This window comes from Magnolia sinica, chromosome 18 (genome assembly GCF_029962835.1).
Source record: "Magnolia sinica isolate HGM2019 chromosome 18, MsV1, whole genome shotgun sequence".
Classification (NCBI taxonomy): Eukaryota; Viridiplantae; Streptophyta; class Magnoliopsida; order Magnoliales; family Magnoliaceae; genus Magnolia; species Magnolia sinica.
In genome coordinates, this window is record NC_080590.1 from 20,186,465 (window position 1) to 20,312,589 (window position 126,125).

General features: G+C 39.9%; 4 protein-coding genes across 5 annotated transcripts in view; 3 read left to right on the forward strand and 1 right to left on the reverse strand.

Annotated features, from left to right (window-relative positions):
• The first annotated feature begins 32,663 nt into the window (after positions 1 to 32,663).
• Positions 32,664 to 35,782, forward strand: LOC131232963 (aluminum-activated malate transporter 10-like). The gene is made up of 6 exons (XM_058229505.1): positions 32,664 to 33,018; positions 33,572 to 33,712; positions 33,796 to 34,068; positions 34,243 to 34,358; positions 34,580 to 34,723; positions 35,135 to 35,782. Exons 1-6 carry the CDS (start codon positions 32,679 to 32,681, stop codon positions 35,546 to 35,548), a joined length of 1,428 nt encoding a protein of 475 aa, XP_058085488.1. The 5' UTR covers positions 32,664 to 32,678; the 3' UTR covers positions 35,549 to 35,782.
• A 20,195-nt stretch (positions 35,783 to 55,977) lies between these two features.
• Positions 55,978 to 89,981, forward strand: LOC131232941 (uncharacterized). The gene is made up of 6 exons (XM_058229484.1): positions 55,978 to 56,132; positions 76,651 to 76,742; positions 81,754 to 81,826; positions 82,461 to 82,614; positions 88,141 to 88,182; positions 88,837 to 89,981. Exons 2-6 carry the CDS (start codon positions 76,669 to 76,671, stop codon positions 89,697 to 89,699), a joined length of 1,206 nt encoding a protein of 401 aa, XP_058085467.1. The 5' UTR covers positions 55,978 to 56,132; positions 76,651 to 76,668; the 3' UTR covers positions 89,700 to 89,981.
• A 10,247-nt stretch (positions 89,982 to 100,228) lies between these two features.
• LOC131233936 (plant UBX domain-containing protein 10) lies at positions 100,229 to 121,266 on the forward strand. The gene is made up of 4 exons (XM_058230811.1): positions 100,229 to 101,202; positions 107,402 to 107,572; positions 107,949 to 108,152; positions 120,716 to 121,266. Exons 1-4 carry the CDS (start codon positions 100,399 to 100,401, stop codon positions 120,944 to 120,946), a joined length of 1,410 nt encoding a protein of 469 aa, XP_058086794.1. The 5' UTR covers positions 100,229 to 100,398; the 3' UTR covers positions 120,947 to 121,266.
• A 1,703-nt stretch (positions 121,267 to 122,969) lies between these two features.
• The window catches only part of LOC131233129 (protein LEAD-SENSITIVE 1), a 9,496-nt gene continuing 6,340 nt past the window's right edge, over positions 122,970 to 126,125 (reverse strand). Inside the window, exon 2 of one of the 2 annotated variants that reach the window (XM_058229734.1) lies at positions 122,970 to 123,980. In XM_058229734.1, the coding sequence (XP_058085717.1) occupies positions 123,227 to 123,980 (754 nt within the window). In that variant the 3' untranslated portion in view covers positions 122,970 to 123,226. The remainder of the gene's footprint in view (positions 123,981 to 126,125) is intronic. The other variant, XM_058229733.1, reaches the window with a different exon arrangement.

The window sequence follows — 126,125 nt, forward strand, 5'->3', positions numbered from 1 at the left end:
CACCACTTCGGAGTCTATAAAAAGACATCCGATTCCAGTTTCAAAGATACGAAAAATCATTCTCTTATAAAACACTCTCTGATATTCTGTTTTAAGCATTTTCTACTGAGTTCATCGCTGAGTCAACTCAGCACTTTCGGATTAAACTGCAAGTGGTTCGAGCCCGTGTACAGTGAGTGCACCGCTGGGACCGGGTCATAGTCGTTGTATCCTGGAGGTCGATTGCTCTGGAAACCTGTTGCACTTGGGACGCTGTCCAAGGGGAGCAAATTCGATTTCAAGCCGAGTGACTCAGTCACGCCTCGACTCAATTCAATAAGTTCTTCTTTCTCAAATTTTTTTGGTTCTCGATTTTTTAATAGTCTATTTAATTCAACCAAATATTCCAACAATCTTGAAATCGAAATTGTTGAATTACATAGACTATGGCTACAGTAACAGTAAATGCTTCTACTGAGTTAGCCAAAATCGAACCGTTCGCTGGACAATCATTTAAACGGTGGAAACAGAAACTGATGTTCGCTCTGACCACCCTGAAAGTTTCATACATATTATCTGAATCATTTACTATAGATCCAGCAAATCAAACTGAAGTAACAGATGAAAATAATTGTAAAAATTATATTCTAAATTCTTTATCCAACGAACTATATGACGTGTATGCTTCTTACGTGTCTGCTAAAGACATATGGAGTGCTTTGGAAAAGAAATACATATTAGAAGATGCAGGCGCTAAGAAACATGCAATTGCTAATTTCCTTCATTATGAAATGACAGACGATATACCTGTCACAAATCAGATTCATGATTTTCAAAGTCTAGTTCATGAACTATCGACAGAAGGAATTAAGTTGGATGAAGTATTTCTGTCAGGAGCACTAATAGAAAAGTTACCGCCCTCCTGGAAAGAATATAAGAATAGAATGAAACTTTTAAAGAACGGTGTTTCTTTGGAAACCACTATCGTACACATACGAATAGAGGAGGCCAATAGAATCAGGGACCAAAAAGAAAATAAAAATGAGATAGATTCAAAGGCGAATCTTGTGGAATCAAGTCGGGCAAATAATAAGAAAAAGGGCAACTGTCATAAGTGTGTCATACCTGGACATTATTCAAATGACTGCAGGCTCATAAAGAAGAAAGCAAACACTCAATTCAAGAAAAAGGAAAGAAAGAACTGTGGAAAGCCTGGGCATCATGTCAAAACCTGCAGGCTTAAGAAAAACAAAGATAAGCCGCAGGCTAATCTTACAGAAACAGGCAATGAGTCTGACATGATAGTAGCTATGGTGTCAGAAGTCTTCCTTGTAAACAACTTGGAGTGGGTGCTAGACACTGGTGCAACTAGGCACTTGTGCAAGGATCGTAGCATGTTTACCTCCTACCAAGTATCAGGAGATGATGAACAGGTGTTCATGGGTAATGCTAGAATGTCTCCAGTTATAGGGAAAGGAAAAGTACTTCTGAAACTCACTTCTGGAAAGACTCCGATGTTGAATGATGTCCTACATGTGCCCGACATTAGAAGAAACTTGGTCTCTGGTCCACTCCTCAATAAAGCTGGTGTTAAGTTAGTATTTGATTCAGATAAGCTTATAATGACTAAGAATGAAACTTTTATTGGTAAGGGGTATTGTAGCGATGGTTTATTCATTATAAATATATCCAATGATAATAATAAGAAGACATTCAGTTCAGTTTATATCGTTGAATCTTTTTATCCATGGCATAGTAGATTAGGTCATGTGAATATAGCATCTTTGAAGAAAATGAAAAGATTAGGTTTATTACCTAATATATCTAATGAAGAATTTGACAAATGTGAAACATGTGTCGAATCAAAATTCATTAGAAAACCCTTTAAACAAATAGAAAGATCATCTGTTCTATTAGAGTTAATACACAGTGACTTAGGTGATTTTAGAAATCACATGTCTAGAGGTGAAAAAAGATATTACATAACTTTTGTAGATGATTACTCTAGGTTCACTAGAGTCTATCTATTAAGAAACAAAGACGAAGCTTTAGATGCTTTTTCTAAATACAAAATTGAAGTTGAAAATCAGTTAAATATAAAAATTAAAAGACTTAGAACAGATAGAGGAGGTGAATATGAATCTTCTCAATTTAGAGAATTATGTGAAAAGAATGGAATAGTTCACGAAACTACAGCTCCTTATACACCAGAACAGAATGGAATAGCAGAACGTAAGAATAGAACTCTAAAAGAAATGATGAATGCTATGTTAAATAGTTCAGGCTTACCCTCAAATATGTGGGGAGAAGCAATTCTATCTGCTTGTTATATTCTAAATAGGATTCCTTCTAAATCTTTTGAACAAACACCATATGAACTTTGGAAGAATCATGTTCCTAGTTACAAATATATTAAAGTGTGGGGGTGTCTTGCTAAAGTAGGATTACCTAAAACTAAGAAAAGAAAGTTAGGTCCTAAAACGACCGACTGTGTATTTATAGGTTACGCACAAAACAGTACGGCCTACAAGTTTCTAGTTTTAAAAACTAAGGATAATATTCTAGATCCTAATACAATTATAGAAGCTAGGGATGCAGAGTTCTTTGAGAACGTATTCCCTATGAAATCTAAATCTATAGGAATAGAGGAAGTCAAAGAATCAGATATTGCATCTACTAGTAAAAATGCATATGAGAAAGTAGTAGAAGAGATACAACCAAGAAAAAGTACTAGGGTTAGAAGAGAAACTAACCTAGGAGATGGTTTTTTCACTTTCTTAGTAGAAGATGATCCTACAACCTATATAAAAGCAATTAACTCTCCAGATGCAACCTTTTGGAAGGAAGCAATAAATGATGAGTTAGAATGTATTATATCTAATAACACTTGGGAAATTGTAAACCTACCACCTGGAAATAAACCAATAGGTTGTAAATGGGTGTTTAGAAAGAAACTAAAACCAGATGGGACTATTGATAAGTTTAAGGCTAGGTTGGTAGCGAAAGGCTTTAAACAAATAGAAGGAATAGATTACTTTGATACATACTCTCCTGTAACTAGAATTACAACAATCAGGGTCTTAATAGCAATAGCTTCCATATATAAACTGGTGGTACACCAAATGGATGTTAAGACAGCTTTCCTAAATGGAGACTTAGAAGAAGAAATATATATGGAACAACCTGAGAGTTATAAGATATTAGGAAAAGAAAATAAAGTATGTAAACTAATTAAATCATTATATGGTTTAAAACAGGCTCCTAAACAATGGCATGAAAAATTTGATGGTGTTTTAAAATCAAATGGTTATCATATAAATGATGTAGATAGATGTGTATATAGTAAAATTTCTGGAAATGATTATGTTATTATATGCCTTTATGTTGATGACATGCTTATTTTTGAAACTAATATTAAATTAATTAATACAACTAAGAAATTCTTGTCATCTAAGTTTGACATGAAAGACTTAGGAGAGGCTAGTGTAATCTTGGGTATTGAAGTAACCAGAAAAAATGGTGTTATTATATTATCTCAATCTCATTACATTGAGAAGATATTGAGAAAGTTTAACCATTTTGACTGTTTACCTGTCAGTACTCCTTATGATTATAGTGTGACTCTCATAAAGGATACAGAAAATAGTGTGTCTCAATTAGAGTATTGCTGAATAATTGGTAGCCTCATGTATTTAACAAATTGTAATAGACTAGACATAACTTTTGTAGTAGGAAGGTTAAGTAGATATACACATAACCCTAGAAAAGAGCATTAGAATGTTTTGTCTAGAATTTTGAGATACCTAAAAGGCAGTATGGTGTATGGTTTACATTATAATGGTTTTCCTGCTGTATTAGAAGGATACAGTGATGCTAACTGGATTAGTGATTCAGATGAGACAAAATCCACGAGTGGATATGTCTTCACTTTAGGTGGAGGAGCAGTCTCTTGGAAGTCTACCAAGCAGACATGTATCACTCGGTCTACTATGGAATCCGAGTTTATTGCCTTAGTAAAGGCTGGATCAGAAGCCGAGTGGCCTAGAAATCTCTTAACTGATATACCATTGTGGCCAAAGCCTGTATCGGCCGTATCTATTCATTGTGACTGTCAAACAGCTATAGCGAAAGCAAAGAGTAAAATATATAATGGAAAGAGCAGGCATATTAGACTCAGAAACAACATAGTGAAACATATGTTGCGTGATGGAGTCATATCTATTGACTTTGTGAGGTCAGAAAAGAATCTAGCAGATCCTCTGACTAAAGGACTATCTAAAAGGTTAGTTAATGATACATCGAAGGGAATGGGGCTGAGCCTAATATATGAGCTGCCAGTGTCGGCAACCCAACCTATACAAGTGGAGATCCCATGAGATAGGTTCAATGGGTAAACAACAAGACACGAGGTAGACGATTGCACTGAGTTATATGAGCCCCTTCTATGGTGTACAGTGCGAGCAGCAACGCAGAAGGATGAGTTGTTAGAACTCTTAATGAATTCATAGCCATATATTTGGTGGTGTATACAGTTGCTACATACACTTGATGAAATTCACCTATATGGGTGTGGAGGTGGAGGCCGCTTCCTATGAGAATCTAGGCGAATTCTCTAGAGCACTCATGAAATCCAGGTAATGGTGTATGGCCGAAACGCACCGAACCGCAGAATCACTTGCAGAGGAAGAGTTGTGTGAGTGGCATGTACTTGCGATCTACATTAAAAGGATTCAGGTTCAAGACTATGGTGTCACCTGATTCCTGTAGACCTGTCTTGCTTACTCTAATGTCGGTTCAAGTCTATGGTGACACCGGCACCATTACACAACTATTACGCTTTAATCCGAAAGGGTTTTATTTTAAAACATGTGGGGGATTGTTGTATTTTGTTTTAAAATAGCATTAAAATTTGAATTTTCAAATTTTCGGTAATTTCCCTCCAATTTTGAAAAGTTGAAGTACTTTTGTGTTGTGGGTTTTGTCCCACATCGGATTTGAAAAGGTAAACTATCTTATTTATAAGATAGTCTTTTTGCCTAGGGCTTGAGCCCCTTTCAGGGGGCATGTGAATTTGGTCCTGTGGGGGGGCTATGCCAATAGCTCTAATCTATGCCATTAACCACACACGCGCGCGCGCGCCGAGCCGAGCCGTGCCGTGCCGTGCCGAGCCGAGCCGAGCCGAGTCCGAGTCCGTGTCCGTGTCCGTGTGCGCGTGCGCGACGCGACGCGACGGGACGGGCTGGGCTGGGCTGGGCGTGGGCGTGGGCGCGGGTGCAGGTGCGGGTGCGGGTGCGGTGTGTGTGTATTCGTGTGGGTGTGTGTATGGGTACTCGCAGGACTATATGTGCGGGAGTGTACTCGCACTTGCGCCTTTTCATTTTAAACCAGAGAGATGCGTCCCTTCCGGTTGGTCGCCTCTGTTGGGTTTAAACCCAACGGACCTAACCTTTTGAAAAGGGTGCTTATGCACCACTTCGGAGTCTATAAAAAGACATCTGATTCCAGTTTCAAAGATACGAAAGCATTTTCTACTGAGTTCATCGCTGAGTCAACTCAGCACTTTCGGATTAAACTGCAAGTGGTTCGAGCCCGTGTACAGTGAGTGCACCGCTGGGACCGGGTCATAGTCGTTGTATCCTGGAGGTCGATTGCTCTGGAAACCTGTTGCACTTGGGATGCTGTCCAAGGGGAGCAAATTCGATTTCAAGCCGAGTGACTCAGTCACGCCTCGACTCAATTCAATAAGTTCTTCTTTCTCAAATTTTTTTGGTTCTCGATTTTTTAATAGTCTATTTAATTCAACCAAATATTCCAACACATATATCATGGTGGATCTCACTGTGAGCCCCACAGTCGGGGATCCACCCCACATCGGTGGATCGACGTAGCCATGAAGCCGCGACCATAGCTTAGTGGGTGAGGCCCTGACCGTGGGTCCCACCTTGATGTATTTGTTGTATATCCACTCCATCCATCTGTTTTTCCAGATCATTTAAGTGCATGGTCCGAAAAATGACGTAGATCCAAGTCTTAGGTGGACCACACCACAGGGAAACAGTGGTGATCTAATGGTCACCATTAAAAACTTCCAAAGGCCTGTTGTAATGTTTATTTTCCATCCAACCTATTCATAACGTCACACAGACATTAACGAAGCTCGAAAACTTTTGTATCCTTTAAGAAGTTTTTAATAATAGGCATTCAATCCCCACCGTGTGGTCTACTTGAGATTTAGATCCAGGTGATTTTTTGAGATCATGCCCTAAATTGAACAGGCAAAACGGATGGATAGCATTGATATACAACACATACATCAAGGTAGGACCCACAGTCAGGGCCTCGGTCACTAAGCTATTACCCTGCGTCACCTAATCCACGCTCATTACGCACGAGATGAACGATTCTGCCCACTTTTTGGTAGTGCGTCCGTACTTTCACCGTGTGGCCGCCACTTCTTCATGGGCATAGATTACGTGGTGTGGAGGTGGTCCTACGTTGATTTGGCAAAGCACCGCGGCTCATACCATGATGTGTCTCTTATATCCACGTTGCCAATCCATTTTGCCCTATCATTTTAGGGTGTGAGTCTAAAAATGAGATAGATTTAAAGTTCAAGTGGACCATAGTCACTCTAGATCCATACATGTTGGAGATAGTTGTTATAAAATCGATAGAACCTACAATGAATGAAACACCTTGTAGATGAAGACTAAAAATTGCTGAATCAACTGCTCCTCAGAAAGGTTGATAATATCACTCAATGGCTGATAGACTTCCCACTGTGCCATTGTCCACTTTTATTGAGGTCAGGCTTAATAAGAGTAAGAGACTTGATAGCAACGACAAAAATGATATATTATTTGATTGTGAAAACGCCATGTCAAGTGCACCTATTACTCAGAAAAGCTAATTATCAAATCCGCTTGATTGAACATGTATCATTGGAAACTTCTTGGGGACCATGAAAGTTTTGGATCGAACTGATATTTGTGTTTTTCTTTTATTTAGGGATGTGTGATCTTATAAGCAGGTTAGATGGCAAATAAATATCATAGTTGGCCCTAGGAAGGCTTCAACAATGGGCATTATTGTCCCCAATGCTCTTTGTGGTGTGGTTCGCTTGAGCTTTGGATTTGCCTCATTTTTTTATCATGCCCTGATATAGGTCGTGGATCAGGCACATTCCTAACAATGGACTAGAAAAGGCTGAAAGAGAAATTGACAAATTTCAGCATAATTTGACTGATCGACAAATCTGGTTGACAGATCGAAATTCCGCCTGAAATTTTATCACGCCCCAAACTCGGTAACTGGACTCACAAGGAACCCGATGGTCGGTTCTGGCCGCAACAACCTTCGTAGTACCTCATTCTCAGCTCCTAAAGCAGGTTTCAATCCTTGGATCCTACGAGGACGATTTTCATAACAGTGTAATCATTTCCAACACGAGCATACCCAAGATCACAGCAAGTATATCTGATAATAACAAGGTACACATCACAAAATCTACTGTAAATTTGAACTTTTACAAGCTTACATCAGGTCCAAAAGGACATACATAAGATAATGGGAAAAGAGAGAAAAGTCTGCAGTACTAGAGTCCTCAAGCTCAACTCTACTCCACGATCTGCTGCTACGACGCCTACCTAGGATCTCCTGCACACATCAATCGTGCATAAACTTATAGAAGCTTAGAGGGTGATGTAAATGTGTGATAATGGTGCATAAAAGAATAGTAGGAGGTACAGAAAAGGAAACATGCTTAATGAGAATATCACTAGCTTTACCAAGGCTTATGAATACAATGCAATGAATACTGGACGTCATACCAATGCAATGCATGAAGGGGCTTATACTGCCAATGCTAATACGATGCAAATAATGTCAGTGCTCATATCCAATCCACATGTCAAGTGCGTTTCTCATCATAAGGAAATCACCGGGGTCCATTACACTGTCGGATGACTGCCGCTCTACAAACCCCGCACAGTCAAACAAGTGTAAGAGACCTCACTACCTGCCTGTGGACAGTCAATCACCAACAAGACCTGACGGTAACGGACTGTTCACTCCCCAAGTGCAGGGTTGTGATGTAGTAATAAACTCGGTAAGACCGAGGTCGAATCCACAGGGACTGAAACCTGTACGTAATCTGAAACTAAATAGAACTAGAATTAGACTAAGATGTAATCTAAATTGAATGACAATTGAGGAATAATTATGGAATAATTGATCTAAAACTTGTGAAAATTCAAAGAAAAGGAACTAGGGATTCAGAGGATCCACTTGTAGAGATCAGGGAATCTTATGCCAGTATCACAAATTATGGAAATTTACTGAACTGCCATTGATATAGGTTTTAAGAGATGAAAGGTGTATGAATTAGAATGGATTCCATCACCAAACCATGCCCAGGAGACAAAGCAAACAAAAGAATTAATCTAATTACCAATCAATCAACATGCCATGAAAGTCAGGAAGGGTTACCGTCATCCAACCATGCCCGGGGAGCAATGATGAACAACAGGGTTTCCTGACTTCATAAACATAAAAAGGAAAAAGAAATACTTAAAGCCATTGCAGACCTATTGTAATTTCAGTCACAACAGACCATTAAAGACTAAAAACATTCCCTTAATTAAACCCAAATCAACATCAGTTCAGTCTAAACAAAGGCACAAGCAAAGAGGCATCCCATCACGCTACAAGCTTCACCTCTTATCCCTAGCTAAGAGGTTTAGCCACGCATGGATGGGCTAGATCTCATCAGAAATTTGAGAAGAAAAGCATAACAAAAAGAAAAATAAACAAAAAACCTTCTTTCTTCTCTCCCTGTCTTTCTCTCTCCTGTCAGATCTCCAGCCGTCTGCCCAAGCCCAAGCTCCCTCAATCCCCGATGCCCCCTAGCCGTCAGTTCTCTCTCTTTTTATAGCTTCAAAGGAGACGGTGGCTGGAAGTGCGTAAGAAGCTCTTACGCACTCCCTGTTGCAGCAGGAGATAGTTGCTTATGATGAAATTCTCCAGGGCCCATTCTAGAGCTCAGACAGGAGATCCACTCCATTCATCAACTTCTCCTTGGAATTTTCGGGTAGACAACCGGTTTTGGCTGTCTGTCGATGCAGCTCAGGGAAGAATTCATTCCGTCGTCCATCCTTCTGTTGATCACGATTAACGCATACTCGCACGCATGGAGAGAAAAGGACACCTAGGCTTGAACTATAGGGCCCTTAGGCTCCTAATGGACGGCCCTGATTAAGCCAATGGGCCCTGATGGTGGCCCACAAGAGAGGACCGCAACCTCTGTTGCGAAACAGAGATCGCGTACCCGTGCGCTGTGATGGTCGGTGGTGTCCGCAGTGATGTTTTCAATGAAATCCACTCCGTCTACTGAAATGCTGGCGAAAATCAAGTAAGAATTGACTGGTTTCATATTGAATTCCGTGTGGCCCACTGATTCTTTCGTTCCACCGTTAATCATCCGTTTTAACAGCTGAAATCCACTCTCCATTATCTTCCGAGATTACGTCACCTAGGCGATGTTCACGCCCACCCTCTTGATACAATGGACGGTTCAGATCATCACTCCAGGTGTCGAGTGGGCCCCACTGAGAAGGACCGGCGGACGACAGCGAAAACGCTGTTGCGTTTTTGGATTTGGAGAAGAAGCAGTCGGTCAGCTCGCTGACCGACTTTGGCTGTAAGGGTGCACGGCTGGTGCACGTGCACCTTATGTACACTCAGTATACATGTGGGTCCCACTTGATGTATGTAAGAAATCCGCTCCATCCATTCATATTGTCAGCTCATTTAACCCGTTGAGACCAATTTTTAAGAATATCCAAATAGCAGGTGGGCCCAAAAGTAATGGTTTATGGGCTGATCTGTCCGTTGGGTCACTTCCACAGGGATCGAACGGATGATATTCGAATTGTACGGTTAATTTATAGCCCTCAGGGCATGTATGAAGTTTCGACCTGAACGGATAGTGGGAACCCTGTGATCTTTCATTATGAACCAATTTTAGGCCACTTGAACTTCAGTTTCTCGATTTTCGCGGATCTCCGGTGTGTAAATTCGATGATCTTGGTCCCCTGGGGTCCGTCCCTTGCCTTGGTGTCATCAGAGCGTTAAATCCCAGCTTTAAACACCCTTTCTTAGTCTCAGTTCGTAATTACACCTTGCATCACATACACAGTTAAACCAAGCCGTTAAACAGAGTCATGCTCATAAATCCAGGTAATAAATGGGGTCTGATATGCAATATCGTGGGAGGGAGATTGCTTGTATAACCCCATGATAAATATCCAATTTAAGTTGAAAAAGACCAAGCATATCCAACCAACTACACGACAGAGGGAGTCGCAGCCCAACGGTATAAGGACCTCGTGTGCTCATAATTTCCACTCGGTCACGGCGTTGGAACAGATCCTTCGTACCATTGAAGTTTTAAAAATTTCACTTATGGGCATCATATGCACCCAGTATGCTCAAGTAATATTTCCAGTGTCCACACATACGGTCATCCACGAATGTCCCTTTGGAGGTAAGGCCTTAATGAAGCAAGGGCGGTATCATCATGAAATGTGATGCCAATGCATGAGTCGCACATACAGATCGTGCACAAGCTTCAGGCACTCAATGTGCACAAGGGGAGAAACTCCATCCCTCAATGACTACCATACAATGCAATCAATTTATACAGATGATGCATATGGGTCACAATGATGTAAGTGTGCTACCTGTAGAATGTATTCCTCCTTCCCAAGAAGAGACAAGGACAAGATTTATGGACAAGTACTCTAAGGAGAAATGAAGTTCTCTTAATGGGGGCCCAACAATTTGGGATGACCCACAAGCTAGGGGGTCCTACAACCTCAGGGAAGAAACGGGCCTAACAAGGTCCAAGGTGGGCCTTCAACCACTTATAAGGGCCTTAGGGGCCTACCTTACGGCCACCAAGGAGAACATCTAACCTCAATTGGGTCCCAAAAAGGTAGCCTGTTACGTATGTAAAGGAAAGTCCAAGGCCCAATCAATTCATAGCCTAGTGGACCATACACTAAGCCTAATACATAGGCATCCTGCTGGGCCTTTAAACAAGGTTAGGGCCCCAACCATAAGGGTCATGGGTTCACTCATTGTGGTGGGCCTAATGGGCAGCCCATTATCCCAACATATGGAAAATTCTTATATTTAACGCAAGTAAGTTGGGCCTCACATCTTGGCCCAAGTATGAATTTATTATAGTGGGCAAGCAAGGGCCCAACTATTGAGTATTTGGCCCATAAGACCCATCACAATGGCATGGTAAATATAGAACCCAAGGGTCCAACGGGCCTATCGAAAATTTCAACCCAACCAAGGCTATAAGGCCCATAATTAACTAGAAGACTAGCCCAAGGAGAATCCAATTGAAATGGGCCTTTAATCATGCACTAATTAAGCCCAAAAAAATAAAATTAAGATGTTAAGATAACTGACTTAAATCCTCCTCAAATATAGTGGGTCATACTGCTCCAAAAGAACATTTATAGACAACAATTATTGGGCTCAATGCCAAATTTCAGCCCACCCAAATTTCTAAGTTGGTTGGAGTCCAACAATAGAAGTATTTCTTAGTATATTTAATCCCTGATGGCCCACACACATCACTGTGGGCGCCACCAAATGAGAGAGGATATGCAACACATATATCAAGTGGGTCAGGCCGTTGGAATGCAGGCCCAGCAGTAGCCTAAGGCAAGGATATCCCATGTGTAGGCAGCTCTATGGGCCCGGGGTATCTGGCCCAAAAATCCACCCAATGGGCCCCAATTGAATACCAAAAAAAAAGGAGAGGATGATCAATCCCCTAAGTACCCCACATGGATGGATGGTGGGATATACAACACATCAAGGTAGGCCCACGAAGCAGGCTAAACGGCCAGCCTAGGCTGGATGCCCCAGCCTAGGCGTCCCTGCCTGGTGGGCCACTCCTGATCATACCACGGTCAGCTTAAATATCCGTTGGGTCTGAAATTTTGCAGGGTGATACTTCCATGGGTGGGCCACACCTTCAAAAAATTTCAAGATTTTTGAACACTTATAAATATTTTAATTAATTTAAATAACACAGTCTGTCTAGAAAATCGGACTGACCTATACGTCCCAACATGGTGGGCCAGTCCGGCCCTTGCCACGGTGTGCACAGGGGTCCATTGGTCCCAAATATTTGTAGGTGAGTCCCAATATGGGTGGGTCACCTCCCTATAAATTTTCATAATTTTTGGATACTCAAAAATATTTTAATTAAATTTAGAATTACAATCTGTCCAGGAAGAAATGTTGCTATCCATGCATTATTTACCCAATAAGGTGGGCCCAAACTTCATCTAAGAGGGGGGAAATGGAGGTTTAGTATTTTTTTCATAAAATAAAGTAAGGTGGGGTCCACAAAAGTGGCCCACCCCTTAGAGAAACCAAGCTGAAGTGTGTTTTTTCCCTCCATACATGTGGGCTGGACAGCCCAACAAGGTGAACCGCCCACCCCTATGGGCCTTCCTTTTTGGGTACCATTTCATAGGCCATCTGAGGTGTGACCCACCACACCTCAAGGTGGGATCCACACCTTCTCATTACACCTTATAATTATAAAGAAAATAATGGAAATCATGATTCAAAAATCCATGTCAAACATTGAACATGACAGTTCATGCAACAGTCCAGATTTTTGGACAGTAATACATGGTTGGACACATCAGCCTATATCTCAATAATCTCAGCCATAAAAAGGGTGTATGGTCTTCCTTAGTGGGCCTCACATATGTCCAGATAACAGACTAAGACTAGGACACTTGCGTGCATTGATTAAGGTGTCCAAGGATCATGGAGTTGGGTGGTAAGGGCGTCCCACCTTGCTAGATTTTTTTGGGACATCCTAGGCCCACCAAGTGGGCCATACACACATCATCATCCACACATCAAAGAAAAGAGAAGAAAAAAAAAAAAAAAAAAAAGCAATCCAGCCATAGGGGTAGGGCCCCGCTACTAATGGGCTCTCCAAAGAGTCAATCTCAACCATACAACAATGTTACTTGAACATGCAAAATTAAACTAATGCATGCATGATCTATGACTAGAATGGATGGTTGGGATGCCATCCCAACATGACTTCTAGGGTCTAGATGCTCTTGAAATAAAGTGGATGAGACAATACTCTTTTTTTTTTTTTCAGAAAGTGGACTCCTGCCACCAATTCCATTAAACAGAAAAATAGTTACAGACCTTTCGGGAGGGTCACAACAAAAAGACATGGATGATACAATACATCATGATGGGGTCCATGGAGAATGACCCCATCATGTTTCATGATATGCATGAAAAATGGGCCAAAAGGCCACATCCATGGGGTCAAATGGGGTCTCCACCATGAATTGATGGGTCCCATATGATCCAACTAGGAAGAAAAAGAAGATCAAATGGTAGAAAAATAAATCAGAAATTATAGTCACTCACTTGCAAATCAAGCCTCCAAACTCTTACACCATGAAGGTCCTGAGCCTAGGAAAAAGTTTTAATGGTGGAGATGTACTTTTAATGGAAGGATTGGGAGTACTTTAAGGATTAGGGGGCTGGAAAAGAGAGGGAGAAGGAGACGTTGGAGTGGGGTGTTGCTAGCAATGAAGGGAAATGATAGAGAAAAATGAAGGAGACGTTGGAGTGGGGTGTTGCTAGAATAAAGAGAGAGAAAAATGTCATCATTATTTTGCAAGAGAAGTCATCATAACATAGGGAGGAGATTACAATGCTTAGGCTTTTAAGCTAGGCTTGGGTAGTGTTTGTTAAGATGGGTGGTGTTTTCATAGAATTTGTGTGGTGTGTGTGTAGTGTATATGGGGACTTGTGCCATGAAGGTGGTCCATATGCATTTGCACAAAAGTGAGCCACATGATCAAAGGTCATACTATGTAATGCTCATAACTTTTGATCCATAAGTCGGATGGACGCACAAGACACGTCGTTGAAACCGCAACGATGATGCGAATAAGGTGGCATAGGTCTCGGGTCGATCCGGGTCGGGTCTACGTAACCGGACCCAAGGATCACTGCAAACACAATCTGAGGATCGCAGGTCGTCGAAATTCGACCGGTAGGACCGCGGGACTACAAGAAATGAAATGCATACTCACACACATACATGCATATGCAGGAACTCAGGTCAGGTCTTACAAATTCTAAATTGGCTGCTGGACAAATTCTGGTAGTTTAGATAGGTCAATAGATCTTGTTGACAGGTTGAAGCCTTGTTCAATATGAGTTAACAAATCGTGTCGACAGGTCAAAATTCATAAAATTTTAATTTTAAGTCTCTTAACATTTTTAGTATATTCGACTAGTCGATGACAGATCAACAAACAGCGAAAATCTACACATTTCTCGAAATTTATCTCCTTATTTGATTAGGACTCCTTTAATTACAGTTTAGAATTTTTTTGTGATTATTTAAACATGTTAAACTCATTTTGTTCATCAACAATTATTCAATCATTAAAAAAATTTAGAAATTTTTATTTCTCATATGATTTCAAAAATTCTTCTTGTGAGTTCAAGAGTACCTTGTGAATTTAATGTGTTCATCAATTGAGAAAGACGATGATCAACCTCATCACGTCTTTCCCTGCATCATGCCCTAAATTAATATAGAAAAATAAATGCATGACATGGGTATAACATACATCATGGTGGAGCCTATCAAATTTTTCCACGTCAACACAGTATAGCACAACCTCATTCTTTAACTTGTTAAACGCTACCCGCCAATCCCAGTCCTTCTCTGGTAGCATTATCATTTAGATAATGGTGTCCAGTCTTATCAAGGGTTAAAAATCAGTTTGGTCACCTCTGAAGCTGGCTGGCATAGGCTGTCATGAGCCGACATCTGTGATGGGATTTCAATTCTGTCAAAGTGGGGCCTATGGTAGGTGGACCATCAGATGTGTTCCAACTATTCCCAAAAAGTTATCCCTATCACGTTTCTTTGTTACGAGTCTTCTCTTACGGTACGATAAAGAAAGGGCCCATCATCATGTTCGTAGCATTTAACCCATGCATCAACTATGCGTTAATGCGTCCAAAAGAATCAGGGCCACACCATAGATGACAACGTAGAAATTAGAATCTTATGTAAAATCATGAAATTAGAGTAATCCACCTGTGTGTTAGAGGTCGTTTGGCACCATGGAAATGGCAGTAAAGGTTGGTGATTAGATCAACCTCATTAGGCATCCGTTCGCATCGTCTTGATGGGGTGCACCTAATCACTTGGTTGGATGACATACACACGCTACAGTACAGCTCAAATATGATTTATATGAGCCTTCTACCTCATTGTTTTCTTTGTTGTGGTTTACTTGAGTTACAGTTTGGCTTGACTTTTGTACTCATGGTTAACATTTGAGTGCACACTATTGGTTTTAGGCACATCAAGGTAGCCTTACACATCTATCGTCCAATCATCCCTTTTCTTTAAATCAATCAAGTCACATTCCGTGTATCATTTTAAATTTCGTGGTTCATGCTCAGTTCCAAAAATTATATTAAATCATCAAAAATAGAAAATAGGACCTAATCATTCAGGGAATGACGTGATGAGGTCAATTACCATCTTTCTCGATTAATAAATGCCTTGAATTTATAAGGCTCTCTTGAATACATAAGAGAGAATTCTCGAATCCACGGGAGAAATAATATAATTTCTGATAATTTTATTGATTAAATTATAATTAATTCTATAAAAAATCAATTTTAGCATAAATAATTTTAAAATGTAATTAAAAAAAAGTTATAATCAAATAACAAAATAAATTTTGAAAAAGTATAAATTTTTACCATCTGTCGACCTGTCATCAACTAGTCGAATTGATCGGTCGAACGAGCTCAAAAACATTCAAAGATAAACAAAATATTATGTGAATTTCGACATGCCGACCTAATTGGTCGACCTGTCAACAAGATCTATCGGCTTGTTGAAATTAACAAATTTTGTCCAGCAGTCAATCTAACATTTCTAGAATTTCCAACTGTCGGCTAGATCCATCGATCGGTCGAATTATGCTAAATTTTGTCAATTTCTCTTTGAGCTTCTTCTATTTCATGTGTTAAGAATGTGTTTGATCCTCGTCCTACATCAGTCCATGTCCGGAGCTGAAGTGCTAAGCAATCGGATTTGAGTCCAGCTCAAGCTTGGCCCACCATCCTAATAATCAGCGCCCCATTGTTGAATCAGTTGATCCCCGGTTCTGACGGGCTTTCCAGGCCTGTAGGCAAATGCCCAAGTCCAGTCTAGTTAGTCATTGGGCCTAAAAGTCGGATTCATATAAAAGATTGATCTTCCAACAATCTCCCATATGAGACATCAAACTCTTAACTTTAGGTGTTAAAAAATTAAAATAAAATAAACATAGACTATAATATAAAATGATTTAATAGTTTATGGGCCCCACATAGATGGTGGTGATCCGAAAATTAAATTAACTGAGGATCCCAACCATCGAGTGACTACCTTTGTTTGAGTAATTTGAAACTTTAAAAAGAAAAAGAAAAAATTAGTGTTCCATTGGATGACCACCAATCGAATGATTTCAACCATCCATTTAATATGAATTTGGGTTAGATGTTGTAAACCACATATGGTGGACCCATGGAATGAGTGGTTATGATCAGGTCATCATGCAACGCAGATAGTAGATATGTGCATGCATGTTTACAGTCGTGCTTTGCAAGAGCATCAACAATTTTCACACTTGAGGCTGTATGGTAATTGCCTGATCAGGCCCAGAGACTAGCCAAAACAGCCCCAACCCGACCCTGGCTAGGGCTATCAACAGGCTGGGCTGGGCTGGCATTGGATTCCGCCTCGAATTTAAACTATTCGGTCCGGGCCTATTTAAAATTTTGATTTTGCTTAACCGTTGCCCAGACCCATCCCTTTAACAGTCCTAACCTCAGGCCCACCTCAAGACCCGCATAAAATGGATCAGGCTTGAAACCAGTAGACTAGCCAAGCGTATAAGTTGGCCCGGACGAAAGCCTAATGGACCAGCCAGTGATGAGCCTACAAATTAGAGCTGGGCATGGAGTCAGAGTAGGACCGAGTTAGGGCTGACCGGACTCGATCCGGTTTTAAAATAGACCTGACCCAAACTCAACCCGACTCGGAACCGAGTCTAGCATGCTTGACCCAATCCGAGTCCGGGTTTGACCTCGACTAATCCGGACCGAGTCTGACCCCATCACAAGTATCAAGTCGGGTCGAGTCAGCACTGAGTCAGGTTAGGTGCAATGGGTATCCACAAGCTGAAACTACAACTCAAAACCTAGGTACACTTTCCAGAATTGCAGCCTCTCCATGAAATGTTAAATCTAAGTTTTATATATATATATATATATATATATTTGTGTGTGTGTGAACGAGTCAGGTTTCAGATTGAGTTGAGTCAGTACAGAGTTGGATTTCAGGTCGGCCTGAGTCGAGATACCATGGGTAACCCGAACTCGACTCGGTTTAAGTTTGGATTGGATGAAGTCTACTCGGTTCGGATCGAGTCGGGTCTGAACGAGTTGGATGAGTTGAGTTTGCCCAGTCCGGTTGTCCCGTGCCCGGCTTTACTACAAATTGACATTGACAATGTCATGAATGCATGCCGCTTTTAAAGTGGGAGATGTTATCTTAAAATACAGTGGTTTACGCAACTCCCAGTTGTATTAAGAGGATCTTGAACCATCCGATCAGCTGGACTAAAAAACCAACCGGGGCCGTATTTTGAACAGTTTGGATTAGCGGGCATGTTCTCTAGGGGTGGTAATGGGTAGGGTTGGCAACTGGCCTGACCCACTTCTGAGAGAGTTTGGGCCCAGCTAAATGGGAAGTGGGTTGGGCGCAGGTCAGAGATTTGGCCTGTTTAACTCAATGGGTCGAGCTTTGGTTTTACCCTACCCAAACCAACCTGCCCATATAATTTACCAATGGGTTGGGCCAGATAACCCAACCGAACCCACCTCAAAACCTGAAACAAATTAAAAGATGATAAGTATAAGAGTGCGGATCCTCTGCCTCCCGGAGGCAGGAACTCCCTGATTCCAGCGTTTTCATTGGTCAACGTCACTATAAGTGCCACGTCATCAGATTTTTTGAATATATTAAAAAAAGTAGATTTAATAAGAAGTATTACGGAGACGTTAAACGGAAGCGGTTCGCGTGCTGCGGTTTGCGTGCTGAGTAAATCAGTATGGCAAGCGTACTGTGTAAAGTCTGTAGAGCCCACCGTCAGTCATTCGTGCATTGTATCAACTCCATCCATCTCTTTTATCATCTAATTTTAGGGTTTTAAAACGAAAATTAATCATATCCAAAGATCAAGTGGACCACACCACCTGAAACAGTGGGAATTGAATTCTACCGTTGAAAAGTTGTTGGGGGTCCACAGAAGTTTTATATCAAGAAGATATTTGTTTTTTCCATTCATCCATGTATTTGTGATCTTATGAACAGTTTGTATGAAAAATAAACATCATTGGGGGCTTAGAAACATTTCAACAGTGAAAATCAATACTTCCACTGTTTCCTTTGGTATGGTCTACTTGGGCTTTTGATATACTTCAGTTTTGGGCTCAACCCCTAAAATGATCTGAAAAAACGGATGGACGGCGTGGATAAACCACATGAATTCATAGTGGGCCCAACAGAGTTTACTCAGTACGATAAGACTCGTACGCAATCCGATTTCATTAGACAGATTTCCTGCCAAAGCCTTTTGCAGTAAGATCATAGGCCCACTGCAACGTTTGTTATAAATCCAACCCGTTCATCCATTTTTAGATATCATTTTAGTACATAATACCAAAACTAAGGTGTATACAAAACTCAAATGGGCCACACGAGAGGAAACTGTGGGGATTTAGTGTCCACCATTGAAATATTTATATGGCCACAAAAGTTTTGCATCGATCTAATATTTTGGTGTTTTCACTTCATCCTAGTAAAACTGACCTTATAAAAAGTTTGGATGGCATAAAAACATCAAGACGCCTAGGAAGGTTTCAACGGTAGCAATTTCTTTCTCCACTGTTTCATCTTGTATGGCCCAGTTGAGTTTTTGATCATCCTAATTTTTGGTTACATGTCTTAAAATGAACTCTAAAAATGGATGAATGGATTGGAATTCTTATAAACATCATGGTGGACCCCGCCATACATCCCGGTGCTGGAACTTCATGCAAAAGGCTTTCCCCGGTGAATCGCGTCAGACCGGCTACTCCCCTGCCACTCAGTGCTATGTGGGCCCACCATGATGTATGTGTTTCATCCATGCCGTCTATTTATTTTTCTAGATCATTTTATGGTCTGAGACAAAAAATGAGGTATAACCCAATCTCAAGTGGACCACATTACATGAAATAGTGTTGAATGAATGTTGACCATTAAAAACTTTTTGGGTGCCATAAAAGTTTTGGATCAAGCTAGTCTTTGTTTTTTCCCTTCATCTGGGTCTTTATGACCAAACCAACAGATTGGATGTCAAATAAACAGTACGATGGGCCTTAGGAGGACTTTAATGATGGATATCCAATCACCATTGTTTTCCTATGGTGTGGTCCATATGAGATTTATATACCTCTAATTTTTTGGATAAAGTGTTAAAATTATATGTAAAAATGGATAACCACCAGCCACCGGGGCGGTGGCAGGGGGAGTAGCCAATCCGTTCCCACAATCAGTTACCTTCTATTTGAGGATTCAGCGCACATATTAAGTAGCGAGATTGCTACTAAAGTGATGTCACCTAGTTATGTGGGACCCACCATGATGTATGTTTTGTATCCACACCGTCCATCCATTTGGAGAGATCATTTTAGGGCATGATCCATAAAATGAATCGGATGCAAAACTGGAGTGGACCCGAACACAGAAACAGTGGAAAGAGCCATGCCCGCCATTAAAAACTTTAAAGGGTCACAAAAGTTTTCCATCAAGCTGATATTTGTGTTTTCCCTTCTTTAATGTCTATGTTAACTTAAGGTCCACTATGATTTTTATTTAAGTTTTCATTTAGGGATTCAGTGCACAGGTTGAGTAGCGAGACTCACTACTAAAGTGACGTCACGTAATTATGTCAGTCCCACCATGATGTACATTTTGTATCCACACTGTGCATTCATTTGGAGAGATCATTTTAACGCATGAGCCAAAGAATGAATCAGATCCACAACTCAAGTGGAACCCACCACATAAAACAGTGAAGAGAGTACGCTCACCATTTAAAACTTCTAAGGGCCACAAAAGTTTAAGATCAAGCTGATATTTGTGTTTCCGCTTCTTTAATATTTGTGTTAACTTATGAACAAGTTATATCTCAAATAAAAATCACGATGGACGTCACTCTCCTCAATATTTTCTATGGTGGAGTTCACTCCAGCTTTGGATCTACCTCATTCTTTTGATCATGCCTTAAAATGATCTCTCCAAACAATTTTGATGGCATATAAACATCAAGACGCATAGGAAGGTTTCAACGATAGGAATTTCTTTCTCCACTATTTCATCTTGTATGGCCCAGTTGAGTTTTTGATCATCCTAATTTTTGGTTACATGTCTTAAAATGAGCTCTAAAAATGGATGAATGGATTGGAATTCTTATAAACATCACGGTGGACCCCACCATACATCCCAGCGCTGGAACTTCATGCAAAAGGCTTTCCCCGGTGAATCCGCGTCACGGTTTCCATTGGAAACAGACTGGCTACTCCCCTGCCACTCGGTGCTATGTAGGCCCACCATGATGTATGTGTTTCATCCATGCCGTCCATTTATTTTTCTAGATCATTTTATGGTCTGAGAACAAACATGAGGTATAACCCAATCTCAAGTGGACCACATTACATGAAACAGTGTTGAATGAACATTGACCATTAAAAACTTTTTGGGGGCCATAAAAGTTTTGGATCAAGCTGATCTTTGTTTTTTTCCCTTCATCTGGGTCTTTATGACCAAACCAACAGATTGGATGTCAAATAAACAGTACGGTGGGCCTTAGGAGGATTTTAATGATGAATATCCAATCACCATTGTTTTCCTCTGGTGTGGTCCATATGAGATTTATATCCATCTCCTTTTTGGGATCAACTCCTAAAATTATTTGTAAAAATAGATTAATGGAATGGATGAAACACATACATCATGGTGGGGCCCACAGAGTACCAACCACCACCACCACCAGGCTGGTGGTAGGGGGAGTAGCCAATCCGCTTTCATTTTCATTTGGGATTCAGTGCCACATTGAGTAGTGAGACTTGCTACTGAAGTGATGTCACCTATTTATATAGGTTCCACTATGATGTATGTTTTGTATCCACACCGTTCATCCATTTGGAGAGATCATTTTAGGGCATGAGCCAAAGAATGAATCAAATCCAAAACTCGAGTGGACCCCACCACAAAAAATAGTGGAGAGAGTCACGCCCATCATTTATTACGACTGAATCCAATCCAAACCTTGTCACTTTGTCTACTGAACCTCATCACTTTGTACTGCAATCTCGTCACTTTATCTACTGAACCCTGTCACTTTATACTTCAACATCGTCACTTTGTCTAGTGAACCCCGTCACTTTGTACTACAACTCCGTCACTTTGTTTACTGAACCCCGTCACTTTGTACTGCAACCATGTTACTTTGTCTACTGAACTCCGTCACTTTGTACTGCAACATCATTACTTTGTCTACTATACCCCGTTACTTTGTGCTACAGCCTCGTCACTTTGTCTACTGAACCCCGTCACTTTGTACTACAACCTCGATACTTTGTCTATTATACCCCGTCACTTTGTGCTACAACTCCGTCACTTTATCTACTGAACTCCGTCACTTTATACTGCAACCTCGTTATTTTGTACTGCAACCCCGTCACTTTGTGCTGCAAGCCGATCACTTTGTCTACTGAACCCTGTCACTTTGTACTGCAACCTCGTCACTTTATCTATTGAACCCTGTCACTTTGTACTGCAACCTCGTCACTTTGTTTATTAAAACCCCGTCATTTTATTTGACAAGTCGCTACTTTATCTAGTGAAATCCTCTCACTTTGCATAGTAGCATCGTCACTTTGTCTAGTGGAACCAAGTCACTATATTCGAAAACTCGTCATTTTATCAAGCAAAACCCTATTTTCCGAGAATCTGTAACTTTATCTAATAGAACCCTATTTTCTTTGTCTCGTTTAACCTTATTACTTTATTTAGTAGAATCATGTTGCTTTGTCGGGCAACCTCGTCACTTTATTTAATATAACTCTGTCACTTCGTCTAATAACCTCGTCACTTTGTCCAATGAATCCCGTCATTTTATCGGTGGCCCCACATGATTTAAGGCCCACGTTAAATTGTGCCCTATATAATGTAGGTTAGAGGTGGGCATCGAGTCGATTCAAACTGAGTTAGGGCCGATCCAACTCGATTCAGTTTTGAAATAGGCCTAAACCAAACTCGACCTGACTTGGTATAGAGTCCAACATGCCTAACCCAATCCAAGTCCGGGTCTATCCTAGACTAATTCGGACTGAATCTGATCCGATCACAAGTACCGATTCAGGTCAAGTCTTAAAATAATATGAGAAAACGGATGAATGGAGTAAATATACAATGCATAGATCAAGGTGGGCCCACGGTGAGGATCCTACGGACATCACTCATCCTGGGCCGCAGCTAATATTCCTTGCTAATCAAGGAGATTTTGTAAATATATTTTTTTATCTTATAAAATTGTCGTGAGATGACATGGCCTAATTAAATTTTAGAAGAAAGAAATTAGAGGTGGATTAGCTACCGACACATTGAGTAGCTAAACTCGCTACTAAAGTGACACCACCAAGTTCTGTGGGGCCCACCATGATGTGCGTGTTGTATCCACATTGTACATCCATTTGGAGAGATCATTTTAGGGCATGATCAAAAGAATGAGGTAGATCTAAAGCTGGAGTGAACTCCATAGAAAATATTGAGGAGAGTGACGTCCATCGTGATTTTTATTTGAGATATAACATGTTCATAAGTGAACACAAATATTAAAGAAGCAGAAACACAAATATCAGCTTGAACTTAAACTTTTGTGGCCCTTAGAAGTTTTTAATGGTGAGCGTACTCTCTTCACTCTTTTTTGTGGTGGGTTTCACTCGAGTTTTGGATCTGATTCATTCTTTGGCTCATGCCTTAAAATGATCTCTTCAAATGAATGGACAGTGTGGATACAAAATGTACATCATGGTGGGACCGACATAATGACGTGACGTCACTTTAGTAGTGAGTCTCGCTACTCAACCTGTGCACTGAATCCCTAAATGAAAACTTAAATAAAAATCACAGTGGACCTTAAGTTAACATAGACATTAAAGAAGGGAAAACACAAATATCAGCTTGATGGAAAACTTTTGTGACCCTTTAAAGTTTTTAATGGCGAGCATGACTCTCTCCACTGTTTCTGTGTTCGGGTCCACTCGAGTTTTGCATCCGATTCATTTTATGGATCATGCCCTAAAATGATCTCTCCAAATGGATGGACGGTGTGGATACAAAACATACATCATAGTGGGTCCACATAACTAGGTGACATCACTTTAGTAGCAGTCTCGCTACTTAATCTGTGCGCTAAATCCTCAAATAGAAGGTAGCTGATTGTGGGAACGGATTGGCTACTCCCCCTGCCACCGGTCCGGTGGCTGGTGGTTATCCATTTTTACATATAATTTTAACACTTTATCCAAAAAATTAGAGGTATATAAATCTCATATGGACCACACCATAGGAAAACAATGGTGATTGGATATTCATCATTAAAGTCCTCCTAAGGCCCACCATACTGTTTATTTGACATCCAATCTATTGGTTTGGTCATAAAAACCCAGATGAAGGGAAAAACAAAGACTAGCTTGATCCAAAACTTTTATGGCACCCAAAAAGTTTTTAATGGTCAACATTCGTTCAACACTATTTCATGTAATGTGGTCCACTTGAGATTGGGTTATACCTCATTTTTTGTCTCAGACCATAAAATGATCTAGAAAAATAAATAGACGGCATGGATGAAACCCATACATCATGGTGGGCCCACATAGCACCAAGTGGCAGGGGAATAGCCTGTCCGTTTCCAATGGAAACCGTGGACGCGATTCACCGGGAAAAGCCTTTTGCATGAAGTTTCAGCACTGGGATGTATGGTGGGGTCTACCGTGATGTTTATAAGAATTTCAATCCATTCATCCATTTTTAGAGCTCATTTTAAGACATGTAACCAAAAATTAGGATGATCAAAAACTCAACTGGGCCATACAAGATGAAACAGTGGAGAAAGAAATTGCTACCGTTGAAACCTTCCTAGGCGTCTTGATGTTTATATAGGTCATTTTTACTAGGATGAAGTGAAAACACCAAAATATTAGATCGATGCAAAACTTTTGTGGCCATATAAATATTTCAATGGTGGACACTAAATCCCCACCGTTTCCTCTTGTGTGGCCCATTTGAGTTTTGTATACACCTTAGTTTTGGTATTATGTACTAAAATGATATCTAAAAGTGGATGAACGGGTTAGATTTATAACAAACATTGCAGTGGACCCATCCGGAATACTTGTGCAGGATCTTACTGCAAAAGGCTTTGGCGGGAAATCCGCGTCCCCATTAGACACAAGTCTTATCGTATTGAGTAAACTCTGTTGGGCCCACTGTGAATTCATGTGGTTATCCACGCTGTCCATCCATTTTTTCAGATCATTTTAGGGGTCGAGCCCAAAACTGAAGTATACTAAAAGCTCAAGTAGACCATACCAAAGGAAGCAGTGGAAGTATTGATTTTCACCATTGAAATGTTTCTAAGCCCCCAATGATGTTTATTTTTCATCCAAACTGTTCATAAGATCACAAAGACATGGATAAATGGAAAAAACAAATATCATCTTGATATAAAACTTCTGTGGGCCGGCCCCCAATAACTTTTCAATGGTAGAATTCAATTCACACTGTTTCAGGTGGTGTGGTCCACTTGATCTTTTGATATGATTAATTTTTGTTTTAAAGCCCTAAAATTAGATGATAAAAGAGATGGATGGAGATGATACAATGCACGAATGAGGGTGGGCTCCACAGACTTTACTCAGTACGCTTACCATACTGATTTACTCAGCACGCAGACCGCTTCCGTTTAACGTCACCGTTATACTTCCTATTAAATATACTTTTTTTAATATATTTAAAAAATCTGATGATGTATAATGACGTTGACCAATGAAAACGCTGGAGGCAGGGAGTTCCTGCCTACGGGAGGCAGAGGATCCGCACTCTTAAGTATAAATGCACCCACATGATGTATGTATTTACTAATTGGGTTGAGGTGGGCATACGTTTAGCCCCATATTTCAGTCTTAAACCCAGGTGTGATTGTGCAGGGTTGGTTCGACTCAACCTGATTAAAATTAAATGGGTCCAGCTGGGTTGGTCCACAGTGTAATGGGTCATGGGTCAGATTCGAGCCAGATTTCTTAGCCCGTTTAGTTAATGGATCTGCTCCAGCAACCCTACGGTACCAAAGTCGGAATGTTTCCAAACTTGTGTGTAAGTCAGCCCATCTACAGACCCTCAAAGGTGCTAACGTGGCATACCAGTGCCACTCCGGAGCCATCCAACAGATGCATCGTATAGATGCCACTGAAAAATTGGGTCCGTCCACTAATCACGAGGGCCACACTTTAAACAAAAGGGCGTCCAAGTTAACTATCTACGTTGTTTCTAACATTTCGGCTCACGTAGACCAGACCATTTTCACTAACTCCATCTATATGGTAGGGCCCACGTGATGGATCTCTCATCCAAATGCCAATTGCCACATGTCCACATGGCTGCCTATTTCTTTCTTGCCAACCTGCTTCTTCTTATTCTTCTTCCACACGCACACGTATACTCCGCCACATCATGTTCCAATGAAGGTCAAGGACCTGACCGTTAGCTGAAGTGAGGTCAAGCTTTGTGGGGCCAACCATGATGTGTATCGGCTCCACCTAGTCGATAAGATGGGCCCCTACCTCTTAGGACTAGAGCCAAAAATCAGTTTGAATTAGTTAAGAGTGGACGCCCACCCATTTGACAATATGAAATCGTATCAAATAATATTTGATGGATAAATTGACTAAAGCTACCGATGGGATTGACTATTAATCCTGATTTTTGAAACATGAGCTGTCATTGCTACGCCCAATGGATGGATCCACTAGCTTGATGATTCAACCAGCTATATGTTTATGTTAGGGAATCACTGAAAAACACACACACACACACACACACACACAGGAATCAAGTAAAGTACACGTAATCGCACAACCAAGTCCAAAAAAAAACTATCTGAATTTTACGTGGAAAAATCCTTGTGAGAAAAAATCACGGCACAAAGTAACAAGTAATGCACTATGAAAGTAGAAATCACAAGAGATTGAGTCTTATCGATTCAAACAAACCTCAAATCTACTTCACAAGTCCTAGCTATGCTCTTAAACCCTTAGTAACGATTTAAAAAGCCATAATACACCTCTGCTCCATCCTAAATCTCAATTGCAATCAATATATAAACTATCATAATCGAAATAGGAAACAAATCTCGCACTTACACAAATCTGCGAGCGCGCTTGATGGGACCTTCGATGGTATCAACAACCCATCGAGGATCTGTCGATGGCATCGAACTTCTTCGATATCATTAAGTAGCAACACTAAAAACGTTCCAACAACCAACAGAGATTTTCTGAATTTTTTCGATGGGATCAAGCATCAGTCGATGGCATCGACATCTGCTCAATGGTATCGAGTGGTATATCAATGGCATCGATAAACCCTGTTATTGACAGATTTAAGACATCAACAACAATTTCCACCATGTCTTCATGCTTCATAGCTTCTTATCAATCATCATCTCTAATTCCGCCTTCCATCATGATTCATAACCCCACCATCGCTTCTCATGCACACTCCGTCTTCCATTTACTATTTCACCAGGCTCAGAGAACTTGATCATAACTTCAACTTCTCTGTGGGAACCACCTTCATAGGCATGTCAAACAAATTCACACTTGTGTAGATTTTCTCTAGAGTCATGCCTCTTTTCTCAAGCACATACCAGATAAAATAATGACACACATCAATATGTTTAGTACGTAAGTGATAAATAAAATTCTTAGCTAAATTGATCGTACTTTCATTGTCACAATTGATTGGCACAGAAGCCCCAACTGATTTATCATTCTTCTCAACCAAACACATTCCTTGAATGCTTCTGTTATTGTCATATACTCAGCTTCAATTGTAGAAAGAATCACCACATACTGAAGCTTCGACATTCAATTAATCGCTCCACCTACAAGCACAAACGACTAATCGAAAGTCAACCTTCTATTATCCACACTGCCCTCTTAATTTGAATCTGCATAACCAATTAACTTGTCCCCTGATTTTTCAAATAATAAGACATACTCCTGCGTACCTCAAATATATCAAAATAGTCATTTTAAAGCCTCTCAGTATTATTTGTCGGGGTTAAATATGTATCTGCTAACAACACCCACTGCATGTGAAATATTTGATCTTGTATAAATCATAGCATACATCAAGCTGCCAACTGCACTCAAATAAGGCACAAGAAACATAGCATATTTTTCTTCATTTGATGTATGATACTTTTTAGAAGATATCTTAAAATGAGTCGTATGAGGAATACTGACCAGCTTTGCCTTGTACATCTCATATTTCATCAATACCTTCTCAAGGTATTTTTCTTAAGATAATCATAGCATGCTTCTCTTCTTATCTTTGTGTATGTCAATGTCGAGAACTCTCTTTGTAACTAGTAGATCTTTCATCTCAAATATCCTTAATAACTGAGTCTTCAGTATGTCGATCTCAGACATACTATGACTAGCGATAAGCATGTTATCAACATAAAATACCAAGATAATGAAATTCTCATCACTTAGTGTCTAATAATAGACACAATGATTATACTCACTTCTGGTAAACTTCTGACTTACCATGAAATAATCAAATTTCTTATATCCCTACCTAAGCGACTGTTTCAAGTTGTACAATGACATTTTCAACCTGCAAACATTATTCTTTGTCCCTTGTATTTCGAAACATTTTGGTTGCTTTATGTAAATATATTTTTCAAATTTCTCATACAGAAAAGCAGTATTTACATCCATTTATTTCAGTTCGAGATTGTATTAAGTAGCACCAATACGATCTGATCGATACTTGTTTTATTACAGGCACAAATACCTCGATGTAGTCCACACCTTCTCTCTGAGTATATCCCTTAGCTACCAACCTTACATTGTATTTATTATGTTACTTCCTAAAGATCCACTTACATTTGATTGCTTTACAACCGATAGGAAGGTTCACTAGTTCTTACGTCTCATTTTTATATAAGAAGTTTATCTCATCATTCATCGTTGTTTTTCACTTTTCGGCATCTGACTCATCAAGAGCATCCTAAAAGTAGATGAATTTCCCTCATACGTAATAAAGGCAAATGCATCATTTGAGTCATCCCTATATCTCGCTAGTAACCTATAATCATGTAGTGGATTCCTTCTCACAGGTGGTTGCTCCACCTACTCATGTAAATGTGTCTACATCTCAGTATCAGCATGTGTCTCATCTTTTTCTAACTGAACATCCACAACCAACTTTTCTATTTTCTTATGTTTATCCTTACAGAATAATAATCCCTCATCGAATTTAACATCACATTTAAGGATAATTTTCCATGTAACCTAATCAAATAACATGTACCCTTCGCACTATTACCGTAGCCGACAAAGATGTACTTTTTAGCCATTTGGTCCAGCTTATATCTCTCAACTAACAGTACATGAGAGTAACCATTACAACCAAATACATGCAGTCCTAAGTAGTCTACTTATTGACCACGCCACACTTCCTCTGAAATTCTACATTCAATGGCCATAGAAGGATATTGATTCATCAATTAATAAGTCGTGTTACAACCCTAATCCACAATTCATTGCCCAACCCAGCATTATTGATAATGCATCAGGCCCTCTCCAAGAGAGCCTGATTCATCCGCCCAGCTACATTATTTTGCTCTAGTGTGTAGCGCATCGTATTGTGTCTCACGATCCCTTCATCATTACAATACCAATTGAATTCCGTAGAAGTGAATTCCTCACCATTATTTGTACTCAATATTTTCACCTTTAGCCCTAACTATTTTTCCACCATCACCTTCCACTGTTTGAAGTTGGTAAAAACATCAGATTTATCTGTCATAAAATACACTCATACTTTTCTGTAATAGTCATCACTGAATGTGACAAACAATAAAAACCCTCCACCAGAAATCACGGCCACTGGCCTCTATACATCAAAATACATATAATTTAAAACTTCTTTATAAACATATTTCTCATACTTAAAAGACAACATTGACTGTTTACCATATATATATATATAATACTTGCATATATTAAAATCAACATTTTTTTAAACTGAAATTAAACAACGGTCAGAAAATACATTCATGCCTCACTCACTCGCATGGTTTAATAACTTCGACATTTAGCTGGCTGGTGTTGGGATCACTAAACTACATCCCTTTTTGGGCACATTGTGGGTGGAACATTAGCTTAAAGATCGCACTAGTGGATGGAACATTACGTTGGGCCCAACGTGGATTGACCGTGCCTCAAAAATCTCTTCAATTCTACCTTCCGAAAAATAAATAAATTCCTCAATTGCAACTATCAACTCATGGCCATATTCAACGGTAAAGGAGGCCTAGGTCAGCTGGCTAGTCCCTTCAAATTCTCCCAACAGACCAACGACGTCAGTTGTTGAACTCTGCACCAAGCTTGTAAGAATTGAAAATGCAACCTCACGACGGGCCCATGTTTCGTTGATTTTCAGATTGTACAAGCTGAGCTCATGAGTCGGTGATTCAAACGAATGGTTGAAGATTCTGGCCGAACGTGAGAACATTTCAGTAGATGAGAGTACGGACATCTTCTAGAAGGAAACGCGAATCGCCTCCCACTGGTAGTTCCCACGTGAGACCCACGTGGATGCCCGTGAGAATTCCACTCTGTCTATTAGTTTATCAAGCTCAAAATATTAGCTGAGCCCAAAAACTCGAGCAGATCAAAAACTCAGTTGATCCATGCAACAGGAAACAATGGGAATGAAAACTTCATCAATTAAAATTTTTCTAGAGATGACCATGATGTTTAAATGCCATCTAAACCGTTCACAGGGTTATTAGCACTGGGATAAATTGTAGACGCAAATATCATACTCACCCAAAACTTCTGTGGCCCCCACAAAGTTTCCAAGGGTAGGTGTTCAACCCCTACTATGTCATGTGATGTAGTTTACTTGAGTTTTGGATTCACCTGATTTTTGGCCTCCCGAACTATTTCAAGCTTGAGAAACTGATGGATGGAGTGGATTTCTAGCATACATCTCTGCAGGCCCACGTATATAGCTTCCACCCAAAGGAACTTCCTACCCGCATGTGGCATAGGCAATTCACGTCCTTTAAAAAGGTTAGGAATATGATCAAGAAGATGTTTTGGGCATGGTCCTTCCATGGTTGGCCCATGATGGTGGTGAGGTCCATCACCCCCTTCCTAAGGAAATAACTACTTTGAATCCACAATGCTCTCTAGACTCTTTGCAGATATTCCTCGAATACATGAATGACAAATAATAATAATAATAATAATTTTTAATAAATTTAAAATAAATTAATTGGTGATTTTTAAAAAAATGAAATTACATTTCTTTAAATAGTGAACTCAATCTTAGGATGGAATTTTAGACTCAAACTCTCTAGAAAAGTGACTTACTATAAATAGACAATCATTACTCCTACTAGACTTCATGGTTTTATGGTTTTTGGCCAAAAATAACAAGTGTCCAATTTATCATAATCTCCTAACTTTTCTAAGTCCTTTATCATGGTGATCATGACTCCTACGACTCAAAATTAAATGTTATATGCCAACTAAGACTTACTATTTATAGTAAAATAAAAATAAAATAGACTTTAGACCATCGACGCGATGGAATCTCAGAAATCTAGCGTGGGCAACTCGTCGTAGTGGGTTAGTTGGCTAAAGTAGTGGGTTAGTTAGCTAAAGTAGCTACTTGTACCCCAAAATTATATATGGTCATATGTTGAAAAACTTATTCTGGTTCGTGAGATATAACAATTGTAAGGTTCCAATGGTCCTGATCATTTCCACTTCCAATCAGGCCTTATCTGGTCCATCTTTGTCATGAAAGTGCCTGTAACCTGCTCTACATCACCCACCTGGCCAGGCGCCGATTAGCTACCGACAGGTTGAGTAGCGAGACTAACTACTGAAGTGATGTCAGCAAATTTCGTGGGCCCCACCATTCCACCAAGAGATCATTTTAGGGCAATATCCAAAGAACGAATTAAATCCAAAGCTCCAGTGGACCCTAGCACAGAAAACAATGGGATAGTGACGCCCACCATTAAAAACTTCTAAAGGCCACAAAAGTTTTAGATCAAGCTAATATTTGTGTTTCCCCTTATTTCATGTATTTTTTAACTTTTAAACAGGTTGGATTTCAAATAAACATTATGATGGGCCTTAGGATAGTTTCAACGGTGGGAATCACTCTCCCCACTGTTTTCTTTGGTAGGGTTCACTACATATTTATTTTTGCCTCATTCTTTGCTTCATACCCTAAAATGATATCTAAAAATGGATGGACGGTGTGGATATAACACATACATCATAGTGGGGCCACGGAACTTGGTGATGTAACTTCAGTAGCCGACTCGCTACTCAACCTGTCAGTATCTAATCCGCGTCCCACCTGGCCGGTCCAGGAAACGTGAATGGCATTAAAAAAAAATAATACAACGCTTTTTGATGCTTGTGGAGACAGGTGAGAAAACAAGCACCGTCCAGTGAAAATATAATAATAATAATAATAATGGTAAGACTCGAAACGGATCCACTATCTACAAATAACGGACCCTCTCAAATCAAATAACAGACACCCATTTGGCCATCTTAGAAATTGAGGCAGTACAAACTTGTAATATCTCAAATTCCTAAAATGTGAAACGAGTGTATGTAAATCCATTAGGTTGGGTGTAAATGTTAATCCCTATGAAAAACCCATGTCGAATGTACACGTATTCCCAAGCCTTGCATGAGCGTTTTAAAAAATCCAAGCGTGAAATTAGCACTTATATAAGGCTTATATGTGAGGCACCCACAGAACAAGCTCCCTCTCTACGACATATCGCTTCGAGCTTTCTAAGAGCAATTTGCTTTCTTTCTAAGTACTTGCTTGCGTACAATCATCCTTTCTTGGCATTTCTTTATCCTTTCTACTATCGATAATATCTCTTTAAAGTATTTCATATTTATCCACTACTTCCACCTAGCTCTCAGTATCAACCTTTAGTCATTTTTTATCTAAAACAAGCTCCTCGATCTTATTTTCATCAGCTCAGTAGAGCACTGATTGTAATTCTTCCGAGTATTAATTCTCTATTTACCAACTACTTCCATTGAGCATATCCTCAATTACCACCAGTTACGAAATCTTTTTGTTAATTATAATGGCAAACACAAATGGAACCTCAAATGGATTAGAATGGACGGTGACCATATCTGATGGGACGCCGGACGAACAGGTGGTGGAATCTTCATGGATATGTAGTGCATGGATAGGGCTGTTGGGGCTGATTTTAGCATTGAAATTGAAAGTGTGGAGGTTTTGGGAGAAGATAAGGAAGTTAGCTGTTGATGATCCTAGAAGGATTTTCCATTGCTTCAAAGTGGGGTTGGCACTTACATTGGTGTCCCTGTGTTACTACATGAGGCCATTGTACGATGGTGTTGGAGGAACGGCCATGTGGGCCATCTTCACCGTCATAGTAGTCTTCGAATACACAGTTGGTATGTACATGTTTTGATAATGGAGCTGATATATACATCCTATATGTTATGTATAAAAACTAGCCTTTTGTATTCTTGATATATTAGAATATTAATACAACTTCTAATATCAAAATATAGAGAAGGGTTGTGTAAAGAAAAAACATGCAACTAGTGTATGCATCTGTCATGTGTGTGTGTGTGTGTGTGTGTGTGTGTAAAGAATTATTTTGCTTAACCATACACCTGATCTATAATCACGCAGGTGGGTTTGGATGGTTAATCAGCCATCTTCTGCATGGGCAATGGGCCTTTATGTGGACAATTTCCCACAACATTTTCTCACCATCTATCCCTATACAAGAGGTGTGGTCATCCATCGGATGGTGCAGATCATTCCAAGGACGATTGGACTGCTGAAATTTTCCATGTTGAGTTTTGATGCATAACTGCATGTTGCTGGGTTTCTTCGGCAAAATGCAGATAGAAAACCATACTTGTGACACTGTTTTGTGAAGTGCAAACTTCAAATCTTCAAATAAATTGATGAAAATATCCTTACGTGCTGTTGTAGGTGCAACGATCTCCAAAGGCTTAAACAGAGGAATGGCGACGCTAGTTGCCGGAGCCCTCGGCTTCATTGTTCATTGGCTTGCAAGCCAATCCGGCGAGAAGGCCAAGCCTGTGGTTCTTGGTGTCTTTGTTTTCCTTATAGGTATACAACATTGCCTGTGGATTGTTTTTTCCTTTTAAATACAAATACTAATCCTTACTCGTTTCCCATCTGCTTCATTCTAGTTTCCACAGCAACCTTTTTAAGATTCATTCCTACAGTGAAAGCCCGATTCGATTATGGTGTTTTGATCTTTATCCTCACATTTAGCCTGGTTTCCATCTCGGGCCATCGCGAGGACGAATTGTTTGAGTTGGCCCACCAGCGTCTATCCACGATTGCCATAGGAGGGTTCATGTGCATATTCATCAGCATTTTAATCTGTCCAGTCTGGGCTGGTGAAGAACTCCACCGACTGATCACTTGTAACATTGAAAAGCTTGCCGATTCTTTAGATGGTATGGGCTTTTGCATATTCATACATATATACATACATACGTACATCTATGAACACTTCATGATATCTTCTCTCTAGCTTGCAGTTTCAACATATATACATATATACACATGCTCACTTGCAAGCCATACCATCATTTGTTTCAGAGTTTTTTTTTTTTTTTTTTGGATATTAGGATGTGTGGCCGAATATTTTCATGAAAGTGGGAATATAGCAGACAACAAAGAGCCTGGTCAAAAATCACAAGGCTACAAAAGCGTGCTCAATTCAAAGGCCACCGAAGAATCGCTGGTGAGGCGTAGAATCATTTGAATTTGATTATAGCGTATTGGGCTTTACCAAATATCATGAAATTTTATGATATTTCGTGATTAATCAGCCTTATTTGGTGCAAAATTTCATGACATTGGGTGCAACCAAACACACCCTTCAATCAACCAAGAAATTTACTTTTGGGTTTTTCTTTTTACTCAATTTTCTTCGATTTGATCTGGATCCGGCTATCTATACAGGCCAATTTCGCACGATGGGAGCCCCCACATGGCCGTTTCTGGTTTCGGCATCCATGGAAGCAGTATCTCAAGATCGCAGCGGCAACGCGCTGCTGCACTTATCGATTAGAAGCACTTAACAGTTCCATCAATTCAGAGATTAAGGTACATTAAATCATCCAAAGATTTACTATTGATGTTCTGAAGTTCAAAATCTAGTTTCATCAGTCCAAATATTGTTCAAAACCTCAGCTGTGTACCCTGAGAACTCACTGAGTCAACTCGGTTATGAGTCTCATCCTTTTCAAAGGATAACTCGGATGTGTTAAACCCATATAAACTCAATTGAGTCATGTATAAAGTATAAACCTATTCTAAACTCTAATAATAATAATAATATGGAGGAAAAAAAAATCAAGTACTTTCTGGCTGTAGGTGCTCTCCTCGCCGATCAATCGAGGTTGTGGGTGAATTGACTCGGACGAGTTTCAAGCCGAGTCAATGAATTTTTGAACTATGGACTTGACCCTTTCAACACACGCATTACCTAAAATCGGAATTGCCACTATGGTGCAGGCACCCGAGTTCATGAAGAAACATCTCAGCGACGCATGCATTAAACTAAGCTCCCAATCTTCCACAGTCTTGAAAGAGCTGGCGACCACAACCAAAAGAATGAGAAGATCTTCCAACATAGAGTTTTTAGTTGGAGAGATGAATGGCGCCGTAGAAGATCTCCGAAATGCATTGGAATCTCTTCCTTACCAGCTTCAACTGCTGCTGCCGCCTCCATCAATAGAAACAATGGAGGAAGAGGAAAACCCATGCATCTCGACCATCAACTTTCCACTTACGGAGGTCATGCCTCTTGTCGTGATTACTTCGCTACTGATCGAAATCGCAGGGAGGATCCAAGGAGTCGTCGATGCCGTTAATGAGTTGGCGGGCCTTTCGAGCTTCAAACCCGCAGTTGATGCTGAGCTCAGGTAGACCTAAGCTGCGGGACAATAAGCCTAAAGCGTGTCGGGACAATGGAGATATCCTATCTGCTCGGCACTACCATGAATTAGCTGTGATCTTATAAAATAAAGCTGAACCGATGATCTTGACCATCTATTCCGTTGAATAGGATCTTTGGCTTTTGGTTTTGAACCGTCTGTCTGAATGCCACTAATCAATGGTCATGGCCATTTGTCTGTTAGTACGTAGTGGGCCAGCTTTACATAATTGTAGAGTAGATTGACACGAGTTTCATACGCATATCTAGAGTTCCATGTATTTTCGTATTGATAATTATGAAGACATACAATTTTCCCGTAATCTCCGTTAACAGATCCATTCGGGGACCATAAAGTGAACGGTTCCAATAAATCTATAATTTCAATTACTTGGATGCCATTTTTATTTTTTTTTTGGATGAGTCGCAACTCAGAGTCGGGGCGAAGGAGTTAGGCCCAATCAAAAATCCATGTTTATGTCATTAATTGTTCTAAAACTAGCTGAGTCGAATTTGAGTCCGCGGGATTTCATGCCGTGTCTTTTGGAAAACTTTTTTTTTTTAAAAGGAAGAATATATATAATATATATATATATATATATATATATATATATATATATATATATATATATATATGAAATGGAGATACAGTCATTTGGCCAGGTCCCAACAAAAAGGTAGCGGGTAGCGAACCACGCCTATCGTGTACAAGAGATCAATAAAGCCTAAACAATGTGAAGATTGCCCAGGCCTGTTCTGTCAAGAAAGATCCGGCCACGAATGTTGGTGGGGAGGTCTTCCACGCCTTGGAAGAGGATATCCCCATGTCTCGAGCTCCCTACTCTAGCAAGTTCATCAGCTGGGCAGTTGGTCTCCCTGGGTTTCGCGTTTTCTGCTGCGTACGGAGTGGGGACAAACAATAGGGCGGAGGTAAGAGCTATTCATGATGGTCTTATCTTATGCTTGGAGCGTCGCATGGAGAAGATCTCGATAGAGTCGGACTCCAAAGTGGCGGTGAGCCTATCCATGTCCTCCTCATCGGTCCCCTGGCAATGGTGCCCCTGGGTCAGCAGAATTAAGAGGCTCGGGCAGAGAGTGTCAATCCAGTATTCAGTAATCCCAAGAGGAGGGAACGGCCCGGAGGATGGTATGGCTAGGGAGGGTAGTCAGGCTCAGGTCTCAGCAGTCTACGAGAATGTTAGGAAGCTTCCCCCTCAGGTTCGTGGGCTTTTGTTTCTGGACAGAGTTGGGCTAGGAGCTGTTAGATCCAATCTTTCCAGCGTCTGACATGTTCTCTCTTCTCCCATGCAATTGGGTAGGGTGAGGCAGGTGGGAATCTTGCCCGGTGGTTTTTTTTCCCGAGGGTTTCGCGGGGCTAAGGTCTTGGTCTTTTAGTGTGCAGTTAGTGTGTTTTCTTCTTCGCTTACATGATAGGTGTGGCCCGCCCTTTTGATGGGCTTCACCCGAAAGGTTGTAAATTGTTTTCAGCTTAATGGATCAGTGGCAAGAGCCCACTTTTGATTTAAAATAAAAGTTGGTCTCCCTGGGGCAATGAGAAAAACGAATATCAACAAAAAGGGTGAGAGCCCGGATCTTGGAGAGCCAATACCACATGGTGCACGAGAGCTACGCATCGGAGAGAGGAGAAATCACCGAGAGGGAGTCACTGATGACTTTCACTTGGTTGAGACCACGGCTTGCGCACAAGATGAGGCCATCAAGGATGGCACGAATTTGCGCCTGAGTATTGGTCCCTAAGCCATAATGATGTGAGAAAGCAAAAAAGAGTGTGCCCTGTGGCATCCCTAGCCAGTCCACCCCCGCCTGAAGAGCCCGGATAGCCAAGAGCCGATCCGTCAACATTCAGTTTGGTCCACCCTAGCTGTGGCGATGACCATCTAACCACCCTAACAACGGGATGCACATGAGGGGGGCAGAAATGCGTAAGGCCCTTAGGGCCGCTGTAACGCGAGGATATGTGGGGTTTGGAAGGGGGAGGAGCGGGCCCAGCTGGAAAATCCATCGTTGAATGTTGGTTATAATATCGGCTGCCGTAGTCTCGATACCGTCAAATCTAGCCGTATTTCTGGCCCTCCAGATTTCTCAGAATATGAAGGAGGGAATGAGGCCAATGAAGTGTCATTTCTTTGGGGAAGCGGAGACGGCGGCCCATCAGGATATGGTCGTGCTAACTGCGGAGGAAAGGTAGCCCAGGCCAAAGATCCTGCCAAAGTGGGCCCAAACCACCGAGGCCTTTGAACCGACAAGAAAGAGATGGTCAATTGTTTCTATAAGGGGCGAGGTTGGCGAGGAGTAGCAGTTGCACCTGGAAGCGAGAGGGATCCCTTTGTTTTTAATGCGATCATCCATCAGGATGGCCCTTTGGAAAACTTGGAACTCTTCCTGACTCAATGTCAACTCGAACAGACTCATTGGTTCAACTTGGATTGACACAAATTTTTATGGCTCAAGTCAGTGAGTTAGTTATGGTGTAGAGATATATTTTTATTTTTTTTTAAAGGCGAAAGAATAGTTCGCTCTGTGCTTGCCACGCGGCTGCGTATGTAGTGATGTATTTAACTAGTGCATTCAAAAGTCCAAGTCACTTGATTAAAAAACAAAAGTTGAGTCAGTTACTATGTATTTGGTAGATGAGTTAAATTTATATAAGCTACTTATACCTTAAAAAGCTAATCTTGGTTTCAACAAGTGAAAGTCATCAGCGACTTGTGGTAAAGAGGATTAGAAACCCAACTCACTCGGGCGAGTCGGGAGTCGCTGATGACTTTCAACAAGAAACCTAACTTTTGTTTTTTATATATATATAAAAGATAAGGGCATGCAGCAAGTGTGGTAAAGAGGATTAGAAATTAAGGTTTTATATATATATATATATATATATATATAGACCATACTCAACAACCCGACTCGCCCGAGTCGAGTTGGGTTTCGGATCGGGTTGAGTCTAACGGATCAAGTTTTGGGTCGAGTCAGGTCAAGTTACTGGGTAACTCGAACTCAACCCAATTTGAGTTCAGATTGGGCGAAGCCTACTCGGTTCAGACTGACTCACCCATTCGGTTCAAGTCAAGTCGGGTCGTATCCATCTCTACTTATTAGTCAAAAAGTAAAAAAGTATGTTTGATTTACAATATCACATAAGTACTACTTAATTTTGTTTGGTCCACTCTTAATATTTGTCCATCATGTGAACCATCCATCATCTGAGGCGAGCATTCAATATGAACCATCCCCTTTGCAAGGCCTACCTTCAATGTGGGCTATCCACCATGCGGGGTTACCTTGGATGTGGGCCACCCATCATGTCATACAATGGATGTGGATTGTCCATCATGCAAGGCCCACCCACCATGCGGGACCACCTTGGATGTGGTTCACCCATCATGTGGGACATTGGATGTGGGCTGTCCATCTTGTGGGGCCCACCTTTAATGTGGAATATTGTCCATCATGTAAGGCCCACCTTTAATGGTGATCATCCATCATGCAAGGCCCAACTTCGAAGTGAGCCGTCCATTATGCGTGGCCTGCCTTCAATGTGGGTCATTCATCATTAGGTGCCAACCTTGATGCAAGAACAATTAAAGAGAAAAGCCTAGCCCATAAATCTTGCCCAAGCGAATAAATCTAGTCCATAATTTTCAACTCAATTACATTCATGATGCATGGCTTTAGAACATGTTGCATGCATAGAAAAGGGAAGAATTTGAAATTTAAGAAAGTGTTGCAAATAATTTTTTTTGTATGATTTTAAAACTTATTTTATTGTCTTAAAAAGATATTGGGAGTCTATAATTGTTAATAGTGTATTTATAGGATGTGGTTGTAATTGGTCTCTATAATGACCCATTTAGAATGAGAAGAAAATTCATTTTTAGTTCTAAAAGAAAATATATTATTTTCCTGCAAAGCTCTGGAAGAAGAGAGAGTTGAGTATTGATTCCTTTTTATTTGTGAGTGCTGATTAACTGGTTTTCAGTTCATCGGCATCCTATGGTTGCATAAATTTCCATTTTTGATAGGTTTGTTATTTATGACATTTTTGACATTTTTAGTTAATGAATTATTTTTATAAATTTTTTTGGCAATTCAGCATAAGTTTACTTTCATCCCACATAATTTCATTTCATTCCGAGTTCTAAAAATTTTATTAAAATTTAAGTGTCAGTTGCCTAAAACCAATGATTTTTTAGACAGCGTTAAAATATCCTAAAGTCAATCCTAATTTAGTGCGGTTTTATTTTCTCTTTATTTTTACTAAAAATTGGACTAATTAAGGTTCATTTTAACTTTTGAATCACATCAATAAGAATTGTAGTGAAGAAAATAGACTATTTTGAAGCCAGCATATTTAAATTGTCCATTGCAAACACATTGAGCTGCATTAAACTTTAGATGTGAACTGTCCTCGTGTTGGGCCCACCTTAATATGGATCACCCATCATGTGGGGCTCACCATCAATGTTAATGTTCATCATGTGAAGCCCATCTTCAATATCCACCACCCATCACATGAAGCCCACATTTGATGTGGATTGTCCATTATGTGGGCCTCACCCTCAATGTGGGTTTATCATTGAGGGCCAATTTTTTATGTGGATGCCCATTATATGGGGGCCCACCTTCAATATCCATCACTCATCACATGGAGCCCACCTTTGATTTGGATTGTCCATCATGTGGGCCCCACCTTCAATGTGTGTCATCCATCATACAGGGCCCACCTTGGATGTGGAGCATTCATCAACAGGGGCCAACATTTGATGTGGATTGTCCATTATATGGAGCCCAACTTGATGTGTGTCATCCATCACGTAGGGCTCACCTTCAATGTCCACCGCCCATCACATGGAGCTCACCTTTGATGTGAACCGTCCATCATGTGGGCCCCACCTTCAATGTGGATTGTCCATCATGCAGGGCTCATCTTGGATGTAGGCCATTCATCATGAAGGACCCACCTTTGATGTGGATAGTCTATTATATGGCCCCACGTTAATACAAGTCATCCATCATGTGGGGCCCACATCAAATGTGGACCATTCATCGTGTAGGCCCTACCTTCGATGTGGACCATCTATCAAGTGAGACCTCCTTTGGCATGGACCATCCATCACATAGAAAGATGAGACTTTGAGAGAGAAGTAGGAAAATTAAAAAGCAAAAACATAAAACATAAAACTTTAACTTTAATAAATAACTTTCATCACATAAGTTACTTTTACATGCGACTTGCCAACCTCAATTTTTCTATAAAACAAAAATTAACTTTTTAACTTACATCAGTTAAAAAAGTTATTTATCGGATAGTATCCCCTTTTAATGATAGTCTTGTTATTTTGTATTACTTATAATTCCATCTCTATTTAATATATATTAATGTTGATAATATTTTTATATTACATTATTATTTATTAGAGTCAGGTTGAATCAAGTCTTCAAGTAAGCTGCCTCTGCCAACATGAGTCAAGTTTTGGAGTTTTTTAAACCATGGCTTGTATATGATGTGGTGGATTAAATATTATGATATTTCGTCACCATTTGCCTTCACCGCACGGCATAGTTGGTCACAATCAGATTGCCCAAATGGTTGGAAAAACTTACAGTGGGAAGGTGAGAGGGACCATCTGATTTTGCACTTGCAATTTGGATCATACACTATTTTACTAATTTGAATCAGAGATTTGATAAACATCAATTGTACGGTCAGAATTTCTTGATCAATGTAAGTTAGATCAGATATACTCAATCCACAGTACGCCCCACAATTTGGATGGCCTGGTTAGCCATACACGTGCGCCACTTTTAGGGTGGACAACTTGGACGAGGGAACTGACAAATACCCGTGGCAGGTCATCTTCAAGGTAGACCCCACCTTATGAACGGGTCAGATGTCCTACAAGCGTGCAAGTAATCGTTCCATGCTTAGGCTATTGCTGATTGCATGATGCCATGTAATGCAGCCTGCATGGTATATTGCATTACACCATTCAGTACTTACACTACACGTACGCTGTGATGCGCAAGGCTTTATTGCATTGCACCACACCGAAAGCATGGTGTAGATTGTTCATAAATTTATAAATCGTTTGGCACCCATGTTTTGGATGTATTTGAAGGTAAATAAATACCTCATAGTTACATTTTTGCATTTGGCACCATATTTTTAAAGTAAATTGATTTGAAGGTATTTAAAATACACTGTTTAGGTGGGTTTCAAAATCTTATCTTTTTTATGTAATTCAGGTGTAATTAAAGTTAAATGTAATTTTTTACTCTATTTTTAAAGGCAGGTAGTCGCATGTTTGAAGGTGTTGCTAAGCTAATATGTCATACATATGGCACACTAATAATAACCCTAGAACAATTCAATTATTGATTGTAATACTAAAATCACATTAGTATCATAATTCAAATTATCCAATTGTTGGTCATTTAAATGAACAGTTAAAATATGTCAGTAAGTAGCGAGCTCATTTGTAATCCTTACTTTGTGGCCCACCCGAGGTTCGGAAATTCATCATTTTGACCAAAGTATATATTTCAATGGCTTATATTACAATCATTTTATCAAATATTACATATGTGCATTAATTTGAAATATTAAAACTGCTATGTTAATCAAATTTAAGTTTATATGAACATACTAAAAAATTCCAATACAATCGAATTACAAGCATTCAAATATAATTTTTAAATTCGGTCCATTGCAATTGCCAGCTGCTAAACACAAATCAGAATTTGTAATCACATTGATGCTAGTGTCATCATAATTTGCGTTCCAATACACTCCAAATACAAGCTTTCTAACCAGCCCTTATGGTTACTCTGACAAGTTCTTTCACCTTCTTTTTTAACACAGACATGCCACATATGGGCATTTGAATCCATGACCTTAATGTTAAAACACACTCAGTCTACTATTTAGTATCCTAGTCCGTACTGTTCCATCAAGTCCCGCGATCCTTCATGTCGAATTTCAGCAACCTGTGACGTATAATCGACGTTGCGATCGACCCTAAGTCGTATGTTGTAGATTTGAGTCGGCTTAATTCAAGACTTGTACCTTTGCGACCGCACCGTCGCCGCGGTTCCAACGCCGCGACTCGTGCACCGATCCGATACCCTGGCAGGAAGATGTGAGCCGGCGTTTATTTCGAAGAAAACGCCGCGCGTTTGTAATCCCAAGAGAATCTCTACAATATGTCAAATCAATCCCATCCATCACCTCATGTCAAGTACAAGCAACCCATGCTTTCTCTCTCCAAAGTCAACCCTTTCTCACCCTCTCCCTTACACACCCATGCTAGTCAAGTACACATCACCTCACATCCATCACTCTCTCTCTCTTTACATCCCATCTCTCTCTCTCTCTCTCTCATTTCTCAAATCAATTCCAAGCAACCAAGGAGAGAGCTCACGTCCAAGCTTCTCCATGTGAGAGAGTGCATGTGTGTGGCCCACTTTCCCATCCCAAACCCTCCATCCTAGCCTTTCATTTTCTATCTTCCACCGTTGAAGTGAAGCACAAGGAGGTCGGCTTTCCAACGGACCAAGAAGATCGGACGGTGGGTGCCTTATAGGATAGGTTTTTCATGTTTTGATGATGGACCAAGTGAGGCCTACCGATCAATGGTATGGATCTCACTTGGGACCTTAAGATGTGGTCGATGGCCCACCTTGATCTTCATGATCATTCCGTGATGGGGCCATTCTCTATGAACCCCATCATGATGTTTATTTTCTAGCTTGTAAAGGGTCATCTAGACCTTTCATTTTGGTGGAGAAGGGATCTCCACCGTTGATCCTTGATTTGGTGGGCCCACATGCAATGGGACCCACTCGATGTATGATTGCTTGTAAGGGAGGGCTCATAGTGGCGGAGCCCTCCATCATGCGTGTCCCATTTCTCTCTCTATCTCTCTCTCTCCCTCTCTTTTATTTATTTATTTATTTATCTTTGTGTGTGATGGGGTGGCCATGTGACCCACTTGGATGGGCCCCACCTTAATGTATGTTTTATCCTTACCATTCATCCATTTGGTGGCCCACAGGAGCAAGGCCCACCTTGTGCATGCACTATGCATAGCCCGTCCCTGTCCAGGGACGTCCCTGGACTGAAATGAAAACACAAATATTAGCTTGGTTCTCAAGCCATGGAGAGGGTGGTGCATGTAGGCCCCACCTTGATGTATGGGACTAATCCACACCGTCCATTCCATTTTTCAAATCACTTTAGGCATTGAGCCAAAAGATGAAGCCGATCCAAGCATCTGGTGGGCCATACCTTTCAAAACAGTGGTTTTCACCGTTTAAATTCACTTGAATCTTTTTTCATGCCAAAAAATATCCAATATTGGACTCTACGGATTTGTTATGGTCCGTAGAGACCAATGGCTGGGGTAGATCTACCTGATGCGGGCCCCACGTATGAAAAACCCTTGAAAAATGGGTTTTCAAAAAAAAAAAAATTATAAGAGAGAGAGGCAGCGCCTGCTGCGTCAGAAGCAGCAGACCGCTGCTGCGTGTAGCGTGGGTCCCCAAACCTAAGCCCCACGGTGATGTATATTTTCCATCCAATCCGTCCATTAGGTGGGACCTTGCTCGAAGTGGGCCCCCTCCAAATTTCAGCCCCTTCCAAGACTCAGTTGGCCCACATCAAAGGAAACAGTGGGATTGAACTCTCTACCATTGAAACCATTTTTGGGCCCACAGAAGTTTAGGATCAATATGAAATTTGTTTTTCCACTTCAATCCAGTTCTCCTGCCCTTTCAACAGTTGGATGGAAAGTAACGTTATGGTGGGCCCCACGTGGGCCCCACGGTGATGTATATATTTATTCACACCGTCCCGGCACGGGACGGTGGAACCCACCGTGTATGTGTTCTCTCCAGGCCGTCCACTGCCGTGGACGGTGAGCTCCACCATGATTTATGTGGTTATCCACACTGTCCACTCTCTGGACAGTGGACCCCACCATGATCTATATGTGTTTTTCCACACCGTCCACACCTGGACGGTGGGACCCACCATGATGCATATGTTGCATCCAAACCGTCAATCCATTTTGCAAGCTCATTTTTGAGCATGAGCTAAAGAATGAATCGGATCCATGGTCCATGATGCATGTGTTGCATCCAAGTCATCCGATCACTTGGAAGCTCATTTTAAAGCCTGAGAGAAAAATAAAATAAAAAATGAGACAGATCTAGGAATAGGTGGACCATATTATAGAAAGTAATGGGTTTGAAGGCCCACCATTAAGACCCTTGTCTACTAAGTTTGGGACCATATATGATATTGATTTTTCCTTTTAATTCAGGTATGTGAGGCCTTATAATTAGATTGGATGATGAATAAATATTAGGGTGGGCCTTAGAAATTTAGTGGTGGAAATCATTACCACCACTTGTATTTGGGTGTGGCCCATTGGATATGCATATGGCCCATACGATGTGGTCCACCTGTCATATTTATAAGGCCCATTTGAGGAGGCCCACCTTGATGTATTTGGGGCCTGTTGTTGAGGCCCATCCTGATATATGCAAGGCCCATTGTGATGTTCTCAAAGGCCCATGGGATATGGCCCATTGTAATGTACATAAGGCTCGTTGGTGGGGGCCCATTAATGTGGCCCATTTGATGAATGTAAGGCCCATGTGATATGGCCCATTTGATGTATCTAAGGCCCATGGGTCGAGGCCCAACGGGATGTCCTTAGGGTCCATTGCAATGTGTGATTCCCTATGGTTTGTGTAAATATTTTATGGTGGGCCATGCCTTGGGAACAATGTTGGTTTGATGTCCACATTATAAGTACAATGTTGGTTAAATGTCCGCATTGTAACTCTCCTTAAGGCCCATTGATAGGCCCATACTTGTTGATAGTTCATAACATGCTTAGTGCACTTTCATGATTCATGCCCATATGCATCATATGTATGCTTGAGATGAGGAATGTTTGATCATAGCATAAGCCGTTGGGCTGAGACATTTACGGGACTCCTTATGAGACGGAGTGCCCCACATGATCGCGTGGTACGCGCAGGATTGCTGCATGATTGTACGGTGTGACTCATGCATCTCGCATATGTGTGACTTGATCACTGCACGCCCTAGCGACGTCAGGGCCGTGGCTCCACGGACACATCGTGGATGGCCGTATCGGATACCGGAAATGCTTGGTTCTAGCACTGTGGGCACTTAGGATGTCCTTGGGTGAAAGTCCCAGAACCTTTTTGGTACCAGGAGATGCTCCAACGTCTAGACCGAGTGGATACACGAGCGCCCGAGTGCCGAATACCAGTAGGCCGCGTCTCCCACTGTTTCGTGGTCGGTTGGAAGGGGGTGTAGCCTTATCCGCCCGAGTGAGGGGGCTATAAGCTAGGCTGAGTTTGACCAGCTCGTAAATAAGTCCGCTATCGACGCGCCGGGTAGTAGTAGACTACTGGTCAGGCGGATAGTGTGGTCTCTTCCACTTGCTTGACTGTGCAGCTAGGGAGGAGGCAGTCAGTGTGAGGTGTATTAGACCCCGGTGATATCCAGAGAGAAACTATATTGATATGATGAGTACTGGCACGCTTGCTTTGCATCTCGCATATGACATTTGGCTACATAGGCCTCGCATCGCATAGCCTTGGTATGGCTGATAGCATTCATGCCTCGCATCGCATAGCTTTGATATAGCTGATAGCATTCATGGACTTACCGCATATTTTCGCATTACTCTGATATTATACACTTGGCACTCGCCTTACACACACTTTCACCACCCTCTAAGCTTTCTATAAGCTTATGCACGATAGATGCATGCAGGTGGCGTTAGGTTGCAGTAGCGTTGAGCTTGGAGCGTGCAGCCAAGCTTCTGGAGTTTCTTTTACTTTCATTATATTGTATTTTCCTTTCATACGCATTGTACTTAAAGTTTTTGATATAGTGGATATGTGGTGTTGTTGTTTTGTGACTTGGTTATGCTTGTGGTTATGCTCCATTACAAAAAAAAAAAAAAAAATCATACTGAAAATCCTCCTTGTAGGATCCCAGGATCGGAATCTGGTCTGAGAATGCCGGAATCCGAGAATGAGGCACTACGGAGGCTGTCGGCACCGGATTCGGCGATCGGGAATTTTGTGAGCCCGTTTTCCGAGTTTGGGGCATGACACTCAGTCTACTATTTAGCCATGGCTTCTCGCCTAGAGTTTTTTTGCCTCTACCGTCACTTAAGATCGTAATTGTGTTGCCTTCCATTGGGGCCCACATGCTAAGTGGGGATGGTACCGATGATCCAAGAAGAAAGAGATGGAGGTTGTTGAGTAGAATCTTGCGGGCAGCAATGCGTGTGGCGAGTGTGTTGATTTGCCGGAAAACATAGAAGAATGGGATGGATAGTAATTCCCCAGATGTTCTTTGTATTCTCAAATTTTATTTTGATCTATTGTTCGTCTGTAAGTTCACAGAAAAATCAAATTATGCTATCATTTTTTTCACCTTTTGTGTTTTTCAAAATTTGTCATTGAGAAAGCAGTTTGAAGTAGATGAAGTATGAAAGGGACTCTACCATTACCGTCCACCCCCAGTCCATGTACTATCAGTCATGCCCACTACTCTGTCTGTCTACAAATTTCAACCTTTGGCATTTGCATTTTGATCACCGTCTGTCATCTCGTTTGTCTTTACATATCCTCGACTCAAGTAGTAGTCCTTTTTGTGATGTCTGTTAAAGAGTTAATCAGACTTCACTTTCCATAATCAAATTAATATAATTAACTAGACGGAAAAGGTAACATTCACCAGGCAAATGGAATATTTTCAATTTTTCTAATACAATGATCAGAACCATCCATGTGGAAATAATGTATAGCCCAGCATTAGGAACTAATGTTGAACAGATGGTCGTGACCATCACTAACTGAAGTTGAGTTCACAACAACGAAAAGAAAAGTTTTCAATGACTGACATTTAATTCTAAAAATCAAATGTTAAATCATTGCTGAAGTGTGGTCACGGGATAGTGGCTTTTACACGGTGGAAACCAGAATATGGACGGTCCAAATCATCAAACAGTTGGAGCATGTGGGCCACAGTAGAGGGCCGTATTCGCTGGATCCTGAGTCGGCAAAGGCAAAACGAGTTATAAGATCAACATCAACATCAAATGGTGGGAAATGATTTGGGTTGAAAATTGAATCTGGAGGGTGTTTGGAAACTCTAAATCAGCATTCAAAAATTAATTCGGGGGGGTGGGGGTTTGTGGGGGGTGTTTGGGTGACACCTTTGAACAAATATGATTTCTTGCAATCTCATTTTCTAACCCACAGTAACACCTCATATTCTCATTTACTAATCCGTCTAAAGTCCTCCCAGAGGCCCATAGACCTACCCCTGGTGGGGCCTATATATCCATGGTTGGGCCCACCATCCAGTGATCCAGATTATTACCATGTTGGGAGCAACCATGGATGCTCCATTCCCCTGAAATGCCAGAAGGCTTTTCCTTACTTTTCAATTTGCTACGTGCAAGCATAGCAACGGTCAGCATTTCCATTGCAAAAAAGGCCCAGTTTAGCCATGGCTTAGATCTTCCCATGTAGGAGCTTCTGGGGCTTGGTTGCACGGGTTTTCTGTTCTGACATTTTGCGACCATTGTTCTATTGCGTCCCACCATGAATGGACCAGGACCAAAAAATCTGTGAGATTGGGACATCCTAGCCACAATTTGTGGGGCCCATTAAAAATGAATGGAGCGTTGCTCATTTTACATTCGCGAGCTAACCCCTCGCCCAGAGCGAAATCCTGGGGCCAAAATCACACCAACCCATTCATCAGTACACCACGCGCGCAATAACAAAGAAATGGACGGTCAGGAATAATTTAATCAATGGTCAATGCTCAATTACATTACCCACGGGTACGGATTAGGTGAGGTAGGGGTAACAGCTTACTGTGGGAGGCCCTGACCATGTGGCCCACCTCAATGTATGCTTTGTAAATCCACACCGGCCGTCCATTTTTTTCCTGATCATTTTAGCGCATGGTCTCAAAATGAGGCAGATCCAAATCTCAGGTGCGCCACACAGTAGGGATTGAATTCCCACCATTAAATATTTCTCAGGGGACACAAGAATTTTGGATCAAGATGATATTTGTGTTTTCCATTAATCAAGGTTTACCTGACCTTATCAAATGGTTGGATGGGGCATATAGAGCTGGGCATCCGGTCTAGTTAGATTGAGTTATGGCTGACCTGACTTGATCTGCTTTTGAAATATGTCTGACCCGAACTTGACCCCACTTGGTACTGAGTTCTGCAAGCTTGACCTTATCTGAGTTCGGGTCTAGCCTGGACTAATCCGGACTAAGTCCGACCAGCTCACAAGTACCGAGTTGGGTCGAGTTGGCACTGAGTTGGGTCAAGTGCAGCAGATATCCAAGGGCCGAAATTATTAGAATCACCGCCTCTCCATCAATTACATGACATCTCAGCTCTGATACATCATATCTGAGTTTCATTTAATATATATGTATTAGATTGAGTCGAGCCAGTACCGAGTTAGATTTTGGGTGGTGACTCGAACTTGATTCGATTTGAGTTCGGATTGAACAAAGTCAACTCGATTCGGATCAACTCACCCACACGGTTCGAATTGAGACGGATCTGAAGGAGAGTGGTCCTGTGCCAGCACTAATGGCAAATAAACATTACAGTGCCTTGTAGGAAGTTTTTAAAGGTGAGCGTTCAGTCACCACTGTTTTCCTATGGTGTCGTCCGCCTGAGATTTGGATCTGCGTCATTTTAGGGACCTTTCCCTAAATGATCCGGCAAAATGAATGGACGGCATGGATATACAACATGTATATTGAGGTGGGCCCATGGTCAGGGCCTCACACACTAAAGCTGTTACACTTGCATTACCAAATCCGCGTCCATTGCACACGAGACGAGCGATTCTGTTCAAATTTCGGCATCATCATGTTGCATCATTTTTTTTCGTAGCATTGTCATTGAGACATTGATGTCCAGTCGTTATCAGGGGGTTAAAATCAGTTTCGGCGGACCGTTTCCATTGCCTCAGAAGCCGGCTAGCAACGGCTGTCATGGGCCGACACGTGATGGGATTTCAATTCAGTCAAAGTGGGGCCCATGGTGGGTGGACCAGAGCATTGATCATGTGTGTTCCTGACCAAGTATTCTCCAAAAATTCATCCCTACCACACATCTTTGTTATGAGTTTGAACTTATCGTACGGTGAAGCTTTCTGCGAACCCATCATCATGTGAAAAGCAACGGCACAACTCAAGCTGATCCAAAACTTAGGTGGACAGCACCATAAATAATAATACAGAAACTAGGAACGCATGCAAAACCTTGAAATTAGAGCAGCCCACCTGCGTTTTAGATCAGCCTCATTTTCTAGGCATCCCTTCATCTTAATGTACACCTAGAGCTAGGCGGAATCTGACCCGATCTAGGGGATCCAACTCGATCCGATCCGAACCAAAGGCCGGGATTGGGTCAAATCGAGTAAGCCCACTCAGATCCGACCGTACATCAAGTCAAGTTCGGATAAGTGGCCAATCCAATCTGGGATCCGATCCGATCCGCACAATGTTCGTGCAACATTGTTTCCTGTAATGTTGTCCACTTGAGATTGGGATATACCTCATTTTTTGTTTAATACCATAAAATAATCTAGAAAAATAGATGGACGGCATGGATGAAATAAACACCTTGGTCCACAGAGCACCGATTGGCTGGTGGTAAGGAGGAGTAGTCAATCCGTCCTCTCAGCTCATAGCTCAAGGTGCATTGAGTACCGAGCTTTGACAAAGAAAAGAAAGAAGAGAAAGGAAGCGGAGGAAACGGACTGAGTAGTATACTAGCATACTGAGTAAACTCTGTGGGACCCACTGTCATTCATGCATTATATGAACTCCATCCATCTGTTTTATCATAAAATTTTAGGCCTTTAAACCAAAAATTAATCATATAAAAAGTTCAAGTTGACAACACCACTTGAAACAGCATGAATCTAGTATTGAAAAGTTCTCGAGGGCCCACAGAAGTTTTAGATCAAGATGATATTTGTGTTTTCCCTTCATCCATGTCTGTGTGATCTTATGAACAGTTTGGATAACAAATAAACATCACTAGGGGCCTTAGAAAGGTTTCAACAGTGGAAATCTATACTTCCATTGTTTCCTTTGGTATGGTCTACTTTAGATTTTGATATACTTAAATTTTAGGCTCAGCCCCTTAAATGATTTGCAAAAATGGATGGACAGTGTGGATAAACAACATAAATTCACAATGGGCCCAATAAAATATACTCAGTACGATAAGAGCGTACTAATTCAATCTGATTTTGGAAGGGGATTGACAGGTGCACTACGCACCACGCCAACTGGTGTATTGACGTCAGCAAGTTTTGTGGGTCCCATCATGAGGTATGTGGTATATCCAAACCGTCCATCCATTTGGTAGGCTCATCTTAAGACTTGAGCCAAAAAATAAGATAGATCTAAAGATCAAGTGGACCACACTACAAAAAGCAATGGGGGGTTGAACGTCTACCATTGAAACTCTTTTAGGGGTCACAGAAGTTTCGGATCAATATGAAATTTGCTTTTCCTCTTCATCCATGTAGTTGGGACCTTATTAACAGATTGGATGGAAAATAAATGTTATTGTGGGCCCTACAAATTTTTAACAGTGAAAATCATTTTTTGTTACTTTAAAAAGAAGAAGAAAAAAAAACAGAAGATTCAATCCGAATTGTACCCAATCCAATTCGACTCGGTTTCCCTGACCAAGTCGGACTCGGTTCGGGTTAGGCCAGCAATGCAACGGATCAAATCGAGTGAGAGGACCCGGACTCGGTCCTGGATCGGATTGAGTTTGGGTTAATGCATTGAAAATTTCGGACCAAGTCAAGTTGGACCCAAACTAGTCTAACTCGACTAGATGCCCACCTCTTGGTGCACCTAAGGTTGGATGACATATACAGACTACAATGTGTCCCAAACACGATTTATATAAGCCTTCTCCCTCATTATTTCTTTTGATATGGTCCACCAGAGTTTTGGTTGGCACTGGCTCATGGCCAAACATCATAGATAGGTTTGAATCTAAATCATCTGCTTGTCACAATTAGAAAAAACCTATTGTTGTAATATGATTGGGAACAGTTTGTATGTATGTGTTTTATCCACACCGTCCATCCATTTTAAAGATTATTTTATGGCTTGATCTCAAAATTGAGACATATCCAAATCTCATGTGGGCCACACCATGGGAAAACAGTAACAATTGAATGTCCACCATTTAAAACCTCTTAGGGCCGATAGTAGTGTTTATTTGACATCCAACTCGTTGATTAGGTCATACAAACCTGAATGAAGGGAAAATATATATATTAACTTGATCGAAAACTTTTGTGGCCTCTAAGAAGTTTTTAATGGTGGAGTTCAATCAACACTATATGGTCCACTTGAGATTTTGATCTACTTCATTTTCAGGTTCATACAATAAAATGATCTGGAAAATGGGTGGATGGTGTGGATGAAACACATACATCATGGTGGGGCCCACAAAGCACCTACCACTAGCCACGGGGCCACTAGCGTGTCCGTTTCCATGTGATTGGGCCACATCATCACAAACTATGTTTAATGCAGCATGCAATGTTGACAAAGTCAATAATGATGTGGACCAATCATAATACAGGAAAAAAGAAGAAAAAAAAAGAACCTGTTTGTAGAAAGCAAAGGATCAAGATTCAATGGGTTTTAAACACCTCTGAGGTGGCCCTACACATTCATATCCAATCATCCCTTTTGTGTAAATTAAACATGTTGCACGCTCTTGTCATTTTGAATGGTTAACTCCAACAATTGGGCCGAATCAAATGAGTTGGGCCGTTTGAGGGTCCATTTTGCAATAAAGGTGTAGTGTACCATATCAATGGATATTGAAACTGGTATGTATTACGTGGTACATGCATGTTTGTGAAAAAATACTTTAGACCAAGGTAGTTGCAAAAATAGAAAATTAAACACAGACATCCAATCAATCTTTTCATATAAAGGTCATCCACTTTAGCCTAAGGATCTCGTCTCCGTGCCCAGACCTGAAGTGCTAAACGATCGGATTTGGGTGCGGTCAAGCTTGGCCCACTATCCTAATAGTCAACCCCCCAATGTTGAATCAGTTGATCTGGGTCTGACAGCTTCTCTAGGCCTTTCGACCAATCCGGTCCCAAGTCAAGTCCACTTAGTCATTGGGCCTGAAAATCAAAATTTGCACGGTGCTCCAACCATATAGAAGGTTGGTCTTCCAACAATCTCCCTGATGAGACATTAAACTCTTGACTTTGGGTGTTAAAAAAGGAAAATAAAATAAATATAGACTATAATATATGATGATTTGATAGTTTGTTGGCCCCATCTTAGATGGTGGGTGATCCCAAAATCAAATTGACCCACCATCCTAAGCTTGAGTGACTACCCTTTTGACTAATTTGAAGCTTCATCTTTTAGGTCTTTTTCTCTTTTCTAACATCTTCATTTGATTACCACCGATCGAATTGCTTAGGTCATCCTTTTAGTGTGAATTTGGGTTGAGCCCAGAACCCTCCCATGCCACAAGTCAATGTCATTATTGGTATTGTCAGCATTACTGCTTTTAATGCAATGCTTGATAATATGGCTCAATTAGATGGTAAAAATTAAAAGAAATTTGTTCGTGACAAGCGGAGGATCCCAACACCTTTGGTTTATATGCACAACCTAGGCAGGTGGAACCCATGAAATGATAACCAGGTTACCTTGCCATGCATGTAATTATGCATGTGTACGACATGCTTTCCAAGAGCATAGACAGATTTTCTCATTTGAGGATGTATAGTGATTCAACCATGATAGTTTGCCATTAGGGTTGTCAACGTCAGGCTTGTGGGGCCTAGTCTGCCTAGGGCAGGCTCGGGCTCAAGTATCAGCCCATTAGCTCAGCTTGGCCCTTTAAAGTTTGCCTCTATAATACATGTAACATGTAAAAATTTGCTAGTGTCACTGCTCACAACCCACTCACGGCGCAGATAGGGTATTACCCCACCGGGATTCAGCTAGAGACAGACGATCCTCTCAGGGCACCGTTTGGCCCATCATGATATATGTGTTTTATCTAAGCTGTCCATCTATTTGATAGGTCATTTTAGGACTGCCTCCTCTCAGGGGCCACCATGATATATGTGTTTTTTATTTGACAGGTCATTTTAGGACGCCCAAAATGGAGGAAGTTTGAAGATTCAAGTGGACTACACCACAGAAAACCTGCTGAAAACCTCTCGAGGGGCACAGAAGTTTTGGATCAAGCTGAAATTTATGTTTTCCCTTTATCCAAGTGTATGTGACCTTATGAACAGGTTGGATGGTAAATAAACATCACGGTGGGTCCTAATAAGGTTTCAATAGTGGGTCATTGGCACTACTGTTTCCTGTGGTGTGGTCAGCCGTGGATCTGCCTCCATTTCTGGGCTCATATCCTAAAATGATCTGTCAAAATGAATGAATGGCATAGATAAAACATATATATCGCAATGGGTCCCCTACAGAGCTAGCCCGTGACAAAACCGTCCGTGTCTAACTGGTCATGGTGGGACACCGATTGCGTAGTGGCACTGTTAGTAGTGATCTAGTACGGGATGGTTTGTATGTGAGCCCCGCAATGATGTATATGTTTTATCCATGCATTCCAGCTATTTTGGGTCATTATTTTAAATGGTGATATATATATATATGCGCTCGAGCTGATGGGACTGTCCCATGAGGTCGAGCTGTGTGGGCCCCACCGTGATGCATTTCGAAAATCTACCCCATCAGTCAGATGCACCATTCCATCGTGGGCCTAGGTCTCAAAAATCAAGTCAATCCGTGACTTGTTTGGGCCACACCACATACAGAAGTGGGGAGGGGCCGTGCACCATTAAAAAAATCATAATCAATTTTTGGGCCCACCGAGATGTGGTTTGCAAATCCAGACCATCCATTATGTGTGTCCCACTTGGATGAGGGTTCAAACCAAGTTTCAACAGCATTCAAAACTCAGGTGGGCCCCACCAAGTGCTTTTATATGTTTTGGCATGTCTTCACATGATTTTAGATGGTATGGCCCACCTGAATTCCGTATACGGCTGATTTTTGGGATCCCATAATTTAGAGGGAACCCATCAAATGCACGGTGTTGATAGTCGACACGCATCACAGTGGGGCCCACACAGCTTGACCTCAAAGGAGCTTATTGTGAGGTCGAGCGCATAGTACCTTTTCCCATATATATATATATATATATATATATATATATATATATATATATATATATATATATATATATAAAGAGGCATATCGAGATCTCAGGTGGACCACACCACGTGAAAGAAATAATGATTGAACGCCACACTCACATTGAAAACTTCCTAGGCCCACTTTAATATTTATTTTCCATCCAACTTGTTGATTAGGTCACAAAGACCTGTCAAGTAAAAAACAAATATCAGCTTCATCCAAAAGTTTTATCACCCGAAGAAGTTTTTAAAGATGGTCGTTCAATCACCACTTTTGCTGGTAGTTTAGTCCACCTTAGATTTTGATCTACCTCATTTTTAGGTCATGCCATAAAATGATATGGCAAAATGGATTTATGGCGTGGATAAAATGTAGGGATGAAAGTCGGGCGGGTTCAACTCAACCTACTTGTGGCTGATCCAACATTGGGTTGGGCTCAAGCCATCGGGTTTGGTCTCAGACTTGGGCTATACAAACACCAACTCAATAAAACTTGGTCAAGCTCAGGTTGAGGTCTTGGGTTGCCCGACCCAATTTGAACCTAATCGGCATATAAGTTACTTATAAATTATAATCGAGCATGGATTGTTTCAAGACATGGGAAATTCCAATGCCATCGGGCCTACGTCATTTTCAATGATTTAATTTGGATTTATGTCTTCCAAGTAGATTGTGTGCTACACAACACGGCTTGTAAAGGAGTAGTTGTCTTATATTTTAGCTTGTTTGTTTAGAAAAATTAAAGTTTTTTTTATGATAAATAACTACACATGTAATTAATAAAATCATGGGTATAAAAAATAAGATATGTATTAAAAATATAATAAATTAATGTAATAATGAAAATATTAGCATGTATTTATCTGACTAACCCGGCCAACATGACCAATCCCGCTTAGGTTGGACTTGGGTTGAGAATTCGCAACCCGAGGTTAAGTTGGGTTACCAGCAACGCACGGGAACTTTATAAGCTAGGCACTGAACCGAAGCAACCCGCCCAGCTTTATGGGTACATCATGGTACGTAGCACCGTTCGCAGCGAGTCGCTATTGCCAGAGTCAATCAGCTAACTGCGTCCGTCTCTATGGGTTAGTTCCCAATCTCTCTTCAAACTGTCGTACAAAAAAAAAAAAAAAAACAACCAGAGAATAGAAGGAGAAGCGGAGTATCCAACCATAAAATCAACCCATGCGGCCGAGGCTGGTAGTATGTAACAGGTAAAGGACATTCATTCCTTCTCCACTCTGTTTTCTCTTCTTTCTGATCTCAGTCCTTGGGAAAAAAAAAAACCCCAGAGATGGAGAGAGAGTAAGGAAGAAGAAGAAGGGAAAGATGTTAATGAAGAGTATTTTGGATCTTCTTGGGCATTGACTCGCACCCAAGCCCTTCCCTTTAACAGCCCTAATCTCAGGCCCACCTCAGGACCAGCACAAGATGGATCACGCCTGAAACCAGCAACCAGCCCATCCCATAAATGGTTCGGGACCACAACCTAACGGGCCCGCCAGTGATGACCCTACAATTTTAAAGTGGGAGATGTTTTCTAAAAATACAGTGGTTTATGCAACTCCCTGTTGTATTAAGATCTTGAACCATATGATCAGTGGGCCTACAAAACCAGATTATTAGAATCAAAGTTAAGCAAGACTCCACAATATAAATTCCACATAAAAGACCCCTCTGCTCGAACGGCCAGGATTGTCCAATAGATGTCATTTCAGCCGTTCATATGACCAAACCAGGTTCCATATTTCAAACGGGCAGACACCACTTCTCAGTTACCAGGGGTTTACACAGAACTGGTAGAACTCATAAACCGGACCAAGCCACACGGTTTGGTCCAGTTTTGAAGTGCACCAGTTTCAGTTCCGGCTCCGAAAATTAAAGAGCCAGTTAATTTGGTTCCATTCTCAGTTTCGAGTTATGTATAACTGAACCGGACGGTAGAACCGAACCCTAGATCCGAATTTAGAACCAGAGCCCTTTGTTAATAAATATTTAAATTTTATTTTTTTAAAACATAAGAACTGTACTACTCATCAAATGAATCACAACATGAATAGTCATTAGCAGTAAAATCATTTTGAAAACATGAAATGGTCATAAAAACAAACCAGGACAGGACTACTCGCTGTAAAAATTTCCATTAGTTTGGGCCGGATTGTAAAAATAAAAAATAAAAAACCATGCAATTGGGCTGGATTATAAAAAGCCCAAAATCGTGATTTCGAACCGGTTTTTTATGGTCCCATTCCAATTCAGTTTTCGGTTCCGATTCTAATTTTTATTGGGAACGGTTAGATTCCAGTTTCACCCTGGAACCGGACCGAACCCAACCATGTGCACCCCTACATGATCGACGTGTACCCCAGCATAACACAAAAGTCCAGCCCCTCGTAGAAACTAGAGAAAATGACCACCGTAGACAAAACCTTTTACCTAGCGGTTTTTACGAAGGAATACAAACTTAAGTTACCAACTTAGACTAGCACGTGCGGACAGCGAATTTGAGGACGAAACTACCCCTCCTATTTACTGCCGTTGCTTTTCCTCTCCCTTTAACAGAAAACACATGCGCTTTTTTTCAGAACACATCCCTACGTTCCGTTGCAACGAAAAACCGACGCACGGACGTTTTTCTTATCATTTTCCTTACTAAAATTCAAACTTTATCATCTCCGTATTATCATTCTACATTTGGCATTTTCCATCTTGGTGAGGGTTACGTGGAATCCTCCAAAGTGGTTGCACCTCCAATCTTCGAAAAGGTTCAAATTAATCCCTCACTTGAAAGCATCCGTCCTCAACTTGCATTGAGTGAGGCTACGGTCGTTGAAGGTACAGAGATTAAAAATAAACCCTAGTGTGGTTTATAGATACTTTCCTCTGTAGTATTGAACAACGATTAACTAAATACCTATGGAAATTCGGCTTGTAATTCAGCAAAGGTGCTTGGTCAAACTTAGCCATTGCACACTTTAATTTGAAGAAAGAACTCACGAAAATTGAGACGAGCGGAAGTCAACGACAATTGATTGACTACTCGTCGAATTTTATGTGAAGTTCGAGGACTTTCATGTCAGGCTCTTTCAATTTATTTCGTTAGGCTTAGTCATTTTTATGCATTGATCGTTCAAAATCATGTGAAACTCATTTAATTCCATTTGAAGCTCACTCAATTTCATTTTAGGGCTCACTCAATTTGATGTTAGGGTCGCTCAATTTCATGTTTGCCCAGCTCAATTTAATGCTACGCTAGCTCAATTCAATGTTTACCCAGCTCAATTTCATGGTAAGCTCGCTCAATTCAATGTTTGCCCAACTCAATTTCATGCTAAGCTTGCTCAATTCAATGTTCGCCCAACTCAATTTCATGGTAGAATTGCTCAATTTAATGTTTGCCCAGCTCAATCTCATGCTAGGCTCGCTCAATTTAATGTTTGCATTGATAAATTTCATGTTTGCCTCGATAAATTTCATTCTTGTCTCACTCAATTTCATGTTTGCGTTGCTCAATTTCTAGTTTGCCACGCTCAATTTTTAGTTTGCCATGCTCAATTTCAGCTTTCCTCGCTCAAATGTCAGTTTGCCTTGCTCAATATAAACTTTACCTCGCTCAATTTTCCCTCTTCCCTCGCTGAATTTCTAGTTTGCCTCGTTCAAAATCTAGGTTGCATCGCTAAATTTCTAGGCTTCCCTTGCTCAATTATTTATTTTGCGTCGCTCAAATTCGAAATTCCCTCGATCGATTTCATTTTTCCCTCATTCAATTTCTAGTTTGCCTCGCCCAATTTTTAGCCTGTCTCGGTGAACTTTGGCTTTTCCCTCGTTGAATATCTAGTTTGTCTCGTTCAATTTATAGGTTGCATCGCTGAATTTCTAGTTTGCCTCAATCAATTTATAGGTTGCGTCGCTGAATTTTCATGTTTGCCTTAATCATTTTCATGTTTGCCGCACTTAATTTTAGTTGAGGTTTATTCCATTTTATCCGAAGCTCGCTGAAATTTATCAAGTGCTTGATATTTAGTATTAACGTATATGATGTAATGCTTAAATTACTATTACTCTAATTCTAATTAACCATGTGTAGAGAATTTAGCCTTGTATCCCCTTATGGTACATTTCTGATTGCTTAAATATAGGTATATTTCTAATAGATATGACATGAACCGTCAAATTACATTTTATTTTGTCTTATAAACCATACAATGCGGAATATTTGTTGAACGTTGAATGAACTTTTAAATATTCCAAATTGCTTAACCATACTTGAGATTGATATGACATGTTTGTGGGCCGTCATTTGAGCTTAGAGGAGTTATAAGAATCCATGTTAAATTTATGTGTTGATGTTTAATATCATGATTTGATAATATGTACAATTTAAAGAGCAATCTGGCCAAAATTTAAGGGATGTATGTGGGTACCATGATGTCATGATGCAAAACATCCACCCATGACATATGAGCTTTACTGGGTGCTCAATGTAAGCCACATGCTGCTCCAGTTACTAGAATAGCTTATTGAACCTATATAGAATTCCCTCAGAAGAAGGAAAATTGCGAACCTAGAGACGTAAAAGTTTAGGACCCTTAGGAAATTTCAGATTTAGTTGTTTAAATGTAGAAATGAAACTTAGATTCCCTTGAAATCATTAGAATTGCAATTCAAACTTGGTTGGAATCACTTTGGAATTATGACATTTGAGAAGATAGAGACTCAATATTTTAAGTTCTCTAGGAGATTGCGTGCATAACCATAAAACCTAAGAACAAAACCTATGTCCCCATTAAAAACTTTTAGAATGATCGTTTGAACTTCGAACTAAATTTAGGAATTATGGGAGAACAAACAAACTGCTATGATGTATATTAGACTAAACAAGAATGTTCTTTGAACTTGACCTCCAATGAACTTTTTAGCAACTTAGTATTCACTCCCCAAGTATAGGGTTGTGATGTAGTAATAAACTCAGTGAGACCGAGGTCGAATCCCAAGGGACTGAAACTTGTATGTAATTTGAAATTAAATAGAACTAGAACTAGACTAAGATGTAATCTAAATCAAGTGAATATGAGAGAATAATTGTGAAATAGGAAACTAAAATTTATAAAATTCAAAGGTAGGAAACTAGGGATTTAGAGGATCCACTTGTGGAGATCAGGGAGATCTACGATCGATTCATGAATTCAACTGGACTTCGAGTCCCATCTTCATCCAGTTGAAAGATATAACCTGAAAATCAATTCTGAACTTCATTTAATCTAGTTTTCAAGAGATCAGACGGGTGTAAATTAGAATGGATTCCATCACCAAACCATGCCCATGAGATAAGATAAACAATAGAATTAAACCAAGCCACAGCCAATTTGAGAGATATATGAATGGTAGGAAGGATTCCGTCATCCAACTATGCCCAGGAGACGATGGTGAACAATAGGGTTCCCAAATTCATAAACCCTATAATGCTAAGAACATGCTCAAAGCTATCGCAGATCTATTGTAATTTAAGTCACAACAAACCATTAAAAACTGAAAGCATTCCTATTAACCAAACTAAATCAACATCAATTCAGTTTAACATAAATCAAAGCCACAGAATCGTTCTCATCACCACAAGGTTCACCTCTTAGCCCTAGCTAAGAGGTTCAGCCCAACATAAATGGGCTGGATCCCTTGAACAAAACAAAATAAAATAAAATAAAATAAAAAGAAAAAGAAAGAAAATATGACAAACTCTACTCTCTCTGTCTACCTCCTCTACTCTCACGTTCTCTCTTTCTTATAGGTAATTCAGGTGGTGGAGAGGTGTTCTGGCGTGCATCAAAAGATAGCCAGCTGTACTCCTTTCGCAGCAAACAACTTGCGCCCGCCTCAATCCGCGTTTTGGCGCTGTGGAAGAACCCGAACGGCAGATCTGAGCCATTCGGTCTTCTTAAGCCTGGTCGGCCACACCTTGAGACTAGTTTGGACGGTCCAGATGGATGGACCGACTGTCTTCTCGACTGTAAAACAACCCTACAATGATCGGTTCTCGCAGTGCGCAACAGAGCCTGTGCAACCGTCCACTGTGACGCTGGTGGGGCCCTTTTCGATGTCGTGTTGATAAATCCACACAGTCCACTGAATTCTAATCGAAATTTCAATTGGGAAAGGGTATTTTTGGCCATCCTTTGATGCGGCCCACGGAATCTGTAAAGCTACCGTCCGTCTTTCGTTTGAGCGGCTGGGATCTCATCATTTTTATTTCTTCAAATTTCGTCACCTAGAACTTAGTAATATGGGTCGTGGGAATCTACTGGACGGTCCAGATTCATCATCTGGACCACAATGGTAGCCCACGATGATCACTCGTAAATGTCCATGCGAACGCTGGAAAAGGAAACTGATGTTCCCCTTTTTGTGAAGAAGACTCGGTCAAACCGAGTTTGACCGGCTTGAGCGATCTGGTGCACATCTGGTATACATGTGCTCGTATACACACTACCCGAGGTGGGGTCCACAGTGATGTAGTGTGAGATATCTGCACCATCCATCTCCTTACTCATCTGATTTAAGGGGTTGAGACCAAAATTGAAGTATATCCAAATATCAAGTGGGCCCCAGATCAGATATGTATAGGCTGATTTATCCATTGGGCCACTTTTACAAGGATCCAATGGCTAAAATTCGATGTGTACGGTTAATTTAGGGTCCTCAGGCCATATATAAAGTTTTGAGCCAAACAGATGGTGGAAACCTTGTGATCTTGAATTCTGGACGATTTTTAGGCCTGTTTAACGTGAGTGGCGTGATTTTCTCGGATCTCTGCCATGTAAATTCTTCGATCTTGGTCCCCTGGGGTCCGTCCCTTGCCTTGGTGATTTTGGAGCATTAAATCCATGCTTTTAGTATCATTTTTCAGTCCACGCCTGTAAATTCACCTTGCAGCACAAACACGATTAAAATAGGTCGTTAAACAGTATCATGTTCGTAAATTCAGGTAATAAATGGGGTCTAAAATGCAATATTTGACCCTCAACACAACCCCCAACCAGCATTTTGCTAGTCCCGAACAAAGTGTGTGAAAAATAATTTCAGAAATACGAGACAATTCTTATAAACCTTAGTACTCGTGAAAAAATAATCGAGATGCGAGAATTCTAAGATTCATAAATGTTGGGCAGTACTTTCTCCTGGAATCAAGCATACGGTAAACTTCACAATCCAGTTTGGCCCGCTCAATTTCCAGTTTATCCCGCTCAATTTCCAGTTTGGCCCGCTCAATTTCCAATTTGTCTCGCTCAATTTTCAGTTTGGCCCGCTCAATTTCTAGTTTGTCCCGCTCAATTTCCAGTTTGGCCCGCTCAATTTCCAATTTGTCCCGCTCAATTTTCAATTTGGCCCCCTGAAATTCTAGTTTGTCCCGCTCATTTCCATGTTTGCCCGCTCATTTTTCAGTTTCGCCCGCTCAATTTCCAGTTTGTCCCGCTCAATTTTCAGTTTGGCCTGCTCAATTTCCAGTTTATCCCGCTCAATTTCCAGTTTGGCCTGCTCAATTTTCAGTTTGGCCCGCTCAATTTCCAATTTATCCCGCTCAATTTCAGTTTGGCCCGCTCAATTTCCAGTTTATCCCACTCAATTTCCAGTTTGTCCCACTCAATTTTCAATTTGGTCCGCTAAAATTCTAGTTTATCCCACTCATTTTCATGTTTGCCTGCTCAATTTCTAGTTTCGCCCGCTCAATTTCCAGTTTCGCCTGCCCAATTTCCAGTTTGTCCCGCTCAATTTTCAGTTTGGCCAGCTCAATTTCCAGTTTGTCCCACTTAATTTCTAGTTTGGCCCACTCAATTTCCAGTTTGTCCTGCTCAATTTTCAGTTTAGCCAGCTCAATTTCCAATTTGTCCCGCTCATTTCCATGTTTGCCCGGTCAATTTCCAGTTTGACCATTTCATTATGAGCTTAGCACAATAACCCATAATGATGTGTTCTTGTCGTGGGTCCCATCATGTTCTGATTTTTTGTTTCTTATCCAAAATTTCAAGATTTTCAAGGTCCCATCATGTTTGGATTTTTAAAATAACCCCCAGTTCAAAGATTTTCAAGGTCATTTCTATGCATTTCATGATCAATCCCGGCGATTCCGTTTCTCATTTCACTTTGGAATGAGAAGTCAATGTATATATTGTCCCCAAATGTGATATTGACATGTAGGAGTGTACATGTGAGATGACTCATCGAAAATGATGTGGACCATTAAAAGCAGTCGACATTGAAATTTCCTTTGCCTTCAACACAAATGATCTGCACTCAATTATAAATTACTTTATAAGGAACTTATATATTAGTCGGGTTCGTGTTGGGTCAGGCAACCCGAGACCTCAACCCGAGCCCAACTCAAGTTTTATCGGGTTGGTGTTTGTATGACCCAACCACAAGAGCAACTCCCATAACATCCTATCCAAGCCCAACCTAATATCGGGTCGATCACATGTTGGTCGGGTTGAACCTGCCCAACTTTCAGCCATAAAATCATATATGATACGTCAAGTAACTAATTTTGGTTTAGAAGATATTCTTGTTATATGATTAAAGAAAGAAATGAAGAAAAAAGAGATAAATTTTTTATGTATATGCTTATATATACATATTTATATAAATACGTGTAGGTGGAATAAATTTCTCCATGTAAAAAAAATGGATACGGCTATCGCTACGGTTTTAATCTGTCGCCATATATAATCCGCAGCTCGGCGATTAATCGCGAATACTGCGATTCCACCGCAAGTCACTGTCCTGATCGGTGATCAATCGCGGATTCCGCGATTCTACCCCAACTCGTTGTCAGGTTCGCCGATCTATGGCTACGGATTATAACCGTAGTTATAACCGTATTCCTAAATATTTTTTTTTCCTTTTACATGGAGAATTTTATTCTACTTACATTTTTCTCTAACACATATATATAAAAAGTAAATCCTATCGGCCCTCAAACTAATCCATCCATCATGAAGGAAAGCAAATTTAATAAGAGAAACCAACTTCCTGACTCCAAAAACCCACTCAGCTACTTCCTTTATCTACGACCACATGGGCTTGGATATGTGTACGGCTGTATGAAAACCTCTCATACTATGGTTGTTTGCATAAACCCAGCAATAAGGCTGTCAATTGGATATGTGGGACCAAGTCCAATCAATGGAATTTGATTGGATACGTGAGCCTCAAATTGGACCTTAAATCATGTCCTGATCTTTCACTAGCCAGCCATGGGACCAAGTCCTTCATTAGATAGACAACATTCCAATGGCTTAACTAGCATTTTTTTTCTTTCCCTAAAGGTAGCGCAACACAATGACTTTGATTTGATGTTGTTGTTTTTACCTTCAAGGTGAAACTCATTCAGATACAACGTTCTATGTGAAATTTTACAGACGACACTTTCTTTTCTGTCAACATGTCACTTGTGAAGAACATCCGAGGTGTGTGAATGGTGGGCCACACCAAAGATCACCCAAGTTGAAAATTGGACCAATGCACTCATCAGGATATGGTATTTTCCGTAGACTATCATAATAAGCTTCGCCTTGTTATTCCTTGGGGATTGTTCTTTTGATATATACTTCCATTTCCATGGATTTTGATGTGATGAACAATTTGTTTTGATTTCTTTAGTTTTTGGCATCATGCAACAACAAACTATATGCAATTTGAATGCAACTACAGGAATTGGGTTTTGAACTCATCTTGCTTTTATTAATATTATTTTCTCTGTAAATGCAAGTAAAACCTAACAGTTGAAGAGACGGAGTGAAGTAAATGGTAAAGGGAGTTTGGGTAAGCCTAAACAATGGCATTGCAATCAAATCCTTGTACCCCGGCCATAGAAACAACAATATGGACAGACAGAAATCATACTGGCTTAGATTCGAAGACATTACAGGATTTCACTAATCTGATGCACACAGTTTCAATAAAATTGGTCAAATTCTATGCAAGAACTGTTGTAAAAAAAATAAAATCCCATGGACCACAACCTTTAGCATTATGAACCCCAGAGACCTACCCCTTCTAAAACACCCAACACAGTGGCATCAAGGTTTTGAAGGGCCATATGCAATCATCACTTTAGTGTTCTGAAGTAGTTATCTATTACGGTTATTTCAATTGTTTAATGAGAAGGACCTTGCCACCAGTTCATATGGCCTATGAAAAAAGCAATGAAAAAGATCTTTTCTCTTTCAGCCCATCATCATGATCTAAGCCTTCTCTCAGCTAATTGGGCTCAGCTACATGAATCCTTTTCTCTTCAGGTCAGGAAGTTACTAAATTTTCCCCAATTCATATACAAGAATCTAGAAAGGAAAGAATCATAATAATGAGCTGACTAGAAATCAAAGTCAAGAAAGGAATTAAATTTATCACAAATAAAAACAATATTCCTGAGATTTTTATAAAAAAAAAAAAAAAAAAGCAGAAAATAAACCTTTCCACCCAGAACATCTCTTGCCTCCAACAATATGGGCTGATGTCCTGCATCCGCGAGATATTTTGCCGTTGACAGTCCAACTAAACCTACCATTATGTGAGAAAATCATATAATTAATACAAGAGGTTAAAAAAATGGCACCATGAGAGGCACAAAAAAATGGTGTAACAAACTCAACCACATTATTAAAAGAAAATTCATAAGGTACTAAGTTGATCATACATTTAGTTGCATTCCCCAGTGATGGTTATGCATATGAGAAGCATAGACATGGAAGATCCTCTGATGGGTTTCTTTGCGTTGCCAACTCCGAAAACACTTAATTCAAATATTGTACTCCCCCACATTCAACTTCAAACTACTCAAATTAAGTTCACATTCGAAAGTAGAGATTCGGAAGGAAAGGGAAAAAAAAAAACTGTCCACCAGCAACTAGTTTACTGCAGAAAATTGACTAAAAACAGTATCTGTGCTGAATTCTCAACAAACATTTTGATTGAAAACCCACACTACTATATAAATAAAATAAAACAAAATTAAAATAAATTAAAATAATAACTAAAAAAAAGAAGAAGAAGAAGAAGAAGAAACACACATCTCCAAAAACCAAAATTAAGCGGGCCAAATTGAAAATTGAGCGGGACAAACTGGAAATTGAGCTTTGCAAACTAGAAATTGAGCGGGCCAAATTGGAAATTGAGCGGGCCAAAGTATAAAGTTCATTTCATCATTCACAAAAATTACATAGTATGCTAGATATCCACCCATGTACTTCTGGCAAATATGCAGAAAATAAGTCTTGCTGGCTAGCATAATGATTTCAGAACCAACAAATATAGTTTTAATTGACCCTTTTGCAGTCAACCCATCCCTCGGATCAACTCTCCCAAGGCCATCGTGATTAGAGAATGAACTCGGACTGAAATGCACAAACATGAAAATTTTCTGCACTCCAAGATTATTCTAAATCTCATACAATGAATATTCAACGATGTATATAATACAATATATATAACATGAAATGGTACATGAGCGGGACAACAATGTACAAAATATATTCAACAATGAAATTAATACTCCGTATAATACAAATCTTTCCAAAATTCCTCCCATGCCCTGGACAAATATCATCTACGGACTAGAGAGAAGCAATCATATGCTATTGACTTTCTCCAATCGGTGGTAAATTTTTGCATATCTGTTCCCGCCAAGGTGAGACCGCAACACAAAATGTCGATGAATTTCATTACGAATATGCCGCAGTCATAACCATTGTGCTGCTTCGACGCAGATTCATCCACTCTGACGAACCAATTCTTCCCTTCAAGTGCAGTGCTGTCTCCAGTGGCATGGAAGAGAATGAGGAGTGCATCAGTAATGTAGAACCTGTCACAGACACGTTCCTAGCATGGTTGAGCCAAAAGAAGATGGACCGTGAATTGACTATAACTTTTGATCCGGGTATCGTTACGGGGCGCACAACCTATCAATCTTTACTGAAATGGGCCATCCGAGGTGAACCGACCCACAAAGTGGGTCGCATCTGTCCGTTTCGTCAGAAAAGGCACGCTTTCAGCTCAAAAATGAATTTTTAGGAAAATTTTACTATTTTTAGTAATTCTGATTTTTTAAATATTTTTAGAGTTTTAGATTTTCTTTCCTTTTAGAAATAACTTTTAGTTATACTAGGACTCTTCTAGAGAAAGTTTATTTGCAATTTTTATTTTTAGGACTCTTCTAGGAACTTCGAAGTAGCAAAATTCTAAAAATTCTAACTTCAATAAAAATCCTAACTCTAATAAAAATTCTAACTCGAATAAAAATTCTAACTCTAAAAATTCTAATAAAAATTCTAACTCTAATAAAAATTCTAATAAAAATTCGAACTCTAATAAAATTCTAATAAAAATTCTAACTCTAATAAAAATTCTAATAAAATTCTAACTCTAATAAAATTCTAACTCTAGGAACTTAGAAGTAGCAAAATTCTAATAAAAATTCTAACTCTAATAAAAATCCTAACTCTAATAAAAATCCTAACTCTAATAAAAAAATAAAATAAAATTCGTAATTACCAAAAATAGCAAAATTCTAACTTTAATGAAAATCCTAATTCTAATAAAACTCTTCTAAGGCCTAATTTCTAAAAATAAAAATTGTAAATAAACTTTCTCTAGAAGAGTCCTAATATAACTAAAAGTTATTTCTAAAAGGAAAGAAAATCTAAAGCTCTAAAAATATTTAAAAAATCGGAATTACTAAAAATAGTAAAATTTTCTTAAAAATTCGTTTTTGAACTGAAAGCGCGCCTTTTTTGACGAAACGGATAGATGCGACCCACTTTGTGGGTCGGTTCACCTCGGATGGCCCATTTCAGTAAAGATTGATAGGTTGTGCGCCCCATAACGATACCCGGATCAAAAGTTATAGTCAATTCACGGTTCATCTTCTTTTGGCTCAACCATGCTAGGAACGTGTCTGTGACAGGTTCTACATCAGACCCCTCCACTTGAAAAAAACTCGTCCTCGAGTTACGCAAGAGACTTGGCACATGAGTCTGAGATAACTTCTGACGCCGATGTTCATTAGACTTTTTTTTGTACTTGGCATTAAGCTTTTGAGCCGATACGATACATATACTTATGCTTTCCTTGACTTGACTAATATCGATTAATTCCTTCACATCTGTCTTCAAGATTTCATATTTTTTCTGATAATGTGGGCAATTAGGCGGACTTACCCCTGCAATGGGATCAATGTAATTTTGCATATCTCGTATGGGAGGTAATTTATTAGGGAGTTCATCGAGCACAACCCCCTTGAACTCCTGCGATACTGGTTCCAAATCCTTTAGGATATTCACAGGCTCCACATATTTTTTCTCTTCAACTACTGCATATATGTCTCCCGTTTCCTCAGATTGTTTAACAAAGGCCTGGTCAGTCATGAGAGATTGTACCTCCACTTTAGAAGTCTTGAGTTGGCTCACCGTTCCCATAGGGGTCACATGTTTTCCACTGATGAATCTTGTGGTTTGTTGCAACTCCGTTTTGACTTGGTCACCTCTCGCCGATAAATAATAGGATTTCTCTACATAACCCTTTAATGATTGGTTATCTTGTTAATAATTTTAATTTTGTTGGAATAATACCTGATCGTAATTGGTAGGGAAGAATCGCATGCACAATAACTTCTTCATCCGCGACCACATGCGGATTGGCGCCTTCATCCGTCTTATTCGCTCGAGTTGAAGTTGCTCCCACCAATCTAAAGCTCTGCCCGTCAACTTGTAGGCCACGAGTTTAACTTTCTTTTCTTCTATTATGTTTATGTAGTCGAAGAAACGTTTGACTTTAAGCAACCAATCGAGGAAGTCCTTGAAGTAGAGTTGACCATTAAAACTAGGAAGATCGACTTTCATCTTGAATTCTTGGTCCATCCGATCCATCTGATCAATGGCTCGTCTAGGATGCTGTAAAATCATGTCGCTAGATCCCACTTTATCAGGAGTGATCCTGTGATTCACTGATAGCGTCGCCTTACGATCAATATGATTACGAAATCTAGTAATTGTTGATGGTGGATCACCACCATGAACACGGAGTTGCCCTAGGGCCTCCGCCAAACGATCCGCCATGCGATCGATGGAAGCCTGCAACCCTTGCATGGCTTGCTGATTCTCTCGTTGCGCTACTTCGAAAGTTGCCGCCGTTAAAGGTAAATTCCCTGAAGCACTGCCCATGGGATTGTTGCCCGACCCGTCGTTAGAAGCCATCAATCCGAGGAGAAACCTCGCTTTGATACCAAACTGACGCAGAGGAGGACGTGAGGTCGAGCACCGTCTTCCTCAAGAGGATAACTATTCCGAATCCACGGAACTTCTCTGGACTCCTCACAGAGACTTCTCGAATCCATGAGGAAAGAAAGCAGAAAATAGAAATAAATTCTAATAAATTCGAAATTGATTGATGAATAATTGATAATTCCCTAATGTGTCTCCTTACACCATTAATATAGGAAAAAAATAAACTAAAATTCGTAATTACCAAAAATAGCAAAATTCTAACTCTAATAAAAATCCTAATTCTAATAAAACTCTTCTAAGGCCTAATTTCTAAAAATAAAAATTGCAAATAAACTTTCTCTAGAAGAGTCCTAGTATAACTAAAAGTTATTTCTAAAAGGAAAGAAAATCTAAAACTCTAAAAATATTTAAAAAATCGGAATTACTAAAAATAGTAAAATTTTCCTAAAAATTCATTTTTGAGCTGAAAGCGCGCCTTTTCTGACGAAACGGACAGATGTGACCCACTTTGTGGGTCGATTCACCTCGGATGGCCCATTTCAGTAAAGATTGATAGGTTGTGCGCCCCGTAACGATACCCGGATCAAAAGTTATAGTCAATTCACGGTCCAGCTTCTTTTGGCTCAACCATGCTAGGAACATGTCTGTGACAGGTTCTACATTAGACCCCTCCACTTGAAAAAAACTCGTCCTCGAGTTACGCAAGAGACTTGGCACATGAGTCCGAGATAACTTCTGACGCCGATGTTCATTAGACTTTTTTTTGCACTTGGCATTAAGCTTTTGAGCCGACATGATACATATACTCATGCTTTCCTTGACTTGACTAATATTGATTAATTCCTTCATATCTGTCTTCAAGATTTCATATTTTTTTTGATAATGTGGGCAATTAAGCGGACTTGTCCCTGCGACGAGATCAACGTGATTTTGCATATCTCGTATGGGAGGTAATTTATTAGGGAGTTCATCGAGCACAACCCCCTTGAACTCTTGCGATACTGGTTCCAAATCCTCTAGGATATTCACAGGCTTTACATATTTTTTCTCTTCCACTATTGCATATATATCTCCCGTTTCCTCAGATTGTTTAACAAAGGCCTGCTCAGTCATGAGAGATTGTCCCTCCACTTTAGAAGTCTTGAGTTGGTTCACCGTTTCCATAGGGGTCACATGTTAGCCACTGATGAATCCTGTGGTCTGTCGCAACTCCGTTTTGACCCGGTCACCTCTCGCCGACAAATAATAGGATTTCTCTGCATAACCCTTTAATGATTGGTTATCTTGCCAATAATTTTGATTTTGTTGGAATAATACCTGATCGTAATTGGTAAGGAAGAATCGCATGCACAACAACTTCTTCATCCGCGACCACATGCGAATTGGCGCCTTCATCCGTCTCGTTCGCTCGAGTTGAAGTTGTTCCCACCAATCTGAAGCTCTGCCCGTCAACTTGTAGGCTACGAGTTTAACTTTCTTTTCTTCCATTATGTTCATGTAGTCGAAAAAACATTCGATTTTACGCAACCAATCAAGGAAGTCCTTAAAGTAGAGTTGACCATTAAAACTAGGAAGATCGAGTTTCATCTCGAATTCTTGATCCATCCGATCCATCTGATCAATGCCTCGTCTAAGATGCTGTAAAATCATGTCGCTAGATTCCACTTTATCAGGAGCGATCCTGTGGTTCACTGATAGTGTCGCCCTACGATCAGTATGATTACGAATTCTAGCAATTGTTGATGGTGGATCACCACCATGAACACGGAGCTGCCCTAGGGCCTCCGCCAAATGATCCGTCATGCGATCGATGGAAGCTTGCAGCCCTTGCATGGCTTGCTGATTCTCTCGCCGTACTGTTTTGAAAGCTGCCGCCGTTAAAGGTAAATTCCCTGGAACACCGCCCATGGGATTGTTGCCCGACCCGTCGTTAGAAGCCATCAATCCGAGGAGAAACCTCGCTTTGATACCAAACTGACGCAGGGGAGGACGTGAGGTCGAGCACCGTCTTCCTCAAGAGGATAACTATTCCGAATCCACGGAATTTCTCTGGACTCTTCACAGAGACTTCTCGAATCCATGAGGAAAGAAAGCAGAAAATAGAAATAAATTCTAATAAATTCGAAATTGATTGATGAATAATTGATAATTCCCTAATGTGTCTCCTTACACCATTAATATAGGAAAAAATTAAACTAAAATTCGTAATTACCAAAAATAGCAAAATTCTAACTCTAATAAAAATCCTAATTCTAATAAAACTCTTCTAAGGCCTAATTTCTAAAAATAAAAATTGCAAATAAACTTTCTCTAGAAGAGTCCTAGTATAACTAAAAGTTATTTCTAAAAGGAAAGAAAATCTAAAACTCTAAAAATATTTAAAAAATCGAAATTACTAAAAATAGTAAAATTTTCCTAAAAATTCATTTTTGAGCTGAAAGCGCGCCTTTTCTGACGAAACGGACAGATGCGACCCACTTTGTGGGTCAGTTCACCTCGGATGGCCCATTTCAGTAAAGATTGATAGGTTGTGCGCCCCGTAACGATACCCGGATCAAAAGTTATAGTCAATTCACGGTCCATCTTCTTTTGGCTCAACCATGCTAGGAACGTGTCTGTGACAGGTTCTACATTAATCAGTCATGTTCTTCATCCGCTGCTTGTACTTCGGCATTACATTTGTGCATAAGTTATCCACAACAAAAATTTCTCTTACTCTAGGATAGATGACCAGCAAAAACCAATGTGAGTTTTCATGATTTATGGGCGCATAGACCTGTCCATGATTCACAAAATAATATATTAATCAAAATATGATAGAACACATGACAGTAAGAGATGATGTTATGTGACGAGTGCATTACCTGTTCATAACGCCAAATCGCTTTGGCGTATGGTTTATCTCGCTGCTTGGCAATTGTGTAGGCCATGGTCAACTGACCTATTAGCGAGGCCCGTTCTGATGTCGATTTGGAGGCTCGGTATGCGATCAAAACTGGCAAACACCCCTCAAGGCTTTGTTGTTACAAATATGATCAAAGTTCAATACATGTAAGAAAATAAAATCTTCAAACAGATTAAGGATTGACGAAATAAACAGTTACCGTAAAATATGTAGGACAGAACTTACAATCTTGATGATATGCTATTAAAAGGTCGTTATGCCTTTTCTCAAGGAACTCGATGTATGTGTCGATAGCCTAATCAATAGGATAGTGCGATTTAGTCATAAATTAATATAACAATTAATTATATGTCAATCAATGCATATAGAGAATAAATTAGTAATGCTTACCTCACTATCAACCCACGCATCCTTCATCCATATCGTACTGAACCATTTCCATGCTAGCATGTCCTTGTTTCCTTCATACTAGTCCTCTGCCTCTTTCACCTCCTGCGCGGATAATACTCTGAAAGGATTCATATGTAGAGGAAATGGTATCGGAGAAGTAGCAAAAGCGGCTACTTGGTTGGGTTCGGGAACCGCCCCATGGGTTGTATCGAATGCAGACAGGGACAAATACGAAGACATCTTGTAATATGACGACTTCGGTATCCTTTTGGTTCTTCTTTCATAAACGGGATGAGAAGTGGATGCATTCAATACATTACCTTTGGCATTACTATACGATTGCACATCCAGATCCCCATATCCAAGTTCTTTATCGTCAATATCATTTACTTCCCCTCTCTTCCTCAACTCCTCACCCTCCTCCTCCATCACAAAACGTCCCTTTTGTATACGACTACCTTCCTTCTACTTATTAAACTCCTCCCTCTCATTCGCTAACTTTTCCTTCTCCTCAAAAAATAAATCCTTCTCCCTCTTCAATTGTTCTTTCTCTTTCAGTAAGGTCTCCCTCTCATCAAACATTGCTTCTTTCCTCCTTATCTCTTCCCTCTCTTTTCTCAATTCGTCCCTCTCCTTCTTCAATTCCTCTCTCCTTCTTTAACTCTTCCCTCTCAATACGAAATTCCTCCATAAAAATAACATTCTTCATAATACCCACCCTCGGTCCCTCTCCCTCCACGCCTTTTTTATCATATCATTTGACTCGTCATCCTCCTTATGATCAATCTCATTACCCTTCTCATTCTCCTCATCATCTTCCTGGGTCTTAGTGAGTTGCAAAATGTATAGATGGATATGTCAGAGTAAGGATAACTTAACAATGACAAATAAAATATAGTTCATTTTTCATAACATCTCACTTGGAAACTGTCACGCACCGAGCGAACGACATTCATTTCCTATTCTCGTAGCGTTGGTTCTAATTTCATTACTACTGATGTCTGCAAAAGAACAAAGAGTAATGTTAAATATAAAAGCGTATAATTAAGTTAAGGAAAGTAAATGGAAGAGATATATATATAAACTTATAGCTCTACTCTCGAAAATAACATGTATTCTCTTATACCTCTAACCCTTCTAGCCTCAATATTGAATGAAGCGTGGAATTTGATGGGGAACATATGAAACAACATACTCTTGTAGGGGCGGTAATATCTCTACTGCCCATATCTGTTGGAATGAAATTGCACTAGATTAAAAATTCAAAATTGACTATAGAGGGAAAACATATAGAAAATAAAAGGTGTTCTTACTTGTAGAGGAAGGACACAACCATACACAGTATACCGAGGGGAACTTGATGCGGTAATGACAGATTTAATTCCTTGTGACATTGTATTGTATCCTAAACTACCCCAGGGATACATATAGAATCATCTAGCGAGTCTACTAGGTGAATATAATTCATGTTGCACCTGGTTTTCGGTTCAGTTCTCCTAAGAAAGTACTCTACAACTAGAAGTAGGGCAACCTTCACGACATCCTCATGCTTATTGGTATCAACTAATCTTCAAACACATCCATTAGGTGCTTCTTTAATACTGGATATTCTTCGAAATATTTGTCTCTTAATGTACTCATAGTGCAAGAAATCTTTAGTACAGTAAGATCTCCAATCTTAAGACTGGTAATGAGGTATATCCTGATCTCAATTGGACCACATTACAAGAAACAGTGTTTAATGAACATCGACCATTAAAAACTTTTTGGTGGCCATAAAAGTATTAGATCAAGATGATCTTTGTTTTTACCCTTCATCTGGGTCTTTATGACGTAATAAACAGATTGGATTTCAGATAAACAGTATAGTGGGCCTCAAGAGGATTTAAATGATGAATATCCAATCACTATTGTTTTCCTATATTGTGGTACATCTAAGATTTATATCCCTCTTATTTTTAGGATAAAGCCTTGGAATAAACTTTAAAAATGGATGAACGGAATGGATGAAATGCATACATCACGGTGGGGACCATAGAGCACCGACCACCAGCCACGTACATCATGGTGGGACCCACAGAGCACCGACCACTAGCCACGTATATCATGGTGGGGCCCACAGAGCACCGACCACCAGCCACGTACATCATGGTGGGGCCCACAGAGCACCGACCACCAACCACAGGGCTAGTGTCAGGGGGAGTAGCCAATCCGTTTCCTATACTACATACATTCAATGCGGGCCCAACTGAGTTTAAAATATACCTGTGGTGCATGCTTTCTTCACTGGACCGACCATTTTCAAAAGAAGACGAAATGTTGATAAGGGGGGCCCACAAAAAGAGTTTTTTTTTTTTTTAAAATCTTTCTAATGGGTGAGGAAATGGGGTGAAAGCAATGGCAATGAAGCAACAGTAGAAAGGGAGAGGAAAAGCAAACAGTTGAAACGGAGAGGAAAAGCAGCAGTGAAAAGGAGGGGTATTTTCGTCCTGGAATTCGGTCTCCACACGTGAAGGTCTAGTTTGCAAAGTAAAGTTTGCATTGTTTCATAAAAACAGCTAGATAAAAGGTGGGGTCCACAGTCCTAAATTTCTCTAGTGAATTTGACCGAGCAGTTAATGAAATTGACCGAGATTTACATGAAATTCTCTTCGGTGAATTTGACCGCGCAATTAATGAAATTGACCGAGCAATTCATAAAATTTTCTGTTACATTATATGAATCCATGGAAGTTCCCCATCATATTTTTATGATATCTCCGTCAAATTTAAGAATTGCTTGGGAAATTTTATCAATCGTGAACCCAGAAGTAGGTCAAATGGACCAAAACCTCTCACAATTTGGATTTATAGTTTGCTCAGTACGCACTTATAGTGCAGTGTTAACTGAGTTGGGCACACCCAGATCCATAACTCAATTGGCAGACTGAGTGGAGATACCTCGTGTCAACACTCGAGGTCTTGGTATCGATCCCTAGCGGGGGTGGCTAACATAGAGTGTGTGTACTGCCATGGGTATGTACTAACGAGCTAACCCAATAAAAAGGAAAAAAATAATAATAATAATAAAATTTCTAAAAATTAGAAAAACTGAGTTGGGCCCGCCTTGAATGTATGTGGACTATCCACGACGTTCGTCCGTTTTTCCATCTAAAGTAAGGGTTTCAGCCCAAAATGGTGGCATATCGAAATATCAAGTAGATCACACCACAGGAAACAGTGGTTCCACCGTAGAAACTTTGTTATGCCCCCACAAAGATGTTTTACTTGTAATCCATCATGTTCATAGGATGATTCTTGCATGAATGAACCGAAAACCAAGATTCGAGCTTCATCTAGCAGTTCAATGGCCCACAAAAAATTTACACCGTTTAGGTAAATGTACTGCATTATACCTGTAGTGCGTACTTTCGTGCGTGGAGGGGTCATTTTCAGAAAAACGAGCAAGCAGGGTAGTTTCGTCCAAGCTAGAGCGCGGGATCCAGCTAGAGCGTGGTGCGATGCAAGCAGCAGATGTAGTGCAGGAGTTTTCGTCCTTTTTTCAAAAATGGAACGAGGGAAGGGAGGGAGAGGAAAAGACGCAGCAGCGAAAAGGAGGGGTAGTTTCGTCCTCAAATTCACTGTCCGCACGTGCTAGTCTAAGTTGGTAACTTAAGTTTGTATCCCTTCATAAAAACCGCTGGGTAAAAGGTTTTGTCTACAGTGGTTATTTTCTCTGGAACCTACGAAGCGTTAAAATGTCAGAAGGTATTTGATACGCTATTCGATCTACCAATCCGTACACATTCACATTGCAACCTCCTATGTGGTACATAATTCCACAATCCAAGCCGTCCATATCGTGAGAAACACTATTTTTGAGGTCTTTATCACGAAAACTTAGCCTTTGATTGATGAATTTTGATTGATAAATGTGGACTGCTGCTGTTTTCACACTTACCGTCCAATTGATGACCACGCAAACAGAAGCTTAGATTTTTTCCTTAGAGTTCCATCTTTTAACTACCACCCAACTACAGTAAATCCTAAAACTTGAATGCTTAGGTTTTGATTCTTGCATCCCGTGTACATTGGCCACATGCATGTATATGGATGACCATGTACTGCCAGAGTATCATTACTTCTCTCTTTCTAGGTGAAGATTTAAAAGGTTCTCCTTCTTTGCAGAAATCAGTGCCGACGACAATGGTGGAGAGAGTGAAGACGTCAGAAAACCCTTCGTTCGCCGCGACGAACGAAAACCGTATAATCTGTCGCGTGTAAGTGCTCCATCGAATCTTGCAAATCATAGCCGTATGCTTTCGCACTTTGTTTAGTTCTTTAGAACTCAAAAAGCTGATGAAAACCATTCCATGGGTGCGTTTGGATGCTCAAACCAACTGAATCGCAATTCATTCGATTCACCATTTTTATTCCTATTGATAACCAAAGGAATTATTGAGCCTTGCTCATTGGCAAAAATGTACAGCTTGATTATGTAGGATCCCGTATATATGAGGCCTTGATTCGGTGATCCAAACCGTCGATTTGACGGGTCCCATCATGGATGTAGGATGACTTAAAACTTTACTTCAAGATTTGAAGATTCCAACCCTTCAATCACCTTGGAGTTTCGGTCGGAAAGTATGTTTAAGAGAGCAATTCGGTGAAAGGCTGCATTCAACAGACAAAAGCGGGCAAAAATCTCAAAGGGTTGGGGTCTTCCAAGGTGGGAGATTTCAGGGGCCTTCCCCATCCACAGAGGGTCCCATCATAATGCCGTTTGGTGATCCAAATGCAATCCTGTTGAATCGATGGTTGGATCACCAGACCATGGTCCCACATGTATGGGATTCTGCTCATCAGAAAACTGTGCACTTGCGATTCCTCATGACACCCACACCCCTAATTACATTTCTCTGTATTTCAAGATGGACTGAAACTCCAGTGATGGTAATTTGGATTATTGTAATTCAATTCAATTGGACATCCAAATGCGCTCCAAGTTATTCGTGCTTCATCACTTGTATTCCACTTAAAATCCTGCTATTGCCATTGTCATCCTTGCTGTTCCTGGAAAATTGGGTTTCGGAGAAGGTAACTGGATTAAGAACGCGTTTGACCATCTAAGCATGCAATGAAATTGTATTACTATTCCCTGACTGAACGAATTCATTTCTAAGCATGCAATGCAATTGTATTACTTTTCCCTGACTGAACGAATTCATTAGCTTTCCCACTTGAGCACTTGAGGAATCTAAGATTGCAACAGGTCTCAATTTCTTGAACTTGCATTTGAATGCACAAATGAATTGAATTGCGAGCATTCAATTCAATTAAGCGAAACCAACTAGATTAATGGTGGAGGAGCCCTCAGACTGCAGCTATGCCTCTTTCCAGTCCAACTTGAAAGTAATGTAACTGCAATTTGGAGACCAAACCCTCATTACAACTTTTTTAGGAAGGATATCATAATTTTGTGATTTCCTCTTTGTTAGACTAACCCTTGCAATTCAATTCCATAGTGCATCAAACACACTCTTGTAGTTGCATTGTTCTGATGCCAACACTCTACAGTACAACTATGTCTGCATTTGAAGTGGGAGAATGCTTGTATATCTTCTTCTTGAGTGAAATGAGCTTCTCTTCAACTGCTTGCATAGCTGTGATTTCAAGGTCTCCTAGGTATGAAATGGAGGAAATAGAAGTTCAATGATGGTAGGTGAGGCATAGGGAACCAAGGCATTGTATGCTTCGTTTTGACCTGTGTACCCCTGATGAGTACTTATTAGATGCATGTCTAAGGGGCTGTTTTATAAAACTTAGGTGCTGTTTGATCAAACTTGTTTTCTTCACTTGTATGATTCAGATTGTTCGGAAAAGATAGATTATTAAGTGCTTAAATTAATTTTCACTGAAAATATGAGTCTTTTTTCAGCTCCCCTCCCTTCACTTAATTTTGAAAGTTGTGGTGAATTTATTAAAATTAAAAAATTAAAAAATTAAAAAAATTAAAAAAATCTGAAAGGAAAAAGTTGCAGGTGGGGGTGTGAATTAAAATTTATTTTCACTTTTGACTAAAATATCCCTAAAATTACTTCAAAATTACAATTCAGTACTTTGTTTTCAGCAGCATTTTAAGATTTCGGAGCTTATTTTTTCAATTTATCAAACGGCAGCTTATTTTCACTGAAATTTGATATTTTCAGTGACTTTCACTTATTCAGAGTGTTTGGCAAATCTAACTTATTAAGCGCTTAAATTAATTTTCACTGAAAATATGGTTCTTTTTTTTTTTTTTTCCAGCTCCCCTCTCGTCACTTAATGCTGAAGGCTGAATCCCAAAAGTGGTGGGGCATTAAAATATCTTTTCACTTTTGACTAAAATTCCCTAAATTTATTTCAAAATTATAATTCACTTATATTAATTTTCAGAGCTTATTTTTCAATTTATCAAATGGCGCCTAAGTAGAGTTTTGAATTCCTTATTAAATGTGCATTTTCTTATGCTTGTCAAATGGATACAAGTGAATGTGAGTTTGAGAAGACAACACAATCTACAGGAAGTTCCATTAGTTTTTGTTTGATAAATCAGAGAATAAGCATATAAATGGTGAGTTCAAATTCCATGATTTACAAGAAAAAAGCTTTGGCCAAAGTTTGACACTGTCTGCCAACTTGATGCAACCCTCCTCCTTTATCCAGGCTCGGGACCCACAATGGGAGCACATAACTCACAAATATGCCTTCATATACGTATTTCTAGTAGAGCATGATATAGATTGTTGGCTTTTTACCTATTTCTGACTTGTAATTGATATTTTTGTAGATGTATATTACTTTTTCATATGTGACTTTTTTTTTTTTTTTTTTTATACTCTTCATGTCACACAATGATATTTGGTCTGAGGAAAGGTCCCTTTGTAATGTAGGCATGGGTGCTTGCCATGGGCTGGTGTATTATTTGCCCCTGGAGTTCTTAATAAGAGTTTTTTCTTCATCATCTATTCCTTCTCCCAACTAATTGCGGTCGGTCTTTATCAAGTTAAGGAAAGGACATCATCTAAAATAGAAAGTCCCATCTCATCTTTCTCTACCATTTCATGTACATTGTCCAATGCCTAAGCCAACTGGGAACTTGTAGGGAATCCCGTTTCCAGTGATATGTGAATGCTAGGTCCTACAATAGTGAATGTAATGAATCTTGCATTTTGGTATGCTTGGTATGATTTCACTTTTCTCTTGTTTTTTGGGGGAACTTGAGTTCCTTTTGCTCCTATTTTTTAATTCTCCCTTAATACATTCTGATTTGCGTTTCTCAGAGGTAGAAAGACATAAATGCCCTTGAAAATAATACATTAAGGGCGTGTTTGGATTCACGGTTTCAAGTGTATAGTATCGTATTAGTGGGGTTGATGGGACATGTCCCTCGTTTGGAAACGAACGGCGGGCGACGCATTTAACGCCCACGAATACGCCCGAGAACCACTTTGCATCATCGATGGGATTGTACCATGCAACCGGCCAGACGTTCAGTCAGACATAAACAAGAAGAAAGCATTTTCTTCTTTCATTGTGTTTCTGGTAATGCCCAGTATGGCCGTCTTTTGACAAATCCATACCGTCCATCATCTTCCTCTCGAGATTTAAACCATGAATGGTAAACTTTGATCATCCGATTATGTGGCCCACTGAGACAATCAAGCTGAAACAACAGCCGAACGGTCTTCTTTTGATCATTGTAGCGATCATGAGGAAGTACATGGCCATGAAAGGTCAACATGTTTTTGATGGGTTTTTCTCCCTCTACCTGATGAATGGTTCAGATCCACCTTTCATTGCATGATGGTGGCCCACAACGAAAAGACGGAACCTCTGTTTCGCGAGTCGACTCTGTGAAGTTTGGTGGCCCACAACGAAAAGACGGAACCTCTGTTTCGCGAGTCGACTCTGTGAAGTTTGGTGGCCCACTTATTGAAGCTTCTTGGAAAATTCACTTTGTCCATTGGATTTAGGACGAAAAACCATCCGGAAGGGAGTGCTTTTGGAGTGAAATCAGCGTGGCCCATGAGGGTGTTTACTTCGCCGTCCATTTCATGTTTAACGGTTGAGATTCTACAATAGTTTGCATAAAAACAAAAGGACACCTAGGCAAGGGTAATGCCCACCCTCTGAAGTGAATGAACGGCTCAGATCATTCAATGGAACAGTGAGTGAGCCCTACTACACGCACATATATACATCGTGTGGCCCTTATCTGATCGTTTCCAAACATTGATCTGACATGAAATTGTATACATGCTAGAGTAATATGTCCTATCCAAACATTGGTTAGTGGCACGTCTCCGCTGAATGTATTCTGAATATCGCCCAATGTATACGTGAACAGTACCGGATACAATACAATACAACCAAAACGTGAATCCAAACACGCCCTAAAAGATTAGCTTCTACGTGTTGTGCTAGAACTGAGGTGTTCTTGGTAAAGTTAGTAGCATCTATGACAAGGTCTTAATGTCTAAGTATCCAATATCATAGTTGATGAACTCACTCACTGAAGATGCTAGCTTTGTTTTAAACAATATTAGAATGCATTGTTGCTCTTCACACACCACTTTTAATTAGGCTCTCTAACTGGCTCACTGAAGATGCTTGCTTTGTTTTAAACAATATTAGAAGGCATTGTTGCTCTTCATACGCACTTTTAATCAGACTCTCTATTGACTTGTTTAATTGTGTTTGTACGTGCATCTGTCTGTCTGTCTGTCTGTGTCTGTGTCTGTCTTTCTGTTTTGTTGTAATAACATTTTAAGGTTTCCTTAAAATGTCATGTGTGTGTGTGTCTTTCTGTTTTGTTGTAATAATATTTTAAGGTTTTCATTAAAAAAGAAGAAGAAGAAATGGGAGTATCAGCTTCACTGAATACTTTACATTTTTAGATCTTTTGTTAGTTACTTTTGTTTCATCAGGTATGTTCACTGTTTACCCATGACATCTCCTGCTCATTAGATGAGCTGGTAGAGACAGTATAGTGTGTGTGAGTGATCCAGGGTTCAACCCCTGGTAGTTTACCTTTCCATGATGTAATTTGGTTATTCAATTTCAGGATCCACATAATTTCAGTTGTCATGCATTTCAATAGGCAGGCACTGTCTGTGAAATAAGATATTCAGATTAGTCTTTCCTCTGTTTTTGGTCATTTGGTGCCATAAATCTATAGACTTTTTTCCCCTGTACATGTTGTCACTGGGAACATTGATCTATTTATTTGTTTTATTATATTTCTTGCAGATGCCAAAAGCAATTTTCACAGTATACTTGCCCAAGATGCAACTGTAGATATTGTTCCCTTCAATGCTACAAGGTAGGTTGGTAAATCTATTTGGAGGCATTTCAAGAGAGTTGTGAATTGCTGTTTGTTATGATTTCATGTTGCTAAATGTGATGATGTATGTTGCCGGTGACTGTTATTATGCTTGGATTATCATCAGAAACATTTTAATCAGAGACTTCTTGTTTTCTTTTTAGAATATTTTAGTTCATATTGAATATAAGTACATTTTTAACATTTTCTTTTAATACAGTCACATATGATGGTCATGATGGATAGGTTCTAAATCTTCCCCAAATTTCCCCACTTCATTTTGTTGTAGGCAGAATGTCACTTCTCTGCGGTTCCCATGCTGGATTATGTAACAAAATGATATAGGGAGACACCCAATTCTGGAGGCCTTTCGATTGGTGCTGTAGGGTGGGACCCTCAAAATCATCTCCTTATTTTGTTGCCTCCCTATATTATTATTCCATACCATCAATTTTACTCTGCATGTGGATAAAGTTTTAGTCGACTATCCACCCGTATGGCCTTCAAGGAAAAAAAAAATAAATCCACCTTTATGGGGGAGTTTTCAAATATATCTAGAAAAAAAATAAAAAAAATCTGTTGCACAGTTATGCTTGGCATGTGGTATACATACTTATTTGGTTCTTTACTACAGAGGCATAGTCTTCGCTGCACAGAATCTTTCACAAGAGAAAATGTTGTAGAAGAGCTGCGTCAGATGCAACCTGAAGATGAAACAAAACGTAAAATGCTAGACATTCTCAAACGATTCCACTCAGAAGAAGACATGGATTGCATTGATGAAGATGGTAAGTTATTGGAAGTACTTGTTTATTTTATTGTTCTTTTCTTACCTTTTATAGATAAATCTAGAAGCAAGCAGTGATAAATCCTAGAGACTTGTACTGTTTTTCCTTTCATGTGATTTATTTTTCCTGGTCCAACTTTAACATCATATTGTTAATAAAAAGCTTTTATATGTCAGCAGGCTGAAACTATAGTAAACAAAGAATGGTTTGCTGAATTAATACTTACCTGCTATATCTTATTGTTTCAGTCTCTCTCTGTACATAATCAAGCAGAAAACGCGAGGCATTGCAGAAGAGGAACGGTGACATGCACCTTCTTAACGATGCATTGCCAAACAGAATTCCAATTATTTGTCTTAAGAGAGTGGGGATGAGGTTTTTGATAGAACTCAAAATTGGGTATTTTATCGGTGTTGGCTCTAAAAGCTTTTTGTAATTATAGTGGGGCCTTTTTCGCCTTTCTGTGGGTGTCTGATTTGCCTCTTTTTGTTGGATAACCTTTCTTTATCCACTTTGCTTTTTTGGTAGAACCTTTGGCTCATCCTTTCCAATAAAAGTTTAGTTACCATTTGAAAATAAAAAGATCGAGGAAATGATCAAATCATGGTGTCTTTGCTTAGCATTCAGAGTGTGGGTATGCACTCCAAATTGCAGTCAAGGCTTGTTTGGCAGCATGGGCTAAGAGGATTTTTTGGGGATTTCATTTTTGGGTCATTTGGTAGCAAGGATTTTCGAAGATTTGGATTTTAGAGGAATCAAAATCTCCCAAAAGAGCCTTCTTTCAGTTTTTTTTTTTTGTGTTCCCACCTCAAAGCTGATTTGCAAATTCCACTCAATTCCATATGTTGCAAAATCCAGTGGATTCCACGGTATTTAAAATCCACGCTGCCAGACCAGCCCTTGTGTTATTTTTAAGTTGGATTTGCATGGTACAAAATTGCAATTTGAGGGCCGCTTCCTTGTTATGAATACAAGGAAATGTCATTATTTCCTGTCATTTCCTCTTGATTTAACTGATTGTTCACAATTCAATTTACTTGTACATCCAAACACAATTCAATTATTTGCCGGAAAACGGGTCACTAAATCAATGGTTATGATCACCATAACAAGATGAAATACTGACGCCAATCAAAATGCTTGTCTGCTCTTAAATTCTTAGGGCCTGTTTGTTTTTCAAAGAAATGGAAAATACCTGGGAAATAGTAATTATTACAATTTCACTGCGTTTGAAAATTCATGAGAATTTGTGCCTGGGAAATTGGTTTAAAAGATGTAATTTTAATTTTTGAACTGCAAGGTAATGCGAATGATATATCCATTCCGTTAGTCTGTTTTATTACAATATTTTCGAGCATGAGACAAAAAATGAAGCAGATCCAACACTCAAGTGGCCCACGCCAAAAGAAACAGTGGCCCTACAAAGTTTTTAACGATAAGTATTTGATTCCCTTTTTTGTATGACGTGATCTAATTGAGTATTGGATATGCCTCAATTTTTTACTCATACTATGAATTCAACTGGAATAATGCATGAACGGTGTAGATAAGCGAAATGCATCACAGTGGGACCCACAGATATTTTGTAATATTCTTGGTTTTTGTGTCAAAAAGTAAGTAGTCAAATCAGGTAAGTTGTAAACGTAGGGGGGAGTAATTATTACTTTTTTACGCTGCATTTACCATTTCACTCGAAAATCAAACAGGCCCTTAATGTTTTGGCTAAGGTAGAGTCAGTAGACAGCTGTTGTTTGAGCATCGTGCTGGGAACTATGATAATTTAAAATATAATTAATAATGATCAACACAAATTCTTGTGAAGAACACTTGCAGTTATAGGAGCCCATCACACACTACAGCAAAGCGAGAAGAGTACTTCGTGCTTGTGCCTAAAGCGTTGTTACAAGGAGGAAGGATGGCTTGCACAAATAGGGATGCAACCTGTCAGTGGAGCGGATCTAAGAAATACTATGCTAGTATATGAGACACAGTAGATGGTCATGCAAATCTCATCATTTCAGAAACAGAAAGAAATGAGCGTTTTACCGCATAGAGTATAAAACTATAGATCGTAGAGACATGCCCCACAAATGCCAAGATGCAGGCTGTTGGTGCGGTTTGACGTCTGAAGACCATTGATGATCAAAGGGAAGGTATTCTCTTCAAGTCTGTAAATGTTCCCCAAATTATTAGGTTTTGTAATTAAAAATAGATGTGAAGCACTACTAAGTTTTCTTACCATGGCACAGGTAAGAATGTTGATTAAGATGCAAACATGATAAGATCAGTGTTTTCAGTAGCGCTCTAGCATAGCGAAAACGCTATGTAGCATACGTAAATAGTGTAACTCCCTGGTAGCATAAGCTATAGGGTATGTAGTGTAAGCTACAATGCATGTAGTGTAGATAGCGTAAGCTACCTGAAATCTCATTTTTAAGTATTTTTTCTATATTAGTTTAACATCTATTTTAAAATGGTGGTAACTTATACCTATGACACGTGGCACTACATTAAACTAATATGGACCATCCAAATTGTGGTCCATATTGTGGATAAAGCACTTGGATCAATCCGGACCATTCAAATTGTTGTCTATATCATGAATTTGTGATGTTTCAATACATGAAAAAAAAAAAGAAAAAGATGACACACTTAGAAATGTCTAGAGAGAGAGAGAGAGAGAGAGAGATGTTGCATGGAAATAAGTGGTTGATGATCCAGATTCGTAGTTAAGAACTCATAGAAATCATCCATTTTGTAAATTTTATCATATTTTCTATTATTTTAATAAAAAAATATATTAAGGATTGTGTAGCTTACGCTACAAGCGATGTAGCTTGCGCTACACATTGTAGAGGGCCAAACATCACGCTATCCGCCACACGCTATTTAAAACTCTAGATAAGATTTAGAAAAACCTGGAATTCTGGACAAAGGTCACTTCTATTACTTTATATTACTGTATATAGGTGATATGAATCTGAAACAAGGGAGTCCAAAATGTTCATGTACAGTACACACATTATAGGGTTGTAACAGCCCGTTATGTAGTGAAGTATGTTTTTTTTTTTCAGAAAGGGAAAAAAGAAGAAGAGAGAGACAGAGAAGAAGAAGCCATAACGGCCATTTCAGCCTGGGATTTTGATTGTAAAAGGCTTTCCATTGAAGACATTATTTCATCGAGTGAGTTGGGATGAAGTTGAGTAGCGACTTCATGTGGAAAGGAGCGGATGAAAAAAAAAAAAATTCCATCTAGTGAGTTGGGATGAAGTCTATAAAATGTATGAGGAAGGGGGAGCATGTATTAAAGATTTAAAATACATGAACATAGCATTGCTCGGGAAATGGCTTTGGAGGTTTGGGGAGGAAGAGGGGGGCCTTTGGAGAAGGGTTATCAAAAGCAAATACGGCTCCTCCTCGAGAGGGAATTGGTGGACCCGAGACTCGGTTATTTATAAGGCATCAGCTTTATGGAAAGGTGTTCATTGCGTAAAATTGTCCTTCCTAGAAGGTGTGGGATTCTTAGTAGGTAACGGTGAAAAAATAATGTTTTGGGAAGACAATTGGTTAGGAGCATCCTATCTAAAAGACGATTTCCCTAGTATTTATCAATTGGCCCCCGATCCTAGCTTCTCCCATATTGGAGGGGCGGTTGTTTGGGAGCCTCCTTGTAGATGCTATCTTCGTGATGAGGAAGTGATTGATTATGCCGCCCTTCTTGAATGTGTTCATTTATATGATCCGATTTCTTCCGAGCAGAATAAGATGGTGTGGAAGATTTATTGGGATCTTTCTTTATCAAATCTTTTTATTCCCTTGTGAGGGGGGAGTTGGGCTCTAAAGGGATATGGAGAATATGAGTTTTGTTTGACACTATCATGTTCCTCCAAAAATAGCGGCTTTTGGTTGGTTGGTGGGAAGGAAGAAAGTCCCAACGAAGTAACAATAGATAATCTTTGGAAGAGATCTATGGTGCTTTCAAATGTTTGCATATTGTGTACTAGGTATTCTGTATTGGCAATGGTGGCCATAATGATCACCACCGTTACCAATACAAGTATCAGCCGTAATGGCCGATACGAGAGTGTAACGACCATTACAACTCTTATAACAGTTGAAATTTTTTTCTCCAAAAAAAATTGGAAAAATATTTAGAAAATCTGGAATAATGTAAATATTTCAAATGTGTATTCATTTTTTATTTATTTATTTTGAATATGTTTATGGTAACGTAACCGTCCACTCTTTGGTGAGAGTGTTGTATCTAGTTTTCTGGTGAATTTATGAACATGGTTATGTGTCTCTAATATTTACACATCACACAACAGAGCATTAGAACTAGAAATTTTATTTTATTATTATTTTTAAAGGTATAAATACTACTTTTTTGAATTTTTTGAAAAAAAAAGAAGCTCTCAGAGCTTGTATTCGCCCAAATCACTCTACGGTCTTAATCCCAAAAAGTATAGTAAAAGTGGTCGAAATTTGCTATAAAATAATATAGAAAAGTTTTTGGAATAGTTAAAGTGGAAAAATGAGGAGAATGGATTTAAAGAGAAAAAAATGTGGTCGCTTTTTTACCATTATGAGGGTAATGGTCATTATGCCCCATAATAGCCAATACAATCCCAAAAAACCAACTGCCCCATTTCACCCCCGTATCGTATAACGGTCATGACTATATTGTAACGGATACGAAACATGTTTATTATGTATGCATGATGAGGAGACACTGGACCACTTGTATGCTTATTGCGTTTTCTTAGGCCCGATTGGGTTTGATGTGTTGGGTCGCTTCCAATTAATGTGGGCCACACTGGATTCGGTGGGTCACCTTTTAACCTCTTGGAATGGGGTTTCTCTAAGGAAAGAAAAAACAGTCCTTTGGAGAATCGCTTTACTCACAATATGGTGAGCAGTTTGGGAAGAAAGAAATGCGAGGTCCTTTAACAATGTTAGTAAACTAGTGGGATTCATATGCCAAAGGGCCAGACTGTTGATTGTTGAATGGGCAGCCTGTGTCTCCAATCTAAAAGATTGTAATCTAAATTTTCTTGGGTAGTATTGGGTCACTTTCCCTGCTTCCCCCACTGTTGTATTTCCTTTTTTCTTTTGTTCTTAATAAAATTCGTCATCTTTCAAAAAAAAAATTCAAGACATTATTTCTTTGATGCTTGGTTGTTTTTATCATTTCCAGGGAAGTTTATTTTTGCACCTTACCCGTTCGTGTTTTTCTTCCCAGTGATCTATTCAAGAATCTGTTTATATATTTCAAAGTGTTATTCTCATGTGTCCTTTAGAAATTTATGGTGTGTGAAACTTAGATCAAGAATCCGTTTATATATTTCAAAGTGTTATTCTCCTGTGTCCATTAGAAAGTTATGATGTGTGAAACTGCGACTTTGCTAAAATGTGCATTGCTTGAAACTCTTCACTTTTTCTAAGCATGCATGCTCCCTGCATTCAGATAGAAATACTAAATCATTGTCTCTTTGTGGCCCTTGAACTAGATCGTTCTCTTTGCAGATATCATGCTGTCAGAGGAGACTATTCAAAAAGTTTTATCTGGTATGTTGCATTTCTTTACTTCTTTGTGCATAAAAACTGTATAGAATTCTTGAATGCTGCCATTCATTAATTCATCCTGAAAGGATTATGAAAGTTGACTAGATGGATTTTTTTTCTTCTAATAAACAGTTCAAATATCTCAGTGGGCAAACAGTTGAGATATGATTGAAGGAAATGTTTAGAGAGGTTTTCTATTCTACACACATGCAGATTGTGCCCCTCCACATGCCGCCATGCATGCTGACATGGCAAACTTGTGTGAGGTCCAAGTCAGTCATCAGATGGGAACACCTTGTCTGTGCCTCGCCAAAGAATCCAAACAGTCCACAACATAAGGGACAAATGGACAGCTATTTACAACTTGGCCAATTTTTTTGTAGCTGTCCGTCTGTTTCATGCAGTGTGGCCCACCTGAGGGACCTGCCTGGTTCTTTGTGCCAGGACATCTCCATGATACACAAGTGCTTCCTTGGATAGGAGTGTAGAATTAGCAAACTCCCCAAATTGAATAGGTTTACAGATTCCATGATACTTTTGAAGCCAAGAGAAGGTTGGATATCTGTTCATCTTTAGTTTCACAGTTTCGCAGTAATCATTCTTCTTCCATCAGCTGTGCCAAAATCCCATCTGACTCACTTCGTTGTTCCACCTCAGGAAATCAAGTCAATTTGGAGGACCTGTCTCCAGAGGAAATGAAGCAGTTCCAAAGAGCAGTGGCATCTGGGGAGCTAAGCAAACTGATAGAGCCATGGAATCCGTGGTGGTTGATGCCTTCTGCAAGAACAATCTCTCTCAGTCAAGAAGGAACTCAGCTCGTGCGATCAGCTGACAACGAGCAACAAATGGACATCTCACAACAAGTTAGCACAGAAGGGCATCTGAGTGAAATCCCACCTGGGCCCACAACTCCATTGTCACGTGTCAGCGAGTTGATTCGGTCAGAACCGTCACCACTTTTAACTGTCCACTTGGTTGATGTTCTATTCAGCTACTGCTTTACCCTCCGTCTCTATAATGGAGATTGGCAATCTGACCCCTTAGGTGCAGCAATGGTCGCGCTCGACATTTCATCTGTCTTGGGTCAAGATGGCAAGCCGGAAACTGTGGCGGAGGCTCTGGCCTGCTGCATGGAGCGCACATGCTCTCCGACTTACAGACATGCAGGAGGGTTGCAGTTTGGATGGGGCCTGATTGACGATGTCATAACCCTGCTTTCTCTAGGTGGAGCTGCTTTAATTTGTGCATTATGTGAATTACAGAGGCTGTTACAAGCTGGAGAGAGAGAGCTCAAGTCCGAGAGGAGGAAGGCGAAGAAGGGTGAAATGAGTAAGCTTAGGCTCGCTGATCGGAAAGTGTACTTTCTGATGTGTTGGGTTCATGAGCAACCAGCAGAAGAATGGTCATCACTGTCTGCAATTGTAGGAGCGGAAAGGGCTTCTGTTGCAGTGTTGGAGCCTGTGAAAATTGTGGGAAAGGAAGAATGTAAAGGCAAGGGTCTAATTGAGGAGATTGAGTGAGTCTTTGTAAATTATACACACGCACTTTGGCAGTGTTTCTCATTTCCGCCTGGAAGATGCTAATCATACGCACGCATGTACTCTGATCAGTTCATGTAAGCCAGGTACTTTGATCAACTGCCTATGTGATAGATCAAAGCATTTGTTGCCCCTTTTTCTCACGCCCATTAGATTAGCAGGGCTCTTGTTAGCCATAAGCAAAACCAAACTGTACAATTTATCTTTTGTGTACTGTATATTCTTATTAACGTTAGTTAGGAGAGATCCTGTATTGTTTGGCGATTTAGTTGTCTTGATATGCCTGTTTGGATGAGGAGAATGAAAAATGTGGACATGGAAATTTTTTTTGTTTGCTTTGGGGTATTGTTTGCCTTATAAATGTTAAAAGATCAATAACCAAAGGGCGGGAGCTCTCCCATGACATTGTATATTGACATTTAATATGTTCTTTTGGGAGAAATGGATATCCATGTTTCATAAAAACTTGGAAATGGAATCAGATTCTGCTATCATTTCCTTTTACACAAACAGTGACAAACTAGACTTCTATGGAAATTGAATTCATTTCTTGAATTCTGCTATCATTTCCTTCTACACAAATAGTGACAAACTCGACTTCTATTGAAATTGAATTCATTTCTAGAATATTGTCTGAATCCATACAACCTCAGCATATAAAAGAATGATGAGAAAATTTTCCTTCTTTTTCTTTTTAGTCCTGGGCATTCAATGCTAAAGGTAATATGCAAATAGTGACCAACTTCTATTGAAATTGAATTCATTTCTAGAATATTGTCTGAATCCATACAACCTCAGCATATAAAAGAATGATGAGACTTTTTCCTTTCTTTTTCTTTTTAGTCCTGGGCATTCATTGCTAAAGGCTAATATCTAAGTTGCTTATCAAGAATCCGATGTCGGGTCAGCACATTGACAACCCTGGCTATCATTGGTTGATCGTTAAAAAGTCCCACAACCCTGGCTATCTGGCTATCAGTTCTGGCCCACAAGATTGATGCTTTGGATCACCTGATCATGAGCTCTACTTTTACTAATTCAGCCAAAGGACTTTGGGATTTATGACTGGAGCAGGCAAGCATGAGACAAAAGATCTTTCGAAAGAGACTCGAATCAGAACTATTCTAGGTTCAATATTAAAGTCATTTCAGAGCTTTCCACTACTTTGTTGGTGTCAACAAACAATTCAAAATATGATCCTTCAACCTAGTATTCCAGTTTTGGCTTGTAGAGGTGTGGCCCATGGGGTAGCCATCTTGACCGTTTATCTGATGGATCTCACACTGGATGGACCAAGCCCTAGAAATCTCATTGATAAGATGTTTGGAAATACTGTCAAGAAAATACAGCAACCATCCACATGCTCTTCTAAAGGCCAAAGATTGGATCAGCTTGGATCGTCCAATCTTAGAGACTTCTGGGCATCACCAATCCATGGTGGGGCCCATCAACCGACCTTCCAGATCAGTGAACACGGACCTCAAACAAACTAAACTGTGATGATCATATGATGAGAAAAACTTAGAAATTGCAAACTAAGCATACAAGTAATTCATGATAAACTGTCCAAAATATGGGTCCGTGTTTAAATATATCACGAATCAATTGTATGCTTTTTTATCAAATTATTCTACTGTTGGATTGGTAGATGTTTATTGGACGATTAAAAGTGAAAATAAAAATAAAAATAAAAAATAAAAAATAAAAAATCCAACGGTCATAGAGTAGAATTGTTCAGCCAACTGCAGTACAATCATGAGAAGTCATGATTAGATGAAATTGGGCGAGATTTTCAAAATATTGGCAGCTTTTAAAAGGTTTTATATATATATATATATATATATAGTTTTTTAATATTATAATTTTGGTGAGATTTTTCCCATGATATCCTGAGAAAAACTTCAAAATTTGAAAATCTCCTAAGAAATTTCAATGCTAAGAAATTGCCCGGAATGAGATTTATCACTATGTTATGCATGAGGAAGAATACAAATTGAAATTAAACCATGCAAACTGAGGGTTTAGATTTAGATGAATTTTCATTAAAAATATAAATTCATTTGATTTCCTAACTACCTCATTTGTAGATATTTGATAAATGGCTAAATGAAAACAGTGAATAATCTAAATTCAACTAATAAATGCTTATTAAACCAAAATAAAAAATATAAATCAAATCCCAATTTTAAAAAATAACTTATCCATTGTAATTCCCATACCTTGAGCAGTTTGATTGAGCCATAAATACTACATGCACGTATTAAATACTACATGTACAATTTCAAAATACCTGAGTATTGACTCTCACACTTTGTTAGAGTATTAAATACTCCCTTTTACAGACTGTAGCTCTCTCTCTCATCTTGCTATTCTGTACATTGCATGTGCCATACCCACTCGTACCATCAAATTCCCCTCCTGCAAATCCTCTTCCCTAATCTAAAGTGCAGCGACCCTAAATCACTATTTAGCAAAGCAACAATTGACAAGATGCATGAAAGACAATAAATAACAAGACAGGCGCTGTATCAGTTCTGTTCCAGCCATTTTCTTTCCCACCATGATTATTCGTCTTATACGAAAATCAGGCTACATTAGATCAATGGATAACCAATGGTATGACTGATACAGGTGTGGCCCACCCAGCGAGTGGTTCGTCAATGGATAACCAATGGTATGACTGATACAGGTGTGGCCCACCCAGCGAGTGGTTCGTCAATGGATATGACTGATACAGGTGTGGCCCACCCAACGAGTGGTTCATCCGGTTTTCCCCGTGAAGAACTAACCTGTTCTAAATTTAGAAGGAAACAGACTCAGTTCTCTAAGTGTATGTTTGGATGCAATATCAAATTCAATGGCCATAATAATCTAATATATAAAATGAAAAACTTAGGTTTGAGTTCCACCTTATTAGGTCTTAATGGGCCAAAACAGGCACGGGAAAGCCTGAATCCAGCCTATTCACCCATCAGATTGCGTCCCGCCTCCAGCTGGACCATAATCTATCCAGGCAGAGACTCTCTACGGCCCACCGTAATGTATGGGTTTTATTTATGGATGCCATATGGTATAAGCCTAGAATGAAGTAGATCCAAAGCTTAAGTGGACCACACCACCGGAAGTCATTGTGATCATGACCCTCACCATTGAAACCTTCTCAGGGCCACTGTGATATTTATTTTCCATCCAACCTGTTCATAAGGTATTAGAGACCTGGACAAAGGGAAAACACAAATATCATTTTGATCCAAAATCTTTTGTGGTTCCCAATAAGTTTTAAATGGTAGGCGTTCAATCCCCACTGCGTGGTCCACTTGAACTTCGGATCTGCTTCATTTTTTGAGTTCATATTGTAAAATGATCAGGAAAAATAGATGGACAGCGTGGATAAAACCCATACATCACGATAGGCCCCATAGAACCCTACCTAGATGGATTGTTGTCCAGGCAGAGCAGGACCCAATCTGCTTCCTCATGCATATATGTGTGATATTAATATATCATGAAAATGACCTTGAAATACGTGATTCATGCTTCCTTCACATATTTTATGCTTCAAGGTCATTTACAAAACATGAGATATATCATGAAAATGACCTTGCAGACCTTAGGTTAACCGGACGGGCGGTATGCTTTTAGGGTTTGTTTGGCCGCGATAAAAAGTTTAGCTCCTAACAAGCTTTGTGCTGTTTTTGTTAATGCAATTTTCATATACTGCACTTATATGGACTTAACAGAGAAAAAAGAAAAAGACAGTTTATTATTTTATTTTTAACTTTTGAAGGGGCTTTCCCTGTTTCTAAAAATGTTTGGTTCCTTCTTATATTTGTTATCGTAGACACCTGCATACTCAATTGAGATATACACATGCTGCATGTGGAACTAATGACACATTTACACTTGCTAATGCATGTTGGATGTAGGCCAGTGGAGATCACTTGTGAGCAATCATTAGTGAGTGGGTTTCGTATGTTTAGGCTTCTTCTGGCCTTTTCCTTTCTATGGAGATTTCAAATCCATTTTTGAATTTGATTTTGGAAAGGAGATAGGGAGAAGACTGGATAATCTGGTCTCATCTCATCTCCTTCCTTTCTTATAAAAAAGGATGGGCTTTTCTCTCGTAAAGAGCATCAATCATATGAAATAACGAGAGTATACAGAGAGCTATACTGTGCGCAGTAATCTGTCCATTTTAGCTTGTCCTTGGGAATCCATAGATCATGATCCGGGGCCATCTATACCATAGGATCAGAGGTGTGAATAGATTCATCTCCAGTAGTAGATAGGTGGGTCGTTGGAGCATTAATCTTCTGCTTTGTAAGGGTTTCAAAACTCGTGTAGACCGTCAGATCTTGAGGGCTCACACTTCTGTGCTTCCCATCAATGGTATCAAAGCTGATGTGTGTCGTTACAGGCAGAATTTGGCCATACCAACTGATTTTGTCAAAATCAGACCGTGATTTTTGGCAATACCAACTGATGTGTATCCATATGACCCAATGCAACTAGAAGCATTATAATATTAAGCTTTTTAAGAGCATTGGAGTATTACTCATTGATGCAACCTCTATTGTATCTATGTTGTGGAAATTGGATGGTTATGATAGTATAATGCCAAGTTTGGATGGATTGGATCACTGGATCAGTATACTTTTTGCATAAAATTTATTGATTGTGATAATATAATGGTTTTGATATTCGATTTTCTGGGACAAGAGTTTCTTTGAGATTAAATAACCTTATTTTTGCATGAGGATATTTAATTTTAGATTTATTTATTTTGGATGTAGATACTGATGATGCACCTCTTGCTTTATTTGTTATGTCGAATGAAACTGTAGTATCTGAATATAAAAAATGGTACCAAATGGTACCCGAGGTTAGGTCACATCGGAAGGGATCGTATAATAAGACTAGTACATTCTGATCTGTTAGACTCCTTATCCAAAGTTAATTTGTCATTTTCTGAACATTGTGTATTCGGGAAGACTTCGAAGAAACAATTTCCTAAAGCAGCTAGGTCTAAGGGCACACTAGAGATAATCCATTCAGATATCTATGGACTCTTTGATGTACATGCCAGAAATGAATGTTAATACTTTGTCAATTTTATTGACGATTACTTGCGACATGGATATGTGTATCTCATCTCATACAAATCTAAGGCTTTTGATTGTTTTCTTAAATATAAAGTTGAGGTGGAAAATCAACTTGAGAAAAAGATTAAAATCTTTCGATCTGATAGAGGTGGCGAGTATACATCTGAAACGTTTAAATCATATTGTGAAAAATGTTGAAATTGTTCGGCAATACACAATGGCTTACACTCCACAACAAAATAGTATTGTAGAGAGAATGAGTATGATGCTATTGGACATGGTTAGATCAATGATGGCACAAGCCAATCTTTCTACCACATTCTGAGAAGACGCATTGTTAACAGCCGTCTATATCCTTAATAGAGTCACATCCAAATCTATTCCTAAGACCTCATATGAGATGTCGTTTAGGAGGATTTCTTCTCTAGCCAACCTACGTCATTGGGGATCTTTGGGATATGTTTCGCTACCTACTCCACATAGAGATAAACTTGATAGTAAAACCATTGGATGCATGTTCATAAGGTACCCTATGCATTCAAATGGATACGTTCTAGTTTATGAGGACCATGGACAATGGATTGAAATAGAATCCTGAGACGTGACCTTCGTTGAAGATAGATACCCCAGCCGAATGCAGTAAAAGGTTCCAATAGAACTTTTTGAAATACCCAATGTATCTCAGGAGAGTGGGAGTTCTGCTTCTCAAGATGATGATGCTCCTATAGTTTGTCAGGACAATGGGAGAATATCTCAGCAGGCCCATGAGTTACGTCGAAGCGAAAGATGATTGATTCCCCGAAGATACTTCGATATTGAGGGGCAAACATTCTCTTGCGTTGCGGTTGATGATGATGAACCTGATTCGTATTAAGATGCATTATTATCTTCTAACTCGGCCGATTGAGTGAATGTTATGGATGAAGAGATCGCTTCCATGGAAAAGAATAAAGTCTGGGAACTTGTTGATTTGCTTTCCAATCGCAAAGCGATATGAAATAAATGGGTACTAAAGATCAAAAGAAATACAAATGGTACGGTGGACAAGTATAAAGCACGATTAGTTACTAAAGGTTTTACACAAAAAGAACACATTGATTACAAGGAGACCTTTTCACCTATTGCAAAGTTTTCCTCAATCGCATGATCTTGTCTATTGTTGCAAGTTTAAATTTAGAGTTATATCAGATGGATGTAAAAACTGCATTCTTAAATGGTAATTTGGATGAAGAGATATACATGCAACAACACATGGGTTATGTGGACAAAACGTATTCAAAGAAAGTCTGCAAATTGTTGAAATCTATATATGGGCTGAAGTAATCTTCAAGACAGTGGTACATGAGGTTCCACTTAGCCATCACCACTTTTGGATTCATAATGAGTAAAGAAGATCATTGTATATACATGAAACGGTTTGAAAAATCTTTTCTGATAATATCTCGAGATGTATACGATATACTGATAGCTAGTAATGACATGCAATTGTTAATAGACTAAAAATTGGTTATTCTCAAACTTTGAGATGAAAGACCTCGGTGAAGCTAACTTTATTCTTGGGGTAAAAATCATCAGGGATCGCCTTAAGAAAATTTTGGGCTTGTCTCCAGCCACGTATATACAAAAGATCTTAGAATGGTTCAGGATGAAAAATTCAAAAGCTGTTGAAACCCCTATGGATAAGTTATCAAGCTAGACAGAAAATCGTGTCCCCAGACTAAAGTCGAGAAATTGGCTATGTCCTCAGTACCTTACGCAAGCGTAGTAGGGAGTTTAATGTATGTTATGCTTTACGTCAGACCGAATATCAGCTATGCAGTTAGCATAATCAGTCGTTATCAGAGTAATCCGGGATAGTCTCATTGGCAAGCTGTCAAACGTATATTCCGCTATCTCAGAGGAACAAAAAACTTAATGTTGTATTATGAGCCTCGAACTCAAAGGATATTCTGATGCTGCTTGGGGTAATGACACTGACGAGGAAAAATCTACTTCAGGATATGTATTCTTACTCGCATGAGGAGCTATCTCATGATCGAGTAAGAAACAGACATCCACAACTTTTTCATCTATGGAGGATGAGTACATTGCATGTTGTGCTGCAGTTTAGGAGTGTGTATGGGTTCGCAGATTTCTATTGAGTTTAGGTATTGTATCAAGTTTCGTCAGCTTATATCGCTGAAGATAGACAATACTTCTACCACTGACTTGGCAAAGGACCCTAAACACCACCAAAAGTCTAAGCACATTAAGATTAAGTATCATTATGTCCGTGATCATGTGAGAAATAAGAAGGTTGCCCTCAGCTACATTCCTACTAACAGCTACATTCCTACTACGGAGATGATGGCTGATCCCATGACGAAACCTATAACTAGAATCTATTTCAGGTTCACGTCAGGCAGATGAAATTGAGGAAAGCTTGAGTGATGTACTTGTTTTGTAGTACCTTTGATCTTTCATTAATGAATAACACATTCCATTTATTCAGTATTGAACACTAATATAAACTAGGTAAGTAGATCATCAGCATTTACCTTGAGATCATGTAGGATTTCTATTTTTGTCGGTGAGTGCACGGGTTGACCAACCTTGAATATACAAATGAAGTGCATTTGGGGCCATGTTCATACACTGAGGTATGAACTTCTCTTTATTGTGAATAATAAAAGATGAGGATATGAGTGAGTCGTATCTATTTTAAGATTGAAAATGAGATTGATAAAGTCGAATAACATAATCGCACTATTCATTTTTTCATACGATCAATATTATGGCATGAATTTATAGACAGGTTATGAGGTTATGAGATGAGTCATACCCTCATGAAGAATGACTTGCGTATTGTAGACCCGACATTCCCCTAGTATTGTTTACTTTACGATGTGGATCGTAACTACGTGCTGGGACTTTTTATCTACAGATTGCTTTGATTTAATCTAATCATTACAACGTGCGAGTAGCCAGTCCCGTAGGTGACTCTTTATGTCCTTAGCTACCCTCCTCTTGTGTATATAAGGATAAGATTGAGTGTCACTACTTTAGCATACTATGATGAAAGGTCCTTAATTGGCTAGACTCAGTTACACTAGGAAAAGCGGTTTGATTAATTCTAAATTACAGATTTGCATGGGGAAGATCCCGTGACAGCTACACCAAGTTTCTATAACTATAGATACTCACTTGAAGACTTATCCGCCAGCAGTATCGAGTTGTTTTTAACAGACTTTTACAAATAATATTTTTCTTAAATGCATATATATAAGTATTGCTTTAAATTGATTTTAGTCGAAGTTTGTGAAAAATCAAGTTTTCAGAATAACTCGATAAGTTGGATAAGTGCGTATGTTGGCAAGTACTTCAGATCGAGAGATTAAGGATTCATTTAGCATCTCCATTCTAATCTAATAAAAGCTTGTTAAATAAAAGTTATTCTAATAAGTTCATTTTGCTCTAGCTCTTGGTAATTACAAATGGAAATAATGACACATTACACTTGTTAATTATATTTTTAACTTTTAAATATCCTTCATGTATCACATGTGCTAAATTGTAATGCATGTATAACATGTGTGCCACTACACATTAATAAAATTTCCACATGCATCACTTAATCCTTGATCATCTTACATGTGCCACATCTGTTACCATACATTTTCAACCATTACTTATGTGTCGAATTAAAGTATAGACATGCCGCATTTGGTCAATGATCCATTTCCCGAGCGCTTCACAATAAGTTAAGGCAAACAATCTTGATTAATCTAATGTTGAGATACCCTTGCTACCTTCTAAACACGGCATTAGATTTCGCCGCAGAATAGGTGAGGTCGGGATAATAGCCTGCTAGACGAGGTCTTGACAGTAGGGCCTACCTTGATATATGTGTTGTATATCTGAGGTTCATTCGTTAGTCCAGTCCTTAAAATGAAGCAATCCAAATATTAAGTGGACCACACCACATAAAACAATAGTAATTAATCATTAAAAACTTTTTATGGGCCACAAAAGTTTTAAATCAAGCTGATATAAGTGCTTTCCCTTCATCTAGGTCTCTATGACCTTATCAACAAATCGGATGGCACGTAAACATTATGGTGACCTCTACGAAGTTTTTAATGGTGGGTGTTCAATCACCACCTTTTCCCATGGTGTAGTCCACCTATATTAGATCTACTTCATTTTTGGGCTCATGCCCTAAAATGAGCAGGAATAATAGATGGATGACATGGATATACAACACATGCATCAAGGTGGGTTCTACTGGCAGGAGCCTCATGTAGCAAGATGTTTTTCCGACCTCACCTCCATTAGATATATCCTAGTTAAATGGGCTTTAGTTGTAGGGGCCCATAATAGGGAATGATACTTGAGCCAAAGACTGGCATAACATAGGCTAGACCTGAAAGCCACATGGTCCAGCCGGGCCACCGACAATCCCAGCTTAAACCAGGGGAATGCCCAATCCACCCCCAAAGCAGTCCAGACATGGGTTGGGCGTGGGAAGCTCAGCCCACTTCCAGTTCCACCCTTGTAGGAGCTATTTGCTTGTCCATCTCTACCTTCTCTGCCGCACACGTGGATAAATGATCATAACCGTGATATGGGACAGACTCCAAAGTCACAAGCAGTGAATAACCTTATCCATCATATTTGGCCTATTAGACATGGACCGTTACTCATCCACCTTTCACCATTTCTCTGAAGTCCCCACATGCGTGCCATCAATGAGGGACGCGGATTGGCTGCTAGTCCTGCCACCAGCCAATGGCTGATGGTCGGTGCTCTGTGGGCCCCACTATGATTTATGTGTTTCATCCATGCCGTCCATCTATTTTTACATATCATTTTATGGTATGAGACCAAAAATGAGGTATGTCTCAATCTCAAGTGAACCACATTACAGGAAAGAGTGTTGAATGAGCGTTGACCATTAAAAACCTTTAGGGGGACATAAAAGTTTTGGATCAAGCTGATATTTGACCTAATTAACAGATTGGATTTCAAATAAACAGTACAGTGGGCCTCAGGAGGATTTTAATGGTGGATATCTAATCACTATTGTTTTACTCTGGTGTGGTCCACCTGAGATTTATATCCCTCTAAATTTTGGGATCACGCTCTAAAATTATCTTAAAAAATGGATGAATGAAATGGATGAAACACATACATCATGGTGGGACCCACAGAGCACCGACCACCAGCCACCGGGCTGGTGGCAGGGGGAGTAGCCAATCCTTTCCCATCAATGAGCGGCTGAGATATCCCAGAAAAAATGCGAAATTTGCCCCACCAGATCAATGGCTCACATTTGATGACTCGCGAGTCCCACGTCGACATGGAGTTGACAGAGGTGGGCCACCAGCGTCAATGATCTCTCCTGGGGCATATTTTCAACCCAAAAGGGGTTCCGAAATACACACTTTTAATTCTTCGTCTTCTAGATTCTGAAAAGAGAAGAAGAAACCTCGCTATACACCTCTCTTCGGTGTATATCTCCCAGGCCCGCAAAAACCATTTCGTCTACGACAATTACAAGCTAGATAGGGAGAGAGCGAGAGGGATAGAAAGATATAGATATGGTAGATTTCAGCGGCGGCTCCGACGACAAACTATCCTATTTCCAAGCGATCACAGGCTTAGAAGATCCTGTCCTCTGTCAGGAGATCCTGGCCGCTCATAATTGGGATCTCGAACTCGCCATCTCCGCTTTCACCACTTCCAATCCCTCGTCCGACCCCCCTACTGCCAGCGCCACCACAACCGTCCGATCCGATTCCTGGGAAGGCATCCAACGCCCCGATTCTCCCGCCGACGTGCCGGCCCCTCCCCCCGGTCTTGCATGGAAGCTCATTACCCTCCCCATCTCCGTAGTCTCCGGCGGCCTCGGGCTGGTCTCCGGCGCGATCGGCCTCGGCATGTGGGTCGCGGGCGGCGTCCTCTCCCACTCCCTCGGCATGATCGGGTGGGGCCCGCGCGGGGCTGACGCGGCTTCCTCCTCTTCGACTCCGTTGGTTTCTTTATCGGCAGCGGCGGCGGAGGCATTGGATTTCATATCCGCGTTCGAGAGGGACTACGGCTCGACGCGCCCAAACTTTGTTGCGGAAGGGTTCATGGACGCGCTGCAGCGGGCCCGTCGGGAGTTTCGGATGCTTTTCGTGTACCTGCATTCACCGGACCACCCTGACACGCCAGCGTTCTGCCAGGGGAGCCTGTGCTCGGAGCTGGTGTCGGCGTTCGTGAATGAGAACTTCGTGGTGTGGGGCGGGAGCATTCGGGCGAGTGAGGGGTTCAAGATGAGTAACAGCTTGAAGGCCTCCCGTTACCCTTTCTGTGCGGTTGTCATGCAGGCCACCAATCAGAGGATCGCACTGCTCCAGCAGGTATTGCTAAATTCTAGGAGAATTTCTACGCTGCTTTTATTACAATTACACTCAGTTATAAGTACATGGCGCCATTGTTTTATTACTATTACGACAAAAAAAAAAATAAGATTCTTGCGAGAGCAATGGGATTTGGTTTTGAAATAATTTGAAATTGAGAAATTATGTGGATACTGAATTATTAAATTTCAAAAAAGAAAGAAGGAAAACAAAAAAAAAAAAGAAGAGAAAAAGAAACTGAATTGCAATAATCAAACTCATTATATAAGGAATTACCTCACGGTGGCACCAATTTAATGGTGAACTCACCCTCATTTCAAGTTGGGAATGATAATGTTTTCAATTTGGGGTCGAGACCCTTTATGAATCAAGTGGGGCTAGCCCTACCTAATGCAGCACTCAATTTCTTTGTCCAGCTAGCTTCATCTTATTCACTCACCATTACAATGAAAATGATTAGCTCACTTTCTAAAGCCAATAGAACTTTGAAAGCTCACCTGCCAAAAGTGAGATTGAAATTTTAATTGGAGATTGCATCTTCTCTTACGAGCCCACATTAGAATCGACCTTGGATCTCTGGGTAGTATTCAACATGAGCATTGGGACATGAGTCTTGACTCAAAAGATCTGGATGCTGTGAGGATAGAGGGCCATCCCACCGAAGAACAATCTTCTGGCCATTGCCAATTCCAAGACTGTAGTTTTGGCATGCATAACACAACCCCCACCCCCGGACGTGGATTAGATACTGAATACTTCAGTAGCCAAAAGGCTACTAAAGTGACGTGGCGAAACCTGATTGGTTGGATACCAACAGTTTCTCCATTTACAATGAATGTTCCTTCCGTTGGAGCTCTGTTAGAAATCTTCTTCCGTTTGGCTGTGCACATACTCGATCCGGAGTGCACTTAATCCGCTCCTGCCTCGGATTCAAAGCTCCGGTGGGCCACAGGTGGGTCACACAATCAGAAACCGTAAAATCATGTAGCATGGCTCACCTGGATTATGGTGTGGTCCACTTGAACTTTGGATCTGCTTTATTTTTGGGTTCATGACCTAAAATGAGATGGAAAAACGGATAGACAGAGTGGATATAAAACACGTTCATCTTGTTGGGCCCACATCACCCAGCTCATCAAAGCACCGGCAACACCACTTAATCCGCGACCCTTGTAACGTTACACACATGATGTATGGGCCTCTCTAGGTGCTGCCACCCTACTCATACAGAAAGACTTTGATAGTCTAGTAGAGTTGGACGGTTCATACGCAGGCACCAAGGAATTGTACACCCGATATACAAGTAATTAAAATTAGACCATCAAATTATGTGGGTCCCAGTTTAGATGGTTTGTAAACTTAAAGTTGCACACTGATTTGATCTTTTAATTGGCTTGTCGGAACGCCGAAATTCAACTAACAAATGCCCATTGTTTAGAGGTAAGGATCGTGGGAGGAAAAAGTGTTATTGTATGCCACAGGAAAAAAAAAAAAAAAGTGGAGAGGAGATGCCCACCGTTGGTTTCTGTGAGGGGCTCATTATGTTGTTTAGCCATAAGCTCACCCGTTCATTGTGTGGGTCTCATGTGGATGAAGGAACAATTCGAAAATTAGGAAATTCCATAATTCAAGTGAGCCACGCTATATGATTTAGCGGATTGCATGATTTTACGGTTTCTAATGGCGTAGCCCACCTGAGCTTTGAATCCGGGGTGGGAGTGGATTAGGTGCACCTTGTGTTGAGTACGTGCACAACCAAACAAAGGAAGATTTCTAACGGAGCTCCAACGGAAAGAGCATTCATTGTAGAAGGAAAGATTGTTTGTATCCAACCAATCAGGTTACGCCACGTTACTTCAGTAGCCTTTTGGCCACTGAAGTGTTCAATATCTAATCCGTCCCCCCCCAAAGTATTTATTGTGAAGAAAATTCTGCATGGTAGTAGTTGTGCGTGCCAGTCCCCAACTTGGGTAAAAGAGGACGGTTGATGTCATATAGGCTGTGAGTTGTCAAGCTTTTGCCAAGTTAGCATGAAAATGAATCCTTTCACCAAATAGACAAGTCTATGTTGTGCATGATAATGATGATTTACAGCGTGAATTAAGACTATAGTTGAAACGTGGCATCTACTAGCTTTCATTCTCTGATGCCACTCCCCTACCTAGGTGTTTTAGAACTGCAAATCTTTCTAGATTTTACTCTCATCCTGTGGAGATCTTCCATCTTAAAGGTGCAAATGTTTCTATTGATCTGCCCTTCTCCCCAGGAAGCTCCTTTCAATTTTTATCAACTTATTAGCAAGTAGGGCTACTATTGACAGATTTCCGTTTTATAGATCTACAAGTTTGATATCATAGTGTGAACCAGTGTTTTACTTCTTAAGAAATGTTAGGTATCTTCACTTCCACACTTCCAGATAGGATGCAATATATTCACAATATCAACCCCCACTCCTATCTTATGAAAGCCTCAATCCTTGCAGAAATATGGGGCACAAAAATGACATAAGAACCCATTTTTATCCCTATGCAATTTCTTGGATGGGCTTGGTATCAACACTAATCCCATAGCCTAACCCTTGACAAAAATCTGCACGATCCTGGTTTTCCTTTGTGAAAGGTACTTTGTTATCAATGAATTGGATATGAGATATAACCGTAATGCCACTGCCACGTTCCTCGTATCTTACTGATGTACAAATATGACTAAAGTATGGCGATGATTGTCTTAGGGGAACATCGAACCTTTACATTCCTAGTATACAAGTACAACTAGGGTTGGTTACAAATCAATTTCTCCAACAATATTCCCAAGCTGCACTTGTGGCCAACCTGGTAGGATTCACTTTAAATTCTAAATGATTACGACTGGGTTTGACCTAGGTTTGTCTAATATTCAAAGGGGGGACCTTACCTTTTTAAGCAAGTATATGAGGTGTGACATTATGATTTTTTTAAGATATCCGAGTTTCACATTCCTAGATTCAAATCCTTACAATTGACCACATGCAAATCCATTGCCGCTGTCCTCAAGAGACATTGAGTTCTTATCAAAAACTCCATTTTGTGTGCGCGAGAGAGTGTTTGTGCATGTCGGGGTGGTTGTAGTGGAATGGATGATTGGCTAGAGGAACTCGGCGACAGATACGAAGTGATTAATTTAAATGTGTCCTTTCAGCACATACATTTGCAAGTCTGCAGCTGATATGTTAGCTATGGAGGATGTTAAGTGAATGGAAGTAGTTACGGAGGACTCCCTGCTATTATTGTAACATGGTCTTGCAGACTACTCTTCTGTTGAGGGTCTGTCTCTCATGGAATAGCTTTCCTGGTCATCCAGAACATGAATCCATGATGTGCCCTCATTTTATACATTTCCTTCTGTAAAACAAGGCAGCAAGCCAAGGAGTTGCTACAGGCTGATGGTTCTCAAATTCCATGGGAGGCTACAAGACGATGGAATCAGGTGATTTTGAGTGATTTCTGATTGGATTTAAATTATGCCAAATATTGTGGTCTTGTCCCTCGAGAACTTTGGATAAGGGCCTTAAAGATGGGGAATGAAGGAATTAAGCACCCCTTCGCACCTGCGGTAAACACGGTCTGTACGTAATGGGAGAATGGGATTCCTAGAATAGGAGTTTCGGATTGTAGAAGAGGAGAATGGAATGCAAGTAAATGAAATACTAAAGTAAATAGAATGTAGCAATTTGATTTTCTAGTTATCTGTTGTCTTCGATGTCTTGAACTCTATGACAGAGGGTCTTGACCTTCCTCCCTGGATTGGGCTGAGGATAGGAGCATTGGGAAGGAAAGGAAAACTATTGAACCCTCCCTTCTGTGGTTATCAGAGCCGTTGCTTGAAACCCCAAGAGGTTGAGACGCTCTCCTTATCCAAGAATGGGGAACCTTCCCTACCCACTGTAAACATGGTCTCTACTTAGCGGGAGAATGAAAATGCTGGAATAGGGAATTCAGATTGTACAAAAGGGAAATGAAAAGAAAGTAAATGAAATAAATTTATAGAATCTGGTGATTTGATTGTCTGGGAACTATATCGTCTTTTGACATCTTAAGCCATACGATAGGGGTTCTTGACATTCCTCCCTGGATTTGGTTGATGATAGGAGCCTTGGGAAGGAAGGGAGATTTGATGAACCCTCCCTTTTGCGGTTACCGGAGTCATTCCTCGAAACCTCAAGAAGTTGAGGTGATCTTCTTCGTCGAAGATGGGGAAGGTTCAAAAGGTCTCAAATCCTAGCACCATTCTCCCTTTTTTTTTTCCCCTAATATTCTCTGGATTTTAGACCTCTTGATTTTCTTTCTTATCTCCTTTGTTGAAGGGATTAGCCTTGGGTGGGAGTTGTTTTCTGGTTGGAAATGGGGCTGCTGGAGATTTTAGGTTTTTGATGGAAAGAAGGATAAAGACCCTTTGTCAAGAGAGATGAGGTGCATTTATAGACTTTTGGAATGGTTATTTGGTGATTTTGAGGAACTTTGGGGTGCATTTGAGTGGGGGAAGGTGGCACCTTCTAATAGGCTTGAAAAGGATTAGAAGACTGGATTAGTTACCTAGGAGAATGAGTAGTTAGTGCTTAAAAGGAAGCAGATTCCCAAAATAAAAAATAAGAAAAGGATGACCGCAAATGAGGAACTAATATTTTCACGGTTCAGAGAATACACTTTTCTTTATGGACATGGAAATCTTATCTGTGGTTCAGAAAATACACTTTTTTTTGGAAGGAAGCATTATTTCCGCGTCCTGATAATGACAGATTTTTTAAAGCAAACTGTTCAGGAAAGAAAGAAAGAAAGAAAAAGACATGGAAAAAAAAAAAAAGAGAAACCAAAAAAAAAAAGACAGGTTTAAGTCCGGGTCCATACTTCTAGGTTTACTTAAGGGTTCCTAGGTTCTTGGTTTAAAGTCAATAGAGTATTAGGCAGGATGGACTCAGGTGTTAGGTTAACCCCCTCAATATTGGAACTATGGGTCAGAAACACTTGTTTCTTAATTAAAGTCGATTAGATGATCCTGACAACTAGTGCTAGGTGGAATGTCTACACCTTCCAAACACACCACACCTATGTAAGAGGAGATGGACTGAGAGTGAGAGCAAGCAACTTGCACCTGACTTCCACAGCTCTGTCACTGTAGGTGTCTGTGCAAGAGTATGGCTCTTGCTGCTTCTACATCTACAATTGACCAAGGTATTCAATAATGTTAATGATGGCTGTTAGCCTGTTACCATTATGGTGCAGGCTGTGACTGCCATTATAGCTGTTACCATTATGAAGGAAAAAAATGTATCAACCTCATAACAGACCATTATGGGCTTTGTTTTTTTTCTTTTTTCCCCCCCCCCCATAACAGCTGTTATGGCCCCGTAATGCGTAATGGTTCCTACACCTACCGTTATGTAATGGCTGTGACAGCCGGTACATAGCCATTTTTAAAACCTGGCAATTAACACATTCACCATAACCTTAATAATGTTCCGCTGGACAAATACGACTTCATTTATCACAGAGGTAAGTATGGCTCTTGCTGCTTATAGGTCTACAGGTAAAACATATATCATACTTGGTGTCCTAACTGAAGAGATTTAAGGTCTTTCAAAAGCTATTGCTTCTGGAGTAGCAATTTGGTTTTCACTTTTCACACATTAGCAATAGGCCTAGCCCCTTGCCATCTGAAAGCAGTTGAAAAAGGACATGAATGGCATCTTTGGCATTGTGCTATAATATTGCTCCATTATCCAGCTAACGAGCACTCAAATGATTTCTTTCAGACATTGATCTTTGGTCTTTCGTTGTGAATCTTGTAAATTTTGTAGAACTCAACAAAAATATAGGAGATCATAATTTCCTTATATTCTTCTAATACAGGTTGGCTCCTGTCTTTCCCCTAGTTACTTACCAAAAAATTGGTTTGATGTTCTTGTTTTGCATCAATTCCAGTTGGGGTTTTCTTCCATTCTTTTAAAAGCTGAGATATCTGTTACCCTTTAAAAAAAGTTGAGATCTATATATTTGTTTGTCATTGGGGTTTTCTTCTGTTGTTTCAAAAGCTAAGATATCTGGTACCCTTTAAAAAAAGTTGAGATATCTATTTGTTTGTCGTTGTGAGTTCATCCTTGTATTTTTCTGCTGAGAATCTTTTTGTTCTACTTATTTTCTTTGTTATCATTGGTCATCTGCAGGTTGAGGGACCAAAATCTCCTGAACAAATGATTGAAATCCTTCAAAAAGTTGTTGAAGAGAGTTCTCCTTCTTTAGTTGCAGCTAGGCTTGAAGCAGAAGAAAGAAGGAGTGCTGTTCGTTTAAGGGAGGAACAAGATGCTGCATACCGAGCAGCACTTGAAGCTGATCAGGTATGCTGCTTTTCTATACTGTCTTTGTTGCTTTCAGTGGTTTCCAGTTCTGGCTCTAGACTATGAATGTTTAAATAAAGGAAAAGATCGCTTACATGCAGTGTACGCTGAGGCTTGGTGCACACATACATCTCCAACTATCCAAAGATGGTTGGTGGGAATCTGTTAATGAATTCAAAATGAAGTTCTCGAAACCCCATTTTGAAACATGTCCCACTCACCACCTTTTGGAGGGTGGGAGTTGTGTTCACTAATGCTCGATTCACCCCTTGTTAAAAAAAGTCAGTTCCTTAAATAGTAGCCGACCTGCATACACCTGCAAAAGAATAATGGACATTGAATTCAAGTCATGAATCGATGCTGTCTGCAACATCAGGCTAGGGAACGACAGAGAAAAGAAGAGCAAGAACGATTGGAAAGAGAAGCTGCAGAAGCTGAGAGGAAGCGCAAGGAGGAAGAAGAGGCTCGAGAAAGAGCAGTTCGGGAAGCTGCTGAAAGAGAAGCTGAACTAGCTAGAAGGCGGCAAGAGAAAGCTCTGTCACTGGGAGATGAACCTGAAAAAGGGCCTAATGTTACCCAAGTAACCCCTCTGAAGTCTAAACAATGTTTTTTCAAACTAGGAATTATGAATTCATCTTTTTTCTCTAGAACTGTTAATTCTATTAGGTTTTTTGACGTCTTTTTGCCTCTCAGATTTATCTGCTTTAATGCATCTACTAGTTATTGCAAAAAAAATAAATAATAAATAATAATAAATAAATAATAATAATAAAACAATAAAAAAAGAAGAAAGATGAAGGAAAAAAAAATTGAAGCTCCGGGATTGATTATTCTCTACATAAATCGTCTTGTAGATGTTTTGCATTCTTATTTTATTTTATCCATGAAAGCTTCAGATTTAGTTAAGGAAGAGATGATTAGATATTTTTTTTGAATGGGTAAGGATGATTTCTCATGAATTGGATGATAAAATGGTAATCTTGAGAACAAACAGCATGTTCAAGTTCTTATACTGGCTGAACAAATAAAAATTCAATATCTGTTATGTGGATGCCATGTCTGGAATAGTACAATTTTGTAGTAAAGAATTGTTTTCACTTAAAGCTGGAGAATAGGCAACCTGTTGAGGTCCATTGACTGAGGATGTTCTTTTTTTTTTTTTTTCCTTTGACTAAAGGGCCTTATTTTTTAAAAAATAGAAGCTTCAAATGTAGAGATGTATCGACACCTGCCAGCAGTTGTATGATAGTGATGGTTAGGGTATTTATCATCAGATGAATGATGGTCCCATATGCATGGATGGGAAAAGGTGAGCGCAATACTTGTATCCATGAGGTCTGCACCTTATATTTATCAATCAAAGGACATGTGGGTGCCGTTTTCGTACATGCCTGTGTAGGATTAGTGAAACTCTTAGCATGTACTTCAGTTTATATATATGAAAAGTTGGATAAGCAAGAGCCAACTGTAAGGATTTGCAGAGTTGGATCTCTTGTTATGGCACAGATTGGGGCGTGGTCTTGACCTTTGGACATATGGGATCTAGAACAAGCTATGCGGAAGAGAAATTCTGTCTGATTGTTTTTAGGAGGGATGCCTATCAATGGGCCAGGGCCAATCTAGGACTTGGCCGGGCCGTTCTGTTTATTCATTGGGCCAGGCTGTGGCCAATCTAGGACCTGGCTGGGCCCTACTGTTTATTCATTGGGCCTGCATTTCAGGCCCATTCAAATCTGTTGTGCCCATTCAAATCTGCTGGCATGAAATCAAGGCCCAAGCCTGGCTCAACAGCCACAACATGCCTGAATTGTGGTTGGGCCTGGCCTGAATAGAAAATTTTGCAAGATCCGGACCCATGACTGGCCTGTTCATGTGCTTTCCTCTGCTTGAGGCCGGGAATTAGTCCGCAGGCCTAAAATGAGTCCCAAAAGCTCAGCCTGTGGCTAGCCAGGGTTGTGAACTTGACATCCCAACCTGGCCCATTGACAGCCCTAAGAGGGAGAAGCATTTTGATCAGGGTTACTCTTTGCTTGCTTATTTTCTACCTTTCACTATTTAAGATCCCCGAGGAATTTGTGAAATGATTAGAGATAGTACAAAGGGAAACAGAGGACAAAAATCACAGTATCCATTTGACTGATTGAGCAAATGTTCAAAAGTTGAAAATGCAAGGGAGACTAGGGTATTGGGAATCCGTGAGAGAAATTGAGGTCTTTTTTCAGGTGGTGGCGGCAGTTTGGCTTTAAATTTAAGCTTTATGGAGGCATGTTATAGCAAAAAGATACTGGGTTGGGAAAATATGTTTTGGATAGAGTGATTAGATTCAGTGGTAAGGGGTTGGGGATTTGGAAAGCCATTTACGAAGGCTAGGAATATGAACCATAGCATGGTTAATTCATTAGGTTTAAGGTTGGGTAACTTGGGTTTGGAGTCGGGTAAGATTTTGGGAGGATCAGTTGGTAGAAAAGTTGGTGAGAAGTTTACCATGGTTTAGCGTGGTTCAAAGTTGGCATTGGGAGTCAGGTAAGGTTTTGGTAGGATTTTAGAGGGTAGGAGAAAGGTCGATGAGAGGGTTACCAAGGTTGTTTAGGGTAGTATGGAGAGTGTCATTAGTTACCAATGTAATGATTTTTTAAGGGGCACATTGTATTTCTCCATTGCTACCAAGGGAGGTGGAAGTCGAGGAGAGTATTAAGTGAAGCCAATGCTCCCATGCTTCTAGGGAGAATGAGGGTGTGGGTTTGGAGATGGGATCCTTAAGGTTACTTACAGAGACGAGCCTTTATTTAAAGCTTTCATTGTTGTGGTTCAGAATTGTCTCCTCTTGAGGATAAGGGCCTTTGTTGGATGACGAGGGCTAACTTACCTTGGACAACTTCAGTTGGTGACATAATTTTCCAAGTATTTACTTCATACACAAGAAAAAGGAGGAAATGATCAACCATTTGTTTCGGCATTGCTTCTGCACAATAATAATTTGGTACTTTTCTCTATCCCTTTTTAGTCTCATGGGTATTCAATAAAAGCTTGGCCATGGTGGTGTTGGGGGATGTAAGGGTCCTTGGAAAGGAGGGAGTTGAATTTCATAAAATGTTGGACCTAGTAGTGGAGATTTGAATTTTCTTTTAGCTGCCCACTTTAATTGTCAAAGTTGGGTAGATTTAGATTGCAAAATGTCATCTCGTTCAAAGGTTTGTAACAAGCCAAAAATGTGATATGATGTAGCTTCCCCAAAGTATGTGTGGTTGTGAAAGTGCTTTTTTAAGAAGTAGTTATAGGATGATGATTTGTTAGTTGGTCAACACATATGGTTTTTGTAAAATCTAGAGTGAGGCATCATATTTTCTACTTTGGGAATTGGGAAGGAGCATATTAAATATCTCAAGGCGTCTTCATGAAATTGATCCTCCTCCATTTGCAATTATGGTGGAAGGTTTCTATAGATTGTTTTCAAGGAGAAGCTTCGACCTCTTTTAAGGTTTTGTGGTGTGTAATTTAAGGATTTCTAAATGCTATCTCTCACCTTTAGTTTGCAAATGGTACTTTGGTCATTGTGAAGCCTTTGAAGACCAAGTTGAGAACCTAAAAATCGTCTTTATTATTATTATTTTTAAAATTTTTTGGGAAGGTAACAAAATGCATTAAAACTTAAATAAGGGAAACTGTGTTTCCAAAGTACAGATGGGATTGAGCTCCTGTAGACGCTAACAGAAAAGAAGGATTATTAGTACCCATGTCAAAAAGGGTAAACAAAATGTTTAACCCTCTGAGCCTGGTGCTAAGATCTGAGAAAACATCGGGTATCAAACTAAGAATGAGACCTCCCCTATCCCACCTGAAAACCAAGAGATTGTCGATCTCAAATCTGATGCAAAGCTGAATGAAATGAGATGATGTTGAAGCTTGGGTTGAACACTTGGCCTAGATTGGGCCAGAAAAAACCATCAAAGGCCTGCCGATAGGGTCACATAGCAAGCCTTCAGCTCCAGCTTTGCCCGTTTCCTTCTTCCAACTTCTTCCCACCTTGAAAGACCAATCTCTACCTGGAGAAACCACCAGCGCAACAACTTTTGGACATTTATGGTTGGCTCGCAACAGCTTTTCCCACTTGCTTGACAACTGCTCCATGGACACGTGTTCAAACTCTTTCAGACATGAGGTCCACAAGCAAATGTAATCTCTGATATTGCCAAATATTACATGAGATGACCTCTCCTCGTTCCAAAAGATGTGCCTATTCCTCTCAAGCCAGATCTCTTGACATGTTGCTAAAGGCACCATCTTCCAAAGAGATTTTCCTTTTGAATTGAGTGTGCCAAACCCCCGACCAAGGTATTCCAAAACAGTTACGTAACAGCCGTTATGTAATGATAACTGGTAACCATTACGTGTTATGGGGTCATAACAGCTATAACGGCTGTTGCGGAAAAAAATGACTAGTAACAGCCCCATAATGGCCAGTGCCAAAATAGGTTTTTCAAAAAAGAAAAAGAAAAAAAGAAGAGCCATATGGGCCTTAACGGTAACAGCGATTGCCGTTATAGCTAGTGTTCGAAGTATCAATATCGCTACAAGTTTCGTTGGCCAGGGATACGGAAACAATATCGATATTGTCGATAATAAAATGCGGGGAAACATGGGAAAGACAGTGGAATTTTCAATGAAACTTCATGAAATGTTAAAATGCACATATTTGCATATTTAGAAATCAAAGAATGCACATATAACAAGTTTCCATTTAATGGGGCTTTAAAAGCATGTGCTGTTGTAAGAAATCAGTCCAACCATTCCATTCGGCCTATTTAACCATCTAACCTTCCATCCAAACATCCAACACATGATATTTCACCAAGAAATCATTAACAATTGGTAAGGAAATGAAAGATTGTGGTCTCAATATCGCACATGTTGCAATATCAATAATATCGAGATATTATCAATATTATCAATGACAAATTGAACACTATATACAACCATGTGCCCATGAAAAAAATTAAATTAAAAATTTTCTAATAAACAAAATTTTGATGATATCAATACGTCGGCGATATTATTGAAATATCGTCGATACACTTATGATATAAGCATTACCTAGAATTTACATAGTTGAAAATATTAGTGATACATTGGCAATACAAGTGAGCCTAGAATTTACATAGTTGAAAATATTGGCGATTACATTAGCGATATTGATATGTTGCGATACTTAGCTATACATTGCTAATACCTGAAATTTTTGATACTACCAATGTTATCGGTATTGCTACCTTTGTTATCGGTATCGCTGAGCTGGAGATAAAGATAATATTGGAGATATTTTGATAATATTGGAGATAATTCGAACACCGGTTATAGCCACCGTTACCATTATGGAATACCTTGCCCCAAGCTCTCCATAAGACCTCTAAGATTTTCATTTATGTCCCAATCCACCCCAACCTCACTTAGAACTGAGCACCATGCTGCTCGAGAAAGCTGACAATGTGATTAGCATTCTCTTCACTGCAGGTGCATTCAATGAACTTGTTCGGAAATTGCATTCCCCTCTTCTCGAGAAGATTAATGGTCAAAATTTTCTCTTTGACTATTATCCACATAAATGCATCAACATGTGGCAGTGCAGCTGATTTCCATACAAGCGAAGGAAAGGGATTAGCTTGTTGATTCTAGAGAAGCTAGAGAAAGGATTTAGCCAAATAAGCTCTTGTCTTTAATCCCTTCCAAATTTTACGATCCTTGCTTTCCTTATCACCAGAATCTTTATGGTGATCAATAGCTCAGTGAAACAAGCGATCTCCTTGTCTTTCAAATTCCTCCTAAATCGAATATCCTAGACCTTCTTGGACCCAATCGCCTTGATGCAATCCTTCAGGAGGCCACCCAGACCTAGGTTTGCCGCCACACTGTACATATCTGAAAACCTCTCTAACAATGGTTGACCACCCACCCAGTTGTCCTCCCAGAGTTTGATTTTATCTCCTCCCTGCTTGGAACCAAGCCCATCTTGCATCATTTTGCCCTACCTATTATCTGTACACCCAAACTTGCTAATCTCCCTCCACACCCCTGATTTAGCGGCCTTACTCCCACAGTTCGGATCCCATCTCCCGTTATCCGCCCCATACTTATCCTTTACTACTTTCTTCAAAGCGCCTCATCCTCTGATTGAAACTTCCACCACTATTTGCCTGACAAACTCCAATTCTTCTCCCTAATCCTACCAAACTAAAAATCCCCTTTTTTTCCCTGCTGCAACTCCCCACAACTAACCAGATGAGACTTTTTAATTTCCCCTGAACCCTCCCACGGTAAGTCCCACTACATCTTTTCTAACATTTTGGCCACCTAATGTAGGACAATTAACCACTTGCTCTAAAAGCTCGAACTGATAGAGCGTGATGAATCAAGCCCAATGTGAAAATGCTCCTACATAATCACCCATGGTAAGGAGTCTCGACCACGAGACCTCCCGCTCTGATACCACTTTGATATAGGACAATTAACCACTTGCTCTAAAAGTTCCAACTGAGAGAGCATGGCGAATCAAGCCCGATGTGAAAATGCCCCTACATAATCACCCATGGTGAGGAGTCTTGAACACAAGACCTTCCGCTCTGATACCACTTTGATGTAGGACAATTAACCTCTTGCTCTAAAAGTTCTAACTGATAGAGCATGGTGAATCAATCCCTTTATCTCATAGTACAGGCCCCACATTCCACGCATTACGCTTCACACAAGTCACCCGCTTCACTCGATGGGGCCCGCCTCACATGGGCCGCCCACTCCAAGTGTGCCCCTGTATCCCACAGGCCACCCCACTCGAGCCTGGTGTGAAAATGCCCCTGCATTACCACCGCTATCTAAACTTTAAACGTAGACATATAGGAAACCGGGAGGTTTTCAAGGGTTGCCTTTATCAACTTAATTCTACCATGTAGTGATAGGCAGTTTTTCTTCACAGTTGCCAATCGCTTCTCAACCTTGTCCAACATCGGAACCTGTGTGGATGACCTAGGTATGTGAAGTGGAAGGACCTTGTGGTACACCCTTGGACTGCAGCTAGCTGAGAAACCCTGCTTTTCAACGTTCCCACCCCCATCATCACATTTTTGGAGAGGTTGATCTTCAGATCCGTGATCACCTGAAAACACCGCAACGAACTCTTAAGATTATTTTATCTGAGAAGACAAAGCATCACATTGCATCAGAGTGTTGTTAGCAAGCTAAAGATGCAATATAACATGGGACGGACTGACATGAAAACCTTGGATCAAACACATGTCTTCCGCCTTAACTCATCAACCTGCTGAAGCCTTTTGCAACAATCATGAAAAGAAACAGGGATAACAGATCTCCCGCCTCAAACCACGAGAACTTGAAAAAAAAAAAAAAAAACCAGTGGGGGTGCCGTGTATCAAAATGGAGAAGGATGTCGAAGAGATGCACGCCTGTAAAGCCATTTTGCACCGAAACCCATCCATTAGCATCATTATCAAAATATATTGCTGCTATACATGATCGTATGCCTTCTCCATATTGATTTTGCCAACCATCCCTCGCCTTTTCAACTTCCTCCTAGCATGAATGCACTCGTTGGCTAGCAAGTTCCCATCCAAAATCTGCCTATCCGCAATAAAAAGCATCTTTTTTTTTTTTTTTTGAAACGCAACGATTACTATATAGATAGGGAAAACAGATTAGCAATAAAAAGCATCTTGGAATGGCTATATGATTAATGACATTACCCCTTTAATGCGCTCTGCCAGAGCTTTTGCCAATATTCTGTAAATACTCCGTACCAAACTGATCGGTCTGAATTGGGGCAGCTCCTCCGCACCTTTTTAAGGAATCAAGCAAGTGAAAGACGCTCCCATGCTTTTGCATATTATAGCTCTCGAGTGAAATTCTTTGAAACCTCCATAACACATCTTGATGTGTTTGCAGGCAGTCTCTGGGTTTCACGTAATTTGAGGATTTACAATGCTATCTCTCCCCATTAGTTTGCAGATGATACTTTGGTCCATTGTGCAGCCTCTGAAGACCAAGTTGAGAACCTAAACACCATCTTGATGTGTTTCCAGGCAATCTCTATGTTTCACATAACCGTTGAGTAAATGTGGGATGGCTGGTACTGCTGTTGGTGGAAGGAGGGTGCCCAATCATGCACAGACATTGGGTTGCAAAACTGAAATTGTTCAATCACATGGGCCTCTGTTGAAGGCCAATATGAATTTTGCCTCGACTTCATGAACAAACTGAAAAGGAAAAAAAGAAAAAGAAAGAAAGAGTGAATGTTGGCTTCATATTAAAGAGGAATATGGAGCTTTGTCAGTGGATGACAAGAACCTGCGATCTGATCTAAAATGGGAATATTCAAAGAAGCTAAAGGAAGAGATCAAGTGATGGCATCATTCGAAAAGCAAGGGACAAGATTGTGAATGCTAGGGGCAATTGTAATCACATCCCAAGTCTTTTTGGATAACAGGGAGAGGTTCCAAGATAAGGAACATTATCAAACTCTAGAGTTTCAAGATTTGGACAATCTAGGGTTTGATTGTTTATCTGATATGGAGGTAGAGATGATGGAAAAGCCGTTTGAACAAGAAAAAGCTAACTTGCAGTCTCATCTTTGAGGAGTGATAGGGCTCTTGTTCTGGATGGTTCCCTATTGCCTTCCTTCGAATCATTTGTTTGAGGTAAAAGGAGATTTATTGTATTTCATCTCTGAATTCTATGCTAGAGGCCGCCTTTCGAAAGAGATGGGTGTTTGTTATTAAGTTGTTCTTAAGAAAGAGGGGGCCGGATGTTTGAAGGACTTCAGGGGGCAGAAATTTTTGGCTAAACTCTTTGGTTCTAGATTCCGTAAGGTGTTGAGGACTGTCATCTCTAATTCCCATGGGTCATTCATCTTTGGTAGAAAGATTCTGGATGAATCCTTGATTGCTCACAAATGTATTTATTCTAGGCCTAGGGAAGGGAAGCTTGGGCTTATTTGTAAGGTTGATATGGAGGAGGCTTATGGTCATAGTTGTCAAAATCCTGCAATTTACAACTTAAGACAAATCTTGGGCAAAACGATGTGAATCCCACTTTGAATCCCTTTTTGGATGAATCCTACGATTCTTTGATTTGAATCCTGTTATTTATGATTCGATCCCCGATTTACAATTCATATTACTCGTCTTTTTAAAATTTTATTTTTGCTACCATTTTATGCTTTAAAATTGGTGGGGACTTTTAGGAGCTTTTAGAACAGGTCAATTGTTTTATTTTATTCTTTGTAAAAAGTTAAATGATGGATATTCTCTTTAACCTTATATTGTGCAGCTTCTTTTTATGATTTCTTGCCTCTTAATTAGGCAAGACACCAATTTGATCTATGATTTGTCTGTAATGTTTTTGTGGTGATAGTTGTTGACCTCTGTGTTTTGTGGTAATGTTGGGTAGGATTTGACTTCAACTGATTTGCACTCAATTTCTTTCTTTGTCATCTATCTTGAAATCAAGTTGTGTTTTTCTAGGGTTTTATTATGTGATTTTAAACTCAAAGGCTTATTTGATTGTTTATATAATAATGAAAAACTCATTAATAGATTTTTTTTTTTTTGAAGACCTCATTAGGAATTTACACTTTACCACTTTGACTTAAAATCATGATAGCTTATGTGCTTTGAGGGAACATTATTTTGAAGTCTGTAGAGTTGGCAGTGCTTTTAAAACACACACACACACACACAAAACACTAACTTCTTCTTCTTCTTCTTCTTCTAGTTTAAATTGACATGTTAATTATATAAAATATTTATATGAAACTTGAAATTGATAATTTAGAGCATTTTTTAGAAGTTTTTTTTTCTTTTTTTTCTTTTTTTTTTTTTTTTTTTTTTTTTTTGAGTTGTAGAGTTTAGATTTTTTGGGGAAATCTTTTTAGACATCTAATCATCTCAATCTCTTCATAATGTTACTCCTTAATTAGCAGTTTAGTTTTTTAACTTATAAGCTTTAGGTAATTTTATCAAAACCTTTGTAAGTAATGAAATGACCACATTTAGCTTGCTTTTTATTTAAGTAATGTTAATTATCTACAAAGTATGATGTAGAATGATAGAATAATGGATATTTGATGTATCCTATTTTTTAGATTTTATGAATATTTCTCAGATTTTTTCTATATTTTGTGTAAAATATTGTTAAAAAAAAAAATAATCCTATGATTTCAATCCTCTTACTATTTTTACGATCTGTTTTTGACTCTCAAAACATTGCTTGTGGTCATTTTGACTGGAAATTTCTTGACTGCATGTTGAGGAGTCAGGCGGAGAAGATGGGTTAGTTGTGTGTGAGCTGGGCTCGATACTTTTTTTTTTGGTCAATGGCTCACCCAAGGGATTCTTCAGGGGCTCAAGAGGGCTGCGTTGAGGTGACCTTCTCTCACCTTTTCCTTTTGTTGTTGTGGCTGAGGCGCAAAGCAAAATGTTTGACAGAGCTAGATTGGTGGGCTTGGTTGACAACTTGAAGTGGAAAATGCGAGCTTTTAGGTTTCTCATCTCCAATTCACGGATCATGCTCTCCATCTATGTGATGGTGAAGCAACCCAAGTGATAACTTAAGTTATTCAATACTTAAGAAGTTTCAGGCCAGAAGTTTGATATTCACAAAAGTGAAAGGATGGGTGTCATTGGATGCTCAGGGAGTGGAAAGTCTGGCTGAGACCTTTGGTGTAAGGTTGTGAGCTTCCCTTTGTCTATCTGGGGCTCCCTTTGCACATTGGTAAGCATACTGAAACACATGCTGGACAAGGTGGTCATGAGTATTGAAAGGGAACTTTCAAGCTGGAAGAGTAGATACCAGTCTCTTGGCAGAACAATTGGGCAGGAAAGACACCTGTATATCACCAACATGTGCATCATGTGTCTTCAGGACATCGGTGGACCATCTATTTATGCTTTTTTATTTTGTTAGGACTGTTTAGAATAGTTTCTTCAATTTGTTTCAACGCTATTAAGTGATCCGTTATTTTGTTGACCCCTTTTTATGGCCCAATGCCTTATTGAAGGAAAGGTAAAATGTCTATTTATACTTCTCAAAAAAAAAAGAAAGTAAAATGTCTATTTATGGGGTCACTCCTATTTATGCTAGCGAGGTGGTGTTTAACCTAGGTTAAGCATCAGCACTAGGTTAGGCATTTCCTTTACCCAAATGGCTACAGAGGTGAATGGTGTAGCCAATATTTTTTCTACCAAAGGTGGTGTCCCTTGGACTTCTCTATGTAATGGTAATTCATTCCCTCACCCTTATCTTCTTGTTCTCTCTGAATAAATCTTTTGTTCATCATCATCTTAACCTTGTTAATCTTTTGTTCATCATCATCGTAACCTTGTCCAAGTTATTTGGAGTCTCTGCTTAATCTTTGATTAAATCTTCTCTTGCTTTTTAGTTAAATCTTCTCTTGCTTTTTAGAAAAAAAAAAAAAAAAGGTCATCGCATTGATGTATTGGACCTGCACTGACTCTTTTTTCTCAATAAAATGCTTTCCAGGTCTATGGTTTTGCAACGTACTCCCCACTTTGGAGTGTATGCTACATTCCCATTCTAGGGGTTACTCTTCTCTTACATTGCCATGTTGGGCTTTAAATTAATCATTCGGTGTTCTTTTAGGAAGATTGACATATGCATGTGTGCGCAAATATGCATGTTTATACGTTAATTCTTTAATATGCAAATATGCATGCGCATGCCTCCGTGCATGCATGTCTGTGTCCTAAATGTTCGGATAAATACATTTTTAGCAGCACTCATTATATGCCGATAAAATGCCTTTTGTATGGGTATTAAAGTTTGGCTGGTTAATGTTATCCCATCTGAGCATCTTTCTATTGTGCACATGTGAAATTTAGCTGGGTTCTTATGCAAATGAGCCCTACTCACAGGATTTTTCTACCCAAGGTTCTCTCCCACTCTATACCGCGTCCACCGCTTCATATTTGCTCCTCCCACCAACCAATAGTGTCATGATTCTACCCATACCATCTTTAACTAAATCAATTTTGTATCGTTTGTAGTTTCTGTCTTTTACTGAATCTAGATGTCTATATCTGCAGTCTATTTTAGTGATTATGAATATGTTTTAAATTATTCCGTAGTAGTAAATATAAACTCTTCCAAGTGTTCCTACTCCCTGACTTCTGAGAACTGCTACATCTATGCTCAATCACACACCAACATACATGGACACATGTAAATATAAATATAAATGTTTACAGTTCAAATATTTTCCTTCTGTTCAAATAATTTCCTGTTCTCATGCATAGGAGAACCATGGGGCCAACCGCCTACGGTCATTTAAGCATTTTGATCACTACCAGTATGTCTTTTCAAGTTTTTTTTTTTTTTTTTTTGCAAATGCATAAAGAAGTCTCTCGCTGGAGAATTAGCTCCCATAAATATTTTTTTAGCTGTGCATATACTTCTCTAATGAGAGGCAAAATAGATGATAAATTTATTTGTACTTATGATTCGGCAGTATTTAAATTTAAGCATTTGGCTGGTATCCTTTAGCGAGCTAAAGATAAAAGGGATTCAATTAGTAGTACTCTTGCCATCCTGGTTTGGATGAACTTTTTCTAAGCACACGTGCAATAAAGCTCGTGTACCAGCGTGGCAAATATGTGCAAGATCTAATCCATTCATTAGGTGCATCTGACCTTGTACATGTTTTCTGAAACTAAAATCTGGTCCAATCAGCATGTGGTCCCCAATATGGAAACAAAACTTGATCCATGTTTTTCAGAGCCTGTCATCTGTTTAGCAAACTTTGCCTCACCTGACCATTGGATCAACCTGATTCTTGGCCTAGGGCATCAATTTAGTGGTGCCATTCTGATGGATGGATTGGATCTCAGACCCATTGCGCCATGGTGTTGCAGGTGTGGCTTGTACATGAGCTTTATTGCACATGCCTGCAGGCTTAGCAAAGCACGGTTTGGAATATCTTGGGGAAAGGGCAAATTTACATCACTGGGATGTGTAGCCAAGATGCTGATTATTACAATTGGGAGATATTGCATATATGAAACTGTTGGACTGGTAATGCTACCCATGGGAGCTAATGCTTGTGTTTCCAATTCCTTTTTTCATCAGGTTCTTGTGCGGTTTCCAACAGGAGAACGGAAGGAGAGGCGGTTTCATAGTACAGCTATGATCCAATCTCTCTACGACTATGTCGATTCTCTGGATTGCTTGAAGGCTGAGAAATATAACCTGGTTTCAAACTTCCCTAGGGTCATCTACGGCCCAGAAAAGCGCTCCTTGTCTCTGAAGGAAGCCGGGTTGCATCCACAGGCGAGCCTGTTTGTCGAGGTGGACTCATAAGAACCAAATTATCCAAGAACCATGATCGATTGGCATCCGATGCTGCTGCGGATCCGGAATGGAAACTTCATGTCCTAGTTTTTTCCCCCTTTTAGTAGGCTAAAATCAATCTCTGCATTGTCTGCCAATCGTTGACAATGGGGGAATGGAATGATGGGTGGTTCAAATCTACAAGCAATTTCATGCATTGAAGATCAACAGATGCTTTCAGTTTCTGATATCTGTAATAATCTGTCGCCTAGGAACAAAGTTAGAGACGATTATCGTTTTCAGGATACTGTTTGGAATGAACTTGGAATTACGATAACATTATTAGAACATTATCTGTTTCCGGTTGTAAAAATTAGTGAGGGAAACATATCCTGCAATTTTTACCATGCTAGTATTTAAAACTAGCATCATCTCTATATTCTCAGCCACTAGGCTTTTTTTGAAGCCACCCATCTTTCTTGGGCTGCAATTTTAAAGAGATGCTACCTGGTTCGCCCATCCATGTGGTACAAATGTTTTGTGATTGAAAACAGTGATCCATGATGGGCTGTCAGGTAGGTGGTCCATGCACTAAAAATTATGGGTGGCTTAAGGATCTTAGTTGTCCAATAATATCTTGAATCTCACCTGTTGAACGTGGACTGATTTCGCTTAAGGATCCTAGGTGTTGTCCATTGCCCTTCACTGTAGTTCAATGGCTTTGATTTTTCAACTCTTGGTGATCTAGGCCATTCATCTTGCCCCAAATCCTTCGTCTAGAAGTTTCCTCGGAAGAAGGATAATAAGCAAAAATCGAATTGATGAGAGATACTCGTTGTCGGAAATATGATTATGTTCTCTCTAAAAAGGACTCTTCAGGGAAAAAAGAAAGAAGACTAGAATTTTTTATAAAGTGATTTTAAATGGCACTTGCCCCTCTCTGATTGGTGCGCTCTACATTATTGAGGAAAGTTCCAACGGTCTCTACTTCATTATTTCCTCCTGTTTGTAAATTGTGTAAAAGTCCCGGTTCCTTCAGATAAGTGGCCTTTATGTAGCATGCCCCTTCTCTTTTATAACATTTCTTTACGGGACACGATGCGAGGCCCTAAGATTTTAGGTGCCAAAACTCCGTTGGACCCCACCATGATGTATGTGTTTTATCCACACCGTCCATTCATTTTTCCATATCGTTTTAGGCATAAGCCTAAAACTAAGGTAGATCGAAAAGTCAGGTGGACGACACCACAAGCAACAGTGGGAATAATTACACCCCCACTGAAACCTATGTAGGGCCCACCGTAGTGTTTATTTGAGATCCACCCTGTTTATAAGGTCACACAGATATGGATGAAGGTAAAACACAAATATCAGCTTGATCCAAAACCTCTGTAGTCCCCCAAGAAGTTTTCAATGGTAATCGTTGCATCCCCACTGTTTTCTATGGTGTGGTCCACTTGAGCTTTCGATCTGTCCCATTCTTGAGCTCATACCTAAAAATGATCTGATCAAATGAATGGACAGCATGGATATAACATATACATCGCCTACAGGTCTTGGATCGGAAACACGTTATACCGTGATACTATAATGGAAACACGTTATACTGTGATACTATAATTACGTTTTTATCTCAAATTCACATGAATTACGGCCAATCAAACAGGCCTTTATAAATTTTAAGCAGTTTTTGAAAATATATTTCTCTTGAGGAATCAAAACATTTTAGAGCTACCTTTCTTTGGTTCAATTTGCATCACACATTTATGGAAAAAAGAAAAAGAAAAAGCCCATTAGACATTCTTATCTTACCATTGGTATTTGAAGATAGTGGTCCTTGTCTGGTAGGCTGACTTTTGAAACGTATGCCATCCTTATTATGGCCCAATAAATAGATGGACCCGATTGATAATTCATGCTGCCATGTGCACCACACATCCAGCAGTTCTATACCAGTTAGATGAATGATTGTGGGCCAGTGGGGGTGAGCCTCCCTACCAAACATCTTTTCTGTAGTTTTGTTCTTTTGGCCTAAGCAACCCCACATCATATCTAACAAGTAGCAAGATCATCAGTCACCTCTTTCAAATTCCCACCAATCCCAAATAGTCATGCAAATTACAATCCAATCCATAAACAACTTTCCCATCAGTTGGTTCCATTGTTCAACAACTCACAACCAACTAGTAGACATTTCAACTTATTAATGACATCAATGATTTTTTATTTTCTTTTCTTTTCTTTCTAGCGATAACCCAATTAATGACAATCACACAGGCGCCTACATCAAATGCCTGCATGTGGGCCATACTACCTGGACGTCTGTTGTTCCATACGCCCATTCTTAGATGCCTCCCTTTCTTCGGCTACTTCCTGATGAGAACCCATCCACCCAAGGTTCACAGACAAGTCTTCCACTGGCACCTTGATCACATCCGTCCTAACGCCTATATCCGTAGCATACCTGCTCACACAATACATCCCAGCAGTAACTGTGGCCACCCCAACAGGACCCGCCATGAATAGCTTCAAAGGAGAGGACAGGATGGCTGCCAGTGGGGCACCAATGAATGATGAAGCTTGGCCACTCCTTCCCACACTCGCATTCTCTGCAACCAGAAGGCCTGTCTTGCAGTAGAGCGCAAAGTCCTCACAGTTGTTCTGGAACACATCATAGTTCCCAAACCCATTCTGGAGCAGATACATTGCTCTGTGGATCACCGTTTCAGAAGGGTCAGATTCTGCAGTTGTGCACGTCCCACCACGGACTTTGGCAAGGAAAACAGACGGTGCTACTCCATACTCGAAACAGTAGAGGGACCCACTGCCAAGGAAGCAGTCTAAGCAAGAGAGAACAACACCACTGTTGGGCTGCCTGAATCCGCAGTCAGGGAAGGTTGAACAGGAAGATGGCAGCTTTGAACTAAAACCGTTAGAGGCGGGTGATGTATCGGTATCTGAAGAAGTGTTTTTTTCACGTGTAAAATGAACCACCTTGCTCCCTCCAACGTAAATACCTGCACTCGTTTGAAATTGACCGGCAGGATTGCAGAAAAAAGGCATACTGGAATTATAATACATACAAAGTTTAAGCAAACCTTTCTATAAGAAAGCATTACAATCAGCTATAATTGCAGCTACCGAACCCTATATTACCTGACTACAGCCATGGGTATTGAGGACAATCCGTTACAAATGGTTGGTATGATATTGTGAAATAACCCAGATAACAGAGGGTTGATGCCAGGTAGGCAGCTGGTCATTGAACTTTTGTCATGCAATCATGGTAAGTACTGTTTCAAGATTGGCGAATAGGATTCGTAAAGCCGACCCAAGTAGCTAGGACAGGCAAAATGATGGTGATTGATGAAACAAGAACGATTTCAATCTAAATTCTAAATAAATAATATGTCCAAGTACAAACTCTTCAGAGGATCTGAATATACCATAGATCACATTAATTTCCAAGATGTCCATGAGGACAGCCACCTTGGGACAATCTAGCAACAAAACTCCGGGAGGCAACCAAGAAAATTACCAAGAAACAGATGGTAGCTGAAAGAAATTTGGCTTTTGCATAATGATATCTTAGACAATATTGCAAGAACAAGAACACTAATAAACCAGCTCAAAGGAAATAGAATAATAAACCAGCTCAAAGGAAATAGAAAGATAAAGTCAAGGTGGATTCATAATCGTTTCTCAATGGGTGTTCAACATGAATGATCAATTCTTCTTTTTAGAACTGAAAAGGGCTGCAAATCCAGCCCTGGACCACCTAACACAGAGAATGTGAACCTTCTACTGCCGTGTGGCATCAGAAGTGATGTAAGCAGTTAGTTGGGTGCATGATCCAAACCAGGAGTGTTGCACATGATAATTGGTAAGGACCAACTCATACTTCGAAAACTCAACTTGACTCAATGTCCAGCCAGATTGGGTCAACTCAAAGACTTGAATTGATATTTAATTATTAAATTAATAAGAATATTTAAGTAATAATACCTATTTAATAGGCTCTATTTTTTTTTTTTAAAGAAAAAAGAAAAGAAAAGAAAAGAAAAAAAGAGAAATTATCATAGATGAAGTGCACGGCATGTGGTAGAATCACTTGATTACCTTAAAAGGGCTAAGGGTTCAAATCTCACATTCATTTTTATTTTTACTTTATTATGAAAAGCAATCACCCAGCGAGTGACTCAGTTCGAGTCGCACTGAGTCAACCAAGTCAGCGAGCAGACTCAACAATTCCGGGCAAGTCCCAACAGAGTTGAGCTTGCCAGCGAGTTTCACGGTGACTCGGCTCAAAATCTCGCTGAGTTGAGTTGACTTGGCCAAGTTTCAAGTAGAGGCACCAAGTTTTAGAATGATGGACCAGCTTAAAGATCATGCAACCACTTAATCACCATTTGGAAAGAAGAGAAGCCAAAGAAACGGATCAGCCGCAGCAACTACAGAACGGAAGAACAATGCCCCTAGTTTTTAAATATTGGATAATAACTCGCTGCTGTTAGCGGGCCTAGCAGCATACCAGCTGTTCCCAGGGCAGGTTATGCGAGGTGGCAAGTGGTCATTGAACATTTTTTCGAGCAACTCATGTGAAATTTGACCCCAAACATCTGAGACATGGCTATTGATGATAATGGTGGCAGTGGTGAAGATGCAATAGGAGAGGACTGCTAATGAAGGCAGAGGGTATGAGGAACAAGGCCACCACGTATCTTTCGGGAAACATATAACTGGAATCAATGTATTATCTTCACACACCAACCACCAATCACCTACCACATCAGATTTATCACGATTCATGAACCAAGCAATTTACAAACATGTTAGCAGAACATGGAGTAATCAACAAAAGTAATTCTAAGACAATGACTCCAGCATCGATGACATTTATGAGGGATGATTAACAAAAATTCAGGCCACTAACACTTCCTAAACTTGATAAAGTTATAACTACATAATGTTGTTCGTAATCACAGAAACAATGATGGGGACATCGGAGGACCTACTCAGATGTACCAGAGACGGAAACGACCACCCACATCAGCACAACTTTCTTTTTGGATGGGAGATGAGTTCTAGATGGGGCCTACCAGGCCATTTTGAAGACCCCACATGCATTGGATGTGCACCAGGAAGACCTCACCTTGGGATGATGCATGTGGGCTGCTTAGGAGATCATTTTAGTCATAGGATTTCTATT

Excerpts from the sequence above, each read along its gene's own strand:
- LOC131232941 (XM_058229484.1), top strand. The coding sequence starts at position 76,669 with ATGGTGGAGAGAGTGAAGACGTCAGAAAACCCTTCGTTCGCCGCGACG. Across the intron at positions 76,743-81,753 it reads AACCGTATAATCTGTCGCGT|ATGCCAAAAGCAATTTTCAC; the intron begins GTAAGTGCTCCA and ends TATTTCTTGCAG. Across the intron at positions 81,827-82,460 it reads GTTCCCTTCAATGCTACAAG|AGGCATAGTCTTCGCTGCAC; the intron begins GTAGGTTGGTAA and ends TCTTTACTACAG.
- LOC131233936 (XM_058230811.1), top strand. The coding sequence starts at position 100,399 with ATGGTAGATTTCAGCGGCGGCTCCGACGACAAACTATCCTATTTCCAA. Across the intron at positions 101,203-107,401 it reads GGATCGCACTGCTCCAGCAG|GTTGAGGGACCAAAATCTCC; the intron begins GTATTGCTAAAT and ends GGTCATCTGCAG. Across the intron at positions 108,153-120,715 it reads AAGGGCCTAATGTTACCCAA|GTTCTTGTGCGGTTTCCAAC; the intron begins GTAACCCCTCTG and ends TTTTTTCATCAG.
- LOC131232963 (XM_058229505.1), top strand. The coding sequence starts at position 32,679 with ATGGCAAACACAAATGGAACCTCAAATGGATTAGAATGGACGGTGACC. Across the intron at positions 34,069-34,242 it reads GCTTGCCGATTCTTTAGATG|GATGTGTGGCCGAATATTTT; the intron begins GTATGGGCTTTT and ends TTTGGATATTAG. Across the intron at positions 34,359-34,579 it reads AGGCCACCGAAGAATCGCTG|GCCAATTTCGCACGATGGGA; the intron begins GTGAGGCGTAGA and ends CTATCTATACAG.